Source organism: Maylandia zebra, linkage group LG3 (genome assembly GCF_041146795.1).
Source record: "Maylandia zebra isolate NMK-2024a linkage group LG3, Mzebra_GT3a, whole genome shotgun sequence".
Taxonomy (NCBI): domain Eukaryota; kingdom Metazoa; phylum Chordata; class Actinopteri; order Cichliformes; family Cichlidae; genus Maylandia; species Maylandia zebra.
In genome coordinates, this window is record NC_135169.1 from 8,533,558 (window position 1) to 8,645,222 (window position 111,665).

Below are 111,665 nucleotides of genomic sequence, written 5' to 3' on the forward strand. Positions count from 1 at the left end.
CTTGCAGCGTTTAGTCAGTTGAACAAGGTTAATAAGGTCTTTTTCCACATCTGTTCAGCTTTCCTACAGAATATAATCCTGCATCCAAGAGGAAGGATTGACGGTTTGAAATAAGTTGTATTTTAAGGGGCTACACAATGGAGAGCTAATCGACATGTATTATTAAAACAATTGAGGTTACCACAGATTTTTGAAAACGTGGATGTTTAAATAAGGCAGAGAATATAAGTGCAGAATTCAGATATAGCTTCTGAACTTTAGAATGAATTATGTAGTAGTCATTTTGTGGAGTATGTCTTACTCGGCTTGTTTACACTCTGCCTGAGCACTCACACCACTTTATACAACACGCCTCATTAATGGCACAAGCTTTAAGTGCTTTCTATCCCACACTCACACTGCAGTGGGCTGTGGAGAACAACCTGGGGTCAGCATCGTGCCCGAGGATATTTGGCATGCAGACTGATAGATGTGCTCCCTTCTGAACCACAGCCACACTATGAGATCACATCCTTCTAATTACAAGGATTATGTTTCTTCCCTCAGGAGTTGGGATGATGGGCAGTGAGTACGACTGAACATAGAGATGGGAGGAGCTGAGGAAAGCATGAAAAGCTCTGAGACAGAATGATTGGCTGTTTATTATTTCACTCAATGGCACGTAAATCAATTCATAATCCTGCTAATGTGTTTTTCTTTCAGAATCTCTGGTTGCTATGCTCTCTCACAATTAAAATGAATCCACAGTTCATTTCTTTTCAAACTCAGAGTCTTTTTATCTTTCATGTTGTTTTTACATTGTTCTAGTGCAACACTCAGGCTGTAGTTTCCAGTTCCTGTGTATTATCTGCACACATGGTTTCTGACAACAAAGCTGACTTTGACTTGGAACATGTCGTGTCAGCAAAAGCTCTGGATAATGTTTCAGTGAGTCCTGTTCTCCAGACAAGAGATGCTATTTGGCAATAATAGCAATAATTTTCCACATGGAAAATCTTTCTATACAACTTTGTTTGCAGTGTGAGCTTCACTTCTATTTGTAGAAGTAAATACAAACACTCATGTTCTCTTGTCCTCTTATACTCTGTTCAGGTCTGTTGAAAATAATGTCCCAGTGGAAAAGCTTGTTAGTTTAGGCCTTTATAGATTCTGATGATCTCTGAGCAGCAACAGAAGGAAATAAACCTCCAACAGAACGAACTCTGGGAAATTCAGTCATCTTTTCACAGGTGGGGATGAGGTGAGAGAAACAAAGAGCTTTTAGAAATAACAGTCAACAAACACATTATTGGGATGAAGTCCTTTCACCCTCTGTGCGACACACAGACAACCTCCCACAGACACACACAGACAACCTCCCACAGACACACACAGACAACCTCCCACAGACACAGACACACACAGACAACCTCCCACAGACACAGACACACACAGACAACCTCCCACAGACACACACAGACAGACTGTAGACAGATGAAACGAACATATATTGATGAACTCAGGATGACCTACTAGCCTTGTGTACATGTGAGAGCTTCAGGTATATAGAATTACTGAAGGCTGTTGTTGAGTGTTAGTAAAAGGCGTACATGTGACAGGCGTGTACTCTCTGACGTGAAATGTTTCTGAGGCCAAGGTAAGGCCAAGCTGGGCAGCCAAGACCAAGAAATGGACCAAACCCACCAGAATTGTTATATGTAGCAACGAGCAGCACTTTGCATGTTGAAGGACACGTGTATCAGCAGGGGTGGCTTACCCAAGAACACGAGCCACTCTTCTGTGGTCCTTGTGTGGTTCTGGGGCACACCGCTCCTCCTGGCTGCCTGACCCACGTCTTCTCCTTTCACCCTGAATCATGTTCGCTGAAGCCAGAACTTTTCTATGTCTCACAAAAAAACAAGTCATCTGTTCAACAGCCTTTATGTTTATCAGTAGGCTGGCTTTATTGTGCTCATTAATGCTGCAATAAGGACATAGTTAAAGCCTTGTATTCTTACTTGTATTGTTCCAACAGTTGTGCTGGCTCAGGGGTGTCAAACTCAATCGCACAGGGGGCCAAAGGTCAAGGCCCGCTTTAGGTCGCGGGCCACACAAGATAAACATTTATTGAACACTAAAACAATGTTTTTAAACATATATATGAATTAAAAAAAGACAGGAATATTATTAAATAAACTTAAAAAAATAAACTTTAAATATTTTGCTCTCCATAAAAATATATCCTGTCAAAATTACACAAGTTAGAAATATGAACATGCTGCCAGAAACCCAGAAAAAATAAATGAGAGCAAACACAAGGTTGGAGCCGCATGTAGACGAGCTGGGCGCTGCTGCAGGAGTGCAGCTAATAAACTGTGCGGGCCAGTCAGTGTCTCTCCCTGAGTGCATCATTACACTGCAGCTGCAGCTGCATCTGCACAGGTGTAGCTCAGCAAAGTGCGCTGACTTGGTTCAACATTACTGCAACAGGGAAAGTGAGGCAGGTTGCACTGGTGCATTTGTGACAGCTTGAAACACCTTCACTGCGTCATACATGTCCATGAACTGACAGGTTTCCTTGCTGAGCTCAAAAACTCGATTGAGAACTTTTCCCAGCTCAGCCAGCGGAGCTCTGCATGAAGGAATGTGGGCAAACTCTGAATCTATTTCCCACATGAAAGACTGAAACTGACGGTGATTTAAACTTTTAGCTCAGATCAAATGTACGGTCTGTGTTACGGTGATCATTACATGCTCCATTTTTAGGACTTTACCACACAGCCTTTCCTGGTGTGTGATGCAGTGATGCTGATAACTCACCAGTACAGTTCTCCTGCATCTTTACTCGCATCCTGCTGACTAGTCCGCTTTTTTCACCGCACAGCACCGGCGCTCCATCTGTTGTAAGTCCAACAAGTTTGTCCCAGGGCAGTTTCATGTCGGCTACACTTTGACATGTGTTTTAAAAAATGTCTTTTCCTGTCGTTGTGCATCGATTTAATGTTCAATATTTCCTCTCCACGGACGAAGATGGCCAGCTGTGCAGTGTCCATCATGTCTGTACTTTCATCCACAGAGAGTATTTAATAACGTTTTTGCTTCTTTCACACAACTGTGTTCTTAAATCAGTGACTGTCTCACAAACCCGATCAGCAATCGTATTTCTGCTCAGGCTCACATTTGCTAAAATCTGCGTTTTGTCTGGACACAAGACGTCCACAGCTTCATCCTGCAGCTCTTCAGAGCGGTACCGGCCTGATTTGGCTCCTCTGCTACAATGAAACCTGCTTTCACAACAGCTTCACTTTGTGATTTTGCTCTGGTGACAAACGTCTGCTGAAATGTCAGATTCTTCTTCAGCTCTTCTACTTTCTGTAGTTTCTGCGTTTAGGTTTTTCAGCTTATCCTGACGTTTTGTCTCGTAGTGCCGTCTTAAATTAAATTCCTTAATTACAGCCTCATTAGCTCCACTAATAAGACGCACGGTTTACCAGCATGTCTGTAAACATATATTCAGCCTCCCACTGGCGCTGAAAGGCTCTGCTTTCAGAATCAACTTTTCTCTCCACCATTGTGAGCAGCGAGCTTCAGTAACAGAAGTTTGACTTGATTGATGCAAATGTTCCCAGTTAGCCTAGCGTTCAGCAAGGAGGCTGCAGCGCTGCATTATGGGATCTGTAGTTTGTATATTATTAGCGCCTCATATCGCCGGGCCATGCATAACAATAATAGCACATCTATATAAAAGGATCTCGCAGGCAGGATATAAATGTACGGATGTGGCCCGCGGGCCTTGAGTTTGACACATGTGTGCTGGGTCCTGCGCTGTCTGGCTCTCCACTCCTGCTGCTGAGCAGCCTCCGCTCACACATCAGCTAGTCTTACGCCATGGGTTGATGTAGATTCTTATGGGTCTCCTTTGTTACTTTTTCATTAGCACTCTTTCCAGCCAACTCTAAGGCTACGTTCACGCTGCAGGTCTTAATGCTTAACTCTGATTTTTTGATCAAATCCGATGTTTTTGTCTGCTCGTTCACACTACAATTAAAATACGACAGCAAACGCGCTCTAGTGTGAACGCTCAAAGCATGCACAAAAGAAGACGTCACACACAACGCGCTCTGTTCAGACCCAGAGCAAACAGTGTTGTTTGACTGATGGCTTTAATATAAAGACTTGTTTCAGACTTTACGTTTCCCAATTTTGCTTTAAGTTATAAAGTTATTTTGTTATTTACATTTGGCCTAATAATGATCCTTACTGCTGTTTTAGAGGAGCGCTGCTTCAAAAGATAGTTGCAGATTTCTGCAGTACAAATAAAATGTTCACGTTTCTCCAACGTTGTCTTCCCAACAGTTTCACTGACATCTACACTGGATGGCCAGGAAGCGTTCGCGATGTCTTCTCCAGAGCTGATAATTGGCGTCTGTCTTGTGTCAGTGACGTAAAAGACGGATTTAATGCGACCTGACCATCAAACAGCAGTCGCTTTCTGAAACATCAGATATGTATCGGATTCAGCACCACATACGAAAGTGACCCAGATCGGATTTGACAATATGGGATTTGTGCCGTTCACACTGTCACACCATGATGGGATAGATGGGTCTCATAGGGTCAGAAAAGTTGGATTTGATGGGCTTTCGCCTGCAGTGTGAACGTAGCCTAAGACTACTAAATGAAAACACGTGGCTCAGTAGCACAAAAGACCACTAAAGCTAGGAAACACTTATTTCAAAAGCATGTGCTTTACTAACTATAAGAAGCTAACATTTTAATAGCTCACCTGAGAGCCTGCATCATGCACACTGGCTGTGTCTTCAACACTGTAGCCCACACCGTTTACTGCATGTCACTGACTGGTAATCTGAAAGTGTGTGTGTTGTCCAACTGAACCATATCCTTTTGGTTTTTTATTTGGCAATATTGAGTTTGAAAATCATCAAGATGACATTTGCCATAATCTGGAGGTACTTAATGAACCGCAGACGCACAAAGATGCTTCTGTCGCCGTTTCACAGAGGTTTTTGGTTTCCAAGCAGTTTTCAGCCGAGTCCTCTGGGCTGCTGTTAAAGCTCCATGCTTGAGTTAGGACTTGGGTTTTGTGTTCTTCTACAAAAAGGTTTGAGAGACCATTTTATTTCCTTTTCTTTTCTTTCTTTGCACACTTGAAATGTATATAGTTGGTGTACTAATAGATCATCTAATGACTTTTATTTTACATGGAAGTCATTCTAAACTGTCCTTTTCTGTCTCATTTTCCAATTGGCTGTTCACCAAATCACTGTTCAGGTTGCTCCCCAATTTCAGGGGTGTCCCCAGTCATTACTGGGAAGAACAAAGGAACACACTGTTGGCATGTTTTATTTCATCTAGTGTGGATAATGATGAGTAAAAGACAGCTACCTTCACCATGCAAAACAACAGTGTGACACAAAGATGAGGTTATGTATCTCTGTGTTGACCATCAGTCAATATGACAAATTAAACAGCAGTGACATTTTATCTGGGTGGAGGTAAAAACCATTGTTATAAAGCGAAATGCCAGCAAGCATGGAGCTAAAATAAATAACAGTGTATTTTAGTCTGTTTGTTCTTGGTTTTGAGTGAAGGTACAGAAACAGTATATAAGTGCTGGTGTTAGGTTCAGCACCTGCACACTTGAAGGCTGAAGTTACAAGCTGACACTGATAACAGGGAAGATAAGGTAAGAGAGATACTCCCTACAGTATGTGACAAAATTTGATTCGATTTGATTGATGACCCTAATCATGACCTTTTGACCTCCCCCCTCCCCCCCGGAAGTGTGTAATTTGATCCCCTAAGCGCGCCACCTGTTGCGCCACCTGTTGTTGGAAAGGCCATCAGACTGCTGAACACGTCATAGACACCTCAGCTTCACTACTGGAACTTCAACACTATGCACTCCACACTGTATATAAATGCCACTTGTTTTGCACATATTCAACTCTGTATATTTTTATATATTTTATTTATTATTTTTTTACTATTTAATTTGTAAAAATGTGTATACACACACACACACACACACACACACACACACACACACACACACACCGCGGGTCAAGGAGGAGAGAGACAGCAGATATCAGTTTTTTCTCAATGCTTATAACCTATAACGCGTCCCCCAAAAAAATATTATTATTATTAAAACATCTATATGAGGTAGGTTTTGCGCAGCCTGCTCCTTGGTAGAGTTTTTTTCTTCATTACTTTTACAATGGGTTTTCTCAATAGATAGAAAATGATGACGCTGAGGAGTCAACAGCCGATATTATCATTGCTTGTAACCCGGTAAATAATTTCGTACATCTCCCCATAAAATAAGTCTTAGTGGAAAAAAGCTCATATTCGAATAAGTTTATTAAAGCACCCCCCTCTGTGGGAAAGAGTTTTTTCTCAGAGTCAAGTTTAAACCATGAGGCGAGTTTTGTCAACAGGAGGCGAGTTTTGTCACGAGCAAGAACAAGGGCAGACAACTGTTGCCCATAAAGTAAAACAAATATCCGCCTCTAAGTCGTATTTTACCGTTGCAGAATGTGGAAAACAGACAGCCCTCACAAGAAGGCACCCAAAAAGGAAATTGGACACCCCAATTTTCTTATGCTAGATACTATGAGGCTTGAGTGTCCTAAAAATCACACTTTCTCCCTGATAAACAGTTTGATTACATTCTCGCATCATATCACAATTAATTCAGTTAGTTTCCCTGGCAAAAACAGCAGTCCTCACCAACAGAGGAGTTCAAGATATCCTCAACACCTCACCTCAGTATCACTGTCATTGGATAGAAGTGAGAGTCACTGACTCGTTGACTCAGTTCACAAGTTTTAAAACCTCCTCCAGAGTAAATAAACATGGAGTTATTCACTGAATCACACCAAGAGAGTTGTGATATTGTGCAGAGAGAATACCCTTAGATGACACATGTATATGTAAAAGTAGGTGTAATTGTCCACATCGCATAATAACACTGGGAATGACTAAGAAATTCAAATTTAATTAAAATCATTGCTAGTATAAAATTATTCAGGCTAAAAAAACCCAAAACAAAACGCATTACTGGAAAAAAAAATCATTTTTTTGAGTTCAGATAATGTAGTATTTTCTAGACTTCTGTATATGGACTATGTATCTTTTTTTCTTTTCCTTCAGCTTTCAGCTCCAAGTATTAAGAAATAATATTATAGTATAAAGAAATGTAGTAAAACTAAGAGGATGCATTTTTTTATTAGGAACTTGTAGGCTTGATAGGCTAAACACAACATTTATTTGATAGTTGAACGTGTTGCTCTGGCACAGCTACAAGCCATGTGAGCTCGTAGCCCCTCCCACTAGGATGTACTACCACAGTCGACCGTTGTAAAGCAGCCGCAAATCAATAGCAATACAAAAACCCTCAAAATCATTGAAGAACATTTTATAACCGAACACCCAATACAGATATACTGAATATCACACCATATCAGATCACCAAATTAACACTGGGTTACATTAACATTTTACCACAACTTCACCAGATGTAGCTAAAAAAACTAAACTCATGTCCAGCCCAGTGGGACAGCAAGGAAAGATGACAAAAAACAGTTGCTTACGTGCAGTTTAGAGGGTCAAGCTGAAATTGAAGCAGCCATTGAAAGAGGTGAAGAGAGAAAGATGACAGCTTGGTCAGCACTAGTTGCCTCTATAATGTATGCAAATACATGCAGGTCGGAATCTCCGCCCCTTAAGCGCACCCCCGGACAGTGCCAGCAGATTGAAACTGAAAAACAAAAAATGTGATACAAAAAATGTAGTTTCAATTAATTGTTTTTTCACTATCATTTTTTTAAACTTTCAATACAAGAGTACATTTATTTCAGTTACAATATTGTTTTTCAGTTTCATTTTAAGGTGGCATGTATTTATGTATTTATTTATGTATTTAAGTATTTATTGTCATTGTCAGAGAACAATGAAATTGCGTTTGGGGCTTCCATACAACCCGTAAATAAAATAATGAAGAAAATAATAAATACCCCTTAAAACCCAAGTGTAAATATTTAACCCAGTGTGACTCCAGTACAACAAGACAATCCTTAGCAACAACATGAGAAAATGACAAGTAATGTTCATAAGAAATTCAGACAAAGACCTGAGAAACATGACAAAATACAACAATGCAACCCATTCAATATTATTGTACTGTGAGACATGATGTCAGATATGATAGTTATCTATTTAAGAAAGAGGGAGGGGGGGGGGGGGCAGGAGGGGGAAGAGAATAAAGATATGATGCACCAATGCAGACCAGTTCATTGCTATTAAGAAGTTGGATATGGTTATTGTCCGTGAGAGGGGGGCAGAGAGTTCAGGAGCCTCACAGCCTGTGGATACAGGCTGTTGGCCAGTCTGGATGTTCTGGCCTGTATAGACCTGTACCTTCTCCCTGAGGGCAGCAGATGGAAAAGGTGGCGCGCAGGGTGATGTTGGTCCCGCAGGATACTGTGCACCCTCCTCAGACAGCGAGTGGGGAAGATATTACTGATCTCTGGCAGACTTGTTCCAATAATTCTGCCAGCTTCTTTCACCACCCGCTGGAGTGCTTGCTGATCGGCCTTGGTGCAGCTGGGGAACCACACTAGAAATCCATACGTCAGAACGCTGCTGATGGCACAGTTGTAGAAGTTCAACATCAGAGATCTGGGAATGTGTGCGCTCCGCAGTCTCCTCAGGTAGTAGAGGCGCTGTTGGGCCTTCCGTACAACTGAGGTGATATGGTTGCCCCAGGACAGGTCCTCGGTCACAGTTACCCCCAAGAATTTAAAACTGCTCACCCTCTCCACCGCCTCACTGCCAATGAAGAGAGGCAGATGGTTGTTATGACCCCTCTTCCGGAAATCTACAATGATCTCCTTGGTCTTTTTGGTGTTTAAGACCAAGTTATTGTCGTGGCACCATGACTCTAGTTGTTGCACCTCTGTCCTATAGTTTGTCTCATCATTGTTGGATATAAGTCCGAGCACTGTAGTGTCATCTGCAAACTTAACAATGAGATTGGACGCGCAGGAGGAAATACAGTCATGGGTGAAGAGAGTGTATAGCAGAGGGCTCAGAACACACCCCTGAGGGGCACCGGTGTTGACCACAAGGGTGGAAGAGGTGTTCTTACCCACTCTGACACTCTGTCTACGGTTAGTGAGGAAGTCCACAATCCAGTTGCACAGAGAGGAGTTAAGTCCCAGTTGGTGGAGTTTGGGACGGAGTTTGTATGGCCGGATGGTATTAAAAGCCGAGCTGTAGTCTACAAAGAGGAGCCGTGCATAGGTGTTCCTGTGTTCCAAGTGCTTCAGTAATGTGTGCAGCACTGTGGCGATCGCATCCTCGGTTGACCGGTTCTCCCTGTATGCAAACTGGTGCGAGTCCAGGGATGGTGGAAAAGCAGCTCTGATGTGTTTAATAACCAGTCTCTCCAGGCATTTGGCGGGAATGGGGGTGAGTGGCACAGGTCTGAAATCGTTCAGACATGTGACATTTGACTGTTTTGGGATGGGAACGATGGTTGCTGCTTTGAAACCGGATGGTACCAGTGAACAGGACAACGAGGTGTTATATATAGAGGTGAAGACGTCCGCCAGGTCCGCAGCACAGTCTTTTAGCACCCGGCCCAGCACTCCATCTGGCCCGGCCGCCTTCCTGCTTTGGTTATTTGTCTTTTGGTTGAAAGTAAACTGAGAGAGGACTTTTTTTATTAGTGATCTTAATAATACTTTTTTTAATCTAATTGAATACAACCTATTTGTGTTTGATTGTCAGTCCAAAGAGGGAGAGAGGAAAGAGGAGAACATGAGGAGAAAGTACAAGGTCAGGAAGAACCAGGTAAGAAAACAGACAGGAAACAGTGACAGGCACAACAGAAACTGTTAAACTGGCAAAGAAAAAACCCCAACTAAGTTTACTCATACAATCTGGAAGTTGTGTTCTCCCTATATTAAAGCTGCTATACCGAGTCTGCTAAACAAACTGGGCTGTCAGCCCTGGCACTGCATTACCATATTGAGCTTCAGTCAGAGGAAGTCACGGTTGCCAAAAACGTTTTGAAGCTCAAGAGTGAGGCTGGTGCCATCCCAGATATGTTAACATTGTGCAATCTTCTGGATAATCAGATCTTCCCCACACTGAAAACTGTTATTCAGGTTGCCCTAACAAACCCAGTTAGCAGCTGTAGCTGAGTAGCTGCGTGAGTCAGCTCCATACCTGGCTGAGAAGGACCATGGGTCAAAGCAGACTCCAGCACCTGGCTGTGATGTCAGTTGAGAAAGAGATGCTTGAGAGACTTGACCACCAAAATGTGATAGACAGATTTACCAACCTCAAGCTGAGGCGACATAGGATAAAAGAAAAGAAAAGATCTGCAGAGCCATAGAAGTATCTGCAGTAAACATCTTTTCATACCATAGGCCAAGGTGTCTCAGGTTTTCTAACGTATTAATAATATTTTGCACATTTCAAGGACTCTGAGTCTTTTTTCATATATCTGTATTGTATTATACAAACACATTAAAAGTGAATCTCTGTCCAAAAAATGCCCTCAGTTTACTTTTTACTCACTGTGAGCATCACTCATTATTCTCCTCCAGTAATTAAGGTTAGGATATTTATTTAAATTCCAATCCATTCTTCTTTAGCAGCATTTAAATAACCTTTATCAGATTTGATGGTTTTGTTACAGACTTTAAAATAGTGTTTTGCTTTTCTTTCACAAATGTGGGATTCAATTGTGTTAAAATGTACAAAGCAGTGATGTCATGTTTTGTGACGAGGACTCAGGCACAGAGAGACTTGGTGCATTTAAGAATCTTACGATTTAATAAAGAAATTTGCAGACTTGCACAGAGATGGTAAAATTATTATGACTGAAAATGGAGATGAAGACAACAGACGATGAGGAACAGAGGGAACTCGGGACAACTGGAGACATTTAAGGATGCAGGGACTGACAGAGACGGGGAGGACGTCTCATCGTGATGAGTACAGTTTACCTTGCCTGGATGGGCAGCTCTCTGGGTGCTCAGCACCCCCAAAGCTCTGATCCTAGAATCGCCCCTGGTGGGAACTAGTGCGTTAGCGCAGTTAGCTCGTTAACGTGTTGACGCCGTCCAGCCGTATGGAGGACCACAAGAGCCACGCGCACCGAAATAAAGAAATTCTGTACTTAATTAATGAATTGTAGAATAAAATCTGTATTTGTAAATTCATTTTTGAATTCCAATTTAATAAACTGGTTTTTAAAACGCTTTTTAAGTCTTCATTTCAAAAAACATTTTCGAATTGCACTTTAATAAACTGCACACACTCTAACAACATAACAATATAATACTATAACAATATAAAGACAGAAGAAGCAGAAGGATAGAAATAAAGTCAGGAATGGGGCAATGGCAATATTTTCTATATAAAAGGGGAAAAACTGTTTGTAGTTCTCTTATAGTATTGCACATTTTTCACGGACCTGTTACAGAAGTCTGTTGTGAGTATGTTGCACATTAGTCAGTGAATCGATCGTACATTCAAAATGAGGTGAAGTAGTGCAGTGTTTATTTTAAGTGTTCTGTGTTTTTGTTTGCCATCAGTCTGACTGTGGCATATTCAGTGTTGTGTTATCAGGGGTTCTTCCAAAAGTGCAGTATTCATTCCTTGGTTCTGTCCGTGTTGAGGATGAGGTGAAGAAGCTTCTGTGATGAAAAGAAACTCAAAGAAGTCCAGACGCTTTTCTCTCCAAGCTCCTCAGACTACTGACGCTTGTTTCTCTCTTTGTAAAATGAAATTTAAAGTGAATTTTGAATCAAATGTTTCTCTTCTTTCTCCCTCAGAGTGCAGACATGTCTGCTGCCAGCAATCTGCGATCTTAAGATCAGTTTCTGTGCTCCATCTGTCTGGATGTGTTCACTGATCCAGTCTCTACACCATGTGGACACAACTTCTGCAAAACCTGCATCAGTCAGCACTGGGACATGAGTCAGAGCTGTCAGTGTCCCATGTGTAAAGAGACTTTCTACACTCGACCTCAGCTGAAGATCAACACCTTCATCTCTGAGATGGTTTCACTGCGTGTTGTATTTGTATAACTGTGCATGTGACAAATAAAGAAACTTGACTCTAATCAGCACAAACGAGGCTCTGACACATGGATTGTTTTTATAGTTTATTTAAAAGGATTAACCCCAAAATGTGAAAACAAGACCATCAACAGGCAAGACAGAGCTGACAATGTTACTGATGTCTGTCTGTAAATAAAGGGTGAGTGGAAACTAAAACTGGGGTTGGGAAACTTGCTGTGATCACTAACAGCTGCACGAGTTCTGGAGTCACCAATAAAACAAAAAGTATAAAAAAGGTTTAGCAAGCTCAGCATTACATAGATAAGGGATTAGGTGGGGATACTTTCAATGCAAACCCAGGATGAGAGCACGAGGTGAGGCAGAGGAGGAGCAGGGAAGTGATGAAGGAGGACCAAAAGGATTCTTCTGTATCTTTGGGTTTGCAGCAATAAGCAGGTGGATTTTTAATGTTTCTAACTGTTTGCACAGTTTCCGTGCTGTTATTCTTTAGCTTTGGGGCCGTTTTATAATAGTTTTGTCTGAGGTGTTTAAGCTTCTATTTGTTCATCCACAATATTGTTTAGCTGATTCTATACGAGCTCGTTCCAGTTCTTTCAGTCAGTCTGTTGCTTCTCTCCCGATCATTTTCCCTGTTCCTCATAAATCCCAAGGGTGGGGCCCGTGGGTCCATGTTTTTATATGTGACTTTTTTCTATCAGGTGAACAAACTGTGCATGCATATTCACGCTAAAGTTAAATGCAGAGAAAGCGCAGAGTCTCTGCTTTCAGAAACAATTGGATTAGGTTCAATTGAGCGAACGGTTCAAACGTTACAGTGATTTAAAAACACGTTGCAAAAACCTGTTGGATTGTGAGTTTCAGGCATTAAATGCAATTCTACATCCGGACACTAGAGGGCGCAGAGCGCGATGGTGGTACCGAGCAGTGTTTTGGGGCGCAGAAGAAGAATTTCGCAGAAAGAACTTCCTGTTGTGAAGCTAACGCCAGCACAGCATGTGTGTCGTTTGTGTTCACGGTTTAAAGAAGATTATTGTGTTTTCGTCTACTTGTTACCCAGGCTGACAGCAGCTTCACTGCCTCAGGTTAGTAAACATTACAATGAATGTGCACGGCGCACCTCACAGTACAGGCTGTTGTTCGGTCATTCGCACATCAGGATGCGGGTCATTGTGTATACACTGTGGCTTTAGGCTGCAGGTTGATGGATGCTAATGCTAGCTGACTTGGCTAATGCAGAATACAGTGGAGCCCCGACTTTCACGAAAAGTTCAAGTTACGAAGGCACTGAACGGCAATACTTCTGCCCGTGTTACGGCAAAATGCCCGCGTAACGAAATCCGCTGGCTCTGATTGGCTGAGCCTTCAATGCCCACAGTGCCTTCTGTCAGGGTTCGAATTTGAGGAAGAGACAAACGACTGCATGGTCTCAGTAGATGTCAGAATAGTGATTTTATTATACATATGTACATATGGGGAAGATGAGCATCACAAGCCTTTTAGAGCCGATCTCCCCCGAACAAGCATCTCACAAGGCTTTTATTACAATGATGACGTCAAGTCACCTGATAAGTATCAGTCAGTTCTCAGAACTCAGGAAGTTCCCCTCACTCCACAAGTTCTCCTTATAAGGCCTCCAGATGTTTCCACTCAGCCCAGCACTCAGAGAAAACCAGTGTGTGTGGTGTGTATATCTATTCGTGTCTATTGTGAAAGTATATCTATCAGAAAACTGTCCTATTCTTACTAAGTGTGTGTGTACACATGCATGTGTTATATAAGAGCGTGCATGTACTTTCAAGGCCTGTGTACGTGCAGAACTGAACATAGAACCAAGGCAGGGTCCAGCAGGCCCCACAGGCTTCTGAGTGATTACAGAACTGTGAAACAGCTTTAAGCAAATAACATGAATAGTACAGAACAACAATAGACTGATTAAAGTACTGATAATCTGTGTAGATTAATGTTAACATAGATATGGTTCAAAGATTATTCTGTCAACTGGTTCAACAATGGTAAATGATTAATGATTGATACTTCTGATTATAACTGTGATCATAAGAATACAAAATAAAATATCTCCTGGTCACACTTCCAAATCATGTGACAACCCCTTGGCTTCCGTACTTGCTGTCACTACCCGATCCGTACCGGAAACCCGATCGGTACCCCGCATGCGCAAATCTTACGTCACTTCCTCTCTTTGCCAACATTGCGACATTCAATATATTTGAATGATACGGTTAGCGCCCAGTTAGCTCCTAGCATTTCTCAGCAGCTCTGCCTCCTTTTCGACTACCAGGACATTTAAACAATGAATAATCCGTATCCGCAACAAATTTTTGCTTTTCTCCTCAACAGAAAGCGTTCCCCGATTGAACAACAGCGCCGTAAAATAAGAAGAATGGTGCCTAATGACAGAGTTAATAATACAGACTTTATAATATGTCACGTGAAGATTCAGCAGCCAGATGAAGTGTTTACTGGCAATTGACAGTGATAGCAGACATTATCATCACTTTTCCAACAATCCTCTCCACACAGACAAGCATAAACACACTCGATTATCACTAAATCAGATTTAACACACGTTTGTAATGACGCTAATTCAGTTTACAATAGGGTTCATTCGCTCAGTCAGCAGGTGGCGGTATCCTCGTACACTGGGGAGTACACTGCCATTAAAGGAACAGAAGAAGAAGAAAACCCCTGCACATGCGCGGTACGGATCGGGTAGAACCGATTTGTACGGTCTGACTTTGCACATGCGCAGTAAGGATCGGGAGTCCCGATCCGTCACTATCTTTTAATTTTTTTATTTTTGTCTACATTATATTAAATGTTTCATTAGCGGAAACATGTTAAGAGATACTTGTTATTCTTAACATCTTAACAGATACTCTGACCTGTAACTATCGTAAAATGCTTCGACCGGAAGTAGACACCTTTCGCGCATGCGGGGTACCGATTGGGTTTCCGGTACGGATCGGGTAGTGACACCTGCGCTTCGCTGTTCCACTTGAACCACGCAGCTAGCAAAATGAAGCGTAAAGTAGGGCTGGGTATCGTCACTGATTTCTAGAATCGATTCAATTCCGATTCACAAGGTCCCGAATCGATTCGATTTAGTTCGATTCGATTTAAATCTGGGAAATTTTGACAGTCAGAAATATAATTCAGATCAGTACATTTACATATTTTTGTATCAATAAAAAGGAAGCTGACACACGCAAGACTTTATCACAGGTGTGAGCGTCACAGCAGATGCCTTTGTGTCAAAGTAGCTGAAGATAAAACAGAAACACATGAAGGTGATTTTCCTGTTCTGGGATTTTATAAAAATATTCTGCAGTACGTCAAAAACGAAAGAAAACCATTAATCAACATATGAACATTACCTCTGACGTTACAGCGGTTTTATTACAGACACAGCGTTTTGCATTTTGAATAATTTTAAAAAGTTTAAATTTGTTCAGTATTGAACGGCAGAAATGAGGTTTTCTTTTCGGAAGAATGTAAAAGGGAAAAAAACAGCGGCCGACAGCGCTGTAAGCAGCAGTAGACTTGTGCGTAACAAGCAAGCGAATAATGAAGAAAGGGAAACTGTTCTTGAAGTACAGAGAGAGGGAGAGAGAGCTGTGCATCGCCATGGAAGCAAAACAGTAAAAGTGAATTCATGACGATGTTTATGTGAAGCGTTTGGATCTTCTTTTGCTGCTGGTTCGGTCAATATTGTTTGGAGAGAGATCAAACTAACAGCTTTAGAATCAGCGCATAAAGGGTGTGAACACAAAGCGCCGACCCGCCGACAGATCAGAATCAGCGAGCTGTCGGCTTTCAGCCCCGACCGTAAGAAAGGCGCCATCTAACTGATTCTGATCCGCGGGTCGCGCTGTGTGTTTAAGTCTATGTGCAGAGTCCCTGTACCTGCTCTCATTTACTGTTTGGTGGTTCTTGAAATTTTGTGAGATGTCACCTGAGATTCTGGCATTTCGGGCAAAATAAATTTATATTAAAAATCGATTCAGGATTTTAATGAATCGATTTTACGTTATCCAAGCCAGAATCGATTTTAATCGATGAATCGATTATAAAAACCCAGCCCTAGCGTAAAGTACTGTCGATGAAAACAAAGAGAGAAATTATTGATAAATATGAGCGAGGTGGGAAACTTAGTGCTATTGCACGCGAGTATGGCCGAAATCCTTCGACCATAGGAACAATTCTAAAACAAAAAGAAGTCATCAAAGCAGGTAAACCTTCAAAGGGCACCACCATCATGTCCAAAAGGAGGACCCCCATACACGACGAGATGGAAAGGCTTCTCCTTGTTTGGATTAAAGACAAGGGAGAGACTGGCAATACCCTCACAGAGACTGTCATTTGCGAGAAGGCGTCCTCAATTTATAATGATTTAGTAAGTAAGGCAGCTTCCGATGAGCAGCCAACGGCATCGACGTCCTCGCAGGAGGCACCCCTAACCTCCCCAGAGTTCAGGGCATCGCATGGGTGGTTTTATCGGTTCAAGAAGAGGACTGGCAACCACTCCGTTGTGCGTCACGGCGAGGCAGCAAGTTCCAATCACAAGGCTGCCGAAGAATTTGTTAAAAAATTTGAACTTATAAATCAAGAAGGCTACATCCCCCAGCAGGTATTCAACTGTGACGAGACTGGCCTCTTCTGAAAAAAGATGCCGCGGCGTACGTACATCACCGCGGAGGAAATAAAGATGCCAGGCCACAAGCCCATGAAGGACCGTCTCCACCCTCGCCCTGTGTGCTAATGCCAGTGGGACTATAAGGTCAAGCCACTCCTAGTGTACCACTCAGAAAATCCGCGTGCCTTCAAGAAACACAAAAACTTTAAAGGAGAGGCTCGAGGTTATGTGGAGGTCCAACCCCAAGGCCTGGGTGACCCGACAGTTCTTTGTCGAATGGGTCAACTTGGTTTTTGGCCCTGCTGTCAAGAAGTTCCTCGAGGAGAACGAGCTCCCCATGAAGTGCCCTCTGATCATCGATAACGCCCACCCCTCTGGCCTCGAGGACGATATCCTGGAGGAGTTCTCGTTCATCAAGGTTCTCTTCCTCCCTCCCAACACGACCCCTCTCCTCCAGCCCATGGACCAGCAAGTGACCTCTAATTTAAAGAGACTGTACACGAAACACATGTTCAAACGGTGTTCGGACATAACAGAGAGTACGCAGCTCAGCCTCAGGGAGTTTTGGAAAAATCATTTCGACACCAAGAACTCCGTCTCCAGCCAGCATCTTCTCACTCAAAAGGCGCGATGGCTGCTTCGATTTACGAAAAACCGTCGGGAACAGATTAATTTCGTAAGTCGGGGTTCCACTGCAGTGTGTTGCTGTGACATTTGTGAGGTTCCCTCAGACACACTCCGCCAGTCTTGTTGCTGTTAACAACAAAATATTAAAAAATCCACCATCTGTTCCACCGTCACCAGTTAATCTGGAACACCGGGTGATTTAACGCTACTCTGTGTTCATACTTGGAAGTATTAGCATGTTATTGACTTGGATACTATATTGTTTTAAGCCTTTGTGAATGTTTGTTCATTTTAAAGTGAAAACGCCATCTGCTTTTGGCACAAAACTATCGAATTTGCAGCTTCGGTTAAGTGGGATGGTTTGTCAGACATCACTGTAACATCATCCTACAGTAGGACCGTTTGTCAAACAGTGGTTACATGATGTCTGGAGACTTTCTGGTTCAGTTTTGTTTGTTTAGCAACTTCTGCTCATTTACGTAACTGCTGTTTTAGTCATGGCTTGTTTTCTTTGCGTTTGCTGGTTGTAGAAATGGTTTCTATGAAGCGTTTCTTTTAGCTGAACGAACTGCTCGTGTGCGTGCATGTTTTATACATGTGCTAAAGTTAAATGTCTTTGTGCAGAACATTGTGTGCTTTGGAGAAACAGCAGAGGATCAACAAAGGTTCAGTTTTAAAGTAGGTACTGCTCTGTGTCCAGTGTAGCGACATAGCTAGCTTTGCATCATACCGAGACACGCTACTGGTGCTATAAAGTGATGTGCAGAGTTTGTCTCTCTCTTTGTATTTGCAGTCCAAACAACATGGATAGAAACATTGTGTACTGCCTGCTGTGCAACAAGCCCCAGCTGTTCATTTGGAATCACCTGAGCGGAGTGTGCCTGAAACACGGCACAGCACAGGAGAGGGAGCAAGAAGCTTCCAGAGCTAAAGCCTCCCAGAAGCTGTTTTCCAGGGAAGGTCGACTCTGGAGCTTCTCGGAGCTGCAGGAGTTTTGCAAGGACGCAACATCTTGCACCAAACTCTGCAGTCGCCTTCAGAGTCGTGGCTTTATCATCACAGACACTCCCCAAACCTGCCCAACACAGAGGTCTGATGAGCTTGTTGCCACTCTGGCCAGTCCAGCTGTGGCTCCGGTTGACTCGATCCATCCCTGATGGAGTCTCCCATAAATCCTTTGGCTGGACATTTGACTTGTCTTTATTTTTCCTTTGTTTGATGCTTTGCTTGGCTTTTGTTGTGTCTGACCTTTTCTGATTAAAAGGAAATTGAGCTCACAGGACACCATGTTGCCTCAGCTGATGCAGTCGTCTTTGCAATAATGTTTATTTCCAAAGGAATTTCTAGAAATTCAGAACAGTAAAATTCACAGAATGAATTAGAAGATAACTCTGATGTAGTTAAACTAAAATCCTCTGTGGGGGTTAGTATATAAACTCTTAACACCTAGTTAGCATGAATAAGTGTTGAATGATCAACTCCAGACAGATTTGGTATTCAACACTAAGTCAGAGTTAACGTTCCAACTCTCCAATAAGAGTTAAATTAACTTATAAAGACACTTTAAAAGAGCTGAAATCAAATCTGACAGTCTTCATTTGGACATGTTGGATTTGCTGTGTGGTAAGGCACCTGGGCCAGATGGCTTTCTGACTTTAAAAAACCTTCCCAGAAGAAAGAATATTTCCACTTATTAACATGTATGTAGAAGCATATCACACGGAGGCTCTCCACCCACTGTGAGACAGGCAGTGAGTACTGAGAAACCTGCTAAACCTGCAGAACACTCATCATTTAGAGTCTGACGGGGGTTGACACTAAAATACTTTAAATGTTTAGCATGAAGATCAGAGCCTTGGATCCCACATTTGATTCGCTTTGTACCAAAGCATCAAGGGTTTCACAATATAAGAAGGGTTCTCATATAATTCATGAGAGATGTGATGCTAACGATGCAGCTTTATTATCACTGGACGCTCGTCAGGCCTCGGACAGAATAGACTGGTCAGATTTATTTAACCTTCTCCCAAGATATGGATTTGGAAATCATTTTCTCAGATGGGTTCAACTTAACCCGTCACATTGGAGTGTTCCACTCATGAGGGGTGCCCGTTATCTCCAATGCTATTCATTCTGACTATGGAACCTCTGGTGATGACACTTACAATGAGAGCTGTACTATTTGGTTTCCAGTTAGGAGATCGAGAGCAGAGATTGGCCCTAGGCCCTAGACTGGCTGTCTGTTAGCCAAGTTGCAAAATTAATGCTACAAATGGAGCTATTTAGACGATTTTCTGGCTATAAATGATTCAAAATCCTCCTCCGTCCTATTCCTGAACAAGGATGAAAGGTTATGCAAAGTTTTTATATTGAGTCACGTCCTCTGCCTCCTCCAAAAGAATCCTTTCAGAAGTTAAACGATATCTTTAATTGGTTAATTTGGAATAACAAAGGTCCTAGATGAAGACTTGGCTTGTTGTACCTGCCATATGAAAGAGGGGGTTACAATTCTCTGATCTTAAACTGTATCACTGGTCTGCACAGGTGCGCTCAGCCACGCTCTATTTTTCCACTGAGACACCTGCAGCCTGGATAAAAAGTGAACAAAAAACAGTGACAAACCTTCAGTTTGATCTGCATCTATGCTCTGCAAGCTCAAAAAATAAAAAAATAAAATTATATATATATATATATATATATATATATATATATATATATATAATTTTATTTTATTTTAAAGTTTCCACTTGACAGAAATGTGTTTTTGTTTGAGATTCCCGAGGTTCGCACGGTGTCATCCTCCTGAAAAGGAAACACCTTGTGGCGTCAGGTGAGCTGCAAAAGGTGCTGTCAGTCACATGACCCTGAGCCTCAGCAGGAAGTCTGACCCCTTCATAATAAAAGCATGTTCTTCACCTGCACTAATCAGGCTGAGAACACGCTGGGCTGGAGTCACGTGATCGACTTGTAGTTCAAACACAGCTGTTTCCTTTCCTGAGTTCTTATCACATCTCCTAAACACATTTCCTCCACCTCACAGCGTTTCTAACAAGGAAAAGTGCTTAGGAAAGGAGGTAGGAGACCACTGAGTGTATGTGAACGTGAAGGGCTTTTATTGTGAAATGCAGGGTAGGGAAAAGTTGTTCCGCACATGCGCGGTAGAGATCCTGCGTGAGCAGAGACTAGTCAGTTTAATAAGTTTGATGATTTGTTTAAAATACAGAACAAAAGTAAACAAAGTAGGACGGTAGGGCATCATGGCGGCTTTATGAACGGTAAGAGGCGGGAACACGGGGGCGACGGTCAGAGGGAGGACATCAACAGGAGGAGGACCGGAAGCTGTTTGAAAGCCGTGAGCGGGAGTTTGTCAGCAGGGGGAGAAACCGGCACCCGGAGCGAAGACATGGACCCCCTGCAGGAGCTCCTGGACCGGGTCAAGCCCAGCACCGAGGCGGTGAGTCCCAGACTGACCCTGTTTGCCCGAACTGAGCGATAAATAACAGTCTACGTACACGCACAGCCCTGCGTACGTAGACTGTCTGCGTCATGACGTAGGCAGAGTTCAGTTCAGTTCATTTTTATTTCAAACATTTCAAACATGTGCCTTCACAATCATTACAAAATATCATTCCAGTATTTGTTTGAAAAGGAGTAGGCTGAAGTATTTACTTATTTGTCCCTACCCCTTCAAGTTTTATCTCTCATTCATTTAATTTTTTTTTGTCTTAAATTAAACAAACAACATATGAAACATATGAAGTAAAACAAAACATAACATACATAAATCAAAAACAAGAAATTAGCAAGCCCCACCACAGTATAGTTTCTTTCATATGAAAAATACAGAATGTGTATATTTGCAGATACACAAGTTATGGAAAAACAACAAACCAAAACAAAACAAAAAAAGAACCACAACACCATTACCAGCTACATTACCATCCTGGGTTAACCCCGTTTTCTTCATTCTTATACTTATTTAAAATTAGGTTTTTATATTTTACTTTAAACTGTTTTATGTTTTGACTGTCTTTTATTTCTTCTGTTAGACTGTTCCATAATTTAACTCCTGCAATTGACATAGTTCTTAAAGTTGTTCTAGCACTTTGTATTTTTAAATTCCATTTCCCTCTTAAGTTATACCCACCTTCTCTTTCTATGAACAATTTACAGATTTCTTTGGGAAGCAATTTATTTCTGACTTTATACATTATTTGCGCTGTTTTAAGCTTCACCAAGTCTTGGAATTTAATAGCTTGCATTTTGACAAAGAGTGCATTTGTATGGTCCCTGTACCCCACATTATTTATTAATCTAATGGCCCTTTTCTGTATTATAGTTATTGTTTGTGTGTTACTTTTGTATGTGTTTCCCCAGACCTCTACACAGTAGCTCATTTAAGGCAGTAGTAAAGCACAGTATAAAATGTGCAGTGCTTTCTGATCCAACATATGCTTTGCTTTCCCCAGGACGGCAATGCCCCGTGCCAATTTCCCCCGAACATAAGTAATGTGTGGCTTCCAACAGAGCTCGTGGTCAATGATCACCCCAAGAAATTTTATTTCATTGACTCTTTCTAAATATACATTGTCAACACATATTTCTACTTCGATGTTTTTCTTTTGGTTTCCAAACAACATGAATTTGGTTTTATCTAGATTCAATGATAATTTATTTATATCAAACCACTTCTTTAATATCGTTAATTCCTGTGTGATCATCTCCAAAACCTGTGGCAATTCCCCACCTGCACACAGTATATTTGTGTCATCTGCAAATATTACAAACTTTAAAATCTCCGATACTCTGCAGATATCATTTAAGTACATAATAAACATTTTTGGACCCAGTACTGAACCTTGAGGTACTCCACAAGCTATATCCATCAAATTAGATTTATATTCATTTATTTGTACATCCATCCATCCATCCATCTTCATCCGCTTATCCGAGGTCGGGTCGCGGGGGTAGCAGCCTAAGCAAAGAGGTCCAGACCTCCCTCTCCCCAGCCACCTCCTCCAGCTTGTCCGGGGGAATACCAAGGCGTTCCCAGGCCAGCCGAGAGATATAATCTCTCCAGCGTGTCCTGGGTCTGCCCCGGGGCCTCCTCCCGGTGGGACATGCCTGGAACACCTCGCCCAGGAGGCGCCCAGGGGGCATCCTTGCCAGATGCCCGAACCACCTCAGCTGGCTCCTTTCGATGTGGAGCAGCAGCTGCTCTACTCTAAGCCCCTCCCGGATGGCCGAACTTCTCACCCTATCTCTAAGGGAGAGGCCAGCCACCCTTCGGAGGAAGCTCATTTCCGCCGCTTGTATCCGCGATCTCGTTCTTTCGGTCACTACCCACAGCTCGTGGCCATAGGTGAGGGTAGGGACGTAGATCGACCGGTAAATTGAGAGCTTCGCTTTTACACTCAGCTCCCTCTTCACCACGACTGACCGGTGCAGCGTCCGCATTACTGCAGCCGCAGCCCCAATCCGTCTGTCGATCTCCAGCTCCCTTCTCCCATCACTCGCGAACAAGACCCCGAGATACTTGAACTCCTCCACCTGGGGCAGGAACTCATCCCCGACCCGGAGTGGGCACTCCACCCTTTTCCGGCTGAGAACCATGGCCTCAGATTTGGAGGTGCTGATCCTCATTCCCGCTGCGTTACACTCGGCTGCGAACCGCTCCAGTGCGAGCTGGAGGCCCTCACCCGATGAAGCCAACAGAACCACATCATCCGCAAAAATCAGAGATGAGATTCTGAGGCCACCAAAGTGAAAGCCCTCCGCCACTTGGCTGCGCCTAGAAATCCTGTCCATAAAAATTATGAACAGAACCGGAGACAAAGGGCAGCCCTGGCGGAGCCCATCACCCACCGGGAACGAGTCCGACTTATTGCCGGCAATGCGAACCAAGCTCTTGCAACGGTTGTATAGGGATTGAATGGCCCGTAGCAATGGGCCAGACACCCCATACTCGCGCAACACCTCCCACAGGACGCCCCGAGGGACACGGTCGAATGCCTTCTCCAGGTCCACAAAACACATGTAGACTGGTTGGGCAAACTCCCATGCACCCTCAAGTATCCTCGAGAGGACAAAGAGCTGGTCCAGTGTTCCGCGACCAGGACGAAAACCGCATTGTTCCTCCTGTATCCGAGGTTCGACTAGCGGACGAACCCTCCTCTCCAGCACCCTGGCATAGACTTTCCCGGGGAGGCTGAGGAGTGTGATCCCCCTGTAGTTGGAACACACCCTCCGGTCCCCCTTCTTGAAGATGGGGACCACCACCCCGGTCTGCCAGTCCACAGGTACTGCCCCTGATCTCCACGCAACATTGCAGAGACGTGTCAACCAAGACAGCCCTACAACGTCCAGAGCCTTCAGGAACTCGGGGCGGACCTCATCGACACCAGGGGCTCTGCCACCAAGGAGTTGTTTAACTGCCTCAGTGACCTCGCCCCCGGAAATTGGTGGGTCACACCCCTCATCCCCAGACTCTGCTTCCTCCCCGGAAGACGTGTCAGTGGGATTAAGGAGGTCCTCGAAGTATTCCTTCCACCGCCCGACAATTTTCTCAGTCGACGTCAACAGCGCTCCGCCAGCACTATACACAGTGCAGGTAGAGCACCGCTTTCCCCTCCTGAGACGCCTGACGGTTTGCCAGAATCTCTTCGAGGCAGTCCGAAAGTCTTTTTCCATGGCCTCTCCGAACTCCTCCCACACCCGAGTTTTTGCTTCAGCCACTGCCCGAGCCGCATTCCGCTTGGCCTGTCGATACCTGTCGGCTGCCTCCGGAGTCCCACAGGCTAACCAAGCCCGATAGGCCTCCTTCTTCAGCCTGGTGGCTCCCTTCACCTCTGGTGTCCACCATTTGGTTCGGGGATTACCACCACGGCAGGCACCAACCACCTTGCGGCCGCAGCTCAATGCAGCAGCTTCGGCAATGGAGACGCTGAACATGGTCCATTCGGACTCAATGTCCCCAGTCTCCCTCGGAATGCTGTTGAAGCTCTGCCGGAGGTGTGCGTTGAAGATCTCGCGGACTGGGGCCTCTGCTAGACGTTCCCAGCACACCCTCACTACGCGTTTAGGTGCACCAGGTCTGTCCAGCGTCCTCCCCCGCCACCTGATCCAACTCACCACCAGGTGGTGATCAGTTGACAGCTCAGCCCCTCTCTTTACCCGAGTGTCCAGAACATATGGTCGCAGGTCTGGTGATACGATTACAAAATCGATCATCGACCTACGGCCTAGAGCATCCTGGTGCCACGTGCACTTATGGACACTCTTATGTTCGAACAGGGTGTTCGTTATGGCCAAACTGTGATTAGCACAGAAGTCCAATAACAAAGCACCGCTCGGGTTCAGATCAGGGAGGCCGTTCCTCCCAATCACGCCCCTCCAGGTCTCGCTGTCGTTACCCACGTGAGCATTGAAGTCTCCCAGCAGGACAACAGAGTCTCCAGGTGGAGCACCTTCCAGCACCCCCCCCAGGGACTCTAAGAAGGCTGGGTACTCCGAACTGCCACTCGGCGCATAAGCGCAGATGACAGTCAGGACCCGTTCCCCGACCCTAAGGCGCAGGGAACAAACCCTCTCGTCCACCGGGAAAAACCCCAACGTACCGGCAGCAAGCCGAGGGGATATAAGAATACCCACCCCAGCCCGCCGCCTCTCACCAGGGGCAACTCCAGACTGAGACAGAGTCCAGCCCCTCTCCAGGAGACTGGTTCCAGAGCCCAGACAATGCGTAGAGGTGAGCCCAACTATATCTAGCCGGTACCTCTCAACCTCACGCACCAACTCAGGCTCCTTCCCCACCAGAGAGGTGACATTCCATGTCCCTATTGCCAGTCTTGGCAGCCGGGGGTCGGTCCGCCAGGGCCTCCGCTCCTGGCCGCCACCCGGCTCACAATGCACCCGACCCCTATGGCGCCTCCTGCGGGTGGTGGGCCTGCGGGAGGATGGGCCCATGTCTCCTCTTCGGGCTGTGCCCGGCCGGGCCCCATGGACTAAGGCCCGGCCACCAGACGCTCGCCCTCGGGCACCCTCCCCGGGCCTGGCTCCAGGGCGGGGCCCCGGTAACCCTATCCCGGGCAGGGTAAACTGTTCCCTCGATATTCTTTTCATGGGGTATTTGTACATATTGTTGCCTATTCCCTACATAGCTTTTTAACCATTCCAAAACCACTCCCCTAAACCCGTACTTTTCCAGTTTTTTTAATAGAATTTCATGATTCACAGTATCAAACGCCCTCTTTAGATCTAAGAAAACTCCGAGCGCATACCTCTTATTATCCATACATTCCGTTATCTTTTCCATTAAATCAGTGCCAAAGCTGTTGATCTGTTGTTTCTGAACCCATACTGACTATCTGTCATTAATTCATATTTTTCCACAAAACTGTCAAATCTTTTTATGAAGAGTTGTTCCAGTATCTTAGAGAACTGGGAGAGTATTGACACTGGTCTATAGTTTGTAAAATGATGTCTTTCACCGGTTTTGTAAATGGGAATAACTTTAGCAACTTTCATTTTTTGTGGAAAAACTCCTTTTTGAAACGACAAGTTGAATATATATTTTAATGGTTTTACGATACCATCAATAACTGTCTTTACCGTTACCATATCAATATCATTCCAGTCTGTACTGGTTTTGTTCTTAAGTCCTCTAACTATGTCATAAATCTCTTTCTCTTCCACTGCTCTTAAAAACATTGAGCTACTATTCCTTTCAATATTTTCACCAGTGTCCCTTTCTATTCCATCAACCTTTATTTCTTCTGCCAGTTTTGGCCCTATGTTTACGAAGAATTCATTAAAGCCAGTTACTATCTCCTCCATGTTATTAATACTTCTTGTCCCTTCTATAAAGTACCCAGGGTAATCATTATTCCTTGATTCATTTTTGATTATTCTGTTTAATACATTCCATATATCTCTTGTGTTATCTTTATTGTGTTCTAACCTTTTAATGTAATACTCTCTTTTACAGGATCTCATTATATTAGTTAATTTATTTTTGTAAGTTTTATACTTCATTTCAGTTTCTATTGTTCTCTCTTTTATGAATTCTCGATATAGGGTATTCTTTTTTTTGCTGGCATTTTGTAGTCCTTTTGTCATCCATGGTCTTCCTGCATAGTTGTGTTTCCTATTGATTTCAATTACTGGGCAGTTTTTATCAAGTAATGTGTTAAATGTTCTTAAAAATCCTTCGTAAGCTTTATTAACTTCTGTTTGTTCATATACAATATTCCAATCTTGCTTTAAAAGTTACTTTCTAAGACAATTTAAGGTCTTCTCTGTTCTTATTCTTTTGTAAATAATCTTATGTCCATCGTTGTTCACTTTATAATGGCATTTATAAGATGCAAAGACTGGTAAATGGTCACTTATATCATTGATTAACAGCCCACTTTTTATCTTTCCTTCTATTATATTTGTAAATATATTATCTAATAGAGTTGCACAATGAGATGTTATTCTGGTCGGTCTTGTTATCAGTGGAAATAAACCGATGCTGTACATGGAATCAATAAATTCTTCTGTACTCTTATTATGATTTGGATTCAATAAGTCAATATTAAAGTCCCCACAAATAAACATTCTTTTCTGATTTATATTTGTAAATAAGTCCTCCATATTATCCTTAAATATCTCAATCTTAGATCCTGGTGTTCTATATATACAACTGACAATTAGGTTTTTCCTTTTTTCCATACTTATTTCCACTGATAAACATTCCATCACTCCATCAATAACAGTTGTCATTCTTCCCATTCTTTTGTACTTTAGGTTTTTATCAATGTAAAGTGCCACCCCACCTCCTTTCTTGTTGATCCTGTCTACATGAAGGAATTCATATCCATTTATTTTAAAGTCTTCTTCTTTTCCAGGAGTTATCCAGGTCTCCGATATGGCTATCACATTGAATGGCTGTTCAAACTGTGTTATGTAGTCTTTGATGGATTGAAAGTTTGCATATAAGCTTCGACTATTAAAGTGAACCATTGTTATACCCTGTTCTACCTTGAATTCCTTTTTAAGTTGCTCATTTGTATAATAATTGCATTCATTTGTCTTATTGTTAAAGAAATTACAATCAGGATCTATGTTGCTGTCATACATCAATGTCTTATTTTCAATATCTATATGAGTTGTTAGTTGAAAATTGTCAGACATCTGCGTTGGTTGTGCACTTGGACGGTCCCATCATATTTAGCACTGCTTTGCATTTATCAGTTATATTTTTCTAGTTCCGTCATCTCTTTGATGACTAGAACCTTAGCCTGCTCTGGTGTTCCATTTAACTTAATGAATTTTTTACAGTCTGACGTCCAAGTTGACTGTATTTTCTTCTGTTTTCTTAATATTCTTGCTTGTCTTGCAATGTCTGCATTTTTCTTGATTAGGTGTTCATTTAAATAAACATTTGTACCTTTTAGCTTTCTTCCTTGCTTGAGCAGTTCTTTTTTCTGTTTTCTATTAACAAAATGAATGATAATGGCAGGAAGAGGATGGCATCCCTCAATATTTTTACTGTCCATTTTGATACCTTTGCTTTTAAAGAAGGCCATTACCTGCTCTTCCAAAGAGCGTAGCTCTTGCTCGGGTGGCTCCCCTCTCTCTGATGCTGCTACCCGTGCGTATGTCTGATGCTTGGTTTCCAGTCCTGTCACTATCACATCATTTACTCTTGAATATTGTTCCAGATCTGACACCCGTCCTTCCAGCATAGCAATCTTCTTGTCCTTTTCCTCGCTCTGCCTTCTTAGTTCTTTAATATCATCCATTAAATTGAGTATCAGATTTTGTTGTTTTGAAATTGTTGTTATTTCTTCAGACATAAAGTTTAGGGATTTCTTTATGTCCTCCAGTTCCTCCTCATTAACGTTGCTCCTCTTAGGCGGCATCTTAACGGCGTTAAGGCCCGCTGGTTGCGAAGCACCCTTGAGGGTTGCCGAAACCCGGCCTGTCCTGGCAATTAAGAGCAGCAGCCGATCGCTGTTTCGAGCTAATTCTATAGCAGAAATCCACACAGAAAAGAGAATATAAGGATGTGAGCCTGTTCTACATTTATTATTGTGACCTCCGACCTGCTGCTTTGTTTCTTTAGGAGTCCCTGTGGTTAAAGAACATCTTCACCTCCATCTCTGAACACCTGAGTCCTGTGGTGTGTAGCTCCGCCCCCTCGCAGACAGGTGAGTTCCTGTTTGTTTGAAACAGCTGGCTGATAAATCAGCTGTACTTTAAATCCTTAATGACGATGTCCATGTCTTTTATGAAACCAAATACTATTTAAACCATTATTTAAACAGTGAAAGCAGGGCTCACCTGCCCTCACAGGTGTCATCAGAGCAGTCCAGTGTGTAGATGTGAGTGTGGTTCAAAGGTCAGAGCCATGAAGGTGACCGACTGTCAGTGAGGAACAGGGAGGACTAAGAGTCTGAGGATGAAGAGCAGCTGCTTCCTCAGGTGGTCCCACCTGTTGACACACCAGCTCTGGTGTCCACTTCAGGTGTTCTCAGTGGGCGGGGCTTCAGTTGTTTATGTTTGTGTTTACCCTTTAAACTTTGTTTTCCCAGGTAACCACGGTGACCTCAGCCTCTTCGATCTGAGCATGTGTGCGGTGCAGGCGATCCAGCAGCAGATGTGTGTGGCCCACAGCTTACCTGTCAGCTACAGGTAACGCCCGCTGACATCATCGCTGTCGCAGGTCACGTGACCTGGCCTTACCGCTGTCCTCCCGTCTGTCCGCAGGCTGCTGTCCGTCTCCCAGCTCGTCTCCCAGCAGCACCTGGCCTGCGTCAGCAACCTGTCCTGGAGCACCAATCAGCAGAGAGCCTGGGCCAGGGAGGCGGAGCTCGCCGTGCCGGGTCAGAGGGCGCTGCCGAGGGTCAACCTGCTGCTGATTGGCTGTCTGAGAGAAGGCCTTGACGGAGAGTACAGGCTGACGGACGCCAGCGGCAGCGTCATGTGTGAGGTGAGTCAGAGGGGGAGGAGCCTAACCTTAACCCATGGTCCATCAGCTGGTTAGTTCTCAGGAGCTTCTTCACAGCAGCGTCACTAAACCGGATCTGGTCAGAACTGATGGTAACGAGGTCACAACAAACTGCAGGTGTTCGTGTTTCGGTTTGTTTACAGAGGTCAGACGGTGAAAGCTTCAGCCTGACCAGGAAAGAATCAGTCCTCTTTAAATCACACTTACTTTAAAATGAATTCCTCCTCACCTTCATGTGTTTTGTATTATTGCATCTTATACTGAAAGAGTTCACCCATCGACACATTTGAATCCTGCAACATTTCACCGTGTCAGTTTGTCATGAATTGGACTATTTTAGGATTTCAGTTCATCTTTCCAATAAAGCTGGCAGCTCTGAAACAGCTGTTCTCTCTGAGGCTGTTTTGCATGTAAATAAAAGTGAAATAATTAAATGTTCTGTGAACAGACCGTCCAGTGGAGCTCCTCAGGGCTCTGTGCTTTCACCACTTTGTTTTCTATGCTAATGAGTGTCAGAGCACGTCAGCATCAGTCCTTCAACATGGTCACAGCCTCTGATGAAGGTGTTCAAATGTGGCTTTTAATCCAGGTTTACACTTAAACAGTCTCCATGAAACGGGCCTCTGCCCTCATTCATCCTGGAGATCACTCGTCTAAACCAACCAACATAAAGAACGTGATGTTTTCAAAGCGAACACGTACACACAGTTGTTATGGAGACGATTAAATGTAGGAGCGATGATTTGTGAAATCCTACATGTGTGTTCTAACATGCTTTAATGATGGCACGAGCTGACAATGAATAACATAAAGTTAATAGTTAATCTGCAACAAAACTTTTTCACCGCTTCAGTTTTTGGTCTTTTCCACATACGGTTGTTGTTGTCATGGAAACAGAAACCAATCGGGCCTTGGACGGACGTCGGGAGTTCTTAACAGCAGCTCGTTGTTCATTCTGATGTTGTTTTTTAATTATATTTTATATTTAATATCATATATTGGCCTTTTTCAGCTTTATCTGAAGGGCCACAGGTCAGACTCCAGCTGGGCCTGCCGCTCTCAGCCTCACTCTGAGGAAGCCCACAGTCTCTCACAGTGGAAACTACACCGGGGGACCCCATCCTTGGGGTGGACCCATTTTTGTTGTAGCGTGTTTTGGGGTTTAAAAGCCACAGAGACGCGGTGCTTAGAAAAAATGCATTTCAGCTGTGCTGATGCTCCTGACACGTTGGAACGTTGGGTTGTGTTGCGTGGTTGAGAGGAGGCGGCAAAACACCTAGCAGGCTAGTCGGAAGAACACACACCCACGCTGGTATCGGTAATCCACGGTGGTTCTTTAATACGCCTTCTTCAACAACCATATAAAAGCCCGGCTGAACGGCTGCGGCTCAACAACATAACGCCCAGCGTTCATACAACCCAAGCGTTGCAAACAAAACAAGAAGAAAACGTAAATCCGTCCCTCGTTAAGCAGAAGCGTGCAGGCACGTGTCCTCATAATCCCAGAGAGAGAGAGCAGCGGCACAAAGTGATGACACCATCAACCCTCGACTTGGGTGTCTTAAAGGGACACCGCACCATAGTGGCTGTCACAACGTATAAGACTGGGGAAACCTGCATTCAGCTGGACCTGAAAAACACTATGTCCAGATAAACACAATCAACTTTTGGAGAAAAATAAAAGATTCTTCATCAGACTAACAACTAAAAACATGACACTTACCTTAACAGTATGGGCTACATCAAATATATTCAAGACCGACAACAACACTTCTCACTGCTGCTAATTTTAACAAAACTAAACAAAAAGTAGAAAAAGGCAATTCACCAAGTCTTGAAAAGTAAAACTGAAAAATAGAAACACAGAATAAAACATCCATCCAGATCTTTACCACCAACAACATAAAATCTATCTTGATTAAATGGCCTAATTCTCCAATAAATGAGCAATAATAAAGTAAGAAAAAATAAGACATTCAATTTATGGACGCTCAAATTAACAGAGCGACATTAAACGCACCTCATTGCCTGCCGTAGCGTTCTTCGCAGCTGCACTTCACCTCAAAGGTCGGTTAATACATCGGATTGAACTTAACCAAAGTCCAATTAAAGGAAAATAAATGTTTCTAACAAATACAATGAAGAAGATTAAAATAATTCACTGTCAGTTACTGTCGCTGTGAGTTTGACGAGGTCAGCTGCTTCATTTGGTTCTGCCTAAAGTTCTCTCAGTGATCCAGTGTTTATATGATAAGATACGTGTTTAATGCAGAGAGTTGGAATTACAAGTTGGTAAGAAGCTTTTTAACAAAGGTTTGATTTAAGCTTTAAGTTCAAAGGTGAAAGAAATTTCACCTTTGATGAAGGAAGATCAAGGCTAACAAGGACATAGGTCAAAGGTCAAAATAAGGTGAGAAAATATAATAGATATATATAATCAATCAATAAGGTGAAAATATCAGATAAGGGTTTTTTGGTTATAAGGAATAAAGAGGTCAAAGGTCAAAACAAGAGACACTGGTAGAGACCTCAAATCATTGTTACTGAAGAAGGAGGAGTTCTTTAACAGTACGACATTGATAGAGTTTGTTTGTGTGTTTGAGAGTTCAGACTGAAAGGGAGCGCACAATCGTGTGTGTGTCTGCAGCTGTTGTGTTGTTGCTGCATCGTTGCCTCAGGGGGAAAGTTGTGTGTGTGTTATGCAGACTAGCAGAGACTGCAGCTGTCAGCAGCCACACACACTTTCTATTCTTCAAATCAAATCACAGTGAAACATGTTCACTGACAGCTCAGCTTCAGCATCGTCTTCATGCTGTGACTGCAGCCGTTCAACTCTGTTTGTCTTTAACCCAAATCATCACAACATGCAAATATAATCATCAAAATGATGTGACTGGAAGGATGCAGCAGTCTGTGCTCCACCTTTCTCCTCCACACCTGCAGGTGGAGAACATGGATGCATGAATCTCTACAGAGTTCTTTGAATATTATCCGTCTCATCAGTTTTCAGTGAACAAAACTCCTCACAGAGCCAAAATAAGCAGTTTGTATCCAACATAACTCAGCTGGACTCTGATGCTCCGTATAACAGCCACACATGAGTCTGGATTCACTCAAAGCATTGAACAAACTTTATTGGAAATGAAGCTTTTGGACATTTGTTCTCTGATATTTGCTCTTCAGCTCGAGTCTCCATCAGTGGGAACATTTCCTGATTCAACTTTTCTTCTGTTCAAATCAAACTCCATGAGAATCAAAGTGTGAATCAGAGTCCTGATGATCAGATTCTATAGAAACATGGAGACTGTAGAGGATTTACACTCAATATGTTCATTTGTTCCCTTCAATCAGAATCAGAATAGAAATCAAGCGGTTCTACAAATGAAATCAGGGGTAGATTAATGTTATTGACAGGACAGATGATCAGAGGTGCAGAGTTTTTACCTCCATAATTCAAACTGGGACAGAAGTATGGGTGGAGTTTGTGAGTGAAGGAGCAGCCAGTAAAGGAGTAGATCAGAGCTGCAGCACCTACATCATAAAAGGAGACCAGACCCTCCTCATAATCCACAAACACCCCCACCTTCTCAGGACCAGGATGAAGACAGAGGGGGGCTGAATACTTAGCACAAGCTATGTACTTATTTCCATTTCTCAGCACTACAGTCCAGAAACCATCCTGAGGTCTCAGTGTGATTCGTCCCTTCCTGTTGATCGACTCTGTGGCCACTCCTAAATCCCAGTCAGTCTTTCCTTTAACCTGAACCTCAAAGTAAAATCTGCCTGAAGAGAAACTCTGCTCTCCTAAAACACAAACACACTGAGAAAATCTCTCTGGGTTGTCTGGAAGATTCTTCTCCACATCACTATGATAAACTTGTTTTCCATCATCAGACAGGATGAGTTTAGGATGAGCTGTATCAGGATCCAGAGTCACATCCACCTCATGCTGCTGCACCCTCTGCAGCTCAGCCTCAAACAGCTTCTTCTTCATGGGTTTCCAGACTGTCTCCTCCAGCTGAGCCACAGCTCTCCCCACAGTCCCCTCATATGATGGTGGATGAACTCTGACCTCTGTCCAGTCCTTGCTGGGTGGAGCTTTCAGGGAGGAGAAGCTTTGGAGGAGGTGGAGGTGGTCTTCAGAGCGTGAGAGCTGCTCCACCTCAGAGCTTCTCTCCATCAGCTCAGAGATTTCCTGTTCCAGATCTTTGATGAGACCTTCAGCCTGTTTCTCTGTAGCTTCCTGTTTGTCTTCGATCTCCTTCATGAGCTCCTTCAGGCGTCTCTCAACAGACTCCATCAGAGCCGTGAGGACCTGAACACCTTCTGCTTTCTGTCTGTCTGCAGCATCTTTACTCATCTTCACCGACTCTGTGATCTCCTGAATCTTCAGTCGTCTCTTCTGGATCATCTGCTGAATCTCAGCCTCTGTCTTCTCCAGCTCTGCCTTCTTTCCTTCATATTCTTCTCTCAGAGGAACAAACTCGTGGTTCTTGTGGTCTAAAACAGAGCAGAGCATGCAGACATATGTCTGGTCGGTCTTACAGAACAGCTCCAGGAGTTTATCGTGCTTCGTGCACATCCTGCCTTCCAGGTTCTCCACAGCATCAACCAGCTGATGTCTTTTCAGACCTTTCAGTGTCAGATGAGGCTCCAGGTGAGTCTGACAGTAGGAGGTCTGACACACCAGGCAGGACTTCAGGGCCTTCAGTCTGGTTCCAGTGCAGACGTCACAGGGAACTTCTCCTGGTTTGGCAGCTTGTTGCTCTGAGCTGCTGCTGCTGGCTTTCTGCTGAGCTTCACGTCTGAACTGAGCAACCATCTCAGAGATGAAGGTGTTGACCCTCAGCTGAGGTCGAGTGTAGAAAGTCTCTTTACACATGGGACACTGACAGCTCTGATTCATGTCCCAGTGCTGACTGATGCAGGTTTTGCAGAAGTTGTGTCCACATGGTGTAGTGACTGGATCAGTGAACACATCCAGACAGATGGAGCACAGAAACTGATCTTCAGATCGCAGATTGCTGGCAGCAGACATGTCTGCACTCTGAGGGAGAAAGAAGAGAAACATTTGATTCAAAATTCACTTTAAATTTCATTTTACAAAGAGAGAAACAAGCGTCAGTAGTCTGAGGAGCTTGGAGAGAAAAGCGTCTGGACTTCTTTGAGTTTCTTGAAGACGTTTCATCAGAGAAGCTTCTTCAGTTCTCAGAGTAACTGGTGGAGACCCAGCAACACACTCAGACACAAACTGGTTCATCCAAACACAAACCTAACATCGTAGTGTCTGCTGTACAGTGCAGCGTCCAGATGGACAGGATCAACGTTTGGGGATGAAGATAAATACAGTCGTTACAAAGATGTGAAATTGTTTCTCTGTTTTACAGAAGGTCCAAGATTCATCCAGATCATTTGTATACTTGAATAAATCAGTTTGTTGGATATTTTCCATCAATCACTGTGAAGTAAACTTCGACCTTGTTGGTGACTGAATACTTCTTATTGTACGTCCAGATCAACGAGCCATTAATATTAAACAGTGACTGTTCCAGTAGAGCTGACAGTGAGGAGGACGATGAATCACAAACCTCAGAAATGTGTTATTAACTGTTGATCCAGTATTTTAATGGCATTGATGAGAACATGTTTATTCAGAGGTGTCTGTATATTTGGTCCATTTGTGCGTCAGTAAAAACTGTCCTGTTTTCTCTCACAGATACTGGAACATCCTCACAAACTCAGGATGTGGAAGAAGATGAACTTTTCCAGTCACTCGCTGGGATACATCATTCATGTTATTCTGGATCCTCAGAAAACATTGATTTATTTTTGTGTTTCACATATTTGTTTGTCCAAATCAAAGATTGATGTTAGTAGAGAAGAAGCCACCATGATAAAGCCTGTGTGTGAAAACGAGATCAGTGGATTTGATCAAAATCCCATTTAAGGAGGAATTCTGTCCTCCAGTTTGTTTAAATAAGCTTTGGGATTAAACAGCATCATCTATGTTTGTGTCTGATGACATGTTTGATCCAGGTCAGCTTGAATATCACAGCTGATGTGTGGAACTCTGACATGTTTAAAGCCTGATTATCAGGATGATTCAAACACATCTGTCTAAATAATGAGATTCATGTTTCCACACAAAGTTATAAAGTGCAGCATCGACTGTTTTCTGAATGATTGAGGATCATCTGTGACTCTTACAGGATACACTAAGTCAGATAAGCTTTGTAAAATGTGTGAATGACTTTTTGAAGTACTGACCAAAATCTGCTGGTTTACAGTATCAAAGGCTTTATATCAATAAAGAATAAATAGGTGTTTTCACGTCTGTAATCCTTATGATCAATCAGATCCAGAATCAATCTAAGAGGAACAGGAAGTGATGAATAACCAGGAAGTGTGGAGTCAGTCTGAAGTCCAGAGCACAGCCTGAGTCCACAGTCCTGAGCAGAGCCACAGTGAGACTGAAGCAGCAGCTCGATGCTCCTACAGTGGATCTGTGGTTACATGAGCAGCTTTCTATGGATCCAGTGTGACTGTGATGAGTCCTGATGAAGTGAACAGAGTGAAGATTTGTGTAGAAGCAGGAAGTGTGATCAGCTGCACTCACCACTGTTGCTGAGAGGAACCTGATGGACTCCAGTGAATCTTCTTTTAGAGACAAACAGGACTCGACTGCAGCTCTGCTGCTGCTCTCTCACACTTTCACTTCTGCAAAATGATGTTGAGCTTCTTGTTTTTCAGCTGTTGCTCCGCCTCTTCCTGCCTCTCCCTTTACAGGAATCAGCCGGTCTGTACTCAGTGACTGTGTGCAGCGGGTGGAGGAGTGAGGAGTGGTGTGTGGGTTCACACAGTAATGACGGCCTCAGGTGATCAGGAGAAACTCACCTGGATTTCCTTTTTCCACAGCAGACTGAGAGCTTCAGGTGGACCCTGAAGGAGGTCTCAGACACAGGTGGTAAAAGTACACACAGTGTGTACTGAAGTAGAAGTACTACTGTTAAAAATACTCCAAGTACTAATTCAACTTCTTTACTCAAGTAAAAGTAAAAAGTAGTGGCTGTGAAATGAGAGTAAAAAGAGCTGATTGAAGAACATTTCTAACACGTGTTTATACAAAGCTAACTGACTGTGTGACTAACTAACTGACTAACTGCTGTGGTTTGGAGTAGAGATTCCTGAATTTACCAGGTGCACCTGAAGGCAGCACAATTTAAACCGTAAATAATGATGTAGGTGCGCAAATCCTTTTCAAGCATCACACCATCAAATGAGCCGGCTTACGTTTGTTGCACTTCTACACCAAGTTTTTAGATTAGATAAAACTTTATTAGTCCCTCGGGTGGGTTCTAATAGCACAGCACCGACAGAAGTCACAGAATGTGAGCTGAAATATATACATACATATATAATAATATACACATGTATAAATACAGAGTATACAGAAGGGATCATAGAGTAAATAAGAATATTGCAAGGGAATTGCACATTTCAAGTATTGTGAGTCTTTTGCACCGTTGGATATTAACAAAAGTATTGCACAGTGAAAGGCACTACAGCTTTTTTTTTACGCTCGCGATTTTTGTTCCACAAACCAAAAGAACAAAGATTCAACCTTTAATATATTTTCATGTGTGTTTCAAGCACTATGACATATCACACACACACATGCTGAGTGTGTCACTGATAAAGCTGTGACACAGCAGCTCACTCAGTCCAGTCCAGGTAACAGACTCACCTGTTAGCAGCAGCTCTGCCCTCACAGAGCTCAGCTGCTTATTTCAGTCAGCAGGAAACATTAATATTATGGACTACAGCCGTCTGTCAGGGCCGTTCAAGGACACAACGTCACACACAGGTTTAAACTGTTAGACTCATGAATACCCACAACGTTCGATGCACATTTCTCTTTAACAGGAGCAAACGGCCTGATCAGATAATATAAGAACTCATAAAAGCTCATTTATGTAAATCTCTGCTTGGACCAGTGAAACAGTCTCACACTGATTAAACACCATCACTACTTCAGTAATGACAGAGGGGCGTAGGCGTGCTCGTGGGACAGCTTCCTCCAGCTGTGGAAACCAGATGTGGAAGCAGACTCCCTGATGTTGCAGTCCAACACCAGTGTGAGCAGAGAGGACTCAGCTGCTGGGCGGAGCTTATCTTCCTGTCCTGTTCAAATCCAGCATGAAACTCTTCTTATGTTCCCTCTTCAGTCTGATCCTGTCTAACAAACATCACTGTTCACCTCCTCCTCCCTCTGTGACTCCTTCATGTCCACTTTACTCCTCAGTAAGTCTCCACAGCTCCAAGCCAGCTCTGCATTCAGAGTTAGTCCACGTTCTCACCTCCATCTTCAACCTTTCCTCAGCCAGAGTGTTGTGTCTGTGCTTCCACAGGCCCCGCTGGTTTACAAACTTGTTCCTGTTAACGGAAACAAGACGAACAGCTTTTACTTGCTAGCAAGGGAGGACCGCTCGGTGTGTCAGGAAAGCACTGAATCCACCCACAGACGACCTTTTACTGAACACAGTTACAGTACACACAAGCACCACCCATTGTAACCCCCCTATGGTCAACAAACATAAGGCCCTATGTGTGTGTGTGTGTTTGGGGTGCGTTTGTGTGACCTCCTGCCCACAAAGGATGATAAAGCAGGAAGCTTACTAAGCAGCAAACAGAGCCCTCACATAGATGTGCCTATAACAAAACACTGCAGCCTCCCCACCAACAAACTGGCTGGAGAGGTGGTCAGAGACAAAGGAACGTCTTTGATCAGGCTGCTTGAACCAAGACTTACAAACTTAAGTAACACAATGACAACATTTAACAACTTGACTCCCACACAGAGCACTATCCCCACATGCTTCAAGACCACAACCATCATGCCCCTCCCCAAGAAAAGCCCAGCCACTAAACGCCTGCAGACCAGTCGCACTGACTCCCATCATTGCAAAGTGCTTTGAGAGAGCGGTGCTGGCCTACATCCAGAGCAACATCCCAGACACTCTGGACCCCCTGCAGTCTGCCTACCGGCCCAATAGGTCCACGTCAGACGCCATCGCTGCTGCCCCTCACTACTCCCTCTCCCACCTGGAAAACAAAGACCTCAGGGTGCTTTTTGTTGATTATAGCTCCGCCTTCAATACAGTCATCCCTCACAAACTCATTCACAAGATCCTCAGCAGCTTCTACAGCTGCACTGTGGAGAGCACACTGACCAGCTGCATCACTGCATGGTACGGCAGCACTACTGCTATGGACCAAACGCCTGCAGAGAAGATGATCAGGACCCCGCTGCCCTCTGCATCCACCATCGCAGAGTCCAGAGGAGAGCTGCCTCCATCCTCAAAGACCCCACATCCCCCCAACACGGCTGTTCACACTTCTACACTGTTAAACATTTTATTGTATTTTTACAGTAACTTACTGGCCAGTAAGTTACTGTAATTACTGATCTACAGTATCTTTACTGTTGTGATGTTTTACAGTTCAACCACTTTACTGTAAACATATATTACAGTATAACAGCTTTACTGTAAACGTGGTTCACAGTTAGAAAGACTTACCGTGATTAAGTTTTATAGTATCACTGTACTGCAAATGTGGTTTATGGTATAACACTGTAATTGTGTACAGTATAATTTGTTTAGACTGTAATTGTGTTTTACAGCATATAAAATAATATTAACATTCATATTCAATATAAGAACATTTACAAAAAACAATATAATTCAATAAAGTAGTCTCAGGATAGTGAATTAAACCAACATTTATTGTTGATATTTTTTTTAACAAGAAAAACATTTTTCAACTGAATAAAAACAATGTCAATAACCAAAATAAATAGAAGCGTACATGAAAACTACACAGTCCTTCACCTTTCTGTGTCTGATTTTTTTAAGCAAAACAGTTTTTCATTGAAAACAGGACAAACCCACCAGCATGAACATTAAATAAACTATTACATGTAAAACAAAACTCATTTACAAAATGTAATAATTATCAGTGGGTCCCAGGAAATAGAATGTGACATGGGATTTAGATTTCCGTTACCAGGATGGTCGGGTTCAGTGTAGTCTACATCACCACCTGTCAAAGACACATCATCAATATTCATGTTTGCTCAGGTTATTCACTTGTTCACATCTGTCTGAGATCATTCATACTGTCGTATGGATGTGTGTACAGTATGTATATAATTATCAGCTATGTAAAATATATTATCATCTCTGTTCTTACCTAGTTGGAAGTCCGCCATTCAAACTCAGAGAGCCGCTGGAGGAAGGTGGTGATCCGAGGGCTGATGCTTGTAACCTTCCTCTTTACCACACGACCTGTCTTGCAGCTTGTACCAAGTTTTGCAGGGCATTTTGTTCCCATGTCTGGATTGATCCTCACAAAGAACCTTTTAACGGAAAAAAGGCTGCTTTAATTTCAAAATTAAAACATACGTTACAGCAATCACCTATATGTTTCTGCAACTGTAGTCAAGCTATCACATATATTTCATTCTTAAATGGTGTAAAGTATTTACCTCTGTATCATCTCCAGTGTGATGGACGCTGACTCCTGATACTCAAGGTTGAAAACGTAGTATGACGCAAAGAAGACAGCAAGGGTGCTGGCAAAGTCATGCATCTGCTCAGGCTCATAAAATACCTTGCCCTCCAAACTGATCATCCAGCGGCTTGCAGACATGAAATTATTCCCTAAAAACAGACAATGTGCTCACCCTTACAAATAAGGTTTCCACAAGAATGCTGGATAGCAGGCCTCACACTGTACAAAAATAGAATCCACACAGTTTGCTGCCGTTTCTCTTATTATTTATTATGTAATGAAAATTATGATCAATTACAGGAAAAAACTGCCTAATGTTTTGGCATTTTGGCCTGTGCTGAAATGTTAGGCTGGTTTTTCCTGTTGGTCATTGTGTATAATAAATAATAAGAGAAACAGCAGCAAACTGTGTGTATTCTGTTTTTATACAATATAAAACAGACAAACCCCTGTTAAGTTGCTGTGGGTACAAATACCACAATAATTACATAGATTTTTATTACAAGAGGATTGAAACTATTTACTTACCAAGCGCTATTGCCCTTGGTGTGATGGGTAAGGTCATCTCTCTCTCAACAGACATCTTGGTGGAAAAAGCCTTTAAAACACAAAAGGAACTGATTTGAATGATGATACCCAAAATCATTGAAATATTTTTCCTTTGTTTATGCTGGCAGTATTGAGAGTGCATGTGTAAAATTTTAAATATAATTACGTCAGCCAAGATGAAGATTGAGTCCTCTTTTTCTTGGAAGTACTTCATCAGAAGAAGGATGGCTGCTGTGGCGATCTGGTTGTGGTTCAGCTTTGCACTGCCGCACTCACGTAGCAGATGTTCAATCTCTGGTTGTGGTTCAGCTTTGCACTGCCGCACTCACGTAGCAGATGTTCAGTCTCCTTGTTCCACTGAAGTCTCTGGCTTTGAAAGAAGTTCAAAATTCTCCTTCCTTTCGTAAGAAGGGCTTCACTGAGACGTGTCTCTACCTCAATATCTGTGAGTGTGTGGAAGTGAGTGCAGAGGCCTCTTTTAGTAAAAAGAAATGGCCAATGCTCTTGAACCTCACATAAGGTGGGGGCAGGCCAAAAAAACTGGGTTAGATTGTTTTAGCAGTCTTTAAATGTCCAAAGAAATGTTGTCTACCTTTATTCTCACTAAATATGTCTTTTTACCTGCTGTTTTGTCTTGTCTCTCAAAGAACTGAGGCTACATCACACTGTCAGCGCGGCCAGCAAGGGCAGGAGGACAGCAATGCAGCACACTGGGCGGGAAAAGACAGAGAGACAACTGTTAATTTAATGTTGCATTTATTTAACCCTTGAAAATATATTTACATAAGTAAATAACAGAAGAAAAAAAACACAACCCATCTTTTCCAGAATAATTCAACTAATTGCTCTTTTGACCAGCCTAACACAGACGTTACATGGTTTTCCTATGAAAAAGACCCTGGAAGACGTATTAAAGGAAAAAAACATGCTCCCCTTCCCACTTAAAAAAATAATAAATATTAAACTTAAGTTGGAGTTCCTCGCGCCACCAACCTAATGTTATATTAACTTTTTAATGTTGTGTACTGCAGCTCACACAAAATTAAATAAAGCAGGCTAACCTACATGAGCGAGCTCAAAACTGGATAAGAACTTACAACACACTGCTGGGGTTTGGAATAGAATTGAACAAATACTTAAAATATAATCTGATTACTTTTGGAGCAGCCTTCAGGATCTCACGTATCAACACGTTGTTTTTAGACTTGATGGATAGCATTAACAGCCTGCTAGCTGCAAATAATCGTGTGAATCATGTGTTTTCACAAAAGAAAACATATCACTGATACAGAAATAGTCTATATACAAGATTGCTGCAACAGGTGCAGCCTTACCTAATGTCCACCCAAATCATTTGATATTATGCTTGAAAGAAGAAAGACTTATGCAAATACCAAATTCCCTTGGAAGACCCTGCAAGGGTCCTCTTGTCCCTAGCAGCTAATGACCTCTGAACTTCAGTGAACTCTGACCTTTAGTGACCTCTGACCTGCTATTGCAGGTGTGTGTGCTGCTGCTGTCTGCACCGACTGTTTCTGCAGGTGAGGAGATGAAGTGAAAACAATCAGTGAGACTCCAACAAGAACACAAATACACTTACTGTGTGTGTGTGTGTGTGTGTGTGTGTGTGTGTGTGTGTGTGTGTGTGTGTGTGTGTGTGTGTGTGTGTGTGTGTCCTCCAGTGTCTCTGTCTGTCAGTCCAAACCTTCAGCAGGTCTTCAGAGGATCTTCTTCAGTGTCTCTGAGTTGTGTTGATGATGGACAGTGAAGAGGACCAGAGGAGGACTCACTGAGGACTGTGGAGCAGCTGCAGGCTTTGGGAGGGTTCATGGTTCCTCCTGTGTTCTGGATCACTCCGTCTCCTCTGATGGAAGTTACTTCTGTGAGAACTCATCTGGACAGCAGAGCGATGAAGTGTCCATCAGTGTTTCAGGTAGAGACAGGGAGATGTTCCAGCTGTGTCTCTGTGCAGATGTTTCCAGATGTTGGATAAATGTCTGTCAGTGAGCTGAGAGTGTGAGATCAGTTCTAATATTTTGGCAGCATGTATTCAGACTGGTGGATGTTGTGAGATTTGACCTGCTTAGACTGTCGCTGTGACAGGAGGAGGGAGAGGCAGAGAGAGGAGCGGTGACACAGCTGCTGCTTATTTCTCCTTTAATGGACGTCATGTTGGAGCTGGAACAGCAGCAGAGCTCGTCATCAGAAGGGTCAAACAGGCTGATGAAGGTCTCTACTCTTGTGCTACTGAAGCATTTGGACCGTCTCCTCAGAGCTTTCTGAGGGTCAGAGGTCAGAACAGTGACATCACTTCCTGTTTACAGACATGACCTGCTGATAAAATGATTGAACCGTCTGCATCATCTCTCCTGCAGATCCTCCTCAGCACAGGAGCTCAGACTCCACTCCTCCTGTGAACTCTTCTGCTGACACTGCTTCATCACCTCCTCAGGGTCTCACCTCCTTTCTCACTGCACTCATAGCAGGCCTGGTTCCTGTGGTTCTTCTGGTTCTGCTCTTGGTTCTAGTTCCACTTCTTTTCCACTGCAAAAAGCAAAATGAAGCAAATGTTGTGTCTCTAAAATCACTGTTGTCTTTGTTGTTGGTACTGTGTTAACACACACCTGAATGCTGCAGACCACCAAAACTTCTGCTTCATTACAGGCGATTCAGTGTCACTCAGTGTGACTTAGTATGAGTTATTTCAGGTTCTGTGCTGAATGCAGCAGATTACAGACTTTAAACATCACAATCAGTTTGTGTTTCATCTCTTTGCAGTTTGGCATGACCTGTGTGTGTGTTCCAGATACAAATCATGCTGCTCCACATGTTGTCCAATCAGATGAGAGGATTCACACTGCAGGTACAAATGAACCAAAACATTGATGGTCGTGTTTTTTCGTTAATTTAACCAAGACGTGCAGCACACCTGAGACAAACAGCAGATAAAGGGAGAAGGTAGTGTAGGAGTGTTTAGCTGATTTTAGAGTTTAGCAATGTGTTAACATAATGTAGAACTATTGTAGAGACACTGACACTGCCCTCAATGTAATAAAGGCCTGATTGTGTCATGAACTTAGGAGTAGATTGTAGAAGACCCCTCCCCCAGTTGAACTGTGCACGGTCTCAACATTTGACCTGGATACCTGTGGTCTGGAAGGGAGATGGGTTTTATGACCTCTAGGGAGTCACCTGCACCCACAGTGTTTTAACTGTCACGCACACTCACTCACGTGCACACACATACATACAGGTATGCGTACACAGTCACACACGAGCACTCACATAGACACAGACACAGAGTTTGCAGCACACCGTGGGGGGTTTATGATGGGGATGCCTCTGTAAAGCTGGCTGTAACTAACAAAGGGGTGAAGATTTTGCAGAGGGGCACCGGCCTTCTAGAAGATGCATGCTTAAATGAGGATAAATGAAGATGAGTAAAGATGAATAAAGTTTTGTGAAAATGACTACTGAGTCCGGTGCCGTCTCTGGATGCTCGAGGAATAAAAAGAACCGGGGTAAAACTGATTTCGCAACAGTAGGAAACAATGAGAGCTGAATACAGATTCACACCACACTTTACAGGTTCAAGAGGTACAAATACTTCTTCAAGACACTGTACATGAAACTTGCACATCTGGATGGGCATCCAGCAAAGCCAAGACCTGAAGGGGCTGGTATGGGAAAGTAGACTTTTAGCAAGAGGTGAATCTGAGACACAGTTTAACAGATTCAATAACACAGAAAGATGATGAAGAGTCAGTGTGCTGGGTGAAAGAAACTCTTCTGATGGAGCTAAAACAGTTTGTGTTCAGGGTGGGAAAGGCTCCAAAGGCTGGGAGGCTGAAATGGAAGGTGAGCTCCACTCTGGTGTCTGAGTCAATGACTTCCTGGCTGACTGGTGTGGAGGAACCAGTCTGCTCTGATTGTCATCAATCACTGGAGGACATTTCACAAACATGTGGCACAGATGGCTGCTCTGAGCAGGTAGAGGAGATGAAAGGACTCCTCTTTCAGAGTTCATCAGTCTGCTTCTGAATCTCAGCATCAAGTCCTCCACCACGACCCGAAAGACTTTTTGTTCATTATGGAACGAATGTTAACTAGGGTGAACTGAATCAGTGGTGGCTGATCTGCACACTCGCTAACACCAACAAAAGGATGCATTATTTCTTCTTCAGTCACCTTTCTCACTCACTATGTATTAACAGACCTCTCTGCATTGAATCATATCTGTTATTAACCTCTGTCTCTCTTCCACAGCATGTCTTTATCCTGTCTTCCTTCTCTCACCCCAACCGGTCGCAGCAGATGGCCCCGCCCCTCCCTGAGCCTGGTTCTGCTGGAGGTTTCTTCCTGTTAAAAGGGAGTTTTTCCTTCCCACTGTCGCCAAAGTGCTGCTCATAGGGGGTCATATGGTTGTTGGGTTTTTCTCTGTATCTATGAAGCGCCTTGAGGCGACTTTTGTTGTGATTTGGCGCTATATAAATAAAATTGAATTGAATTGAATATTCAAAAGACTGAAAACTTCCAGGAGATAGCTGCTTACATTGAAATGATTCATTAAATAAGACAGCAACCCCCCCTCCTCTCCTGCTCGCCCTGACCTCACTGATAAAACTGTAGTTAGGAGGGGTCGTCTCGATGAGAACAGCTCCACTGTTACTTTGGTCCAACCAAGTTTCAGTTAAAAACATAAAATCAAGGCTGTGCTCAGTGATTAAATCATTAATTAAAAATGTTTTCCCAGCTAAAGATCTAACGTTTAATAAAGCCAACTTAAGTGTTTTAGAGGTATTACTTGTCCCCTCGTGTTTGGGAGCAGTCTGTGGCACACAAGGTATGTTTACTATGTTTAAAGATCTTTTAGAGTGCAGCTCTCTGTGTTTTGACCAGGCCACATGTCTCCTGTCACCTAAAAGTACAGAAATTTTAAAACCTTCTAGTAAACAGGGTCCCAGCTTCTCCTGGGAAAAGTCACCACTGCCATAATCCTCACAGCCCGGACCCTTCACACATCACGCATCAGACTGCGGAGACAGGGCATGAAGGTGGTAAAGAGGAACTAAGGGGGACGAGGCTGGGCAATGTGACTTCGATTGCTCTGTTGAGGGTGGGGCTCGATGGCGAACCTGTGGCCGCTCTGGTGGGGGGTTTATGGGGGACAAAGAGGGATTGGGCCGGGGGGTAGATCTGAGCCCAGCATTGACCCGCTCCATCATCTCTTCAGTGAATTTCAGGTGTGGGGAGGAGGGAGAAAGGGAGGGGGAGGAGGGTGATGGCCTGTCAGGGGTTTGGGGGATTGGGGAAGATCGTGGTCCCTGGTCCTGGTCATTGGTGTTGTTGAGAGAGTTGGAGGCAAATAGGGACCCCTCTTCTTGCCTCTTCTTGCCTCAGATGTCTCTCCTTTCTGAGGCTCTTCCCGGGTGGGGGCAGATGGAGCTCCTCCTCAAGGTTTCTGCTGGGCTTTGTCTGTTCTTGGAGTACTGTTTGTTCCTCTTTATGAGATAACTCCTCGTTTATCTCAGCCTTGGCACCAAGCACAGATGGATGACGTATGGAATAAAACAAGTTGGAGGTGAACAGTTTCACCCCTGACTTGTTAAAATTAAATCCATTTGCTTTAAACAGATGCCTGCGTTGAGGATAAGGTAACTATAAAAATGCTGCTTTTTCTGTTAAGAACACTTTAGTCCTGATGATCTATAAGTGTCCAGAAGCTATCGCAGGTAAGCTCATACGCACAACGCCATCTTCCTCATTCCCCAGTATAAACAAAGCATACGGAGGGAAGACGTGACCACGAGGGAGGTAAAACGGTGGACTGCCCAATCAGAAGCTACGCTACAGGACGCACTCAACGACGTCGACTCGGACATGTTCAGATTATGCGCAGTCGACATCAACGAGTTTACGGAAGTAGCAGTATGCTTCGTCAATATGCTAGCGGAGGAGATTATCCCCACTGAGAGAGTCACCACATTCCCAAACCAGAAACCGTGGATGGACAGATCGATCCGCACTGCAGTAAACGCCAGGACCGCCTCCTACAACGCGGGTCTCGCCACTGGCGATATGAGCGCCTACAAAGCGGCCTCATACGGCGTGCGGCGCGCGGTGAGAGATGCCAAACGCAGGTACCGGGAACGTGTGGAGTCCCGCTTCCACCAGGGCGACACACGGAGTATGTGGCACGGACTACGCACCATTACGGACTACAAAGCCAGGGACACTGCGCCGATCAACGCCGACTCTGCATTCACCAACGAGCTGAATCGGTTCTACGCCCGTTTCGAGGTTAACCAGGCGGCTAATGCTATCTACCGCCTGGCTACCGAGGACAGTGACGTCATCAGCGAGAGACCGGTGACCAGCATCGCGGAGCATGACGTCCGAGCGGCACTGAGGAGAGTGAACACAAGGAAAGCGGCGGGGCCAGACGGCATCACCGGCCGTCTGCTGCGCTGCTGTGCTGACCAGCTGGCAGGTGTGTTCACTTACATCTTCAACGAGTCCCTGGCGAAGTCTGTGGTCCCCACATGCTTCAAAAGATCCACCATCATCCCTGTGCCCAAGAACAGCAAACCCTCATCCCTGAACGATTACCGGCCAGTTGCACTGACCTCGGTAGTAATGAAGGTGTTTGAGAGGCTGCTGAAGAACATCATCTCCTCCTCCATCCCAGACACCACAGATCCGCTGCAGTTCGCCTACAGATCCAACAGATCCACAGAGGATGCCATCGCCCACGTCCTACACACCACACTCAGCCACGTGGACAAGAAACAGGGTAACTATGTGCGAATGCTGTTTGTTGATTACAGTTCAGCGTTTAACACAATAGTGCCCTGCAGACTGTTCACAAAGCTGAGGGATCTGGGACTTAACAGCTGTCTATGTGCATGGGTGTTGGACTTCCTCACTGGCAGAACTCAGGTGGTGAGGGTGGGCAGGTGCTTCTCCAACAGCATCACCATCAACACAGGAGCACCTCAGGGATGTGTCCTCTCGCCACTGCTCTACTCCCTCTACACTTCAGACTGTGTGGCCACCCATGGCTCCAACACCATTGTGAAGTTTGCTGACGACACAGTGGTGTTGGGTGCCATCTCCAACAACGATGAGGCGGCCTACATGGATGAAGTGAAGAATCTGGCATCGTGGTGCCAGGACAACCACCTCCAGCTGAACGTCAGCAAGACCAAGGAGCTGGTGGTGGACTTCAGAAGGGGTCAGCACAGAGACTACAAGCCCATTATCATCAATGGAGCTCCAGTGGAGAGGGTGCAGTCCTTCAAGTATCTTGGTGTCCACATCTCCTCAGACCTGACATGGGCTGCCCACATTCAGGTCCAGACCAAAAAGGCTAGGCAGCGCCTGTATCACCTACGACAACTGAGGAAGTTCAGGGTCTCTCCAAAGATCCTCAGGATTTTCTATACAGGCGCTGTGGAGAGCATCCTCACACAGAACATGACATCGTGGTTTGGGAACAGCTGTGTGAAGGACCAAAAAGCTCTCCAGAGAGTGATCCGTACAGCAGAACGCTGCTGCAGGATTGCTCTCCCCCCGCTTCAGGACACCTACACCAGGAGATGCCGGACTAGAGCAGATACTGAAGGACCCGTCCCATCCTGGCAACAAACTGTTCCAACTTCTGCAATCTGGTAGAAGGTTCCGCATCTTCCGGGCAAGGACAGAGAGACTCAAGAGGAGCTTCTATCCCCAAGCCATCCGTGCCCTAAACACACACACCCGCCCTCTCACATCATCTATAATTGACTGAGACAGGACTCTCTTCCAGACACTAAACCAAGGCACAATGTACATTTCAATTCCTTTAATTTTAAATATGTTTATATTGTCTATCCTGTAAAATAGTCAGATGTCTATTCATATTAATGTACAGAATTCACCTGCTTGCTGCTACTACTGCACATTCACCCAGTGTATATACTATATGTGTATATATATATATATATATATATATATATATATATATATATATATATATATATATATATATATATATATATAATGTTCTTCCTCTACACCCCCCCCCCCCCCCCCCAAATTTTTGCACATGTCGAGGAGCGTGTCAGGCCACATTTCACTGTGTGTTATACTTGTATAACTATGCATGTGACAAATAAAGAACCTTGAACCTTGAAAAAAGAAAAAATCAGCATAAAAATCAAAAAAAGAAGCAAAGCATTTAAAGAGCAAAGAGGAAGCCCTTAAGCACCTTCTTCGCTGCCGCATATTCTTTTCTTCTTCGTTGTATCTCCGGGGCATAATCAAGTACAAGTACTTAAATAAATAAATCATTAAATAATTAATTAAAACAGTCAATAATTATTTAAATGTGTTATTAATTAATTAAATATGTCAATAATTAATCAAATGTGTCAATAATTAATTAAAACTGTCAATAATTAATTAATTACATGTGTTGTAAATATTTATGTAATTAAATATGGTGTATTTAATTGATTCATTATGGCAGTCCTGGCGTTCCTTACCTCGGGGATAAACTACATGTTTTATGGCAAATGTGAGATGAGCCTTTGTGGTGTTCTTGGTCAGCAGTGGTTTTATTCTTAGAACTCTCGCATGGAGGTGATTTTTGCCCAGACCTTAAATAAGTTATTCAATTAATCCCAATTCAGGGTCTGCAGCCTTAAAGGCCGCATTTTAAGGCCGATTACATCAGAGCGACGCGACGAAGGCTGTCCCAATTCAAAGGCTATACATATATCATACATATACATATATCATACATATACATATATCATACACATACATATATCATACATATACATATATCATACATATACATATATCATACACATACATATATCATACATATACATATATCATACACATACATATATCATACACATACATATATCATACATATACATATATCATACATATACATATATCATACACATACATATATCATACATATACATATATCATACACATACATATATCATACATATACATATATCATACACATACATATATCATACATATACATATATCATACACATACATATATCATACATATACATATATCATACATATATCATACACATACATATATCATACATATACATATATCATACATATACATATATCATACACATACATATATCATACACATACATATATCATACATATACATATATCATACATATACATATATCATACACATACATATATCATACATATACATATATCATACATATATCATACACATACATATATCATACATATACATATATCATACATATATCATACACATACATATATCATACATATACATATATCATACATATATCATACACATACATATATCATACATATACATATATCATACATATACATATATCATACACATACATATATCATACACATACATATATCATACATATACATATATCATACATATATCATACACATACATATATCATACATATACATATATCATACATATACATATATCATACATATATCATACACATACATATATCATACACATACATATATCATACATATACATATATCATACATATATCATACACATACATATATCATACATATACATATATCATACACATACATATATCATACACATACATATATCATACATATACATATATCATACATATATCATACACATACATATATCATACATATACATATATCATACATATACATATATCATACATATACATATATCATACACATACATATATCATACATATACATATATCATACATATATCATACACATACATATATCATACATATACATATATCATACATATACATATATCATACACATACATATATCATACACATACATATATCATACATATACATATATCATACATATACATATATCATACATATACATATATCATACACATACATATATCATACATATACATATATCATACACATACATATATCATACATATATCATACACATACATATATCATACATATACATATATCATACATATACATATATCATACACATACATATATCATACATATACATATATCATACATATACATATATCATACACATACATATATCATACACATACATATATCATACATATACATATATCATACACATACATATATCATACATATACATATATCATACATATACATATATCATACACATACATATATCATACATATACATATATCATACATATACATATATCATACATATACATATATCATACACATACATATATCATACATATACATATATCATACACATACATATATCATACATATACATATATCATACATATACATATATCATACACATACATATATCATACACATACATATATCATACACATACATATATCATACACATACATATATCATACACATACATATATCATACACATACATATATCATACATATATCATACACATACATATATCATACATATACATATATCATACACATACATATATCATACATATACATATATCATACATATACATATATCATACATATATCATACACATACATATATCATACATATACATATATCATACATATACATATATCATACATATACATATATCATAAACATACATATATCATACATATACATATATCATACATATACATATATCATACATATACATATATCATACATATACATATATCATAAACATACATATATCATACATATACATATATCATACATATACATATATCATACATATACATATATCATAAACATACATATATCATACATATACATATATCATACATATACATATATCATACACATACATATATCATACATATACATATATCATACACATACATATATCATACATATACATATATCATACACATACATATATCATACATATACATATATCATACACATACATATATCATACATATATCATACACATACATATATCATACATATACATATATCATACACATACATATATCATACATATACATATATCATACACATACATATATCATACATATATCATACATATATCATACATATATCATACACATACATATATCATACATATACATATATCATACACATACATATATCATACATATACATATATCATACATATACATATATCATACACATACATATATCATACATATACATATATCATACATATACATATATCATACACATACATATATCATACATATACATATATCATACACATACATATATCATACATATATCATACACATACATATATCATACATATACATATATCATACATATACATATATCATACACATACATATATCATACATATACATATATCATACATATACATATATCATACACATACATATATCATACATATACATATATCATACATATACATATATCATACACATACATATATCATACATATACATATATCATACATATACATATATCATACATATACATATATCACTGACTTTCAGCTTGTTGTGTTTGTGGATATATGACTGACTTTAATTATTAAACATTCGCACATAAATAAGTGACGTCATATTCAGTACTTTTGACAGTTCACTCTTCGGCCGCTCCATCTTATTAGGGAAATTCCACATACATAAATGTAAATTTCAAAACTCAACCCCATCATTTAATTTGTTTTTGATTGAAATTGAATATTACTTAAACTCTCTTAAATTAACTTCCAATAAAAAAGGTTTCTCATTGATTGAAGTTCATCCAGAAATGTTTAACGAATGAGCTGTCACAACTTTCAAGTACAAAGTTGTTATGAAGTCTGTCACATTCCCCCCCTTTTTTCCTTTTTTATCCTTTATTTATTTATCCTTCTTATTTCATTGTGCTGTATATTGTTACTCTTATTTGCCTTGTATGTCTACTGTACAAACTGAACTGGAATGACTGACTGTTCGCTTTATGATTTCAATAAAGTTTGGAAAAAAAAAGCTTAAGCAGAGAGTTCAGCACATCCTCGGTAAGCCCGTCATGCTAATGGACGCTCTGCCTCCATTATTTACAGCTCTAATATATACACATAGCTCAGCAATACTTCACATCACAGAGGTTCAAATATATACGATTGACTCAGATGGTTGATTTGCAGTATTCCTCACGCCTCGCTCTGGGACAGGGTGTGCCAGAAGAGGCAACGCCCCTCAGCGTGCAAGAGTACAGACGGCATTAGATAAGGAGACCTGGAGCACCAACAAGCCCACTGTTGATGCCGTCCTACGGGCCTGGGTTGCTCCACAGCCCAGGATCCAGGACAGCCCGTCCCTCATGTCCTCGATTTCAGAGCAGAAATGGAAGGGCCTGGCTTTGAAGGACTTCGGGGAGGAAAAGGGCAAATGTAAATGCACCTATCGTTTGGACCACACCCTCGTTTGACAGCAAGTCAACATTTCTAAAGAGCTTATGATGACTTCCTGTTGCTCACAGGTGTCATCGCCCTGATGCCCTTCAACAAAGGAGACGTCGTCTGCGACTACCACGGGACGTGCATCACCAAAGCTGCAGGGAATCAGAGGCGGCAGTCAGGGTCTCTCTTCTTCTACAGGGACGAGTGCCACAGGGCTGATGCCACTGCGTCCCCCTGTGCCTGCCACCTGCACAAGGACTCCTATAGAAGGCACATGAACCATTGCCAAAGGAATCCAAACGTGAAGCCACAAAGGTTCACCATGAACTTCCCTGCTGGTCCTCGGGAGAGTGTGCTGTTCATCGCCCTGAGGGACATCGCGGTTGGAGAGGAGCTCCTGTGGGACTATGGAGTCTAGAGATGGCACCGTGTTTTATGTCCCATATCCTACATTTGGATTTCTGCCCACACCGACATGACTCCAATAGAGTGTATTTTATAATCAATAAAACTGTTTTTAATATATTGCTGCGTTTTGTATAAGTTCAAACTCAAACTAAAGCTATTCTGTTATATATCTTTCTCAGAGGTGAAATGCCGGTTGACTCGATCCATCCCTGATGGAGTCTCCCATAAATCCTTTGGCTGGACATTTGACTTGTCTTTATTTTTCCTTTGTTTGATGCTTTGCTTTTGTTGTGTCTGACTTTTTCTGATTAAAAGGAAATTGAGCTCACAGGACACCATGTTGCCTCAGCTGATGCAGTCCTCTTTGCAATAATGTTTATTTCCAAAGGAATTTCTAGAAATTCAGAACAGTAAAATTCACAGAATGAATTAGAAGATAACTCTGATGTAGTTAAACTAAAATCCTCTGTGGGGGTTAGTATATAAACTCTTAACACCTAGTTAGCATGAATAAGTGTTGAATGATCAACTCCAGACAGATTTGGTATTCAACACTAAGTCAGAGTTAACGTTCCAACTCTCCAATAAGAGTTAAATTAACTTATAAAGACACTTTAAAAGAGCTGAAATCAAATCTGACAGTCTTCATTTGGACATGTTGGATTTGCTGTGTGGTAAGGCACCTGGGCCAGATGGCTTTCTGACTTTACAAAACCTTCCCAGAAGAAAGAATAATTCCACTTTTTAACATGTATGTAGAAGCATATCACACGGAGGCTCTCCACCCACTGTGAGACAGGCAGTGAGTACTGAGAAACCTGCTAAACCTGCAGAACACTCATCATTTAGAGTCTGACGGGGGTTGACACTAAAATACTTTAAATGTTTAGCATGAAGATCAGAGCCTTGGATCCCACATTTGATTCACTTTGTACCAAAGCATCAAGGGTTTCACAATATAAGAAGGGTTCTCATATAATTCATGAGAGATGTGATGCTAACGATGCAGCTTTATTATCACTGGACGCTCGTCAGGCCTCGGACAGAATAGACTGGTCAGATTTATTTAACCTTCTCCCAAGATATGGATTTGGAAATCATTTTCTCAGATGGGTTCAACTTAACCCGTCACATTGGAGTGTTCCACTCATCAGGGGTGCCCGTTATCTCCAATGCTATTCATTCTGACTATGGAACCTCTGGTGATGACACTTACAATGAGAGCTGTACTATTTGGTTTCCAGTTAGGAGATCGAGAGCAGAGATTGGCCCTAGGCCCTAGACTGGCTGTCTGTTAGCCAAGTTGCAAAATTAATGCTACAAATGGAGCTATTTAGACGATTTTCTGGCTATAAATGATTCAAAATCCTCCTCAGTCCTATTCCTGAACAAGGATGAAAGGTTATGCAAAGTTTTTATATTGAGTCACGTCCTCTGCCTCCTCCAAAAGAATCCTTTCAGAAGTTAAACGATATCTTTAATTGATTCATTTGGACTAACAAAGGTCCTAGATGAAGACTTGGCTTGTTGTACCTGCCATATGAAAGAGGGGGTTACAATTCTCTGATCTTAAACTGTATCACTGGTCTGCACAGGTGCGCTCAGCCACGCTCTATTTTTCCACTGAGACACCTGCAGCCTGGATAAAAAGTGAACAAAAAACGGTGACAAACCTTCAGTTTGATCTGCATCTATGCTCTGCAAGCTCAAAAAATAAAAAAATAAAATTATATATATATATATATATATATATATATATATATATATATATATATATATATAATTTTATTTTATTTTAAAGTTTCCACTTGACAGAAATGTGTTTTTGTTGGAGATTCCCGAGGTTCGCACGGTGTCATCCTCCTGAAAAGGAAACACCTTGTGGCGTCAGGTGAGCTTCAAAAGGTGCTGTCAGTCACATGACCCTGAGCCTCAGCAGGAAGTCTGACCCCTTCATAATAAAAGCATGTTCTTCACCTGCACTAATCAGGCTGAGAACACGCTGGGCTGGAGTCACGTGATCGACTTGTAGTTCAAACACAGCTGTTTCCTTTCCTGAGTTCTTATCACATCTCCTAAACACATTTCCTCCACCTCAGAACGTTTCTATCAAGGAAAAGTGCTTAGGAAAGGAGGTAGGAGACCACTGAGTGTATGTGAACGTGAAGGGCTTTTATTGTGAAATGCAGGGTAGGGAAAAGTTGTTCCGCACATGCGCAGTAGAGATCCTGCGTCAGCAGAGACTAGTCAGTTTAATAAGTTTGATGATTTGTTTAAAATACAGAACAAAAGTAAACAAAGTAGGACGGTAGGGCATCATGGCGGCTTTATGAACGGTAAGAGGCGGGAACACGGGGGCGACGGTCAGAGGGAGGACATCAACAGGAGGAGGACCGGAAGCTGTTTGAAAGCCGTGAGCGGGAGTTTGTCAGCAGGGGGAGAAACCGGCACCCGGAGCGAAGACATGGACCCCCTGCAGGAGCTCCTGGACCGGGTCAAGCCCAGCACCGAGGCGGTGAGTCCCAGACTGACCCTGTTTGCCCGAACTGAGCGATAAATAACAGTCTACGTACGCAGGGCTGTGCGTGTACGTAGACTGTCTGCGTCATGACGTAAGGCAGAGCAGCAGCCGATCGCTGTTTCGAGCTAATTCTATAGCAGAAATCCACACAGAAAAGAGAATATAAGGATGTGAGCCTGTTCTACATTTATTATTGTGACCTCCGACCTGCTGCTTTGTTTCTTTAGGAGTCCCTGTGGTTAAAGAGCATCTTCACCTCCATCTCTGAACACCTGAGTCCTGTGGTGTGTAGCTCCGCCCCCTCGCAGACAGGTGAGTTCCTGTTTGTTTGAAACAGCTGGCTGATAAATCAGCTGTACTTTAAATCCTTAATGACGATGTCCACTTATGAAACCAAATACTATTTAAACCATTATTTAAACAGTGAAAGCAGGGCTCACCTGCCCTCACAGGTGTCATCAGAGCAGTCCAGCGTGTAGATGTGAGTGTGGTTCAAAGGTCAGAGCCATGAAGGTGACCGACTGTCAGTGAGGAACAGGGAGGACTAAGAGTCTGAGGATGAAGAGCAGCTGCTTCCTCAGGTGGTCCCACCTGTTCACACACCAGCTCTGGTGTCCACTTCAGGTGTTCTCAGTGGGCGGGGCTTCAGTTGTTTATGTTTGTGTTTACCCTTTAAACTTTGTTTTCCCAGGTAACCACGGTGACCTCAGCCTCTTCGATCTGAGCATGTGTGCGGTGCAGGCGATCCAGCAGCAGATGTGTGTGGCCCACAGCTTACCTGTCAGCTACAGGTAACGCCCGCTGACATCATCGCTGTAGCAGGTCACGTGACCTGGCCTTACCGCTGTCCTCCCGTCTGTCCGCAGGCTGCTGTCCGTCTCCCAGCTCGTCTCTCAGCAGCACCTGGCCTGCGTCAGCAACCTGTCCTGGAGCACCAATCAGCAGAGAGCCTGGGCCAGGGAGGCGGAGCTCGCCGTGCCGGGTCAGAGGGCGCTGCCGAGGGTCAACCTGCTGCTGATTGGCTGTCTGAGAGAAGGCCCTGACGGAGAGTACAGGCTGACGGACGCCAGCGGCAGCGTCATGTGTGAGGTGAGTCAGAGGGGGAGGAGCCTAACCTTAACCCATGGTCCATCAGCTGGTTAGTTCTCAGGAGCTTCTTCACAGCAGCGTCACTAAACCGGATCTGGTCAGAACTGATGGTAACGAGGTCACAACAAACTGCAGGTGTTCATGTGCAACGTGAATGAAATCGAATTCCTCTTTAATTCAGCTCATTCTCTGTGCAGGGACACAAGTGCTGATAGAGTCTGGTCATCACACGCTTCTCTGCTGATGTTTACATCAGCATGAAACAAGCAAACAAGCTCAACAGCTGACTTTCATTTCTGTAACTCAGAAACATCAGGACTTGTTAAATGTGAGCTGTGTTTATATGGATTCACTTAGCTGATCGATAAGTAAGGATGTAAAGACAGAGTCTGTCAGCAAGTGAGTAACTGTGCTGGCACAGACGTGATGACAGCAGAGCTTTATAAAGATGTGGAGCCTCCTCCTCACATAAAGTATACAGATAGCATCACCTGCAGTAACCTGACAGATTACAGTCAGACAGCTGCAGCAGGCTCAGTGTGGTCCTAGCATCACCGCACGGATTAATGACTCACAGTACTTGAAATGTGCAATTCCCTTGTGTTCTTATTGCTATTTATTCTATTCTTCCCTTTTCTATACTCTGTATTTGTATATGTGTATATTTCTGCTCACCTTCTGTAACTTCTGTCGGTGCTGGGCTGTTGGAAACCGAATTTCCTGGAGGAACGCAGCCGAGGGATCAATAAAGTTTCATCTGATCTGATCTAATCTAATCTAATCTTATCAGATCTAATCTGATCTGATCTAATCTAATCTGATCTGATCTAATCTAATCTGATCTGATCTAATCTAATCTAATGTAATCTGATCTGATCTAATCTTATCTAATCTAATCTAATCTAATCTGATCTGATCTAATCTAATTTGATGTAATCTTATCTAATCTGATCTGATCTGATCTAATCTAATCTAATCTTATCAGATCTAATCTGATCTGATCTAATCTAATCTAATCTGATCTAATCTAATTTGATCTAATCTAATCTAATCTAATTTAATTTGATCTAATCTGATCTAATCTGATCTAATCTAATCTGATCTGATCTAATCTAATCTAATCTAATCTGATCTCCTGCAGCTATAAAACAAACGGCATCACTGCAGATCAGAGCTGATGAAGCTGTCATCATCAGTACAGGCTTCCAGCATCCACCCAGGACACACTCCGCCTCTCTCTCACCCGCGTCTCTCTCTCTCCCTCATCCAGTGCCTGTCTCTCTCGCCCCGGTGGCTCGATCGTCCTGTTTTCCTCCCTCACTGGAACTACATCCCCCACAATGCATCGGGCCAGGAAGAGGCCGCAGGCTTCTTGGAGCTGATTGGCTCCCCTGTCCTGTTGTGTCCTGGTGCTGAGCAGGGATTGGCTGCTGCTCCTGGAAGGGTGGAGCTAAGCGGAGCGGTGGGAGTCGGAGAGGCCGGCAGGCTGCTGAGGCACAGGTGGGTCACATGACCTCTGAACTGCAGCGGAGTTTCTGAGCAGTGTGTGTGACAGATGTGTGTGTGTGTGCTCCAGGGTCAAAGGTCAGCGGCTGAGCGTGTTCGGAGAGGTGGGCTCAGTCTGCCCTCTGCTGGCCGTGGCAGGAACGACCTTCTTTTGCTTCACGCTGACGGATGAGTCGCGCTCGCTGCCCGTGCTCGTACAGGTACCAGCTCTCTGAGGATGATGATGGTGAGGAGGGACGATGAAGCTCAGTGTGTGTGTGTGTGTGCAGGACAGCAGCCGGCTCAGCTGGATCCAGCGTGTGTGTGTCGGGCAGAGCGTGTGTGTGACAGCTCTACGTGTGTGTGCGCTACGAGGCTGGAGAGGAAACAACATCCTGTGTGTGACGAAGCGCTCCGAGCTGCACGCCGACTACACGCACACACAGGAACACACACAGGAACACACACACTCTGAGTCCCTGCTGTCACAGCCTGCTGAGGACGACTGTGAGGAGGCGGAGCATGAGGAGGTGGAGCTGGACCAATCAGCTGTGAGGATAAAGCAATCCAAAGTCATCAGCTACCAGGTGAGAGTGCTGTGAGCTCTGATTGGCTACCACAGGTTTGTACCTGTGTGCTGATTACTAAGCCTCCTCTGCTGTGATAGGGCACGGTGACTGAGGTTGTGAGTGAGGGGGCGGGGCTCTACGTGCTGGATGGGAAGGTGGGTCTGTGCGTGGCCTATCAGCCGGCGGCGAAGAGGAAGCTGAGGGCGGGAGACAGAGTGGAGGTGAGTCACATGATGTGACATCATCATGCCCGTTTGTGTTCGTGGCAGCCACGACTAATAAAGTTTGATGGTTCCTCCTCCTTCAGTTGCATCACGCCCACTTCCTGTACCGGCCCTGCCCGGACTTCCCTCCCAGCATGCTTTGCACCTGCCTGCGCTCCAGCCTGAGGGTGACGGCCTTCAGCAGGGCGGGAGGCTCGCCACCCGACAACCGCTGCCCGGGAGATGGGGCGTTACCACGGTTACTGCTGCAGAGAAACACAGATGTGTCCGATTACCTGTGGACCTGTCACCTAAGCTCGCAGCTGGCACACAGGTGAGGCTCCACCCACCACCACCTGTCCACAGTCAGAGACAGCAGAGCCTAACCTTTGTCCTCCTGTCCTCCGCTGGCTCTGGCTTGTTTCCTGGTCCTGGTTCTGGTCTTGGTCCTCAGTCTGGTCCAAGGTGTGTGGAGGCAGCAGTGTGTGTGCTTGCTGTCCTGGAGGCTGATGGAGACTCTGAGCAGAGCTGGAGGACGAGGACGCAGAGACATCTACGCTGAGATGCTGGACGAGCCTCACACCTGTCCTGTGACGCAGGTAGGTCCCACTCTCACCTGTCTTCCTTACAGGTGAGTGTGGAGCATGCTCAGTGTGCTCTGTGTCCCTGCAGTACAGCGTGTCCTCGGCGGTCCGGCAGTACCTGGGTGTGTCGGAGCTCCTGGAGTCCCTGCAGACTGGCTGCTGGTCTTCGGCCCCTCTGAGCTCTCTGCTGCCCCCTGATGGCTCCAACCTGACCTCCGCCCAGATCAACGGGTTCCTGTCCTGGTCTTGCAGGACTCTGTCCTCCGAGCCTCGGGGTGGAGACGCTGTGAGGTAAGGTGACAGCAGCTCCCACATGAAGTCGTGTGATTACGTACCAATGGTTTTTGCCGGTTTGTGTGTCAGGCAGCGCCCCCTGCTGCTGGTCGGCGTGCTGGAGCTGCCGTCACAGACGTCTGAGTTCAAACACTCGATGCAGCTCAGAGACGCCGCGGGAGCTGCAGCCTGCGTGCTGACGGAGAGCAGCGAGGAGGAGGAGGGAGCGCAGAGGGCGGTCTTTAACAGCGCCTGGATCGGTACAATGCACGCACACAGACACACACACAGGGACACACAGCTTTATTCTTTAATGTGTGTGTGTGTGTGTGCTGCAGGTTGTCTGGTGGGTGTGGTGCAGTTCACCATGGTGACAGAGAGATTCCTCCAATCAGATTTCCCCTCCTACCAACACCTGGACCAGGACAGGTTCATCACACACAAACACTGCAGGTACACACACACACAACCTGCAGCATGCTGACTGCTCATTGGTCCACTCTCTGTGATGTAAGAGGGCGTCTGATTGGTTCAGGGTGTGAGCTTCCTTCCTGGTTGTAAACATTATGAGTTAAATAAAGCTGGGTTCAATTCACAGGGTTTACCTGCAGTTCTCTCTGGACCACCTGCACATCCTGAGTCCATCTGTTGCCATGGAGACACACCTGAGACACAAGGGGGAGGAGCCAGGAGGGGATGTCACTGCCAGGAAGCAGACAGTAGAAGAAGAAGAAGAGACTGCTGGGAGTAAGAGGAGGAGAAGAGAAGAAGAAGCCAAGTCCGGCAACCCCTGGCCCTGTGTCTCCATGGTGATCAGGGTGGAGCAGAAGGAGGGTGTGTCCTGGAGGAATACAGGGGCGGAGGCAGAGGATCAGGAGGCAGGGCTGAGACTGTGCTTCTCAGTGAAAGCTGCTGTGATTGGTCCAGTGGTCAGCTGGAGGCGGGACCCAAAGAATGAGCCAATGACAGAGAAAGAAAGTGAACAAAAGCAGGAGAGACAGGTGAGAGACGCACCTGTGTGTGTTTACCTGAGCTCACCTGGATACACAGTTACGTGTGTGTGTGTGTGCGTGCAGGTGGTGCTGGTGTTCTCAGGTGTGTGTACGCGGTGGTTTCCTGTCCTCCAGCCTGGATGTTTCTACAGACAACCCAGCTTTGATGATGTCACTAAGGGGCGTGGTCAGAGGTTGGCCTCATCGGTCTCTGCTCTCTGATATTAGTACACATGAACACGTTTTTCAGCTTTAACTGTAGTTGTTCACACACTGAGGTTAATTATGGAGTTCCACAGGGTTCAGTGCTTGGACCAGTTCTGTTTACATTATACATGCTTCCCTTAGGCAGCATCATCAAAACACAGCTTACCTTTTTACTGCTATGCAGATGACTCCCACCATTCCTGTTTGTGGGGAGTTGATCTGACCTGAATCCTTGCAGCTGATTGGCCCATGTGTCTGTCAATCAGGATCCCAGTGTTCTGATTGGCTGTGGAGTTTCTGAGCGCAGTGGGGTGGATCTCCACGCTGAGTCGACCCTACAAGTCAGACGTGGTTGGAGATTCCACACTCTGACACGCCCACTGCTGCTGCCCACCTGCAGACAGGTAACACTCGGTTTGCTCCCCGTCTTCCTCCAGGACCCTTAAACTTTTTTTTTAGAGATTGACAGACCATGTGACTTTCACGCATTGCATTGTGGGTACAAGTGGCAACAAATCAAAACACTGCATTAAGCGCTAGCATTTCCAGCACTTTGGGGTCCTTCGGGACTAAGTAAAGAATACAAATACAGGCCATTTACCGTTTATTTAGCTGTTGTTAAATATTTTATCTCCTGTACAGGCCAACACAATCTATTTGTCGTTTCAGGTTGTAGTGTTACACAACATTTTCAGATCTAATATAAATAAAATGAGTGTTTCGTAATTCATTCAATTTATTGTCTTTATTTATAACTGGTATCATTGTTTCATTCTATTATAGAATCTTACAAGAAAGAGGCAACATTGTAAAAATCCATCATTATTAGCTGCTTCCTGAAAAACAAATCAACAATGCAAAGAAAAAAACTTTGCTAACAACAAACTGGAAAACAGTTATTCATCACTTGCTTGCTTCAGTACAACCCTTGGGCACATATATGCGGACGTTTCGTGGCTGTTTCGATATCGCTCTCTCTCTTAACCAATCAGATCTGGCTGTGGTAGCAGCTTTAAACTCGGTATGACCCAGGCTGATAGAGGGGCCAGTCTGGATCACATTCCTGCATTTTGTTTCTGGTTTTCCTACAAAACACAACAAACATTAGCCCGCAAAGCCACAGTGAACAAAGCAGCATAGCAACGAATTCAATTCAAATCAATATAAGACTTATTTGTAACCTACATCATCAATCATGTTGTGATAAATTACGTAATAACTCCAACAGAAGACTTAATAATACAACACAGTTAATAATACAGCAGCTTCTTGCCATTTTTGTGTTTCTTTTTATTACTGTGTGACTGTTTTCGTGTGAAAGCCTGCGTGCGCTAGTACCGCTTGCCACTCGTTCCCACAATCCTTTGCGGTTTTACCCCAGAATGACGTCATATTTTTAATGTCTGTCTTTTCAGGCCGTCCCACCCACAGTCTTGTCCGTCTCAGAGGTCTTAGACTGCAGGTAAACTGCTCGTCCCTCACTGAGTCGCCCCCTGTGGCCATCTGAGGAACTGCAGCTGCAGCCTGCTTTAAACTCTTACTGGTGTGTGTGTGTGTGTGTGTGTGTGTGTGTGTGTGTGTGTGTGTGTGTGTTTCAGCTCAGAGCTGGTGTGTTTTCAGGGTGTGGTGTCTGAAAGGATCAGTGTGAACAACAGGACCGCCCACTCTGGACACACACACTCAGGTACAAACACACAGGTGGTTTGTGTATCAGGCTTTTCTGCTGTGAAGTTGTAACATGGGGGTCTATGGGGGCGACTCACTGCTGCCTCTGCTGGACACTAGAGGAACTGCAGGCATCAGTGCTTCAGGTATGAGTCTCAGGTCTGACTGTTAGCTGAATGTGTGTGTGCAGGTGTGCGTCTCACTCTTTGTGACCAAGCTGGGAGGAGTCTGCAGGTGTACCTGGACTTAAGCCACACCCCCTACCCACCTGGCCTGTTGCCGGGTAACACTCAGCTGTTGTCTGGTTTCCAGAGGAGGCTGTCCAGGTGAGACACACATAGACAGGCTTATAAAAGTTTGGACTCTTTATTTGGACTCATTTCCAACAATGTCAGCCCCAATAAAGTTCTGGATCATTTTGCATCAATAGGCTGCTGGTTTTCTTTACTGGTTTCAGGTGTTACCAGCAAAATAGTTGTTTGATCATCTGGAAATGTACCCAGATTTATTTATTTAGACAGAGATCTTGACCCCCCAATGTTCAATACAAAGTCACGCCCATGGTTACGTACCTGTGCGGTTTACCTGTGTGTGTGTTTCAGGACAGGAAGTGTGTACTGCACGTACTTACCTGTCAGCTCCATAACTGTGGTCTCCCTGGGAGACACCAGGTAAGTTTACAGGTAAAGTCTGGTTCACGTGTTTGTCGTGCTGTTGTTTATTTGTTTGTTTGGTTTCTATCAGCTCGGCCCAGCCTCCTCCTCCTGCTCCCATCATGCACCTGGGTGAGTGGGCTCTGAGCAGCAAGCAGAGGTGCGCTGTGGGACAGGTCAAAGGTCACGTGGTGTGTTTCCTGTTCCTGCAACTGCAGTGGAGCTGCTCGCTGTGTGGCAGCGTGTACACACAGGTACTGCATAAAATACACACAGTGTGTACAGGATGTGTTTAGTGTCAGTTTCTCGGGTGCAGTGAAAGTACTCAGAGTGCTTCATGTGTTGTTAGCGTGTTGGTGGCGTGTTAGTGTTGGTGCAGTAAGTAAAGTGTCGTTTTGGAGGAAACTGCTCACGATTTCAGGTGTGTGTGTTTACCTGTTGCTCTCTCTCTCTCAGGGCTGCAGCAGCTCTCAGTGTCACTCGACCTCGTCAGTGTTTCAGTCCAAAGCAAAGTAAGAGCAGCTTCCTGTTGAGCTCACCTGCTGATACGTGTTAATCACCTGGATGAGTCAGGTGACAGTCACATGATCAAACCATGTGGCTCTGCTCTTCGATCAGGCTGGTGATCGATGACGGAACAGGTGAGGCTCACGTCTGGTTCTCAGCTGCTCTGGTTCGTGCTCTGCTGGGATTGGCTGATGCTCAGTGGGAGGGGCTTCAGAGAGCTCTCAGGGTCAGAGGTCACATCAGAGTCTTCCCTCGTGGGCAGAGCCAGGTCAGTAGCACCTGTCAGGTGTATGTGTTTACCTGTCACAGGTGAGTCACGTGCTCATCGTCGTCTTTAGACTTTATTTTGTCTTTAAAATTTAAGATGAGGCTTTAACTGTGAAAGGGCACATCCTGTTTGCATCCTGGTAACAGCTCCGTCTGCTCACACCTTACTGCTGAACTGGTTTAGGGGCGTGGCCACTTCCACCTTTAAAAGTCTGTAGGTGTGACGGACCCACGCTGCGCTCACGTGAACAGGAGGGAGGGGCCTTACAGCCGTGTGTTTCAGCGAGACTCAGGTCGTGCCCCTGACTCCACCCACTCGACCTGATGAAGCAGCAGGTGGTGTAGTTCTGAGGGTAATCAGGGCTGACTGTGAATGCCACACCTCCCACATGGAGGGTGGAGACCACAGGGGAGGGGCAGGACAGCGAGAGGCATTTAGGACTCGGGGCACACCAGGAGAACCCACAGGGCCCCTCCACCCACAGGTGGAGCTGTGTTAAAAGACCCTGCAGACTGAAACGTCCTGTGGTCAGAGGAGGTGAAACGAGAAGAAGATGCAGCTACAACCCAAAGAACAGCGTCCACACAGTGAAGCACGGTGGGGACGCTGTGGGGGGGCCACCACAGAGAGAAACAGGCGTCCTGCAGGACGTTTCCACAGGGCCGAGCCGTGAGTCTGCAGAGACATAACCTCTGTGTCTGTCTCAGGTGTGTGACGGGGACGCTGACGACTTCCTCCTCCACTTCCTGTTGTGTCTGTGCAGCAGTGATGTCATGATTCGGCCGCTCAGCCTCACCTGCAGGAAACACACCAACCAGAGACCAGAAGGTAACCCCACCCTCACACACCACCCTCACCACCCTGACTGCAACCTTCAGAGTGTGTGTGTGTGTTTCAGAGGTGAGGAGGTTCACTCGAGGAGACAGAGAGTTCCAGACCAGACTGGCTCCTCCCCTTCAGCTCACCTGTCTGCACCTCCACCCTGACTGAGCTCCACCTGCTTCGTTCTGACTTCATCTGTTCTACGTGTTCGTACAAATAAAACTTTATAGTTCCTCCTCCTGTCACACGGTATCTCACCTTCACTGACCCTGACGCTGGTGATCAGGGTCAGAGGTCACACGAAGCTCTCTGGGTTTAACAGGTCATGTGACCCTTCTACAGGAAGTGATCCCTGTGAGTGGCGCCCACATCGGAGACGTTCTCAGATGGTGATTCATGAAACCTAATTGGTAAAACTAAACACTGAACGTGTTTCGGTTTGTTTACAGAGGTCAGACGGTGAAAGCTTCAGCCTGACCAGGAAAGAATCAGTCCTCTTTAAATCACACTTACTTTAAATGAATTCCTCCTCACCTTCATGTGTTTTGTATTATTGCATCTTATACTGAAAGAGTTCATCCATCGACACATTTGAATCCTGCAACATTTCACCGTGTCAGTTTGTCATGAATTGGACTATTTTAGGATTTCAGTTCATCTTTCCAATAAAGCTGGCAGCTCTGAAACAGCTGTTCTCTCTGAGGCTGTTTTGCATGTAAATAAAAGTGAAATAATTAAATGTTCTGTGAACAGACCGTCCAGTGGAGCTCCTCAGGGCTCTGTGCTTGCACCACTTTGTTTTCTATGCTAATGAGTGTCAGAGCACGTCAGCATCAGTCCTTCAACATGGTCACAGCCTCTGATGAAGGTGTTCAAATGTGGCTTTTAATCCAGGTTTACACTTAAACAGTCTCCATGAAACGGGCCTCTGCCCTCATTCATCCTGGAGATCACTCGTCTAAACCAACCAACATAAAGAATGTGATGTTTTCAAAGCGAACACGTACACACAGTTGTTATGGATACGATTAAATGTAGGAGCGATGATTCGTGAAATCCTACATGTGTGTTCTAACATGCTTTAATGATGGCACGAGCTGACAATGAATAACATAAAGTTAATAGTTAATCTGCAACAAAACTTTTTCACCGCTTCAGTTTTTGGTCTTTTCCACATACGGTTGTTGTTGTCATGGAAACAGAAACCAATCGGGCCTTGGATGGACGTCGGAGTTCTTAACAGCAGCTCGTTGTTCATTCTGATGTTGTTTTTTAATTATATTTTATATTTAATATCATATATTGGCCGTTTTCAGCTTTATCTGAAGGGCCACAGGTCAGACTCCAGCTGGGCCTGCCGCTCTCAGCCTCACTCTGAGGAAGCCCACAGTCTCTCACAGTGGAAACTACACCGGGGGACCCCATCCTTGGGGTGGACCCATTTTTGTTGTAGCGTGTTTTGGGGTTTAAAAGCCACAGAGACGCGGTGCTTAGAAAAAATGCATTTCAGCTGTGCTGATGCTCCTGACACGTTGGAACGTTGGGTTGTGTTGCGTGGTTGAGAGGAGGCGGCAAAACACCTAGCAGGCTAGTCGGAAGAACACACACCCACGCTGGTATCGGTAATCCACGGTGGTTCTTTAATACGCCTTCTTCAACAACCATATAAAAGCCCGGCTGAACGGCTGCGGCTCAACAACATAACGCCCAGCGTTCATACAACCCAAGCGTTGCAAACAAAACAAGAAGAAAACGTAAATCCGTCCCTCGTTAAGCAGAAGCGTGCAGGCACGTGTCCTCATAATCCCAGAGAGAGAGCAGCGGCACAAACTGATGACACCATCAACCCTCGACTTGGGTGTCTTAAAGGGACACCACACCATAGTGGCTGTCACAACGTATAAGACTGGGGAAACCTGCATTCAGCTGGAACTGAAAAACACTATGTCCAGATAAACACAATCAACTTTTGGAGAAAAATAAAAGATTCTTCATCAGACTAACAACTAAAAACATGACACTTACCTTAACAGTATGGGCTACATCAAATATATTCAAGACCGACAACAACACTTCTCACTGCTGCTAATTTTAACAAAACTAAACAAAAAGTAGAAAAAGGCAATTCACCAAGTCTTGAAAAGTAAAACTGAAAAATAGAAACAGAATAAAGTAAAACATCCATCCAGATCTTTACCACCAACAACATAAAATCTATCTTGATTAAATGGCCTAATTCTCCAATAAATGAGCAATAATAAAGTAAGAAAAAATAAGACATTCAATTTATGGACGCTCAAATTAACAGAGCGACATTAAACGCACCTCATTGCCTGCCGTAGCGTTCTTCGCAGCTGCACTTCACCTCAAAGGTCGGTTAATACATCGGATTGAACTTAACCAAAGTCCAATTAAAGGAAAATAAATGTTTCTAACAAATACAATGAAGAAGATTAAAATAATTCACTGTCAGTTACTGTCGCTGTGAGTTTGACGAGGTCAGCTGCTTCATTTGGTTCTGCCTAAAGTTCTCTCAGTGATCCAGTGTTTATATGATAAGATACGTGTTTAATGCAGAGAGTTGGAATTACAAGTTGGTAAGAAGCTTTTTAACAAAGGTTTGATTTAAGCTTTAAGTTCAAAGGTGAAAGAAATTTCACGTTTGATGAAGGAAGATCAAGGCTAACAAGGACATAGGTCAAAGGTCAAAATAAGGTGAGAAAATATAATAGATATATATAATCAATCAATAAGGTGAAAATATCAGATAAAAGGGTTTTTTGGTTATAAGGAATAAAGAGGTCAAAGGTCAAAACAAGAGACACTGGTAGAGACCTCAAATCATTGTTACTGAAGAAGGAGGAGTTCTTTAACAGTACGACATTGATAGAGTTTGTTTGTGTGTTTGAGAGTTCAGACTGAAAGGGAGCGCACAATCGTGTGTGTGTCTGCAGCTGTTGTGTTGTTGCTGCATCGTTGCCTCAGGGGGAAAGTTGTGTGTGTGTTATGCAGACTAGCAGAGACTGCAGCTGTCAGCAGCCACACACACTTTCTATTCTTCAAATCAAATCACAGTGAAACATGTTCACTGACAGCTCAGCTTCAGCATCGTCTTCATGCTGTGACTGCAGCCGTTCAACTCTGTTTGTCTTTAACCCAAATCATCACAACATGCAAATATAATCATCAAAATGATGTGACTGGAAGGATGCAGCAGTCTGTGCTCCACCTTTCTCCTCCACACCTGCAGGTGGAGAACATGGATGCATGAATCTCTACAGAGTTCTTTGAATATTATCCGTCTCATCAGTTTTCAGTGAACAAAACTCCTCACAGAGCCAAAATAAGCAGTTTGTATCCAACATAACTCAGCTGGACTCTGATGCTCCGTATAACAGCCACACATGAGTCTGGATTCACTCAAAGCATTGAACAAACTTTATTGGAAATGAAGCTTTTGGACATTTGTTCTCTGATATTTGCTCTTCAGCTCGAGTCTCCATCAGTGGGAACATTTCCTGATTCAACTTTTCTTCTGTTCAAATCAAACTCCATGAGAATCAAAGTGTGAATCAGAGTCCTGATGATCAGATTCTATAGAAACATGGAGACTGTAGAGGATTTACACTCAATGTGTTCATTTGTTCCCTTCAAGAAAAATCAATCATTCATCCAATAAAATCAGTCATTGATCAGTTTGATTGACAGGACAGATGATCAGAGGTGCAGAGTTTTTACCTCCATAATTCAAACTGGGACAGAAGTATGGGTGGAGTTTGTGAGTGAAGGAGCAGCCAGTAAAGGAGTAGATCAGAGCTGCAGCACCTACATCATAAAAGGAGACCAGACCCTCCTCATAATCCACAAACACCCCCACCTTCTCAGGACCAGGATGGAGACAGAGGGGGACTGAAGGGGAAGCACATGCTATGTACTTATTTCCATTTCTCAGCACTACAGTCCAGAAACCATCCTGAGGACTCAGTGTGATTTCTCCCTTCCTGTTGATCGACTCTGTGGACACTCCTAAATCCCACTCAGTCTTTCCTTTAACCTGAACCTCAAAGTAAAATCTGCCTGAAGAGAAACTCTGCTCTCCTAAAACCATAACACACAGAGAAAATCTCTCTGGGTTGTCTGGAAGTTTCTTCCACACATCACTATGATAAACTTGTTTTCCATCATCAGACAGGATGAGCCAGGGATTTGCTGTATCAGGATCCAGAGTCACATCCACCTCATGCTGCTGCACCCTCTGCAGCTCAGCCTCAAACAGCTTCTTCTTCATGAGTTTCCAGACTGTCTCCTCCAGCTGAGCCACAGCTCTCCCCACAGTCCCCTCATATGATGGTGGATGAACTCTGACCTCTGTCCAGTCCTTGCTGGGTGGAGCTTTCAGGGAGGAGAAGCTTTGGAGGAGGTGGAGGTGGTCTTCAGAGCGTGAGAGCTGCTCCACCTCAGAGCTTCTCTCCATCAGCTCAGAGATTTCCTGTTCCAGATCTTTGATGAGACCTTCAGCCTGTTTCTCTGTAGCTTCCTGTTTGTCTTCGATCTCCTTCATGAGCTCCTTCAGGTGTCTCTCAACAGACTCCATCAGAGCCGTGAGGACCTGAACACCTTCTGCTTTCTGTCTGTCTGCAGCATCTTTACTCATCTTCACCGACTCTGTGATCTCCTGAATCTTCAGTCGTCTCTTCTGGATCATCTGCTGAATCTCAGCCTCTGTCTTCTCCAGCTCTGCCTTCTTTCCTTCATATTCTTCTCTCAGAGGAACAAACTCGTGGTTCTTGTGGTCTAAAACAGAGCAGAGCATGCAGACACATGTCTGGTCGGTCTTACAGAACAGCTGCAGAAGGTTATCGTGCTTCGTGCACATCCTGCCTTCCAGGTTCTCCACAGCATCAACCAGCTGATGTCTTTTCAGACCTTTCAGTGTCAGATGAGGCTCCAGGTGAGTCTGACAGTAGGAGGTCTGACACACCAGGCAGGACTTCAGGGCCTTCAGTCTGGTTCCAGTGCAGACGTCACAGGGAATTTCTCCTGGTTTGGCAGCTTGTTGCTCTGAGCTGCTGCTGCTGGCTTTCTGCTGAGCTTCACGTCTGAACTGAGCAACCATCTCAGAGAACAAAGTGTTGACCCTCAGCTGAGGTCGAGTGTAGAAAGTCTCTTTACACATGGGACACTGACAGCTCTGACTCATGTCCCAGTGCTGACTGATGCAGGTTTTGCAGAAGTTGTGTCCACATGGTGTAGAGACTGGATCAGTGAACACATCCAGACAGATGGAGCACAGAAACTGATCTTCAGATCGCAGATTGCTGGCAGCAGACATGTCTGCACTCTGAGGGAGAAAGAAGAGAAACATTTGATTCAAAATTCACTTTAAATTTCATTTTACAAAGAGAGAAACAAGCGTCAGTAGTCTGAGGAGCTTGGAGAGAAAAGCGTCTGGACTTCTTTGAGTTTCTTGAAGACGTTTCATCAGAGAAGCTTCTTCAGTTCTCAGAGTAACTGGTGGAGACCCAGCAACACACTCAGACACAAACTGGTTCATCCAAACACAAACCTAACATCGTAGTGTCTGCTGTACAGTGCAGCGTCCAGATGGACAGGATCAACGTTTGGGGATGAAGATAAATACAGTCGTTACAAAGATGTGAAATTGTTTCTCTGTTTTACAGAAGGTCCAAGATTCATCCAGATCATTTGTATACTTGAATAAATCAGTTTGTTGGATATTTTCCATCAATCACTGTGAAGTAAACTTCGACCTTGTTGGTGACTGAATACTTCTTATTGTACGTCCAGATCAACGAGCCATTAATATTAAACAGTGACTGTTCCAGTAGAGCTGACAGTGAGGAGGACGATGAATCACAAACCTCAGAAATGTGTTATTAACTGTTGATCCAGTATTTTAATGGCATTGATGAGAACATGTTTATTCAGAGGTGTCTGTATATTTGGTCCATTTGTGCGTCAGTAAAAACTGTCCTGTTTTCTCTCACAGATACTGGAACATCCTCACAAACTCAGGATGTGGAAGAAGATGAACTTTTCCAGTCACTCGCTGGGATACATCATTCATGTTATTCTGGATCCTCAGAAAACATTGATTTATTTTTGTGTTTCACATATTTGTTTGTCCAAATCAAAGATTGATGTTAGTAGAGAAGAAGCCACCATGATAAAGCCTGTGTGTGAAAACGAGATCAGTGGATTTGATCAAAATCCCATTTAAGGAGGAATTCTGTCCTCCAGTTTGTTTAAATAAGCTTTGGGATTAAACAGCATCATCTATGTTTGTGTCTGATGACATGTTTGATCCAGGTCAGCTTGAATATCACAGCTGATGTGTGGAACTCTGACATGTTTAAAGCCTGATTATCAGGATGATTCAAACACATCTGTCTAAATAATGAGATTCATGTTTCCACACAAAGTTATAAAGTGCAGCATCGACTGTTTTCTGAATGATTGAGGATCATCTGTGACTCTTACAGGATACACTAAGTCAGATAATCTTTGTAAAATGTGTGAATGACTTTTTGAAGTACTGACCAAAATCTGCTGGTTTACAGTGTCAAAGGCTTTATATCAATAAAGAATAAATAGGTGTTTTCACGTCTGTAATCCTTATGATCAATCAGATCCAGAATCAATCTAAGAGGAACAGGAAGTGATGAATAAATCACCCCAATAACATCCAAGATGGCGCCACGGTAGGCAGCCTGTTTCCTCAGCTCCCAGCTTTTTCCTTTCCTTTCTGTTTTTTCTTGTGCTTTAAGCTTTTTTTACCTGACACTCTTGGTCGTGTTTTATTTCTTGTGCAACGTGGACCCACAACTTTTTGTGAGAGTAGTAGTATGTTTTTTCTCCATACAGGTGACCCAGGAGTTTTGTTTTTTTTGTTTGTTTGTTTTGTTTTTTTCTCTTCCCCCCCTTCTCACCGTCTCTTCTCCCCTTTGGTTTTCTTTCTCTCCCTCTCTTTCTTTCATTCTTTCCCCCTGTCCTATCCCACAGTCATGTCTGTCCCGTTTGCAACTGAAAATAAAATAAATTCATAATTATAATAAAGGTCAATCAAATGGACCAATATGGCAAGGCCATGATGATCCACTTGGTAAAATAAATCCGCTTGGCATCTTTCTTTGCCTCAAGACAACAATTCTGATGGCTATAGATCCAAACGGGACAAAAAAAAAAAAAAAAGAGAGTAGTAGTATGTCTTCTACTCTTTTTGGGACTTTTTACCACCACTTCTGGAGAATCTGTAAGCCAAGCCATTGTTTACAATAGGGAGCAGCTGCTAGCACTGAGCAACAGGAAAGTACTCCCGGAGGAGCGACCCAAGATTCCGAAGGAATTACGACGTTGGAGGAGGGGACGCAGGGCTGGAGTGAAGTACCAGGAAAGAAGGAGACGGTACAAACCAAGCATTCCATCCATTCTCATGGGTAATGTAAGATCTTTACCCAACAAGATGGAAGAGCTAATTGCGCTAACCAGACTGCAGTGGGAGTACAAGCAGAGCAGCCTCCTCCTGTTCACTGAGACATGGCTCACGGACCACACACCGGACTCTGTCATAACTCTGGATGGCTTTCAACTGGTTAGAGCACCGGAATGCAATGGAGAGTGGTAAGAGCAGAGGTGGGGGACTAGCAATGTATGTCAGTGAGAGATGGTGTAACCCGGGACACATCACTGTGAAGGAACAGAGCTGTACCAAAGACATTGAACTGTTGGCAGTTAGCGTCCGGCCATACCACCTGGCCAGGGAATTTTCACACGCTATTGTGCTGACTGTTTACATCCCACCCTCGGCCGACGCTACAGCAGCCTGTGATTACATTCACTCCACTGTCTCTCAGCTACAGATGGCACATCCGCAGTCCCTCATTATTATTTCTGGGGACTTCAATCATGCCTCACTATCTGTCACTCTCCCAAACTTCTCCCAGTACGTTGACTGCCATACAAGGGACAGCAAAACCCTGGATCTATTGTTTGCCAACACAAAGCAGGCTTACAGTGCATCACCCCTCCCCCCGCTTGGCCACTCAGACCACAACCTGGTCCTTCTCCACCCCACCTACACTCCTATGGTGAAGAGGAACCCCCCCACGAAGAAGGTGATAAGGGTGTGGTCTGAGGAATGCACTGAGGCCTTAAGAGACTGTTTTGAATGCACAGACTGGCAGGAACTCTGCAAGCCTCACGGTGAGGACATCGACGCCCTCACCCACTGCATCGCGGACTACATTCATTTCTGTGTTGAGAACACTGTGCCTACCAAGAAGATACAGTGTTTCTCAAACAATAAACCGTGGGTCACCCCAGAACTGAAGGCCCTGCTGAACAAGAAGAAGAGTGCTTTCTGGTCGGGAGACAAGGAGGAACTTAAGAAAGTCCAAAAGGATCTTAAATACAAGATCCGAGAAGGCAAGGAGCACTTCAGTAGGAAGATGGGAAAACCAACTCCAACAGAAAAACGTCAGAGAAGTCTGGAGGAACATGAAACAAATCTCTGGACATTTCCAGGACAATGGAGGAGCCACAGTGTCTGCTGGCCGGGGGTGGGCTAACGACTTGAATCTGTTTTTTAACAGATTTGACAATGGCCCACTGATCACCTCTCCCACCCCCCAGGTTCCATTAACCCCCCTCCAGTTGCCGCCCCCCCCCCTCCGGGTGCAATGCCATTGTCACCTGAGCTCTCCTCTCACCACAACCCTGCTTCACCCCTATCCACACATCTATCCACAACGAAGCGAGCCCCACCCCCCACTCCAGCCCAGCCTCACATCTCCTTCACAGCTGATCAGGTGAGAAATCAGCTCAAGAGGACGAAGGCAGCAGGTCCGGATGGAATCTGCTCCAGACTGCTCAGGGACTGTGCAGACCAGCTCTGTCAGGTGGGCCTGTACATCTTCAACCTGAGCCTGAGCCTGGAGAGGGTTCCTGAACTGTGGAAGACTTCCTGTGTGGTTAAGGTGCCAAAAATCGCACACCCCAGGGAGCCCAACCACTTCAGGCCTGTTGCCTTGACTTCTCATCTGATGAAGACCATGGAAAGGCTCATCCTGCACCACCTTCAGCCACTGGTGGGCTCAGTGTTGGACCCCCTGCAGTTTGCCTACCCTTCTGGAATTGGGGTGGATGACGCTGTCATCTACCTGGTACACCGATCCCTCTCTCACTTAGAGCAGGCGGGGAGCACTGTGAGGATCATGTTTTTTGACTTCTCCAGTGCTTTCAACACCATCCAACCCGCACTACTGAGAGGGAAGCTGGAGGGAGCCGGAGTAGGCAAACAGCTGACTGCATGGACCATCAACTACCTTACCAACAGACCACAGTATGTGAGGCTCCATGACTGTGTGTCTGAGGTGGTAATCTGCAGCACGGGGGCACCACAGGGCACGGTTCTCTCACCTTTCCTGTTCAGCCTTTACACTTCAGACTTCTGTTATAATTCGGACGATTGCCATCTACAGAAGTTCTCAGATGATACAGCCATCATTGGATGCGTATCAGACGGGAATGATCAGGAATACAAGGGGGTCATCAGTGACTTTGTTGGCTGGTGTGAGACCAACGTACTCCAAATCAACGCCGGCAAGACAAAGGAGATGATCATAGACTTCAGGAGGAAGTCACCCCCTACAACACCGGTGAACATCCAAGGGAAAGACATTGAGATAGTGGACTGTTATAAGTACCTGGGTGTTCACCTCAACAAGAAACTGGACTGGACTACAAATACAGACGTCCTGTATAAGAAGGGCCAGAGTCGACTCCACCTGCTGAGGAGACTGAGGTCCTTCGGAGTCTGCAGGACTCTGTTAAGGACATTCTATGACACTGTGGTAGCATCTGCCCTTTTCTATGCAGTGGCCTGCTGGGGGAGTGGATGCACGGACAGGGACAGGAGCAGGATTGACAAACTGGTGCGGAGGTCTAGCTCCGTGCTGGGATGTCCCCTGGAGTCTGTGGAGGTGGTTGGTGAGGGGAGGATGTTAGTAAAGCTGACATCCATCATGAACAACCCACATCACCCACTGCATGAGTCTGTGAGTGGGCTGAGCAGCTCCTTTAGTCAGAGACTGAAACACCCTCGCTGCAGGAAGGAGCGCTTTGGCAGATCATTCGTCCCAACAGCAGTTAGACTCTATAACTCCTCAATCACGATGTCATAAGTCACTGGACACTGTGAACATCCACAGTCACCACTTCATGCATAATGGACCTTCATGTGTACGGACATGTGCAGGTATATGTCTGTATATGTATACATATGTATATCTAGTGTGTACATGTGTGTGTGTGTGCATGTCTATAAATAGGAATAGTAGTGGTACAATAGCTATATCAAGCTATATAGTTTATGTCTTCCATATTTCCAATTATATCCATAATCACATACTGTGTATGCTACCATTGTATATAGTGTATTATCTTACTTTTTTTCATTGATTGTACTTATTTGTATTTTTGTATTTCCTTCTGATATCTGTACCTGAGCTGAGGTGACGCAAAAATTTACCCGTTGTGGGATCAATAAAGTCTTATCTCATCTTATCTTAAACAAGAAGTGTGGAGTCAGTCTGAAGTCCAGAGCACAGCCTGAGTCCACAGTCCTGAGCAGAGCCACAGTGAGACTGAAGCAGCAGCTCGATGCTCCTACAGTGGATCTGTGGTTACATGAGCAGATTTCTATGGATCCAGTGTGACTGTGATGAGTCCTGATGAAGTGAACAGAGTGAAGATTTGTGTAGAAGCAGGAAGTGTGATCAGCTGCACTCACCACTGTTGCTGAGAGGAACCTGATGGACTCCAGTGAATCTTCTTTTAGAGACAAACAGGACTCGACTGCAGCTCTGCTGCTGCTCTCTCACACTGTCACTTCTGCAAAATGACGTTGAGCTTCTTGTTTTTCAGGTGTTGCTCCGTCTCTTCCTGCCTCTCCCTTTACAGGAATCAGCCGGTCTGTACTCAGTGACTGTGTGCAGCGGGTGGGAGGAGTGAGGAGTGGTGTGTGGGTAAAGTTCAAACAGTAATGACAGCCCATTTTAACTTTGGAGAAGCTCACTTGCGATTGTTCAACATGTTGTGTAGCGCTTTCGATTCCGATCTTGCAGCCTGCTTGAAAAAGAGAAAATTGCCAAACAAAAAATCTCAGTGCACTGTTAAAAATCAAAAAATATGAAGGCCTAGTTTTAGGACTTGTCTAAGCATACTCTTAGAATAATTGATCAAAACTGGCAGGTTCAAAGTGGTACCAAAACAAAATGCATCAGTAAATCTCCAAAACTTTCATCCACCAGTCACACCTCACACAACAGCAATATTCTATTACATAATGAGTTTTTGTTTTCCCCCATGTACCCAGATGTGTGTCATGATAAGACCTCCCCCACACATCAGAAACAAGAAACTCAATAATCTATTAGTCTCCACTCATCTGACCCCCCTGCAGCATTCTGTTCACCCCTGCAATGATTCAATCATCCTTCCCCAAAAATAATACTAGTTCACTAGTCTGTGTATCACTTCTCAACCTACTAAGTGAACCGGACAAGATGATGTTAACAGAAATGCTTAAAATACTGTTTGATCTTCATGAGCTTCATTGCATGTGTGTTTGTGTTAGTAGGATTAATGCATTTTTCTGTTTGTGTAATTTTGTGTACCTCTCCTCTTTGCAGTGGTCCAGACACTTTTCAATTCTCCACGCAAGGCAGTCGTTTTTTCTTCCCAGTTTCCTAAACCCAAATTTCATTCCCACACTAAAACAGCCTTCCTCCATGTCCTCCCTGCTCCTTCCACTGTGGTCTCATCTCATCTCCCTCCTTGCAGCAGTCCAGTGAGAGTCAGTTGTCTTTCAGCTTTGTCCTGTGTCTTTAACACTCTCATCTTGCCATTTTTGCGCCGAAAGTGGCAAATGTCCAACTCAGGCAGTCTTTTCAAAGTCCATTCACACACAGTGAAGTTGCAGCTCGTTGGAAATGCACATCCACCCATCCAGTCATGATGATGCCATTTTTATCCTTGCTGTCGCTGTCTTGCACAGCTGCTGCTGCTGCTGCTGCTGGACCTTTTCTTCACTACTCAGGATGCTGCTGTGAGCTCTTGAGATCCATCTCGTTGTTCTGGAACTGCATTTCTTGTCTTCAGGGAGAGATTTTGGAGCTTGTGTTCTCAGGGTGACAAACACATGGAAGTTAAGCTGTAAAACAATTCAGCCAAAACTTGGCTTGAGTGTTTCTAATGATGTTAACCTATAATGGTGTTAACCTATAATTTTCTTCCGTCTGCTGCACGTGGAAAATTGATCCAGGTCTGCTCTTCACCTGCAAGTGACACACTGAGACATTTTGATCATTGTTCTCACTGCTTAAAACAACACATCTCCCCTCTCTGGTTCTGAACGCCCCTTTCTTAAAATCCAGAAAGTGAGACAATGCTGGTGGCCTGCAGTACCACCCTCACCCTCTAGTCGGAAACAACTGTTACACACATTTCTACACTCCTCTCTTTTTTTCTTTTTTTTCTTGTTTTGTTCCCCATTTTCAACATTTTGAACCCCAAAATCCAAAACATCCATTCAAAATCCAGAACATCCAGACTCAACAACTCCTTCTTCCCACTGCTGTCAGACTCTTGGACAGCTGACCTGTTTTAACAGTAATGTTTGCACATCAGGTCATCTTTCATATCAAGCTCACAGCTCCTTTGCACATACATCTACCTCACACTTACATTTAGTCTCCACTCATTTATTCATAGTATTTGTATCTTATCTTGTTCTATTTGTATATATTAGCCTGCATCTGTGTGTGGACAGCACAGAGATCCACATCTGAAACCATCAACAGTCACATGTAGATCTGCTTCATCTTCAGCTCTGTGTTTCGTTTTTGTCTGATCTTCTCTGAAGCTTCCTGACAGTCAGCAGCTTTGACCTTTGACCCACATGAAGCTAACATGTGACACAGAGTCAGGACGCTCCGTGGAGATCCATCAGAACAGCTCGGGGTCATCTTTATAAACTTCCTGTGGATCCTACAGTCTAAGATCCAGAGCTGTCACTAGGATGGTTCAGTCATTTCTCATCAGCTACAATTAGAACTCAGAGCTGAGCAAATATAATCAATCACATGCTGTAGAAACATAGAAGTTTCTATCCTTCAGAAAACATCTGACAAAAAGATCTAAAAGTGTGTGAAGAGCAACACTTGTTGTTCTCTAAATGTTTGGCCACAGCTGTAGAAAACACTGTGAGTGTTGGTCAGTAATGACATTTAATTTATCTTTGTGCAGGTAAACATGATCCAATCTTCTATCTAAATGACTGCTTTGTCTTTAAAAAGGTGAAGAGTCTGAGGCCGGTGACCTTTCCCCGAGTACATCCTCACAGCGGCTCACAGGACCAGGCCTCACTCCTGTCCTGCCAGAGGAGAAGCTTCAGACATCTGATCAGTGGAGTATTAGTAACACAGAAAACTAAAGAGGACGTGTTACTTTCATCTTTATTTATTTTATACATCTGTCATTGTTAGACATGAGGTTCACTGAAATCATTAGTTTTGTCAGATTTCTCTCCCTCTTCCATGTGACTGTGTCAGCTCGTCAGCATCTGTTTGGGACGAGAATGCACCAGGAAGTAATGAAAAGTACCATTAAAAGCAGGAGAGGTTCTTATATTACAGAAGAAGAGATTATTGTAAAAAACTATCTCAATGCCATCAATGATTTAGGAACCTGAGAGAGGACTTGGTAAAATAAGACGTTCTTATAACTTCACCCTGTGACGGGCCAAGCTGCGACTCTCAGGGATGGTGATGTAGGTACAGAGCATGTGAGAGTGCGGTCCAGGAAATGTCTCTTCTAAAACTAGATGAAGGCACAAGGGGATCAATGTCAAGGCATTGAGATTCGACATCTTCAGCCTTCAGTGGAGACTCCAGAACACCTGGGTGGGTATCATGACAGACAACAGAGAAGAAATCCACGTTGAGACTTGGGAGGAAGGAGTGCTGGGCACAGAAGAGATGAAGAGTATCTGAGATGATGAGAAATCCATCTTCCTCCAAGCTGTGAGTACATCATAGTAAATGTGTCACACCTGTCCAAACCTCCCTCCACAGACGCTCAATTCTACATTTGAAAAATACAGAAACGTTGTCAAAGGTCAGTCGCAGACTGACAAAGAACAGCCAACAGCAATTCAGCTGGAGCCAGTCATGATGAAACAACAATAATGTCAGTTTGATCTGAAGAGCTTCAGCACCTCTGGTTGTGCTTTTCCCACTAAGAAAGCTTCCACATCCTCTCACAGTGAACATCACCTCAGCAGGCTCTGGACCATATCAGATTTTGAAATAAGTATTCAAACAACAGGACACACAAAAACTATTCAAATACCAGACTGACACACTTACAGCACTGAACAAATCCTGATGAGTCCATGTTTAAAAATCACGAGACTAACTTCAGAATAGATTTAACGGAGCTTTGCTCACATGAAGGCAAAGGGAGCAAATCCAAATCTTCTGATCCAGCCAGAAAAAACTCAAGTGCAGTGCTGTTGTTGCATTAATGTTTGGGAAGCAACCATCCTCTCCTCAGACACAAGAGACCCTTTAAGACCAGCCTCGCAAAAGCAGTCACACTGAATGAGAAAGGAGTGGACAAGAGCTTTAAAAGGATGGCTGGAGGTCCACAGTGTTGAATTTGGTGGGTGGGTTGCACTTCCACTCCTCTAGTCAGAGCTGTATTTCAAACACACACACACGCACACGCACACACACACACACGCGCACACACACACACACACACACACACACACACACGCACGCACACACATGCGCGCACACACACACACTTTGAATATTTGGCCATGTTTACTGTAGCAGATTCCCAGATAATAAATATGACATAACCCCAAAATGAATTATTAATATTTACTTTAGTATATCGACGTACCAACTACAGAAATGAAAAATACTTTATCACCTGGAAGAACTGAGCCACAGCTTTACTTCTGTGTGGAGAACAAAGCGTCTTCATCAGAAGGTGGCAGCAGAGATCTCTAATCTGAATCTCCTCTTTTACAGTTTTTTCTGAATGCTTAAACCCTAACTGTGATTCCTGCAGCAAAATTTCTAAAACTATTCAGACTTATAGCAAAACCACTCACTGAGTTTGCAAAACTAAAAGCACAAAAACTGCTTTGCACTCAGTTTGCAATTTTGTAACACACACTTTGCAAAACTGTAGGCACAATTCACTGCACAACACTCAATTACCAAATTTCCAACACATGATGGTCTCTCTTTGAAGTCTAAACCTGATGTTGAAAGAACAGTTTACACTGAACTGTCACAGTTAGTCTGAGGAATAAAATCTGCATACCTACTGACTACTTGTGGGATAAAGCAACAGAAATGAAGACTGGAAATAAAACGAGACGTTTCAGTCACACAGCAGAGTACTCAGCTGTTAGTTAATGTGATGACAGTGAGCTGTGTTTGTTCAATAGGAGTTGGTAGCAGATGCAGAGGTGGTTCTTTAACTGATACGGTGGCTTTGAAAACATTCTCATATCCCAGCACACAGAGTAAATCATGTATTATTATGTGAAGTGGCGATAAAACCGAATTAAAAATTGAAAAGTGCTGTAGTTGTGTTTAACTCCTGCATCTCGGTCACTTCTAATGACACATAAATCAATGTTCAGAAGTCCTTGCTGTGTGTGAGACACTGACAGATGAAGCTCTTCTTCTCTTCGTGTCTTTGAGCGGCTGCTTCGATAAACTACTTTTGTTTTGATTGTCATGATCACCGTCGCTCTCACTGTGTGCGAGGAAATCTGGATCCTGTTCTTATATGAATGATGCTAATCTCCATCTGTCGTTATCATAATCTGTGATCATCCCAGCACTGAAACAAGCTAACAGTTCACCTGTAACTCCGTTTGTAATCCACATGTCTGAACTACAGATGAACGTGATCGGCTCAGACGCTACTTGTCTGCATTTTTATTCTCTCCTTTCTTCTGCAGCTTAAGGACTGAAGCAGTGTGTGCATTACACCAGAGATTTGGATTTTCTTCTGCTTTTAATAAGCCTGAACAAACAGAATGCTTTCTACTCTATTTTGCTTGTAACTGTAGGTTTTTATATGAAATAAAACCATTTAAGCACAAACATCATAAATGATCTAAACATCAGATATTATCTGAGGAGTACCAGCCAGACAGAGTCAGGCTCACCTTAATGCACAACTTGGGAGAGAATTTTAAAACGTTGACACACTGATCATCAGACACCTTCACGAGACAATCACGAGTATGAGCACGCAAATATTTGTGGAGATTCTTTTCTGAGGTCGGGTTACACCGAAGGACGGCTTTGTCACTCCCTCCTTGACAAAGCAGTCAGAGATGTGCGTATAGTGCTTATCACTGCTAATCAAGCCAGTAAAGTAAGATGTTCTTGCAGCGTTTAGTCAGTTGAACAAGGTTAATAAGGTCTTTTTCCACATCTGTTCAGCTTTCCTACAGAATATAATCCTGCATCCAAGAGGAAGGATTGACGGTTTGAAATAAGCTGTATTTTAAGGGGCTACACAATGGAGAGCTAATCGACATGTATTATTAAAACAATTGAGGTTATCACAGATTTTTGAAAACGTGGATGTTTAAATAAGCGCAGAGAGATTAGAATATAAGTGCAGAATTCAGATATAGCTTCTGAACTTTAGAATGAATTATGTAGTTTTCATTTTGTGGAGTATGTCTTACTCGGCTTGTTTACACTCTGCCTGAGCACTCACACCACTTTATACAACACGCCTCATTAATGGCACAAGCTCCTGAGGATGTTTTACCAGTCGGTGGTTGCTGGAGTACTTTTCTATGCTGTGGTGTGCTGGGGGAGCAGCACAGCAAAGAAGGACTCATCCAGGCTGGAGAAACTGATCAGGAGGGCTAGCTCTGTGGTCGGCATGAAGCTGGACACTCTGGTGACAGTGGCAGAGAAAAGGACACTAAAGAAACTGATGGACATTATGAACAATGCTGGGCATCCTCTGCACACGGCCATAAACAATCAGAAGAGTCTGTTCAGTGACAGGTTGCTTCTCCCCAAGACAAGAACTAACAGACTTAATAACTCCTTTGTCCCACACGCCATCAGACTGTTTAACTCCTCTCTGGAGGGGAGAGGGAGGGGAGACAGGAGGACAAAGGAGGGGGGAACAACTAAGCTGTAGTGCCTCTTCACCTCACTGTGTAATACTTTTCCTAATAGTCAACGGTGCAATAGACCTCAATACTCGAAATGTGCAATTCACTTGTATTTTTATTTTTATTCCTATTTATTCTATTTATCCCCTTCGTATATTTTATTTATATTGTCTCTGTATTTATATATATGTGTGTGTGTGTGTGTGTGTGTGTATTATATATATATATATATAATATTCTGTAACTCTGTAACTTCTGTCGGTGCTGTGCTTTTTTGGAAACTGAATTTCCCAGAGGAACCCACCTGAGGGATTAATAAAGTTCTATCTTATCTCTTAAGCTTTAAGTGCTTTCTATCCCACACTCACACTACAGTGGGCTGTGGAGAACAACCTGGGGTCAGCATCGTGCCCGAGGATATTTGGCATGCAGACTGATAGATGTGCTCCCTTCTGAACCACAGCCACACTATGAGATCACATCCTTCTAATTACAAGGATTATGTTTCTTCCCTCAGGAGTTGGGATGATGGGCAGTGAGTACGACTGAACATAGAGATGGGAGGAGCTGAGGAAAGCATGAAAAGCCAAATTCTGTTGAGACAGAATAATTGGCTATTTATTATTTCACTCAATGGCACGTAAATCAATTCATAATCCTGGTAATGTGTTTTTCTTTCAGAATCTTTGGTTGCTATGCTCTCTCACAATTAAAATGAATCCACAGTTCATTTCTTTTCAAACTCAGAGTCTTTTTATCTTTCATGTTGTTTTTACGTTGTTCTAGTGCAACACTCAGGCTGTAGTTTCCAGTTCCTGTGTATTATCTGCACACATGGTTTCTGACAACAAAGCTGACTTTGACTTGGAACATGTCGTGTCAGCAAAAGCTCTGGATAATGTTTCAGTGAGTCCTGTTCTCCAGACAAGAAATACTATTTGGCAATAATAGCAATAATTTTCCACATGGAAAATCTTTCTATACAACTTTGTTTGCAGTGTGAGCTTCACTTCTATGTGTAGAACACAAACACTCATGTTCTCTTGTCCTCTTATACTCTGTTCAGGTCTGTTGAAAATAATGTCCCAGTGGAAAAGCTTGTTAGTTTAGGCCTTTATAGATTCTGATGATCTCTGAGCAGCAGCAGAAGGAAATAAACCTCCAACAGAACGAACTCTGGGAAATTCAGTCATCTTTTCACAGGTGGGGATGAGGTGAGAGAAACAAAGAGCTTTTAGAAATAACAGTCAACAAACACATTATTGGGATGAAGTCCTTTCAGCCTCTGTGCGACACACAGACAACCTCCCACAGACACAGACACACACAGACAACCTCCCACAGACACAGACACACACAGACAGACTGTAGACAGATGAAACGAACATATATTGATGAACTCAGGATGACCTACTAGCCTTGTGTACATGTGAGAGCTTCAGGTATATAGAATTACTGAAGGCTGTTGTTGAGTGTTAGTAAAAGGCGTACATGTGACAGGCGTGTACTCTCTGACGTGAAATGTTTCTGAGGCCAAGGTAAGGCCAAGCTGGGCAGCCAAGACCAAGAAATGGACCAAACCCACCAGAATTGTTATATGTAGCAACGAGCAGCACTTTGCATGTTGAAGGACACGTGTATCAGCAGGGGTGGCTTACCCAAGAACACGAGCCACTCTAACTATGTAAAGCACTTTGTGCTACATTTTCTCTGTATGAAAAGTGCTTTATAAATAAAGATTGATTGATTGATTGATTCTGTTCCTCGTGTGGTTCTGGGGCACACCGCTCCTCCTGGCTGCCTGACCCACGTCTTCTCCTTTCACCCTGAATCATGTTCGCTGAAGCCAGAACTTTTCTATGTCTCACAAAAAAACAAATCATCTGTTCAACAGCCGTTATGTTTATCAGTAGGCTGGCTTTATTGTGCTCATTAATGCTGCAATAAGGACATAGTTAAAGCCTTGTATTCTTACTTGTATTGTTCCAACAATCGTGCTGGGTCAGGGGTGGCAAACTCAATCGCACAGGGGGCCAAAGGTCAAGGCACACTTTAGGTCTCGGGCCACACAAGATAAACATTTATTGAACACTAAAACAATGTTTTTAAACATATATATGAATTAAAAAAAGACAGGAATATTATTAAATAAACTTCAAAAAATAAACTTTAAATATTTTGCTCTCCATAAAAATATATCCTGTCAAAATTACACAAGTTAGAAATATGAACATGCTGCCAGAAACCCAGAAAAATAAATGAGAGCAAACACAAGGTTGGAGCCGCATGTAGACGAGCTGGGCGCTGCTGCAGGAGTGCAGCTAATAAACTGTGTGGGCCAGTCAGTGTCTTTCCCTGAGTGCATCATTACACTGCAGCTGCAGCTGCATCTGCACAGGTGTAGCTCAGCAAAGTGCGCTGACTTGGTTCAACATTACTGCAACAGGGAAAGTGAGGCAGGCTGCACTAGTGCATTAGTGACAGCTTCACTGCGTCACACCATGATGGGATAGATGGTCGCAGAGGGTCAGAAAAGTTGGATTTGATGGGCTTTCGCCTGCAGTGTGAACGTAGCCTAAGACTACTAAATGAAAACACGTGGCTCAGTAGCACAAAAGACCACTAAAGCTAGGAAACACTTATTTCAAAAGCATGTGCTTTACTAACTATAAGAAGCTAACATTTTAATAGCTCACCTGAGTGCCTGCATCATGCACAGTGGCTGTGTCTTCAACACTGTAGCCCACACCGTTTACTGCATGTCACTGACTGGTAATCTGAAAGTGTGTGTGTTGTCCAACTGAACCATATCCTTTTGGTTTTTTATTTGGCAATATTGAGTTTGAAAATCATCAAGATGACATTTGCCATAATCTGGAGGTACTTAATGAACCGCAGACGCACAAAGATGCTTCTGTCGCCGTTTCACAGAGGTTTTTGGTTTCCAAGCAGTTTTCAGCCGAGTCCTCTGGGCTGCTGTTAAAGCTCCATGCTTGAGTTAGGACTTGGGTTTTGTGTTCTTCTACAAAAAGGTTTGAGAGACCATTTTATTTCCTTTTCTTTTCTTTCTTTGCACACTTGAAATGTATATAGTTGGTGTACTAATAGATCATCTAATGACTTTTATTTTACATGGAAGTCATTCTAAACTGTCCTTTTCTGTCTCATTTTCCAATTGGCTGTTCACCAAATCACTGTTCAGGTTGCTCCCCAATTTCAGGGGTGTCCCCAGTCATTACTGGGAAGAACAAAGGAACACACTGTTGGCATGTTTTATTTCATCTAGTGTGGATAATGATGAGTAAAAGACAGCTACCTTCACCATGCAAACAACAGTGTGACACAAAGATGAGGTTATGTATCTCTGTGTTGACCATCAGTCAATATGACAAATTAAACAGCAGTGACATTTTATCTGGGTGGAGGTAAAAACCATTGTTATAAAGCGAAATGCCAGCAAGCATGGAGCTAAAATAAATAACAGTGTATTTTAGTCTGTTTGTTCTTGGTTTTGAGTGAAGGTACAGAAACAGTATATAAGTGCTGGTGTTCGGTTCAGCACCTGCACACTTGAAGGCTGAAGTTACAAGCTGACACTGATAACAGGGAAGATAAGGTATTATATCAAATGCTTGCTGGGAAGTGTCAGATTATTGTCTATCTTTTCTTTCATAAACGACCTACTTTGAATTTTCTGATTTGTACAGAGATGCTAAACATCACCATGAAGCTGCTGACTGTGTCTACACTTCTCTGCGCAATGGTGGCTCTGGGCACTGCTGCTGGTGAGTATTCCAGTATACTGAGCATCATCTATACATCTTATGCATGAATATATTAAACTGAAAATTATAATGAAAATCAACATTTGCTGTTGTCTAGCACTTCCAGATGAAGTGGCCAGTAATGGGACAGAGGCATCAATTTCAGCAGGTCAGTGGACTTTTCAGGTTTGAAACCAAAACTAATCACATTTTTATCATCAGTACATCAGCTTTCCTACGTCAGCTTTCATAAATTTGTTTTCATGTGTGATGGACAAGTACATTTATAGCTTAAAAAAGTTCATCTTTAACACTCAGATAAAAACACATTTTTCATGAATTTTTATTTTAAAAACTTTTCCGACACAGTAAAGTAGCTCAATATTCTTTGATTGTCTTCAGGAGAACATCATGTTGAGAAGAGAGCAGCATCTTGTCCAAGCGGCTGGACTCAGTATGGGAATCGATGCTTTCTCTACGATAACCGTCAAATGACTTGGGCTCAGGCGCAGGTAAAAGCAGTGATGTGAATTTATCATTTATCCTTTGTGCAATCTTAACTCTTTCTGTTTACGTTGTCATTTCTATGAACTCAGTCTGTTGATTTCCATTGTAGCGAATCTGCCAGTCCTTGAATGCAAACCTGGCATCTGTAAACAGCAACGACGAGTACCAGTTCATTCGAGCCGTCATATCTAGTGCCTCTCGTGAAAGTGGACTAACATGGGTTGGTGGCTCAGATGGTCAACAGGTATATCACTTATCATTATTCAGAGGACCCTCCCCCATTAGCAAGCACGTGGTGACAGTGGGGAAGAAAAACAATTTTTAACAGGAAGAAACCTGAGGCAGAACCAGGCTCAGGGATTAGTTCCCACCTGCAGTAGATATGGAGGTCTTTAAGATGGGATCTGATTAGTCAAGACTTTAAAATTCCTTCTTCATATTATTGTATCTACATGCACATTTAGAACTTGGAACTGTAGCTTATTTGTGAACATATTCTTGCCTACGTTTTTCTGTTTTCTAGGAGAATTACTGGTTTTGGATTGATGGAACCTATTTCACATTTACGCAGTGGTGTCACGGAGAACCTAACAACGTTGGGGGAAACGAGCATTGCTTAATGGTGAATTCTTCAGGTAAACCTAAAAGTACAATGTAAGAGCACTATAAATGTTAAAGAAAAAAGGAAACAATACCCAGAATCCCCCAAATTATCTTTATGCGTTTAATGTGACAAACAGTGATGAGTGAAAAAATGTCAGCAGTACATTTTTCCATCATATTAATTATTTACATAGTGTTTTGATGCAATACTAAACACATGTATGTGTCAGGTGCTGTTGTTATACAGAACAACATATTTAGATCAGTGATCATTTCTCCATGTGATTGTGATTTCAGTTCATGCTGATTTTGTGTACTTACAGGAAGCAAGTGTTGGAATGATGGGAGATGTGACAGCCAATACCCATTTATTTGTGTCAGGGCCATCTGCTGATTCCTGGGCTCTCATGAAGGCGTGGCCTACCTGACGACAGAGCAAATCCTCTAATATATCACAATAAGAATCTGGTTCTGATTTGATTTACTTCTTTTCTTTTACTGTAATGCTGCATAAGGAATGAAGCGACAAGTGACATAAACTGGAGCTGCTCTTTTAACAGGAGCAGACTGCATGTGTACTTGAAAGAATGCTTTTAGCAAAACGTTGTTTCCCAGAATGAATTGTTGTTTCTCATCTTCTTCATCATTAAAATCTTAAGCATTGAATCAAAATGGTCTGTGCATTTAAATGCTTCATGCTTATCAGTGTGCTCTTAAATATCACATACATCCACACTGTAAAATCTAACTAGTTCTCTGAGCTTAAAAAACGTATGCAAACGCATTGCCTAGAAAACAAAGAGACACTAACAACGCCTGATGACTAAATTAGGACGACTTAATCATTGTGAGTACAAAGTACTACAGATGACTTCATTTTTTCTGAGTGAGCAATACTAATTATTTATCCACTGAAAAAGATTTGAAATCTAACAAAATAAAAATATATATAAATTTTGTGTTAGCTTACTATTTTAAATTTTGCTAATGTTTTATCATCCTTGAACTTGAGATTTATAGTAGAACACTTAAACACTATAAGTATGGCTAAAAAATAACTATCAGCATTTCTTCTAATGCAGTTAAACTCAGTCCAACGGTGATTTTCAAATGCAAGAAAGTATATCAGTAAACATCTTGGACACTGTTCTGCTAAATATCAAACAAGCATATTCCTACTATTGTGTCTTGTGCTGTTTAATAATACTTAAACAATTATTAAATTGGTATTTGTATATTTTTTTGTTACACAATTTAAAACTTTTAAAAACGTATAATAAAGTATTTCTCAACCTCATGCACTAGCTCACGCTGCCTATGCACTGCAGAATGCTAAAGAAAAAAAACTTGTATGAACAGCACACAAGAGTGAAAACAGATATAAGATGCCTAGAAAAATCATATAAATGAAACTTGTATGTTTTGGATACTTATGTGAAAGTAATGAGAAAGTGGCCACTTTCATGAGTAAATCACGTAAGCCTGATATGATTCACTATATGAAGCAGGCCACATCTTATGCAGGTCTTTTATAAGTTTTTCCTATTTCTTTTCCATATGGGCAGAAACACAGTCAGCCCAATATTTATGTACTAAAACCAACTATGGTCAGCTTAAGTTATAATTATTTAATTTTTCCACAGAGCCATATCCACCCCTGCTTGTGTCACTCAAGAATGCGAGTTTGATTGATGACCCTAGCCTTGACCTTTTGACCTTACCGGAAGTACTCCGGAAGTGACTAATCGATTCCAGGGCTGTGCCCCAATTAAGAGACCACACGCTTGAAGTACGCGCACTACGCGTACTACGTACGGTGCGTACTATAAGTACGAGAAGTGCGGAAGTGAGAGGCGTGCTGTTCAGGTTGCCTAGCAACCATGATACTAACTGCGAGAAACGTTAACCTCTTCGACATGTCAATGGCTGTGAACAAAGAGAAACTTGTAAATAACTCATGAAAGAATAAAGTTATGTTGAAACCAAGCACACCATTGTTTTTCTTGTGACATTACCAATAAGTTTGATGTGTCACATGGCCCTCTTCCTATTGAAAAAACAAAAGTTGTATCCAAGATGGCCGACTTCTAAACGGCTACCATGGTCACCACCCATCTTGAGGAGTTTGCCCCCTCACATATACTAATGTGCCACAAACAGGACTTTAATATCACCAACCATTCCCATGTTATTACAGTGTATCCATATAAATGGCCCACCCTGTATATTGTGTTCAGTACACTTCACTACAGTGGGATTTCGGAAATATATAAATACGGACAACAGGCTCTTCCGCGGCAATCTCTTGTCGTCAATAAGCAACGTTTAGGGAGCTCTATAGTATTCAATGAGAGGACCCTGCACGTCAGTTCTCGACGCGAGGGGGTACCCTGCGCGTCGATAAGTGAAGCAGAGGGAGCCTGACCATGCGTCACACGTTTGACGAGTTGGGAGTGAGAACGTGTTGCTCTGGCACAGCTACAAGCCATGTGAGCTCGTAGCCCCTCCCACTAGGATGTACTACCACAGTCGACCGTCGTAAAGCAGCCGCAAATCAATAGCAATACAAAAACCCTCAAAATCATTGAAGAACATTTGATAACCGAACACCCAATACAGATATATACATATATACTGAATATCACACAATATCAGATCACCAAATTAACACTGGGTTACATTAACATTTTACCACAACTTCACCAGATGTAGCTAAAAAAAACTAGCCATTGAAAGAGGTGAAGAGAGAAAGATGGCAGCTTGGTCAGCACTAGTTGCCTCTATAATGTATGCAAATACATGCAGGTCGGAATCTCCGCCCCTTAAGCGCACCCCCGGACAGTGCCAGCAGATTGAAACTGAAAAACAAAAAATGTGATACAAAAAATGTAGTTTCAATTAATTGTTTTTTCACTATCATTTTTTTAAACTTTCAATACAAGAGTACATTTATTTCAGTTACAATATTGTTTTTCAGTTTCATTTTAAGGTGGCATCGTTCTAACCCCATGATTCTGACTGAGAGACACCATACCACTGTGTTCGGCCACCATGTGCTGAGATCAGTGAGCACATACTACACATACAGTTAGTTTTAGTTTGTTTTCCACTTTATTGTTCAGTAACTGAATTTCTCTAAATTGTTTTGATTTATAATTGTCGCATTTGCAATAACTTTCCTTTGTTGGATTGTAAGTTTTAATGTTTTCATATATTATTTGGAAAAGTGTTTTAACAATACGTTGCATTAATGCATAGTTTGTATGAGAGAGATGTTATTTTTTGTCATTTAGGTCAAATATGACGTCATCAAACTTCTAAGTTGTGAATTACAGCTAGAACAGCATAATTAATATTTGAGTTGCTGACCCTGTCTGTTGACAGGTCTGGTTTATTGTACACTGGATTGTTCCTGAGGTGCGAGCCTTCCCACCTGGACTTTGAAAGACTGAGATTCGCTTCTTTCTTGATGATCTGCTGCACTTTGCGTTGTGGTAGGACTGTATCACTCGCACTTTCACATACAGCTGGTTATAACACCACTGACTGACATTCTCTCACCCCTATTTTCTTTCACACCCTGGGAGTTTTTGGACTTTACCCCTTGGACATGTTTTATTTGGGACTTTAAATGATAAGCTGTTGTGTAGAACATTCTCCACATGTGAAAGGTGTGTGAGATTTTCATCTGAATGAACACTGAATTTGTGTAATCTGCTTTCTTTTTTTTTTTTTTTTTTTTTTTTTTTTTTTGCCTGTCCCGTTTGGCTCTTTTGCATCAGAATTGTTGTCTAAAGGCAAAGAAAGATGCCCAACGGATTTACTTTACCAAACTGACCATCCCAGCCTTGCCATAATGGTCCATTTGATTCACCTTTTATTGTTTATTTTATTTTCACTTGCTGAATACGGGACAGACTTGACTGGGGGAAAGAAGGGGAGAAAGAAAGAGGGAAAGAGAAACAGCTGAGAAGAGGGACGGGGGAGAAGGGCAAAAGACAAAAACCAACAGAATGGGCAGAAAAAAAAATGCATATATCAATCACCTGGATCACCTGCTGAGAAAGAAAAAAGAAAACAAGCAGAAGAGAACAAGAGTAATAGAATAAACAAGATCACAATGATATATGGGAATATGACAGTAAATACTAAATGTTAAACATTATTGTGCAGCACATAAGATCAACAGAACACAGTGTGCTTTGAGGTAGGAGCCAAAAAGGGTGTAGTTTGTGGGTGTGATCACCCGTGTGTACACCTGTGAGCATGGACGCGCTTGTTTTTTGTTTTTTAAAAGGTTCCTTCATGTAATGATCTGCTAGAGGGTGTGGGGGGGCCACAGCCCCGTCCTCCAGGGCGTGAAGCAGGTGTGGAGGAGATCAAAACTCCAGACATCCAGAGGCCCCCAGAACACAAGAGACCATGGAAGACCAACAGAGGGGCAGCTGCGCCACTGTCCCGGAAAGAGCTGAGGAGAGTCCCAGATGAGGGCTCACTCAGCAGCCGCAGAGCAGAAGCCAGGGGGAGTTGCAGTGACGCGCCCGTGAGCTCCGCCGGCAGCCAGCTGCGCCTGAGTGACCGAGCCCCAGGCCGAGAGGCCGGGGGCACCCCACCTCCGAAGTGGCCCGAGCGAGCCCCAGGCTCCAGGCCCCGATAAGCGGCCGCCAAGGAGTGAGCCGGCGTGTACCTGGACGCCCATCCCCGGACACAAAGAACCACCAACGCACCGATGTCTGAGGGGGTCCGCCACTGGCAGGGGAAGTGGTGGTAGGGGGAGATAGGCCTCCAAACCTTGGAGGGCCTGAGATGTCCCCAGAGAGGTGGCGCCTGACACCCAACCTGACATATAGACACAGACATACAGGCACACACAGATACAAACATCCATTCCCACCCTCATGCTCTCATATGCACTTACTCCACACTCAACCGACGTGGAGACAGACATAAAGAGACGTTGTACACACGATCACACTCCCCAAGCGTACTCTACAAACCGGGTCTAGGTGCCCCCGCCCCTGGAGGGGGGAACTGCACCCAGACCCAGGTGGTGTTTCCCTTTTCCCTGCGGTGGGGGGAGGCAGACCGCCCCGACTCCGCAGCAGCAGGAAGGCTCCACACTCCAGACCGCAGTCGGACGGCCAACTCCTCCTCCTAGCCCCCCTGCTCCAGCAGGTCGCAGAGAACGGGGGTGAGAGAAGACTCCAAACCTCCCTCCACCCGCTCATTGTAGTGTTGATGCATGTGTGTTCTAAGGTGCATTTAAAACCCAGGAGGGCATGGAGCTACCTGCCAGAGAGCAGCAGGTAAGCGCATGGTCCCTCCTGCTAGCCCTCAATGTCTACGTGTATTTAAAATTGAGAGGTGGGCAACGACGCCAGGGGTGAGGTGTACACCCTGATGGTACTTTGGACTCCGTGTATCGTGCCCACCCCCAAGATCCTATATGTATGTGTAATGAGAGTGTGAGTAATGTGAATGTCTAAGTTGTGGGATAAAATTGAGGCAGAGGCAGCCAGAAGGGGACGGGGGGGGGGGGGGGGGGGGGGGGGTAGCCTCCTCTGCACCCTGGTGACATACCCCTACTCCAAGGCCCTGCATGTGTGGGTGGTTGTGGTGGAGCGGGAAGAGGGAGGCAGCTGGAGATGGGGAGGGAAGGAAGGGAGGGGCAGGTGACCCCTCCCTGGGGCCAGCTCCCCCGCTGACCCCAGTAGGCACCCCCATACTCCGCGACCCGCCAGGGAAAGGGGGCCCAGGCCCATCAGACCGGGCCCAGTGCAGCAGCGCCGCCCGGCCCCACAGAGCCCGGGACAGTCCACCTGCAATCTGCTTTCTATAACAGTTAAGGAGGCAGGTTACTAGGGTGTCCCAACATTGAGATCAAAAGTTACTATTTTTATGTGTTTTACTTTGCTTTCATTTGTTGTTCTTTTCTACAATTGTAAATCGCCTTTAACCTGTGGTTGTCAAACTCGTGCTTTATTTCAATAAAGCCGGTTTGTTCTTTTGAGTTACATTCCTGTCTCTGTGTCTCATTAAAACACATCCCTGTGCTTCTATAGTCGAACCTATTGGCCCATTAATATATTCTTTAATTAATAATAATTAATATTGTTTTTTCCTGTTACTGTGTTACACAACCATGTCCAGGTACAGTACACAATGTTCCTGCTTAAACGGTGCTCAAACCGGTGCTTAAAGAATGGAGAACACAAACTTTGTCCAAAAACCTCTCATGTTCAGCTGTTTTTGGTAAAAAGATAACAATGTTAGCCTTTTCTGCAGCTATGGGGCATATATGGTATCACTCTTGGCTGGAAGCAGTGCTTAAACAATGGAAAAAACACAAACTTTGTCCAAAAACCTCTCATGTTCAGCTGTTTTCCACTTTTTCTTTGGTCATTTTAGCCTTTTTGGCCAGGGTGAAGGGAGTATCTGCCATCAAACAAGAAGACAGCCGCATGTAGCTATGATGATGTTTGCTAGTTCACCTTGCATGCATTAATGTAATAACGTGGTTAGCCTACTCAACGTAAATTACACACGAACAACATTAAGCTACTCACGCAGAGAAGAACGGCTGCTGCTGCATCATCATCCTCATCATTTCTGCTACACTGGCAGGGCTAGGGGCCAGGACTCTCCTCTTCGGGTTTTTGGGGGATGTTGCTAACTCCGGGTCGATAACAGGCACCACACCCGCAGTAGATGTGCTCGGTGTGAGGTCTCGCAGCAAGCTATCAAATACGGCGCATTTCTGGGCTTTTAAAAAAAACGCTATGCGTCGCCAGGTGTTTCATCGGATTTGAGGTGTTACCTCCTTTGACAGCATCACAGTATCAGCTTAAAGCACTTGTTGCTGCTGAGTTTGCATCTTTTGCTGTGAAGTACAGCCAGACTTTGACCGCTTCACCTTGGACATTTTTAATCTGTAGCTCTGCTCTAAAAGAATGTACGTACCTGGGCCCGCCTACTATCCTCGAAATGTAAAATGATTGGCTAGAATCTAAAGTGTATGACAGCTCAGGAAAAAAAGCACCGAAATAAAGCACTGAAATGTGCGCTGCTTTTCGGTCTGGTTACTACCGTTTACGGCACCGGATACCGGTACCCATCCCTACATATAACAGACAATCAACACAGGACGACATAAAGTGCAATGTGCAAAAATTGTAAAAAATCTAAACAAAGACAGAATAAAATGATATTGTGTGTGTGTGTGTGTGTGTGTGTGTGTGTGTGTGTGTGTGTGTGTGTGTGTGTGTGAGAGAGAGAGATCACAGCAACAGGTTCATGGCCTCACAGGCAGCTCACGGACAGGATGGAAGTAGTTTGTGCATGAGAAGCAGAAGTCCCAGTTTGTCACTTCAGGTTTGACTGAGCTGTTTCCAGAAGAGCTAAAATAGACGTCCAGCTGCTGAGATCAGTTCCACTCTGTTGAGTTTCTTTGTGACTGTTTCCTGCCGGTATCATTACAGGTCATTTTAGAGTTTTTGGAGTGAAGCAGCTGCAGCGTCCTGATGGTTCCTCCTTTTATCATTGCTGTTAAAGCAGAAATAACCAGATTATAAAGGAGTCTCACTCATGTTTCTGCACTCTCATCCAAAGACGGTTCGGTACTGGGACCATGTTTGTTTATTTATTACAGGTTAATGTTCAGTCTCATGTCTCTGAGGTGTATCTTCTTTGCTGATGACACAACTTTATTGTAGTCAGGAACATTTACAGCAGCTTCTGGATCCCATGGAACGTGAACTGGTGACTGTTAGTAAACTGCTTTGATTGTAACACATGCTATTCACCTCTCTCTTCACTTAGGAAAAAATGTTTAATATTAGGAAATCACTCATTAAATATTCACAAAAAAATGTAACAAATGAAGTTTCACAGCAATATTTGTGAAGCGGTGCCAGGAGACCCAAGACAAACATCAGCTGGATCATTTTACTTTGAAAAACTTGAAAAAACATGATAAAGTTGCTGTAGTTTTAGGACACTGACATAGTCGTGTCGTCAGACACGCAGAGACTGGACTGACACACACACACACACACACACACACACACACACACACACACACACACACACACACACACACACACACACACACACCAAGTTACTTTTCAAAATACTTAGCATTTTGCACATTTCCATTGCACTGTGTTGTCTTGTTTATTTGCAATTTTTTGCACATTGCACTTTACGTAGTCGTGTGTTTGTCTGTTATATGTCATGTGTAGCACCAGGGTCTCAGAGGAAAGCTGTCTCATTTTACTCTGTACTGTACCACTGCACATGGTTGAAATCACAATAAAGCCACTTGACTTGTATATCTGTACATTGTCCGTACTACATCTGTATATTTGCTTTTTGTATAGCAATATAAACATCTGTACACTTAGCTTATTTGTACATACTCTGTTCATAACTGTTCCCACCTTTCACACTATCCTTATCTGCATATAATCTGCTCTTATTGCACTTACTGCTCTTGCACATCTGATTAGATGCAAACTATATTTCAGTCTCTGTTTATACATTTGTAATGACAATAAAGTTGAATCCTAATCCTAAAGTCAACAAATTCATCATTTATTCAATTAAATGCAATGAAATTTAAGGATTTATTAGATGATAATATTAAAAGACATAGAAGACATCCAGAAGCTGTTTGAAACGAGGGATAAAGGAGGGCTCGAGTGACCCGACAGAGATAAGCAGAGGAGAATGGATGGATTTAGTGTTTGAAGCAGAGGTTTTGTTGGTTTGGTCTCTTTCTAACGTGTTTATTGGGAAGACAAACAGATGCCTGACTGACATGTGCACTGTGAGTGTATTAATAAAAACTCACAGAAGGCTGAAGTCACCACACAGAGCAGACTGTGTGAAACAAATCAACAGTGTCCAAATAAAGTGAATGATTAAACTCTGAATGGAACATTTAAATGAAAAAAAAAAACTTTACAAAAGAGGAAGTGATGTCACAGACGTCACAGAGCAGTGTGATGTTGACTCATGTCATTGCATGCTGACCTTTGATGACTTTTGTTTAGCTCCTGTGCCGTTTAAACCATTAACTATGAAATAATCACCAGAAAATAAAAAAAATTATTGAATGTTTATTGAACCTTCTGACGAAACATAAAAAACAGAACTTAAAAATGTAACATTCATTTGCATATGTGAGTTTTAATTTGTATCACATTTGCTGCATCCAGCAGGTTATTGTGTAAAATGTAAAATGACGATGTAGAAGTGTGAAAAACTCACGCATCAAATATGAGACACTTGGAGTTAAAGTTATTATTTTGCTTTTCTTCAATCTGCTATTTGCTGACATGTTCAAATAATTTGTTGGTTAGTAAAGAAACAAGTTGATAAATAATGAAGTGAGATTAGGACACAGTTTGGTGCTTTCTGTCATCAAACAGGACTGAGGAGGAAAACCAGCTCAGAGAGTTTGAAGGTTCTTCAATGACACAGTAGAAGAAGAGCTGTGAGGCCACAGTAAAGTTTCAGAACTGAACTAACTCTGTCGGAGCTTCCACAAACACTGATCAACACACTTATTAAACCTCCTGTCATCTAACCCTCGTTTTTGCTGAGTTCTCTTCCTGTTTTACCTTTTGGAATCTGAATTTGTTTTTTATAAATCCAAATTTGAGCCGACACACTGGACATCTCAAAAAAACTCAAAAACACAAAGTTCCTCTTCAGGGATGAAAGTAAAAAACTGTCATTTGGAATCTTAATGGAATACAATCTGGTTTAATTTTATCGTTTTATCCATGGAACTGAAAATTCATGGATCTGAGCATTGAAATATCATTTTTTTAAAGAGGTCGTGCACACTGCTGGATTGACTGTATTTAGTCAGCCGTGGCAGAAACCTGGGTAATAAATATGATAATCTCCTAAAACTACATGGCTTTTTTTTCTCCTGCTGATTAAAATAAAACCTTAACAAAGCTGAAGAACTCAAAGTGCATCAACCGTTTCTTTCACCATCATTCTGTAAAACGCCGGTGAACGCTCCCAGTGTTTGATACCATATATCCCAGTGTGCCCTGAGAAATGATCAGGTGTGCCGTGGACGATTATCTGGTTCCACCTGATTAGTCCTCGAAGTAATCGAGTAACGGGTGGAACAATTACATTCTCTTCCACTAGAGGGTAGTACAACTACCAGCTCTATTTAAATGAGTTGCCAACTGGCAGTAAAACAATCGGACCTGTTCCTGGAGAAAACTCAGATGCAGATGAAGGTCCTAGCAGGAGTAGTGGTCAGAAGAAAGTACAACAGGTACACTGGGGACAAACCGAGCCAATACCACTGTACCTGGTGTGCAGGGAAAAACTATCAATATACTTTCTGTGATATTTTTGTTGGTGGTGTGATTTTTCCAATGTGAAATATGTGCCGTGGCTCCCAAAGGTTGGGAACCAGTGGTAAATAAATGAAATGCAGTAAATAACTTGAGAGAGGTGCACAGAGATTTCAATGTTTGAAGATGCTAACAATGTCAAACAAAGCTTTCATCCAATAATTCAGTAATTCATCAGTAATTTGAGGGTTATTGATCGATCAGTGAACAGATCAGGTTCTGATTGAGAAACTCAGAGTGAGGACTTCAGAGTTTTCAGCTTTAGAAACATTTAATTCTATCAGAGGATCCGTCCGCTCAAACATAATGCTCAGTGGTGTCATCATGCTCGTCAACATCCAATGGCATCTCCATGGAGACATCATGTTTGTTACCTGTGGACAGAGTGGAGAAATCAGGACAGTGCTGACGTGATCAAAGTGTTTCTGTGAGTATCTGCCTGAGTTTGTACCTGAGCTCCTGCTGCAGCAGATGGACAGGAGCAGGATGGTGCAGATGCAATACACGCAAAAGGCCAACAGGTGGCAGATGACTCTGATCCAAGACACAGAGGGAGAAGAAGGGGAGGAAGAGTTGGTGAGAGGAGGAAGAGTGGACAGAGAAGAACTGGCCTCAGAAACTGGAGGTGGAGGGACGGACTTTCTGAGAGTATTTATAGGAGACCCTGCAGGAGACATGATGAAACAGGTTAATGAGTCAGCTCAGCAGGTCAGGTCTTTAAACACAGAGTTATGTCAGTGTTCTGACCTCGGACCCTCAGAAAGCTCTGAGGAGATGATCCAAATGTGTTAGAAGCGCACCAGTAGAGACCTTCATCAGAGTGCCTGACATTAGGGATAACGTGTTCTGCTTTAGACCCAAGAAGACGTCCATTCATGAAGAAAAAAGATGGAACTGTTTCACCACTCTTCTTCTTGCATTGCAGAGTAACATCACTTCCTGGTCTCACAGGAAGTGCAGGGATCTCCAGGATCACACCTTTTTCTGAATAGCAGGTAAACAGAGACAGACTTCCACCATCAGATTGGAGTCACACAGAGACAGAGACACAGCTGGAACATCTCACTGTACCTGAAACACTGATGGACACTTCATCGCTCTGCTGTCCAGATGAGCTTTCACACCAGAAGGTTCCACCGTAGGACGAGTTACGATCCAAAACGCACAAACTTCCACTCATCTCAGCTGCTCCACAGTCCTCAGTGGGTCCTCCGCTGGTCATCTTCACTGTCCATCCATCAGCTGTCTGTCCATCATCAACACAACTCAGAGACACTGAAGATCCACTGAAGACCTGCTGAAGGTTTGGACTGACAGACAGAGACACTGGAGGACAGACAGACAGATAATCACCACCAAAGAGGAGAGGACCAGCGTCACGATGATCATCAAACTTCACACCGACCTGCATCAAAACCAGAATCCAAATGTGCAGCCAGCTCACATGAGCATGGTTGCCATGGTAATTTGAATTTGACAGGATGCAGACCAATTAACTCTTTACTTGGCATGACTGACTACAACTGATCGGTGGGGGATGGCAACTATGGAGATGCCAGGGGAAAAAGAAGAAACCCAAAGAGTAGGTTCATGGATGTCTTGAAGGAGGACGTGCAGAGGGTTGGTGTGACCGAGGAGGATGTTGTGATAGGATGAGATGGAGGCAGATGACCTCCTGTGGAACCAGCTAAAGCAGCAGCCAATAGAAGACGAAGAGGACGACACATGAAGAAGACTGCCACTTATTTCAAAGTTCTCATCCAGAAATTTGGCTTGCCCTCTAAGGAACATCCTTGAAACCTGGGAGACCTACAAAACGTTTACCCTGAATTTCAGGGAGAGGTGGACCACCATCATATCCCTTTATAAATAATGATAACAAAGAATCCACTTAAGGAAAAACTTTTATTTCTATCTTCTTTGTCTATTTAGTTGGCAAAACTGAATTTCTGTTGAGGTGATGTTGTTTTCACATACTGCTGTTTAGTATTTGGTTTGTTCTGAATAAATATCCATGTAGCTTGCCATCACCAGTGTGTGAATGTAATGGGTGGATGACTGGATATGTAAAGCGCTTTGGGGTCCTTAGGGACTAGTAAAGCGCTATATAAATACAGGCCATTTACCATCCATTTATTTCACAGTGAACCAATGAGGATGCTTACACCAGCTGTCAGTGATCAAAAAACCAGGGCACATCATGGACAGGTTGGCAGTCCATAACAGAGACATCACTGTCAGTTAATCTAACAAGACTCAAACTCTTGACCTTCGTGGTGTTTGGTGATGATGCCAAACCTCCACGACCATGCCAACTGTCAGAATACCATTCTGCTTAGTGTGTGTATTAGTTAGAGTGTGTATTAGTTAGTGTGTGTATTAGTTAGTGCTGTATAAGGCAGGGTGCTGGAAAGGAGAGTCCGTCCACTAGTCGACCCATTGCTATGGATCATTAGATCCTCATAAAACCGTTACAAGACCTTGGTCCTCATAGCTGGCAATAAGTGGAACTCGTTCCCAGTGGGTCTTGGACTCTGCCAGGGTTGCCCTTTGTCACAGATTCTGTTGGTTTGGGAATCTGACCAGGATGCCTCCAGAGCATCTCCTGAGTGTTCCTGGCATGTCCACATCTCACCCAGGAACACTTTACTACTGTTTCCATTGTTTCTCCTGCCACTTGGTGTGATTTTCTGAAAACATGAAATTTCATTTCATCTATATGCTGATGATTGCCAGCTTGATCTACCTTTCAATCACTCTGATAGCTCATCGATTGGACTCCTGCTTGATTGTCTTAGCAAAGTTAAATCATGGATTTAAATGTTTTACATTTTTATGAACAAACAGTGGAAGCAATTTTATTCAGTCCCAATCGTTCTTCTGGTATCCCAAATGTTCACTTTGCTGCTCTGAGCCCTCGCTTGAAGAGCTCTGTTACTAATCTTGGGGTAAAAATCGACACTGCACTTAGTTTTGATGGCCACATAAATGGGGCGGTGAAATCTTCATTCTATCACATCAGATCGAAGCTAAAGCCCTTTCTGTCCAGGCATGAACTTGGAAACTGTGATCCATGCTTTGTCACCTCTCGCTTCGAATACTCCAACTCCCTTTTAATGGGGGTTGGCCAAGCCACTCTGTCATGCCTGCAACTGGTGCAGCACGGTTTTTACCTCATTTAGTTCAAAATATAGTGAGAAATGTACCAACACACATACAGTATGGCTCAGTTAACCAGAGATGGAACTAAAGTGTGTCAATAAAAATAACCTCTGTGGCCATTAATGTTTCGACAGTTAGTATTAAAGACTATAAATCTGTAAATCATCAATTATAACTGTCAAAAATGTGTATGTGTCATCAGCATAAGAGTGGAAGAGCTTTGTTTAAGAACTTTTAAAGACCATTAAAAATCAGTACAATCAGTACGTAGTTTTGAGGCACAGGCAGATTTTAAAGGACCACACATGCCTCTGACACATCGTCAGATATTCGTATTCTGAGTTTGAGCTAAAGCTAAATGTAAATAAAATAACTTAATTTTTCTTTTGCAATTATTGTGCAAATGTATTCTAAATCAGCAAAGAATCAGTCTGCAGGAAATTGTTCTCTGACAGCCACACCTTGGAGAAAACTCATTTCCGTCGTTTGCATCCACAATCTTATTCTTTCGGTCAAAGTCAGAGTTTGTGAGAATGGGTGAGGGTAGGGATGCAGATCGACTGATAAATCAACGGCTCTCTCTTCACCATGACGGACCGGCATCTGTCAGCGTCTGCATCACTGCAGTCGCACTAATTCATGCAGGAAAGTTTCTTTATTTTTGTGTCTGAGAATTTTATGTTTAATGTACAGTACGATTCAGTCACTATGTGTCTTTTGCAATGTGATATTTTTATAAAGTATCTTGAAAAGTATTTGATATATGAAGTTAAAAATCCTTATTTAAGGTCCGTGTTATGTGACATGGAATGACTGACCGTGCCTGCGTAAACTTATTAACAAAATGTTTGCTTATTTTAATCATCTCTGTCTTAACACTGTTGATATTTATAAATTTGGACTTTTTCCTACGAACCATTTATTATACGTACGTCATAATACAAAAAGTAAAAGCCAGGATGTTTTATGCTTAACCCTTATTAGCAAAAATATCAGATTATATTGTGAATAAGGCTGGATGTGTTGTTCTTTAATGCATCTGTGAACCATCCTGATACGTGGAAACAAGGGTGATGACAGACGGATATTTACTCTGGTAAATTATCCACAAAATCTACAACTTACTGTAAGTCTGTGACTACAGGGTCAATGAGGGACCTCTTCAAAGGGCTTTCCTTAAGATTAAGACCGGCGAACAGTTTATTTTAAAGACTTTAAGCAGTAAAAATGTATTAATGGAAAAAGTACAGCTGGTGGAGAACATTGTGCATAAGGCCATTCACAACCAATGAAAAAGGCCATATTTAAAAAGATTTATAACTTATATGAAGAACTAGAATTTTAGGGCACTTCCAAAAGAATGAATAACTCTGTAAAAATGAGTAATGTTGGAAACATGTAACTGCTCTGTATTACATGTAACTGCTCTGTATTACATGTAACTGCTCTGTATTACATGTAACTGAGTGGGATTACTGCGGTTAGACAAACATTTAGTATTGGCTCAGTATATATGAAACGCACTCTGTTCTGTCACAGAGATCTGAATACTGGGAATGACTGCAGACTGTCTCCTGAAATCATAAATATAAACTTAGAAAAGACTCACCTGCAGAAACAGTCGGTGCAGACAGCAGCAGCACACACACACCTGCAACAGGAGGGCAGAGGTCACTGAGGGTCAGAGGTCAATGAAAGCTCAGTTCAGAAATGATGCTGTTTTAGGATTTTTATGTTCCTCGACTGAAGGAAAACCAGAACTCTGAGCAGAACAGGTACTGAGCTCATGTGCCTGCAGATACTCAGGTGATACATCAGTGGAAGCGTCCCTGATGCACTCATGCAGACGTGCTGTCTGAGCGCGTGTTGGATGAAGCTGTAAGGATGTTCACTCACCCTGGAGCAGACAGACGGACGCAGTCTTCATGTCTGAGTGACGACTGAGAGTCTGAAGCCTGAGCAGCAGAGACGCTTTCAGCTTCATCACTTCCCTGTTACACGCTCAACACTTCCCTCTGCTCCACGCTTTCACTACTCGTCTGACTGAGCTCAGTCAGAACGCACCTGCACAAAATCAGGCATCAAGTGAAGAATCCCTCTGTTACACCAACATCACAAGTTCATTATTAAATGATCTTTTTTCCATGTAATCCTGCATCTTAATCATAACAAGTGACCTCCTCCTGGTGTGTGGTACAGATCCTGTCTGCCAAACAGAGACATTATTCAACTTTACTGACACAGGACCAAATCACAACAACAGTCGCCTCAAGGTGCTTTATATTGTAAGGTAGCTCCTTCAATAATACATACAGAGAAAAACCCAACAATCATATGACCCCCTATGAGCAGCACTTTGGTGACAGTGGGAACAAAAAACTCCCTTTTAACAGGAAGAAACCTCCAGCAGAACCAGGCTCAGGGAGGGGCAGCCACGACCGGTTGGGGTGAGATCACACTTTAAAGTGTCACTAGTCCATCATAAATCATGCAGACAGCGTCACAGATCTGAAGAGAAACCTACAAAACAGCAGCATGTGGCCTCACCTGTGCTTCATCATAGTCACAGTCAGAGACAGGATCACTGAATCAGCAGAAATGTCTGGAAACTCACCTTAATCCTGAACATTTCCACCTTTAACGCCACCATCGCCCTGAACTGGGCTGGAATATTAACGGGGATAAAATAAAAACCTACAATAACCTGGTTGCATTCAGGTGAAGACCCCTAAAGGTGTTTCTCAAACTCTGTAGAAGCACCTTCAGATTTTTGCCCATGTTTGCAGTAACATTGCAGCTCTATGAGCGCCCTCGCCTCTGTCAGTGCGCCCCAGGGCAGCTGTGGCTACAATGTAGCTGCCATCGCCAGTGTGTGAATGTGTGTGTGAATGTGTGTGAATGACTGAATGTAGTGTGAAGCGCTTTGGGGTCCTATGGACTAGACAAGCGCTATACAAATGCAGGCCATGTACCATTTACCTCATCAGGTCACCCCACAGATTTCAGATGGATCATCTAAAACTTTCACCTTCTTCTGGTGTTTCCTGCTTTTGTTTAGTGGATGTCTGCTCTGGGTCACTGTTGGACTGACAGGTTAGCTGAAGGTGTTCAGATATTCATTGTGGATTTAAATATATGCCCATTTGTCCTGCAGCGTCAGACTTTGGTCCTGCACAGTGCTGCGACTCTCAGTTTGTATTTTTATCCTGCACGTCTCTACATGATGCTCCTGAAACTGTTTCTGTTTCTTTTCCTGCTTCATCTTTTTCCTTAAAAGGTGTCGTGATGGCGAGCCGTGACTGATGATGGGAAGTGATGAACTTTCAGTCTGTGTTGGTCGGGTCTGATTTAGAGGCGGGTGGATTGATCCAGATATAAATTGTAGTCGATCAATGCTTTGTTTCTGTGTTCAATATGTAGCCCACAGAATTGTGTTGCTTTTGTTTGTGATGGGGGGAACATGAAGTATGTAAAATGTGAGTGTTTGTGTGCTGAGTCTCTTTTGTTTACAGCCTGTAACACATTTAGGCAGGAAGCTTACTGGTATGTTTGACTGTGTTACTCATTACTGTGGAAAGTCACAGTCACAGTGGGTTAGTGGTCATTAAATGTTTCACACCGATTTAAACCCAGTGGGGGTATCTCTCCCCCCCCCCCAAAGACGGACAAAAGGACCCCCTGATGGTCCTTTTGTCTTAACTTAATCATCACATCGGCTCCTCTGACGACCTGTTTGCTGCTGTCTGCTGCTGAAAGGCAGTGGGGAGAGGGGACACTTGGGCATTTATTGCAGCATATAATGTGTTTCCTGGATACACTGCTGCTTTTTCAGCATTCAAAGACTGATGGCACCGTGTCAGAGCTGGCTATGAATTTCAGAAGGATCAGGCCTTAACGAAAAAGTTATCAATCGTTCTTTTCATCTTTTCTCATTACCCACAGCTACATCCACTCTCTCAGGCCTAGGCTGCTCACTAGGGCTGGGTATCATCACTGATTTCTATCATCCATTCGATTCCGGTTTTCAAAGTCCCGATTCGATTCAACTTAGCCTCAGACAGTCAGAAATATTATAATTCTGATCATTTATCAGCACTGATACATGTGAGACTTCATCAGCATTGTGAACATCACAGCAGATGCCTTTGTGTGAAAGTAACTGAGAATAAAACAGAAAAACATGAAGGAGATTTTCCTGGTCTGGCTTTTTATAGCAGATAACCTTAAAATATTCTGCAATAATCTGCAATTTTGCATAATTTTAAGAAGTTTAAATTTCTTCAGTATTGAACAGCAGAAATGAGGCTTTCTTGTCCGAGGTCATTTAAGTGAAAAAAGAAAAAGACAGCGCTGTAAACAACGGTAGACTGGTGGGTAATAAGCAGAGATGGGCAGTAACGCGTTACTGTAATCTGATTACTTTTTTCAAGTAACGAGTAAAGTAAGGGATTACTATTGCAAAAACAGTAATTAGATTACCGTTACTTTCCCGTAGGAACGCTGCGTTACTGCGTTACTAAAACCGTGATTTTTTTGCGAGAATGTCTCATGACAGTGACGTAAGCGAGTGCGACGTTAGTGACAACAGCTGTGTGCAGATCAACAATGGATCACATATCGAGTGCAGAGAGAGTATGAGCGTGCAGCATTTAAAGCGTGGAAGTACTGACCTTACTTTGAGTTTGATTCCATAAAAAGTGACAAAAACATTAGTGTCCGCTGTGCGTGGGAAGAAAACTTCTTTTTACAGCGAAAAAACCCCTAAACTTCCAACAAGCACCGAGTAGCTACGACGTAATGGGAAACTCACAGAGAAACTCGTGGATTCTTCCACTGACCGCGGCACACCTGCACCAGGGTAAACCTCCGCCTACCCCACTCCTGCTTTACAGGTGAAAATAGAGCAACAGGACCGCTGAGTCTTTGACTTTATTTATTTTCTGCTGTGTTTTACTTGCATCTATTTGAAAGACTGAGTGTAAATACAAAAAATATTTTATTTTATGTGCTGGAATGTGCAGAAAATAGGTTTAAATGTTAAACTAATTTATTCCAGTCAGAGAATGTTGCAGATAATTTAATGTTTGCTTGATGCATAAAGTTAAAAGATTAAAACTGATAAAACAAGTTTTAAAAAGAGACTTTTCCATTTGATTACATTTTGTATGATGGATTATGCAGAAAAGTAGAATTGGGCTGAAAGATCTATCACTTTATCAGCTCTTCAGGTTGTAAATCGTGTTTTTAAAAAGTAACTAAGTAACTAATTACTTTCGAAAATAAGTAATCAGTAAAGTAATAGGATTACTTTTTTGGGGAAGTGATCAGTAATTAGTTACTGATTACTTTTTTCAAGTAACTTGACCAACACTGGTAATAAGTGAATGAATAATGCAGAAAACAAAGTTTTGAGACTGGAAACATTTGACCTTAGAACTGAAGAAGCTTCTCGGATGAGAGGTGAAACGTCTTCAAGCGACTTAAAGAAGTCCAGACGCTTTTCTTTCCAAGCTCCTTAGACTACGATGACCTGGATGACTGAGAACCTTCACAGACACATGGTTTGTTTTGGTTCCTAGCGAGTGCTGATCAGGTATTACAGGCGGCAGCATGGTGTAATGGTTTTTTGTTTAACTCCAGCTGAGGGATATAAATTGCTGATCGTTTCACCTGTGCACATTGTTTTAATCAGTTTTAAACTTATGTTTTTCTCCTTATGGTCACTTCAGGCCTCCACACAGAAATAGATTCTGGTTTCGATGTCAGGACTAATTTAGTGGTGTATCATGACATCTGACCAACAGTTTAAGTCATTTAAGTTTAAATTAGTTTGACCACAGATTGTCATTTGATGCTTTTTAGGGCCCAGAACTGTTCTTTGACTTTTTTCTAAAATTATTTTAGCACAAATTGTGATTAGAAAACGTTTCAGGTAGAGATGGACCGATCCGATATTACGTATCGGTATCGGTCCGATACTGACCTAAATTACTGGATCGGATATCGGAGAAAAATAAAAAATGTAATCCGATCCATTAAATATCACGAAAGCACCTCACAAAACTTGCAACACGCCGTAACTCGCCTCAGAACGTTAGCACGTCGGAGCAGTATGCATCACGTGATAGAGCGGCTGTGGCATGCGGGACCTGTCGGTGGTCTGGATAGCATGTGGAGCTTCGCTAGCAACCCGGCATTTCATCTCCGACAAAGTTATCCCCGAGAGAAGTAAAGCAAGTGTGTAAGTCCATCTCTGAATGTTTGTAAAGCATTCCTGCGTTAAGCTTAACAAGCGACTGCCTCTTCTTGCTGCTACTTCAATCATGAAACTGCTAATGATCAGCTGATCGGCTTTTCTGTCGCGAGTCCCTGTCTCTAGTTTGCTTTTGGCCCACTTTGCACCAGAAAGAGGAAACCAGCGGCTGAACAACAGCAGCACGTTTAAGCTTGATAAGCTGTTGTTACAATTTATTTAATATTACTTTCTACACCAGGATCTTTTTCTACGTAGCTGACGCTGGTAACTGTGCAGGGGCGGATCTAGCAAAGTTTAGCCAGGGGGGCCGATAGGGCATTAACAGGGAAAAGGGGGCACAAAGACATACTTTTCTTTCTTATTCTCATTTAAAATGTCTAGCTTTTAATAAATAATTATCTGACACCCAAAGTTTTAATTTGATGTAAAATGAATAGAAGTCAATTACTGTATATAGTGACTATTAAGTCTAATATATATACCCTAGTAAGCTATAGTACTTTTTCCTTTGGGAAGGTACCATCTGTGCAGTCTGCAATTTTGTTGAAGAAAGATGTTGAATCTATTTAATATTTCTTGAAAAATAATTGATTTCTGTGCATTTTTTTTTCACACTGCATCAAATTAAGGTTGATTACGTCGATTAAGCATCATGAGGTGGAGCGTGAGGGGTGGTTCCCTATTTTTTATTTAGTTATTTTTGTTGTTGCTGGGAGTTGGAGCCCTATTAGTTAGGTTGCTTAATATTTACGCTAAGTACTCTTTAAAATACCAGAATAGGGAGGATGGTGTAGGTTTAAGTTTATTAGATTGATCAGTATTGCTGAACTATCAAATTTTTTTTTTTGCATACAGGTATAACAGAATAGCTTTAGTGTAGTTGTTGTTTTAAACTTGAGTATGAACTTATACAAAATGCAGCAAGATATTTAAAAAACAGTTTTGTTGATTAAAAAACACTATATCGGATTCATATCGGTATCGGCAGATATCCAAATTTATGATATCGGTATCGGACATAAAAAAGTGGTATCGTGCCATCTCTAGTTTCAGGTTAGTTTGTGTATTCATCCAAAGAACTGCTGTGTGAACTTTAATAGCTGTTTAAAAGTCAAACACAGCAACAGGTGGTGATGACATTACAACTACAACATAAGTCCAAAGACACAGAAGTTACAAAGCTACACAAACAGAATTAGTGTAACAGTCAGAGAGCCGATGGCTTAATGTGGGCGTTTCATTAAAGACAAAACAGCAGATGATCTGAAGGACAAAGAGTTCCTGAGAAGGACACAAACAGCAGAGCTGATCTTATCACGACTCCCACGTACAGCTCAGTCCTACCAAGGTGGAAAATGCTTTCACGTTTTCTGTTTGACTGCACATGAAAAGTTATTTTTAATCCTGCTTCAGCCTCAGCAGCTCTGAGAGGTGAGCGCAGAGACAAACAGACAGACACTTTGTGTTTGTACGCACAAACATGACCACAGCTGTGAGATCGCCAGACTGTCAACATTTACTGACACAGTGAGATGCTTCAGCTGAGGCTTTGTGGTCTGCTGAAATCGGCTCTCGCGAGGACGTGCATCCAGGCCAGAGGTGCCTCAGCATCCGCCACCTGAAAGAGCCACTTCCGTAAACAAAGCCAAACCTTATAAACAGTACCTTTGCACAATGACTGAAACTCACACCACTGAAGGAGCAACGGGCTGTGAGGCCAGTTTATGATCATTAATATGCAAACTGTCTTGACCAATGATTAAAGACCAGCTAAGACTGAAGAAGTCACTTGGATGAGTGATGAAACGTTTCTCCCACTGTGTCCACATGAACAGAATCAACCTGTTTGGATACATACAGAAGGCAATTACATCTCCCAAAAACAAAGTCTGGGTAAAATCTCCTTTTTAATGCTGCTGATATATTTGAGGCTTTGCTGCAGAATGACGTCAGAGTCTGTTTCAGTGAGTCACCATGAGCCAGTCAGGCATAAGTTTATGACTACTGACACCTAACACTGATTATCTCTACATCATGGGACCTGTTAGTGTCATGGTCGGACTTAAGTTGGAGGAGGACACTAATTGGACGCCTGATTGTAAACAGGAAACAGTTGGTGGAAAAACCTTTTCTCCATCTGTGATTGTGTGGACTCATTATTTTTCCTTTACATTAATAAGATGACTTTAGCTTTAGCTTTGTTCGGTTTAGTCTTGACTTTAGTTCTTTCCAGTGTCTCTTGAGTTTATCTGTGTTTCTAGTACTTGGTGTGTTGTTTGATGTAAGGTCTCTCTCTGTGTCTGTGACACTTTTATTTAACTGTGTTCATCGTAGACTGAACTTTATGCTGCTGTAACACAAACATTTCCCCTGTGTTATCAATAAAGTATCTGTCTCTGATAAGCTTTCAAATTGAGGAGATCAAGTATAAGAATATGACCTACCCACCTGTCAGGTACCTGCCACATGTTAATCAGCCATGATGGTTCTGTTTAAACAGGTGCTGACTGGGTAACGTGTCACACACAGGGCCAGCACACAGGAACAAGGAGGCTGTGATGGTGCTTTTCTGATTAAGTTCATCTGTCTCTTTATGATTCTGTGACGCAGACACGATCTCACTCAGGTCCCTGAGATCTGATCATGTGTTCATCACAGCTCCACCTGTCACTGCACAATCACCTCCATCACTGATGTCTGTGCTCACACTCTGCTGCCACCTAGTGTCTGTGTGTGGGTGTTACAGCCGGCTGTCCTCACAGCTGGCTGTAACACCCACCTGTTGTAACAACAAACCCACGGTGGGTGTGTTGGTGGGTGGATGTTATACCTTCAGCCTCATCATGGTGTTATTTCTGTACATCAGCTGATTCTGGTCATTTTTAAAAGAGTTCAACAAACTGTTTCCAGCTTTGCTGCATCTGAAACAGACTGAAGCAGGTCAGCCCTGTCTACTCTGACCTCACTTAGTCAGCTGACGTCTGCAGAATGAAGAAGCTGATGTTTAAATGAGGTTTTCCCTGAATATGTCCTGATAGCATTGATGTGACTCACCTCTCATCACCTCTCTGCTTACAGCACCTGACCAAGGCCTGAAGTTCAAGCTGTTTTACATTTTTCACATTCATACTGATCATAAACAGGCGTGTTCATCGCAGCAGAATAATCTCTGTGATTCTGGATTAGACATCAGGGATTATTTGTCTTTGGTCACTTTGTTTATCAGGTGTTGGGATTCAGAGATTCTTTTATTGCTACCATATAATCTGCCTTATGAAGAATGTATTAATAACATGTTTCACAGTATCATTTATCAGTAATATTTCCTGCAGGGTTTATATTGCATTGAATATGTCTGTCATCACATTGACCTTTCTATTTTTACAGGTTGAGTTCATTTTATACACAATGCATGAATGTGCTTGGTTAGAGTTGATGTTCCATTCTAGAAGGTTTTAAGCTTCACTGGTGAGAGTGTCCAGATGATCCATGCTGAGGGGAGATGAGAACATAGCAGGTTAATTGCATGCACGCTTACGATACACATATTAATCTAGTAGCAGGTCTGAGTGAAGGCCTAAGCGTCTTCTACTTCAGTTTGAGACTGGCTGCAAAGTACTCTACTTAGTGATTAATGACGAGGGTCCATTATTAGCTCTCAGAGATGCTAAGACCTGAAATTATTACCTTAAAAGGCAAGTAATGTAGAAAAGAGAAGTTATATGTCGGTTTATAGAAGTGTAGGTGATGAACCCTTGTCTGCACGGGTTGAACTTTTGCCCGTCTGTCACCCTGTATTTTTGAACTGTATTGACGTAGGTGTGATATTTTGTCCTATAAAACCAGAACCCAGTGTATTCTTGTCAGAGCAACACATTCCGTATGCTGACGGTTGGTTGTTCTCCTGTGATAATAAAACTCATCGTTTGATTGCACTTTTCCAGAGCCTCTGTCGTTTGTTGTCTGGTCTAAAGTTGATCGATCTCGCAGCACAGGCCTCTCGACATTAATATGGTCATTACTTACACCTTCATTCTTGCTGCACTGGTACCATCCAATGGAGGCTCTGCCCTTTATTCACCCGTTGCCATGGTGACCCGTAGGCAAGTCTCCATGTGTGTCCCAGTATCAGACCCTCACTGTGAAACTCTTTATAATACGCCTCACAGCTGATCCCTTGTAATTAACAGGAGTATGTGCTATTTACCTGCAGACACTCACAGGTAGCACACCTGTAGAGTCAGTCAGGTGTTACAGGTAACACAGAAATACTGATATTGTCAGTAGTGTGTGTTTTTATGGTAACTGTGGAACAAAGTAAACGTCTCCGTGTTACATGTCAGTATGCTTGTCAGGGCTCTGAACAGGGGCTCCTCTCCTGCAACCTACTTCCTGTTTGATCAGGAAATATTCAGTATTATTATAATATATTAATATATTATATATCATATTCAATAATCTATAATATAATATCCAAATTAGAGTGAGTTATGTTTATTAATATTGTGTTAGTAACATATTAATGTTGGTCCACCATCAGCACTAATATGACTAAAACTGATTTGGCTGCAGTTTTTAATAAATCT

General features: G+C 43.0%; 8 protein-coding genes and 3 long non-coding RNA genes across 14 annotated transcripts; 6 read left to right on the forward strand and 5 right to left on the reverse strand.

Moving 5' to 3' along the window:
• Positions 1–13,009: 13,009 nt before the first annotated feature.
• Positions 13,010–18,664, forward strand: LOC112432795 (uncharacterized). The gene is made up of 3 exons (XR_013097036.1): positions 13,010–13,183; positions 18,007–18,060; positions 18,176–18,664. It is a non-coding gene; the product is annotated as an uncharacterized LOC112432795 (long non-coding RNA).
• Positions 18,665–27,710: 9,046 nt separating this feature from the next.
• On the forward strand, positions 27,711–29,548 carry LOC143416652 (CST complex subunit CTC1-like). Its single transcript, XM_076882100.1, has 4 exons — positions 27,711–28,577; positions 28,962–29,061; positions 29,137–29,359; positions 29,495–29,548. The coding sequence occupies exons 2-4, from the start codon at positions 28,997–28,999 to the stop codon at positions 29,546–29,548; spliced, it is 342 nt and encodes a 113-aa protein (XP_076738215.1). The 5' UTR covers positions 27,711–28,577; positions 28,962–28,996.
• A 1,144-nt stretch (positions 29,549–30,692) lies between these two features.
• LOC143416788 (uncharacterized) lies at positions 30,693–31,836 on the reverse strand. The gene is made up of 2 exons (XR_013097052.1): positions 31,101–31,836; positions 30,693–31,017 (listed from the first exon to the last, which is right to left on the reverse strand). It is a non-coding gene; the product is annotated as an uncharacterized LOC143416788 (long non-coding RNA).
• Positions 31,837–32,485: 649 nt separating this feature from the next.
• LOC143416763 (E3 ubiquitin-protein ligase TRIM21-like) lies at positions 32,486–36,138 on the reverse strand. Its single transcript, XM_076882310.1, has 2 exons — positions 35,994–36,138; positions 32,486–34,424 (listed from the first exon to the last, which is right to left on the reverse strand). Exon 2 carries the CDS (start codon positions 34,413–34,415, stop codon positions 32,721–32,723), a length of 1,695 nt encoding a protein of 564 aa, XP_076738425.1. The 5' UTR covers positions 34,416–34,424; positions 35,994–36,138; the 3' UTR covers positions 32,486–32,720.
• A 734-nt stretch (positions 36,139–36,872) lies between these two features.
• LOC143416789 (uncharacterized) lies at positions 36,873–38,684 on the reverse strand. Its single transcript, XR_013097053.1, has 2 exons — positions 38,608–38,684; positions 36,873–37,810 (listed from the first exon to the last, which is right to left on the reverse strand). It is a non-coding gene; the product is annotated as an uncharacterized LOC143416789 (long non-coding RNA).
• Positions 38,685–52,494: 13,810 nt separating this feature from the next.
• LOC143416774 (N-lysine methyltransferase KMT5A-A-like) lies at positions 52,495–53,658 on the forward strand. The gene is made up of 3 exons (XM_076882347.1): positions 52,495–52,518; positions 52,648–52,893; positions 52,983–53,658. The coding sequence occupies exons 2-3, from the start codon at positions 52,824–52,826 to the stop codon at positions 53,318–53,320; spliced, it is 408 nt and encodes a 135-aa protein (XP_076738462.1). The 5' UTR covers positions 52,495–52,518; positions 52,648–52,823; the 3' UTR covers positions 53,321–53,658.
• A 1,855-nt stretch (positions 53,659–55,513) lies between these two features.
• On the forward strand, positions 55,514–61,248 carry LOC143412408 (CST complex subunit CTC1-like). The gene is made up of 15 exons (XM_076882101.1): positions 55,514–55,825; positions 56,059–56,143; positions 56,523–56,622; positions 56,698–56,920; positions 58,191–58,420; positions 58,497–58,626; positions 58,696–58,992; positions 59,073–59,195; positions 59,282–59,511; positions 59,632–59,776; positions 59,850–60,052; positions 60,125–60,294; positions 60,373–60,487; positions 60,633–61,035; positions 61,111–61,248. The coding sequence occupies exons 1-15, from the start codon at positions 55,523–55,525 to the stop codon at positions 61,246–61,248; spliced, it is 2,895 nt and encodes a 964-aa protein (XP_076738216.1). The 5' UTR covers positions 55,514–55,522.
• A 215-nt stretch (positions 61,249–61,463) lies between these two features.
• Positions 61,464–71,750, forward strand: LOC143412410 (CST complex subunit CTC1-like). Of its 4 annotated transcripts, XM_076882337.1 has the most exons (10): positions 61,464–61,637; positions 62,649–62,695; positions 62,832–62,917; positions 63,089–63,224; positions 63,501–63,569; positions 63,643–63,805; positions 64,008–64,063; positions 64,170–64,326; positions 65,034–65,154; positions 71,159–71,749. In XM_076882337.1, exons 6-10 carry the CDS (start codon positions 63,674–63,676, stop codon positions 71,308–71,310), a joined length of 618 nt encoding a protein of 205 aa, XP_076738452.1. In that variant the 5' UTR covers positions 61,464–61,637; positions 62,649–62,695; positions 62,832–62,917; positions 63,089–63,224; positions 63,501–63,569; positions 63,643–63,673; the 3' UTR covers positions 71,311–71,749. The 4 variants fall into 4 exon arrangements, 3 of the variants coding, with proteins under 3 accessions (XP_076738452.1, XP_076738450.1, XP_076738451.1); XR_013097034.1 differs by lacking the exons at positions 61,464–61,637; positions 62,649–62,695; positions 62,832–62,917; positions 63,089–63,224; positions 71,159–71,749 and adding exons at positions 65,225–65,502; positions 65,598–65,907 and having other exon boundaries at positions 63,323–63,569; XM_076882335.1 differs by lacking the exons at positions 61,464–61,637; positions 62,649–62,695; positions 62,832–62,917; positions 63,089–63,224 and having other exon boundaries at positions 63,321–63,569; positions 71,159–71,750.
• On the reverse strand, positions 68,564–76,111 carry LOC143412409 (E3 ubiquitin-protein ligase TRIM21-like). The gene is made up of 2 exons (XM_076882320.1): positions 75,959–76,111; positions 68,564–70,489 (listed from the first exon to the last, which is right to left on the reverse strand). The coding sequence occupies exon 2, from the start codon at positions 70,478–70,480 to the stop codon at positions 68,834–68,836; it is 1,647 nt and encodes a 548-aa protein (XP_076738435.1). The 5' UTR covers positions 70,481–70,489; positions 75,959–76,111; the 3' UTR covers positions 68,564–68,833.
• Positions 76,112–85,949: 9,838 nt separating this feature from the next.
• Positions 85,950–87,920, forward strand: LOC112432649 (ladderlectin-like). The gene is made up of 7 exons (XM_076882341.1): positions 85,950–86,018; positions 86,110–86,187; positions 86,285–86,335; positions 86,569–86,678; positions 86,783–86,917; positions 87,197–87,308; positions 87,600–87,920. The coding sequence occupies exons 2-7, from the start codon at positions 86,112–86,114 to the stop codon at positions 87,668–87,670; spliced, it is 555 nt and encodes a 184-aa protein (XP_076738456.1). The 5' UTR covers positions 85,950–86,018; positions 86,110–86,111; the 3' UTR covers positions 87,671–87,920.
• An 8,459-nt stretch (positions 87,921–96,379) lies between these two features.
• Positions 96,380–102,865, reverse strand: LOC106674538 (uncharacterized). The gene is made up of 6 exons (XM_014407234.4): positions 102,720–102,865; positions 102,433–102,474; positions 98,733–98,987; positions 98,409–98,645; positions 98,113–98,325; positions 96,380–98,035 (listed from the first exon to the last, which is right to left on the reverse strand). Exons 1-6 carry the CDS (start codon positions 102,805–102,807, stop codon positions 97,959–97,961), a joined length of 912 nt encoding a protein of 303 aa, XP_014262720.3. The 5' UTR covers positions 102,808–102,865; the 3' UTR covers positions 96,380–97,958.
• Positions 102,866–111,665: the final 8,800 nt, after the last annotated feature.

Excerpts from the sequence above, each read along its gene's own strand:
- LOC143416763 (XM_076882310.1), bottom strand. The coding sequence starts at position 34,415 with ATGTCTGCTGCCAGCAATCTGCGATCTGAAGATCAGTTTCTGTGCTCC.
- LOC143416774 (XM_076882347.1), top strand. The coding sequence starts at position 52,824 with ATGTCCTCGATTTCAGAGCAGAAATGGAAGGGCCTGGCTTTGAAGGAC. Across the intron at positions 52,894-52,982 it reads CGGGGAGGAAAAGGGCAAAT|GTGTCATCGCCCTGATGCCC; the intron begins GTAAATGCACCT and ends TGTTGCTCACAG.
- LOC143416652 (XM_076882100.1), top strand. The coding sequence starts at position 28,997 with ATGTGTGCGGTGCAGGCGATCCAGCAGCAGATGTGTGTGGCCCACAGC. Across the intron at positions 29,062-29,136 it reads AGCTTACCTGTCAGCTACAG|GCTGCTGTCCGTCTCCCAGC; the intron begins GTAACGCCCGCT and ends GTCTGTCCGCAG. Across the intron at positions 29,360-29,494 it reads GCGGCAGCGTCATGTGTGAG|GTGTTCGTGTTTCGGTTTGT; the intron begins GTGAGTCAGAGG and ends AACAAACTGCAG.
- LOC106674538 (XM_014407234.4), bottom strand. The coding sequence starts at position 102,807 with ATGAAGCTGAAAGCGTCTCTGCTGCTCAGGCTTCAGACTCTCAGTCGT. Across the intron at positions 102,475-102,719 it reads GTCCGTCTGTCTGCTCCAGG|GTGTGTGTGTGCTGCTGCTG; the intron begins GTGAGTGAACAT and ends CTCCTGTTGCAG. Across the intron at positions 98,646-98,732 it reads AGTGTCCATCAGTGTTTCAG|AAAAAGGTGTGATCCTGGAG; the intron begins GTACAGTGAGAT and ends CCTGCTATTCAG.
- LOC112432649 (XM_076882341.1), top strand. The coding sequence starts at position 86,112 with ATGCTAAACATCACCATGAAGCTGCTGACTGTGTCTACACTTCTCTGC. Across the intron at positions 86,918-87,196 it reads GTGGCTCAGATGGTCAACAG|GAGAATTACTGGTTTTGGAT; the intron begins GTATATCACTTA and ends TCTGTTTTCTAG. Across the intron at positions 87,309-87,599 it reads CTTAATGGTGAATTCTTCAG|GAAGCAAGTGTTGGAATGAT; the intron begins GTAAACCTAAAA and ends GTGTACTTACAG.
- LOC143412408 (XM_076882101.1), top strand. The coding sequence starts at position 55,523 with ATGCGCAGTAGAGATCCTGCGTCAGCAGAGACTAGTCAGTTTAATAAG. Across the intron at positions 55,826-56,058 it reads TCAAGCCCAGCACCGAGGCG|GAGTCCCTGTGGTTAAAGAG; the intron begins GTGAGTCCCAGA and ends TTGTTTCTTTAG. Across the intron at positions 56,623-56,697 it reads AGCTTACCTGTCAGCTACAG|GCTGCTGTCCGTCTCCCAGC; the intron begins GTAACGCCCGCT and ends GTCTGTCCGCAG.
- LOC143412410 (XM_076882335.1), top strand. The coding sequence starts at position 63,436 with ATGTTCAATACAAAGTCACGCCCATGGTTACGTACCTGTGCGGTTTAC. Across the intron at positions 63,806-64,007 it reads GTGGCAGCGTGTACACACAG|GGCTGCAGCAGCTCTCAGTG; the intron begins GTACTGCATAAA and ends TCTCTCTCTCAG. Across the intron at positions 64,064-64,169 it reads GTGTTTCAGTCCAAAGCAAA|GCTGGTGATCGATGACGGAA; the intron begins GTAAGAGCAGCT and ends CTCTTCGATCAG.
- LOC143412409 (XM_076882320.1), bottom strand. The coding sequence starts at position 70,480 with ATGTCTGCTGCCAGCAATCTGCGATCTGAAGATCAGTTTCTGTGCTCC.